We start from the raw sequence: 144,179 nt of genomic DNA, 5'->3' as shown, positions 1-144,179 counted from the left end.
ATCATATTCACATTTGTTCATTGCATGATTTTGTCAGAATCATGGAGAAACTTGTATATGAATACATTTTCTTTGCTTATAAGATGCAACCAAAAAAAGAAGCTATTGCAACGTGTAGGAATTTGGAGCGAGTGCTATCAGAAATTGGGCTACACAAGCATCAAGTGACGATTGAAAAAGATGAAAAGAGATCAAGAAAATATGGTAACTTGCCACAAAATCCTTGCTTTAGAGGAGCAAAGGCTAGGAAGTGTATGTGAGCACCCATCAATGAGGAAGGGAATGTCATGGTTCGTAGGCCATAGGACTACGATGGGTGGAAAACGTTACATTTTGTAGTTCCTGATCAAAGTAATGGAGGAAAAACAAAATTGGCCAAAGCTAAGGTTTGGATAAGTCTTAACAACTTGCCTCCCTTACTTTGCAAGTTGGTGTTTAAAAATGAAGATAAGCAAGAATTTATCAATGCTGTGCATAGCTTCTACAAAAACATGGTGGAAGCATGGGGAAAAAGCTCTATCACACATTACATGGTGCGTACTACGTTAATATTTTAAAATTGTATGAATTGTATAAACTATTGAGCATAGTTTTACTCATGTGTGATATGTGTCTTTGTAACATATCCTTGAGGCACATGGACCATACTTTGTAAAAAAGGAAAGCATCAGAATTTGGCCCACACAAGGGATGGAAAATTCACATTGGATAACGTGTGGTGCATACCAAAGAACAATTGATCATGGTGGAGGGATGAATGGTAGCAATCCAATGATCCAATGGCTATCTTGGTGGTATAGGATTATAGTAGCGGATGAAGCTAAACTCTCGCAAAAGAGAGCAAATGAAAGTGTTGATGAATCGACTGTAGATATGATGGAATCACGTCGTGTCACTAAAAGAGTGCATTATGAAGCCTCAAGTGCCAAGGAAAACCATGCCAAGTGGCTAGAAACAAGGCTTCGACAAGATATCAAATGGGTTTGAAGAGAGCTAAGATAGTAAGATGAACAATGTGTTCAGTGTAAATGCAATTCATAGTTTAAGAGAGAAAGAGAAAGTGTGTATCTATGTGAATGAGTCTTACCGTTTAGGGTTATATAAAAGAGGGTTTCACTTTCTATCTTATTCATTGAGTTCTCACATCTCTTGTGCAGGAAAGATGGCTAGGTCTAAGCTAGTTGCAAATAAGCTTCCGTTCAGAGCCCCATATCATGTTCAGCCCCTTGGAGCATCTATTAGCTCAGATGCACCCCCTTCTCAACCTAACCCACTTTCCTCACATTAGGACCAAAAACACTTCAAAAAAGGCACTTGTAAGAGAATGATTAAGTTGCTGATTAGTTGAGATTTTGGAAGAATGAAAACGCCAAATTTGGTTGCTCAGATGTGATTAATGAGAGAATATTGAATTCCTCAAAGAGCTGAGCCATTAATTGTCCCTCAAATTTAATTTATGTCAGTGTCACCTTTTCGGCCATTTTTTATCTTGGAACTTGGGAGAATTTGTATCTTCGAGAAATGTCCACCTATATTGCGATTTGTCTACTCCCGCATCATTTGTCTACTCCCACGTCTTCTTTTCACACGCTCTTTCTCCATTCTCTTTCGCCATTCTCCTCTTTGTGCTCACTTTCTTATCACTGTGATCGTTGATCTACTAAAATTTTTAGCAACACCTCTGCTAGTGATACAAATGCAAGCACATGCAAATACAAACTTACAATCCAACTAGATCCAATTTATTCATCTTGGAGAAGTATATATCGTCGAGTACTAACAGATGAGATGGAGGCCAACAGATTGTGAACTCAAGGAAAGAAACATATAGATTTGTGGGTAGATGGAAATATTTATCCAAAGGATCCTTCAACAGGTAAACCTCCTAATTTTTTTAATATTCATGACTACGTGAGATATGTTGGGGAAGGTTATAATGGGATGCTTGGGTATTGTAAAAGGTTATACTCTGCATCTTACACATACATGGCTCAGATGAATGAAATGAGAAAAGCATAATTTATTGCACAGACAAGCATTTCTGAGCTTACAAATAAAATTGACATTTTGGAAAATACTAATAAGCCATTACAAGACAAGTTAGCACATTTAAAGAAAACTCCAATAGGATTAAGAGAGAGAAAGAGACCATTAAAAAATATAACTAGCTTGCGTGAGAGAGCAAAGAAAATAAGATTGAATCTTGCAAAAAAATATGTCTCCAACATGTCGAAAATTAATATTCAAGAGAGTGAGGAGAGAATCAGTTTTTTAAAAGAGACCATGAATAAGAATGATATTTTGAGGATTCTTAGGTCACCTCAAAATATGGATTTGAGAGGCCCAACTCTCAAAGAATTAGTGAAGGACTTAAAGGACACAGTAAAACCAAACGAAATTGTAGAGAGATGTGATACTGTGGGCATTAGTCGAAAAGGTTATCGGGCTATCTCAAGATTATGGTTTAAAAATCTAAACCGTAATAGAATAACTGCATTTGGGTTACCTCGAGCCCTAGGAGTATCGGTTGCAAGGACTGCCATGAATCGTAAGATTCCACAAGTTTTCGAGGAATACATTCATATTGAAGCATCTATGCCATATGAAAAGACAAAAAGAAAATCTAGTTTTGAATACAATTTATTTAACAATATATGGGTTGATCTAAGAAGAGTGCAGATTGCAATGGTTCACAGGTATAGACTCACGTTAGAGGAATGTCACGGTGTTTTAAAGTTTGCCTTGAAGTTAGATGAAGCACAGATTCAAAAAGGACAAAAGATGGAAAGAGTCAGCATTTGCATCATGAACAGGGCATTGGATTACATCAATGGTGGGGGTCAAGTACCAGTGCATAAGTTCCAGTCTGAGATGGAGATTTGGTGGGTTGGTGCAGCTCAGGTACCAATTGAGAATCACAAAACACTGAAATGGTTGTTTACTCATACACGTATTCCAAACATTATTGAGTCTCAATGTGAAGGAGAAATATTGGTTGTTGATGGGGTTGGTAATTTTAATGTGGAATGGCACATGAGCGCTAACTTGAAAACTATCAAATGTATGCTTGGAATATGTAATGGGGAAAATGCAAAATATCCTTGTATTTATTGCATGGAAAGTGTTGGGTCTAAAAATTGGAGCAACTTGTGCCCTATAAGAAGAGCCCCAACTAGAGACTCTATAGATCTAAGTTTTTTTAAAAAAAAGGAAGATATATGGGATCCAATTCTTTCAATTCCTCTTACTAATGTTCATATATGTACTTTGCATGCAGAGATTAGAATTATTGATAAACTTCTCAGGTTGCATCTTGACTATGCATACTCAATTAAGCCTTTATCTTTATCGAATAAGTGTATTGACAAATGTGAGGCATTACTCTCCAAAATGGGTTTTCATGGAGGTCAAGTTCATTTAAGAAAAGATTTGGACAACACTTTCAGGGAAAACAAGAGATGTCTTGGTTGATGTCTCAATGGGAGGCTCAAAAGCTAGACGTTTTTTAGGTAACCATACACGAAAATAGGTGAGCATTACTTGGGAGCATTGGAGAGAGCTGTGTGGGATAGCGACAAACATTGCAACCACATCACGACTTGCATTTCTAAGGATGGAGGTTTGGAGACATGTTGATGTCTTCCTAAAGTTCCTCAAGCAACAAACGAAAATGTACACGTATCCAAAAGAGTTCAAATGTTCGATTAAAAATCTTGTTCAGGCAATAAAGGAGGAATGGGGAGAAAAAGATATCACTTTTTATTTGGTAAGAGAGAATATTTAATCCAAGCGATAAAATTTCCATTGGCAGAAAATGATTGTTACTCTTATGAATTTGTAGCATATCCTTCATATCCATGGGCCTTACTTTGTGGAGGAGCAAGGCCCCCTCGCAAATTATAGTGGCCAAGGCATGGAAAAATCTCACTGTCAAGCACGTACAAGTTTTTTTCGAAGCACAAGACATGGAGGTGGAGTTACAAAAAGCAATGCTCTTGAGGAGCTATTCAATTGGTTTTTTCGATGACAGCTTCAAAGAATGAATACTTCAACTTAAGAATTCATAGTATTTTTCGACGACAACTTCAAAGAATGAATACTTCAACTTGAGAATTCAAGAAAGGAAAGTTCAAAGCTAGCTCTCAGGAGCCTTTACATCATCCTCCCTTTCCGGGATATTTCCTCTATAATGCAGAAATTTTCTTCTCTTGTAGCCAACTATTGATTTTATATCAGTTCAATTTGCTGCCAAAGCATAAGATGAGAGGGCCAAAAAGTATCCTGCTCTAGAAGTAGAGAAACTAGGACCATAACCAAAAATCCTAATTGCCGCAGTCTTCTCCAAAAGCATCACCTTGTGTGCATTGTATTGTAACCCAGAGGAACCAAGTAGCCTTGTAAGTGCCTTGATACATAGTATAGGCCATGTTGCTTCCTCTGAGAAGATGTTATGAAATACCAAGAAAACATGCGGATCAATCCTTGCTAAGTAATGGCCAAGTGCAACATCTTTATGTGAACTAATACCAACTCTTGTCCATTTATGCCGTCCCAAGAAATTATCAAAATCTTCAATCTCCAATTGTAAAAAAAGATAAATGTCAAATGAATGTTGAAATCAAACATATTAATGTATATAGATCTTACAAGATTTGAGATAATAGTACCAATTGATTTTCATCATTTTCTAGCTTAGTTGGATTCCATATGTTAATTGATGATTGTGCCTCATTGGTATCTTCCAATTCTTTAACATATTGCGACTCTTCTAAAATGGGAAATTCCAAGTCGGTCTTGAAGGCCATGGAACTCTTCTTCAGTAATCCCATACTCTTCCTCAAGATTCTTTGCTTTACGAAAACAAAGAGAAAAGGCATCCCCTGCTTCAATAAACTTGTCGTCCGTAATTTCAGTGTCAAGTTTAAGTAACTCTTCTTTCGATTCATTTTCGACGTCAACAATGCCATTTGCAGCATTAGAAGCCTCTGCAATGATGGCTAAACAATAATCCTCCCTAAAATTGAAGAGCCTTTGAATGCCTGGTAGCAATATGTATTCCTTGTCCTTGATAGGGAAAGTTGGAAGTGAAGCAACAGTATAAAAAGAAGAGTCACATACAAGATCTGAATTTGCATGGTTTTCTTTAATAATGGTCTCAGCTTTGAATTGGGCAACATCTAGTTTGCCAGCGATATTTGCTTCTTACTCAAGGTCCAAACATTCCTTTGCATCCTTGTCATTTGCTACCTCGTCCAAAAGGCAAAAGCTGGAACATTTTGGACCTTCTAATTGTTTTTCATCGAATTTCACAGGATATTTAACAAGAGAAAACGTAATGAAAATGCAACTATTTTGGACATAAGCCTGCATTTCCTAGAATGAGCATAACAAAACAAATCTGAGGTACAAAACCGATCAAGAGAATGAGATGTACACTTTCTTGAAAACAAAGCCTTCTTTGAAGGTGAGCTCCCAATAGGTATGTGAACATATTCCTTTGCATCCTTTTCAACTACCGAAAATGCAAGACTTTCAAACTCAGCAAAATCCTCTAGGAAAAACTTCTTACATGAGTTCAATACATGGTCAATATCCTAGTCAGGGTTGAAAATATCCTTTGCAGCTCCGTAATAAGATAACTCCATGCCATTCTGAAGAAGAAAGTCTAGGAGCCTTTCAGATGGAGAAACCTCTGTGATCTGAGACAATCCGGAAACCCTCAATGGTGACTTGCCTTTGATTGGAGACTTCTTAGGCATTCCCACACTTGCTACTGAACAAGGGGAGGAAGCTGTGGGAATTTTAGGGGAGAAGGCAGCACAACCAGAAGCTCTTGTTGACCCTGATGACAATCTTCTTCTTTTTTTAGAAGGGGTTACCTGCTCTTGGGAGCCTGCAACATTCTTAGATTCAGATATGAGCGAAAGTACGATATCGCGCAAAAGTGTACATCCACTTCACGAGCGATGCCTTCTTGCTTCGTATTTACTAATCTACGATACAACGCGAAACTGGCCAAGTGATCTCAAGAACAATATCTCCTCACTTCGTATCAAGGGGTAAACAAAATCACGCAAATTTACATAAGAAACATTGAAAGTGGACCTCAACTCTAAATAAGCTTTTAAATTTGCAAAAAAGTCATAAATACTTGACCACCGTGGTTATATAGAGCGAAAAAAATTTGCCACGTAGATAGCCACATGGACAGCTATGTGGATGGCCCACGCAAAACCTAGCCAATTAAACACTGTCGCATGTCGTGTACCCCGCAGTTATAAAAGATCGATGGTAGCTTACATGACTCACTTTTCAAATCCAAAGTGCGAATACACAGCCATGTCGAGATCAACTTTGCCCTATATCAGTCACCTAAATTACGGTGCGAGGAGTTGTTTTTTTAACCTGTGCTTAAACATATTCATGTCGTATCAGTCACTGCAAATACAACACGAGCAGGTGCTTTTTAAACATGCACTTTATTGTTTTCAAGCCGTATCGGTCACTACAAATATGTGCTTCACGATTTTTGTGTCGTATCATTCACCACAAATATGGTGCGAGAGGTTGCTTTTTAAAACTTCACTTCACTGCATTTGCATTGTATTAGTCTACGGCTCGAGAAGTTAAACCATGCTTTAGCCTATCGTAAATACGACGCAAGTAGTTACATTTTAGACCCACGGTTTTTTCCTATTGCATTGTATCAGTCATCCACAAATACGGCGCAAGGAGCTTCATTTCAAACCTAGGCTTTTTCTCCTATCGCATTGTATTTATTATTTCTATTTGGGTTGCTTATGGTTTTTTAATATTCTAACTAGTCTCATTTTTTACTTATGGTTTTTAAATGTTCTAACAAGTCTCATTTTTCTACAGGTTCATGGCTAGGACAAAGAAGACTGCAAGGAAGGTGTATATAGACAACAAAGAGAGTGAGGAGGAGACAATGCTTTCATCTTCTCAATCTTTTCATCCAGAGATCCCACTTGAGATCCCACCTACCCCTGGTTGCCCTCAGATCCCACCTACCCCTGGTTGCCCTCAGATCCCACCTACCCCTGGTTGCCCTTATCTCCTGCTGTGGAATCTAAGCAATCTAGTGCAGAGACAATGTCTTCTCTTGCCCAGAGTAAGCTTCATCATGTACAATCCTCCCCTACAACAACTGCTAAGTTTCAACCTCCCTTAGAGCCCCTATTCAACAGATAGAGCAACCTGGGCCCTCTTATGCCCATGGAGAAGAAGACCCTTCCAAGTCGAAGAGAAAGAGAAAGTCTAGATTTTTGAATGTTCAGAAATGTTTTAGTGAGATAAGGAAGGCACAAAGAGCTACACAGCATGTGATTCCAAAGATAGCATTTATTAGGGTTGTCAAACATATTTCTTTTAGATTATCAAGGGTGTCCACTGAAGTTGGCATGCAAAAAAAATGGCAGCTTGCAGCCATTCTTTGCCTTCCGGAGGCTGCTCAAGACTTCGTTATTGATTTTATGAATGATGCTTAGATTGCTACTGCCCACGCTCATAGAATGACTTTGATGAACAAGGACTTTAGTATGGTTAGCAGAATCAAGTATAGGTTCGACAAGGTATTGAGGCCCTTTCCCACTACTGATAAAAAAGCATTTGAGATCCTTAACATTCCTCCAAAATTGTCTAGGAGAGCAAAACGGCCAGTGATTGAGGACATGACACATTTACATCCTACAAAGGCCACCTCCGAACAAGTGTTTGCCTATCAAGAACCTGAAGAAGTCGCCCATCAAGAATGACCACAAGAGACTATAGAGTCAGAGGATGAAGTTTACAAGAGAAAAATTGATGTCCTTGGTCTTGTCAATCTGAAGAGAATGGGTGAGGTATACGTGCAAATGGTTGTGAATGTCTCTTGCACTTCTTCAAAAGACTATCTTAGTATTTCCCCTAAGGACAAAGGAATGTTTGTTAATAAATATATTCAATTTTCAGATTTAGTAGTCTTTTTTTGCATAAGGTAAGGATTTTTGGCTCAAATTTTTTAAATGGAATGATAGTGTTATTTTGTTCATTGAGATTGACATTCATTTGGTTTTGCTTTTGGTTTTAGGGCGTTGATTTCTTCTCTTAGCCAAGAAATCTCTAAAACTATATTTATCGTTGATCCACTGTTATTAGTGGAATTGTTTTCAAAATCTCGTTCAAACATAGAATTATTTTTCAGATCATTCGATCCAATTACAAACTACCATATTTTTTTTCCTTACATTGAAAGGTATGCAATTTTGCAAAGGGTTTAATGTATACTTCTTTATAGTATGCATTTCTTACTAATATTTTACTTTGCAAAGGACATTGGAGCTTAATATATATTGATATTCTCACTCGAGAAATTATCCTTATGAACTCTCTTAGGGGTATCCACGGTCAAGCAAAAATGTGTGTTGAATACAAGTTTTTGGTTTATTGTTTATTTTTTTTATTGTCTTTTTTTTATAACATGTTTCCATTTACAGTGCTGGGACGTTGGTGGTAACCTTTTTGGACTCTACATATGAGGATATTGCTGATCCTAAAAAACCATATAGTTTTCTCTTACAAGAAGTGCCCTTACAAAATGATGCGTATGCCAAGATTGTGGGAGAGAAGGAAGGAGTCTCACTTGTAGCTTTCTTGCTTGCACAATGGGGGAATACACACAAAGGTGGAGGCTGAAAACAGTTTTCCTCTTCTTAGTTGTGTAGGCCAAAAGAACTCTAGTACATAGAAATAGAAGAACCCTATATATGGGTCTCAAAACCAAACTCAACTAACTAAGGTGGCATACTAACTGAGCCACGAACTAGAGTAGATAAGGATAGCTCTCATATAGCTATTATTCATGGGCGGTGTACCAACTGCATCTGCAACTGACAAGTCGGTGACATAAATGCACAACGGTCACCCTGGCATATCACGAGTGGAGCTCGATATCTCAACACTCCCCCTCGAGCTCAATCCCAATTCCTGCACACCAAGTAGGTCTCTGAACTTGCGCAGCTTCTCTGCGCCCAATGCCTTCGTAAATATGTCAGCTACCTGATCCTCTGTGCTGACATAAACTAGATCAATAAGACCTAGTAAAACCCTCTCCCGCACATAGTGATAATGCACCTCAATGTGCTTTGTTCTAGCATGATAGACTGGGTTATTTTCCAAGTGTATACTACTCATGTTGTCACAATAAATGACAACTGGCCCATCTGTAGGCTGATGCATATCATAAAGTAGCTTATGCAACCAAGCTACCTCACATGCAGCCATTGCTGCGCACCTGTACTCAGCCTCTGTGCTCGACAAGGCAACTGTAGGCTGTTTCTTGCTGCTCCAAGTGACTGCAGCACTCCCAAAATCCTTCATCTCAAACTTCTACTTCAATAGCATTTTCACATGAAGGATATCTTTATCACTGTCACCTGTCATAATCAAATCATCAATATAAATGACAAGTAGCATAATACATTTTCTCTGTTTTTCTCACATAAAGTGAGAAATCTGCCTTGGAAATCTGAAAGCCAATACTGAAAAGATACTGTTCTATCTTGTCAGACCATGCTCTAGGTGCTTGCTTCAAGCCATACAATGCTTTCTTCAACCCTGCAAACAAACTCAGATTGAACAGCATGCACATAACCTGGTGGCTGCTCCATATAGACCTCTTCTTGCAAATCACTATGCAAGAAGGCATTCTTTACATCCATCTGATGTAAAGACCATTCCTTTGATGTAGCAATAGCAATGACTGCTCTTACGGTTGCCATCCTTGCAACCGGACTGAATGTTTCTTCATAATCAATGCCATATGTTTGTGCATACCCCTTGACTACTAATCTTGCCTTGTATCTGTTCACAGAACCATCTGCATTGTGCTTCACCTTATAAACCCACTTACAATCAATTGCATTCTTATCTTTAGGCAAAGGTACCAATTCCCATGTAGCATTTGCTTCCAAGGTATCCATTTCTTCATCCATGGCTTTCTCCCATTTTTCTTTTCCCATGGCTTGCTCAAAAGAAGTGGGTTCTGGTTACTGTATCACTTTGACCATATAGGCATAGTGAATGGCTGTAAATCCATCATATTTCAGCCTATCCACAGGATACCTAGCTCTGGTAGACCTGCGCAAAGTAGGTTCACTCCCAGGTGCTCTCAAAACATCCCTGGTCTTCCTTACTCCAGGTGTAACAATAGAAGGAATACCCAACTCATCATCAATGCTCTATTCTGAGCCACTCGATTCACCATCCACATAAGAGTGACCTGCATTCACATCAAACATGGGCTGATCTACCTTCTCTTTTCCTTTTCGAGATATCTGCATACTACTATTTGCATTGCTTTGAGAAGATTCTCCTGATCTCAATCTGCTTCTCCATGGCGAAGAATGTGAACCACTGCTAGAGGACGCTCCAGGTCCACTAATATCTTGTGACTACTGCTGTGAATTCTGTGCAGCATTACCATTTTGTGCATCTACATTATCAATCACATTTACTGGTTTATACTAGCTACTCATCTCATCAAAAACAACATCTCTGCTCACTGTAAACTTATGAGTAGAAGGGTTATAACATCTATACCATTTTTGTTGCAGAGAATAACCAATAAAGATGCACTTCTCAGCTTTTGGATCCAACTTGGATCTCAACTCATCTGGCACATGAACATAGGCAATGCAACAAAAAATCTTCAAATGAGAAATATCTGGTTTCCTACCAGTATACCTCTCCTCTGGAGTCATCCCATGTATTGCTATAGTGGGAGTCATGTTCATTATGTAGACTGCTGTAGCAATTGCTTTAGCTCAGTAAAAATCTGGCAAGTCTTTTTCGTTGAGCATGGCACGAGATACCTCTCCAATATGCCTGTTTTTCCTTTCTGCAATTCCATTTTGTTGTGGGGTATGACTGCATGAATATTGCTGCTTTATGCCATGCTGCTGCAGGAACCTTGCAAACTCATTTGAGAGGTACTCTCCCCCTCCATCTGACCTTAGGCATTTTATTTGCAGGCCTATTTCTTTTTCAACCATAGCTTTAAGAGATTTGAAATGCCCAAAAACTTCACTTTTCTTTTTCATAAAATACACCCAAACTTTTCTGCTATAGTCATCAATAAAAGTGACAAAATAATGACAGCCCCCAAGAGATGTAGCTTTAGTAGTCCACACATCAGAGTGGATTAATTCCAATGGCTTCTTACTCTCTTGAACATGTCTAGGAAATGGTTTTCTTGCCTGTTTTCCAAATTGACAGGTTTCACATACCTTATGCATTTCTGCAACCTTGAATTTAGGCAATCCTGCAACAATATTTTGGGCCTGCATTGATTTAAGTCGCTGTACATTAACATGACCAATGCGTTTATGCCAGATATCAATATCAGCAACTACACCGGTCCCATGTGCAAACATTGCTGCACTCAATTCAGACATGTCTGCATCCAACGTAAACATTCTGCCCTTCTTTTTTCCTTTTGCTATCAAGCGACCTTTATTTTTCATATCCTCAACAAAGCATCCATGAGGATTAAATCTGACTTGCAAGCCCTGCTCAGCCATTTGACCAACAGAAACCAGATTCTTGGTGATATTCAGGACATGAAATACATCGGCCAGGTATTTCTTTTTCCCATCCTGCATAGACAAAGGAATTTTTTCAATCTGCACAATAGGATGTGCAGTATTATCACGAGTCTCCACAAATCCTGGTTTTTCCATTTTCCTTGCATCCTCCATCCATTCTGCATGACCTGTCATGTGGTTTGATGCACCTGAGTCAACATACCATACATCGTTGCTTTCTTCTACACTTGTCAAAGAATTGTTCATGTGTTGCACCATAAACAAATGCTCATTTCTGTCATCACCCTGTCTACTAGAAGATGCATAATTCCCTTGTTGCAATTTTCCATTCATGATGTCATTCTGCTTTTTATAGCAGTCTTTAGCCATATGACCCATTTTACCACAGTAGTAGCATTCAACATTGCTGTTTGCATTTTGGCCTCTTTGCCATCCACCACGACCTCTTTGGCTCCCCCTGCCTCTAGAGTTACCACGTCCTCCTCCATAGGACTAGTTTTCTTGAGTTTGCTGCATATTCTGATTTCTACCACGGCCTCCAGATCGGCCTCCTCTACCTCTATCTCTACCTCTTCCAGCATTTGAGTAGAAGACAACTTCTTTTGAAGTTCCTCCTGAAGAAGATGCACCACCATTTCTCTGCTCCTCAGAAATTAGAAGAGCAATCAACTCCTCAAAATCATGAAATCTTTTACGGATGGAAATGGATGTTCGGAACTGTGCATAATCCTTTTCTAGACCATTCAAGGTCACAGAAACTAAATCATCATCTTCCACTGGCGACCCAATGGAAGCAAGTGCATCTGCAATCTTCTTCACCTTCATGTGGTAGTCATTGATGCTCATATTTTCTCTTTGCACATTATGCGACTCTTGCTTGAGCTACATTTTCCTGGCTTGCGTATTTGTGCTATACATTTTTGACAAAGTATCCCATGCCTCCTTTGGCATACTTGCATCTTGAATATGCACAATCATAGAGTCTGAAATACTGATAGACAGCCAGTACATAACTTTCCTGGCTCTCTCATGCCATGCTTTAAATGCCTCCATTTGCTGTTGATTAGGAACATCAGGAAGAACTAGTTCTTCTTCATTTCCTGCAACAAATTCCCAATATCCTTTTCCCATAAGGAAATTCGTCATTCTAAACTTCCATGCTTGGAAGTTGTTCTTGTCAAGCTTTTCAGTGACAATCTGTGAAAGAGAATCAGACGCCATTACAGAACACTACTAAAAATTCTGTCACTGCAAAGAACACAGCTTCAGCCTCACAAGGGCAAATCTGCAAAACTGACGAAAGTGGTATTTGACCACACAGTCACTTCCTAGTGACAATTTTGCATCAACAGGTAACAAGGATGATTCTGTAACTCCCAATGTCTCTGCGCACAGGCATACAATGCAATTTCTACAGTAACTTTTCACCGACCTGTAGAACAATGATCGCATAGCATAAAACAGGGCCTTTTCCTGAGTGCGTGCAAAAAACTTCCACCTCCAAAACAGGCCCCGAAATGGCCTCAAATCAAAAAAACTGAGACAATGCACTCTTGCACTTTCCGGCTGTACTATCTGCAGAGACTTGCTCCCAAAACAGAAAAATGAAAGCAACACTGGTCCTCTTACCAAAACACCACGAACTTGGTTTGCTTTCTTGAGCTCCTTACCACGAACAAGGCTCTGATACCATGTCAAGATTGTGGGAGAGAAGGAAGGAGTCTCACTTGTAGCTTTCTTGCTTGCACAATGGGGGAATACATACAAAGGTGGAGGCTGAAAACAGTTTTCCTCTTCTTAGTTGTGTAAGCCAAAAGAACTCTAGTACATAGAAATAGAAGAACCCTATATATGGGTCTCAAAACCAAACTCAACTAACTAAGGTGGCATACTAACTAAGCCACGAACTAGAGTAGATAAGGATAGCTGTCATATAGCTATTATTCATGGGCGGTGTACCAACCACATCTGCAAAACTGACAAGTCGGTGACATAAATGCACAACGGTCACCTTGGCATATCACGAGTGGAGCTCGATATCTCAATAGCGTATCCTTGTGGATGGAGAGTAATTTCAAATGTTTGTAGAACAATAGATTCAAAGATTCTCAAGATAGATGGGGTTAATGTAAGTATCTTTCACATTTTGTTTTGAGCAATGCTATTAGATTTTGGGCAAAATCATTATTATCAAATTTTATAATCATTGCATTTCTTTGTTTTTACTCCCTACAAGTACAAACTATCACTCACCTAACAACTTATTAAAATTTTCCTTGCAGTGCCAAGATTACCCCGATTCATACACATGGTGGATAAGAGAGAGATGTGTTGAGTTAATTTTGGACAGGGCAATCACACCAGTCAACCCCGACTCTCCTCCACTTAAATCCTTAACTAAGAGTAAGGCAAAAGGCAAGTCATCTGGAAAGACAAGGCAAGCTCCATAAAGACAGAAATGCCAACACTTTCTCATCCATCTTCTCATCTACCCCCTCAAGAGAAGAGGGCTCCTTTCCAAGTTAAATTCTTCAACCAACAAAAAAAAAGGCACTACAACTACAAGATCTATCTTTTCAAAAAGTGACAAAGAGGTTACAATGATGAAAGAAGACAAATAGATACAAATGGCAAGATCTTTGTATATCTACACTTCAATTTCGTAACTCTTCATTCAATGAAAAGCTTTTTGTCCAATGTAATGTTTTCAATTTTATGGCTCGAAGCTTACAATTGAAGAAGGCAAGAAACTCATACAAGAGAAAAAGTGTCAGCTCTTTTTTCTACTACTTTATCGTTTACTTTGAACTTATATTCTGGGGATGTATAGTCTAGCATCTTCAAGGTATCCCTTACATCTTTAAGGTTCCAATTGAAAGTGATATTTACCTCCTTTTCTATAACTTGCTTCTTAAGATTGAAGGGCATGCAATCTGTATTTGAATCCAAGGGAATCCACATGCCTAGTTTAAATTTGTATAATCAAAACCCAAAGCAAGAGTTTGTCATGCTATATTATAACACAGAGACAAGGATTGGGGGCATACAATACACCTCATGGTGTCGCCTTTATGGTCAACATCTCTAGATTTCCAAAGCTTCCCTATAATGTTATCTAGTTCTGCACTTGCAAAATTTCTACTTAGCCAAGATACGTTTGTTCTCTGTAATTTTGCTATTTTGAAGCAACCCACAAAGATATGTAAGGGGGATAAACCACGACAGGCGTATTCTTCTTGAGATCCTTCCAACTGTCATGGACTTTTGAATATCTTGACATATTTTGAATTTAAAACTATGCATGGTTGCCTTATCAAGAACCTCCCAAATAAGAGAGGAGAGACTTGGCAATGGCAAATCCTCAATATGTCCATATGTATCCTCTTTAGATGGAACCACATATTGTGCGTAATATATAAAAATTCTTCTCTCACTGAAAGAACCGACGGTCTCATGAGCATATATAATGTCTGCAAACGCCTTACGAATCGCATTCAAAGTTCCACTCAAACTCTCCACATGTTGCCATTCAGTACTTGTTGATGGAAATATATCTACAACAAAGAATTCAATATTAATACTTGCTTAAATTTTAAAAAAAATCATATATGTTATCAACTTAAGACTTTCAATGTGTTTGCTGGCAAACACGTTCATTAGGATATAAGTGCATATCCTTGGTCATGTAAACATGTTGCACTTTGACTAACCACCCTTCACGCGTAATTTTTAAAGCAATGATACGCCCTTTCTAGTGATGTTTAATATCCTATATTTTTCTTCTTTTGACCTTGTGAGAGCCTTTGCAAGAGGGCAACATGGTCACCCAATCGTTTATGCAAAAGGTTTTGGGCTCCCAATTTTTATCTACTCCTTGGCCACAGACAGTGTAGGAGTCTATTAAACGAGACGGGCGCCTTTTGGATGCCATACTTAGATTGAAATCGTAGAGAAAAGCGCTCATTGAGAAAGGTAAATGAGCAAAGAAAGAAGCTCGCTGAGAAAGACGAATGAACAAAGAAGAAATAGTGAAAAGACTAATGAAAATATAGTGGGGGCGCCAAAAGCTCCCAACTTTTCAAAAAGTTATTATTAACTTCACAACATCATTATCATAACCAGTTTTGTTAGATTTTATAATTAAATAAGGACTTTGGGACCATCAAAACATGTTAGAGTTTGGAGATATTGGCTAAAAGAGATAAGAGAACCACAGAGTCGACTCTATTATCTCCAAAAAGGAGGAGACAAGAATAGCATATTCTTGCACACGTGGCAAACTCTCTTTGGCCCTTTCCTTAATCTGGTGATTAACAAAAGTGCATTTTTTGAAGCGTTTTTAGCCCTAATGAGCCGCCCTCACAAGGGTCCTTGTCAATATCTCTACAAGAAACCCAAATGGAAGCTAGGTATAGTGGCCTTGAGAGAAATTAGGAGGTATCAACGCTCTTTTGATCTCATCATTCCGAAGGTGAGCTTCTCGAGACTTGTTTACAAGATTCTGCAAGACCTCTACCGCATAGAAAGCAAGAGGTGGTTTTTGGCACAAGGTCAGGATAGACTTGATCGCTTCACAAAAGAATGTCTTCATGCTCTACAGTGTGCTGCAGAGGCCTTTTTAGTTGACTTGATGACAGATGCTCAGCATTGTGCAATACATGCGAAGCGCATCACTGTAACTCCCAAGGACTTCCAACTTGTAAGAAAACTACAAGCAGTGAAGGAAGCATTCGTTCCAATGGAATGAACATAGTTTGTAATGTTATCTTTTTAGCATAGTGTTATCCTCATGCATTGGACATATCATTATGTCCCAGTGCAAAACTATTGTATGCGCCCTTAAAATATGAATTAAAATTTTACACTTGTCCTTCACTCTCAACTTTGACTGTGCATCTTCGCTGTATTTTTAATTCTTACTTATAGCTTTTGTTAGCACTGTCAATTTCAATAGGAAAAACATGCAAAAATTTGTGCAGACTTTACTCATTATGCCTCTATGTGGTGCAAAGTTTCTAAGGGCTAATAGTCGCGATGTTGATTTCTCAATTATCAATCCATCCATAATTTTGGTGTGGGATAATTTTTAAAATACTAAATTGTATCAGAATATGATGAAACTTCACACGTGCACTCGTTAGGTGGCCAAGAGCCCAATTTGTTTTTGGAAAAAAAAAACCTATAGATCCCTCGTCCGAAGTTTGGCATCTGGAGCCACTTTTCACCATTTTCTTTTTTTAAAAAAAGGGCTCTTGGTGGCCACTTAACGAGTGCATGTGTAAAGTTTTGTCGCATTCCAATAAAAGGTTATGGATTTACAATCACACAATGGATAGTGCCTATGAAGCTGCATTAACCCAGTTCTGGGGTTTAAATGGGTTAAAAGTTCATTCTTCTTCTCATTTTCACATCTTACTTTCTTTGCTTTCTCCATTTTCACACCGCCAATATCTGTCTCTTCTCCGTCTTGCCCTCCTCCAGCTTGTATGGCACACACCAAGCAAGCATGTCGCCATTTCGGCCCTAGAAAGACCTCACGCCAAGGCCCGCCACCTGGAGCACAAGGTGAAGCCTCCTCTAGTGCAGCAATAGGTGCTTCCCATAGAGCACAAGGACCACCACATAAGAAGAGGAGATGGAAACCCGGCACTGTTGCCCTTCGAGAGGTAAGGAGAATCCAACACGGATACGAGCTTCTCATCCCAAAAATTTCTTTTCATGAGGTTGTTCGAGAAGTCATCACTAGAAGATATAGGCCTTATACCGACATTTAAAGCGCAAAATGCAAATAACAAAATTTTCCCCCGTCGTCGCAAAAAGCGTCGTTATTGGCAACGCCATAGAACAGTCGGTATCACCATCGCTATCAGCGTCGATATTGGCGTCCGTATCAGCGTCGCAAAAATGCGACACTGATACCGACACTGATAGCGATGGTTTGTGACATATATAACGATGCCAATAACGACGCGAGCAGTAAAATTTGCGACGCTAATAGCGACGGTAACATGGAAAATTTTTGTGAGAGCCATACAAAATAGTTTCTGCACTATGTACAATGCGCTTGCAAACAAAAACAATGTATACTGAAATCATAACACTGATACATGAAATAAATACATGATCGCATAATAAGTGATTGGTACAATCATGACAAGATATCACTAATACATAGAAAATATCTACATAGATCAGGCGACTCAAAAATAAAGGTGTGTGAGCTCTAGGGATCCAAGGGCGAGCTACATATCCTCGTCCTCCGAAAGCTCGTCCCGCCGCAAAGGAGCATTGAACGGACTCTACAGAAAAAGAAACAACACATTAGTCCACCATACAATAATTCATTCAAATATCTCATGGTAACTACGGACAAGAAAGATGAGTGACTTACAGGGCCCCCGCATCTATACAATCGATCGATCAATGAAGTGAGACCATGCCTCTCTACATATCGAGTCTCAAGGCCTTGCTGCAAAGGAGCATCGAACAGACTTTGCAGAAAAAGAAACAACACATCAGTCCACCATACAATAATGCATTCAAATATCTCATGGTAACTATGGACAAGAAAGATGAGTGACTTACAGGGCCGTCGCATCTATACAATTGGTCGATCAATGAAGTGAGACCATGCCTCTCTACATATCGAGTCTCAAGGCCAATCGGATCGCAATTTGTAATGGAGTGCTGCAAAGAAAACAAAATGCTAACTATTAGAAACATGATTGTCAGTATAAAGAATATTTCAAAAAATTTCACGTAGCAAAACAAAAGAAAAACTTACAAAGTCCTCCAAATATGTCCTGTGGCCGCCACTCCCAAGATGATGGACCACTCCGGCCTCGATTCGTGCCCTCGCCGCCTCGCACTGTTGACTCCAACGTCATCTGCATGTAACCACTCGGGCTTTGCAGCTCCACTCTTGATTGCCTTGCGTGCGTTGGATCGTCTATGTGACATATATGCACGCATGCAATCCATCATCCAGCCTGTAGAGAATCTATCTACTAAGGTTGGCACCGGAAACTCCTCGTGCAAGGATGCTACTATGTAGTCCTTGCTCCTCTCTGGTATGTTCTTTCAATGATCCAAGACGTTGTGCCGAAAAACTTGTTGGGACAACTCTGTCATGCGAGCCATCACCCTCCTCCCCTCATCATTCATGATGATGGCTCCTGACCTACTATCGACTAGATATCCATAACCCCTTGGAGTCTGCCTAAGATGGGTCCTCTCCCATCTGCGTCTATGCTCCTAGGCATATCCAGGAGACCCCTGTGCATCCGGTGTACTGACTAGGGTAATATCTCTCGGAGTGGCACCCACAGGGGTGCTACTTGTTGACGGCCGAGTAACTTGAGTAGACGTCCCCACAGGTGTGACAAATCCCTGAGGTGACACAACTCCAGCTGAACAATGTGACAGAGACATCGCGTCCGTGCCTCCACAGCATCCACCTGAGCCTGAGCCATGCTCCCTGGAAGGGCCATGAGAGCGAGGAGTCGCACTTGTATCCCGTATCGACCGCGGGCTCACTGCCTCTGTATCTCTGCAACATCCCCCTGATCCCGATGCACTCCCTCCCTCTAGCCCAAGTCGTGAGTATCGAGCTCGTCTACTCGAAGCCGAAGCATCCAATCGTGCTAAAGTAGATCTAGCAGAGCGCCCTGACGAAGATCGAGACAGCTCCTAGTCTGCCATCTCTCTGAATCTCGCAATTTGGTCTAGAGACATGTGTGTGAAGATGTCCTGTAACTCCTCATCGCTCATCCCTCGACTCATCCTGAAAGTATCACCTGCACAGACAAAAAATGATGTTAGAATAATCAATTTAAATCATACAAAGCACAGTAATATAAATCATTAAAAAAAATCTCACTTAAAATGCATATCTTATGTACCCTTATAAGCGATTGGTCAACGAATTGAGTAAGTGGATGCTCCAAGTATGAAGTATCCTATGGTCCCATGTTAATCTCCTAACACAACTCCGCATACACTAGAAGGTCAATAGACATGTCACCACAAAAAAATGAGTCCACCTCGTTCTCAAAGAGTTATTGGACTCCTATATTTCCATCATTGTTAGTCGATGCTGGCTCCAAGCTTTCGACAGCCTCCACCCCTTGCAATATCGACCCCTCTATTTGCATATTATCTTTATCTATGCTCGGAACATCACTTTGATCATATACTCTCACACTTCGGGGAGTTGAAGGTATAACATACCACCATCGAGGTTGTCGCGGGTTTGGATAGAAGATTACATGTTCAAAAACACGTACAAGAGAGTTCAAACCATTGTGACATAAACCATGTCGTAATACAATTAGCAAGCAAATGAGTCCATGCACCTGTTCACAATGGGTCGGCAACATAAAGGTGTCGCACAAATCCTTCCATTTTTTTTTGAAATCTATTTCGAGAAATCCAAATGGACCTTGTCGAACTGTTGCTCCAGCTCCTCCAAGTACCACTTTGAACCATTGCACATCGAATAGTATCATGGAGAAGCTACGGTAATCCACCGTAACAATACTTTGCAAGTTTCCAAAATACTCCATCTCATCCACGTGTTTGGATCTGTTGCTCGTCGCTGGCTCTCTTACTCGAACTTTGCCATGATACCACAATCCATTGTGGAGCGCATTTTATCAATATGCTCCACGCGAAAATGCCATCCGCATGACCACGCTGCACTATATATTTTGTGCTATACATTGAAACATTCAAATTAGATGTCGTATATAAAATTTAGATACGACAGATTCTAAACCCCTCATCACCTATGGACTACATCCCCTCGAGAATTCCCACTCCTCCATTGAGACCTCTGTCCCTTCGCGAGACACTGCGGTCAAAGCTCCATGCAACCATTGCGTTGACATGAACCGCGACATCTCCTCCATGTCTTCGGGATATCGAATCGGTCTTGATGACGTGTACTACGTCGGAATTCAGCCTGTGCTTCCTCTCAATCTTGCCTAGGGATCTGGTACTTGGCAAGCCACGTCTCCATAGAGGCATGGTGCAACATACAAAAGCAATTCACCTTCCCTTCCATTGAGGCATCCATTCTTTTTTCTACCCCATTTCCAACCACCACATCTCCAGTCAGTCTATCATCGTCCTTCAGCGACCATAGCATTTCATTGTCTGGTTCCACCATTGGTAGCCATTGTGAAATATGCACTAGCACCTCAGACACCAACCAACCTGGGTGGCCGAGCTACCTTCTGGGTGGCCGAGCTCATTGTCGCACAAAGCCTTTCAGGTTTTTCATGAAGCGCTCCAAGAAGAACATCCATCGTGTATGGACAGGTCCAGCAATCTCCACTTCATCTACAAGATGCACAAGAAGGTGGATTTGTATCGTGAGCATGCTGGTGGGCAGGTATTTCTCAAAGAGACAAACCGTCTCCACTGCTCCCCCCCTCACGGATTCAATAGAGGACATCTTAATCTCCTTCTGTGAGATCCATTGCACCAAAGTCGACAACTTGTAAATGGCCCCGTGTATTTCTGGAGTAAGACATCCTGCGATTGTGATCGGTAGTGCAAACTGCCACAAATGAGAAATCATTATGAATAATGGCTACATTCCAAATACCAAAATACCCACGCCAATTACAATCCATTCGTAGTACAAACCTGATATATCTTATGCTAGTCATGGGATTTTAGCCCTGATAATTGGTCGTCTTTAGAAAATGCGACCCTGAGAGAAGGTATCATACCCGTCAGAGTGCAGATAGACTTGATTACTTGCTTCACAATGTGCTCTTCTTTCGTGGACAAAACCCAAGGAGGGCGAGGAAACTGCACGCGACCATCAGCACTTGCAAAGCGCCTCCATATTATCTACCTCCTTCAAATCCATTCGTGCCCCTATAGTGTCTCTCTTTCCTGTGATGTGGTCCCATGATAAGCTGCCCACATTCTTGCAAATATGCATGGGATCCAACAAGTGGTTGACCTGTAAGTGGGTCCAATATGGAAACTCGTAGAAAACTGAGAACCATTGCATTCCATTTGGATGTGATTCCGCGTGGACCATTTTCAGCTCGTACAGCTTGCGGCGTTCATACGTGTTGGAGATTTAATCCTCATGGATGCTTTGTTGAGGATATGAAAAATAAAGGTCGCTTGATAGCAAAAGGAAAGAAGAAGGGTATAATGTTTACATTGGATGCAGACATGCCTGAATTGAGTGTAGCAATGTTTGCACATGGGACCGGTGTAGTTGGCAGATATTGATATCTAGCATAAACGCATTGGTCATGTTAATGTACAGCGACTTAAATCAATGCAAGCCCAAAATATTGTTGTAGGATTGCCTAAATTCAAGATTGCAGAAATGCATAAGGTATGTGAAGCCTATCAATTTGGAAAACAAGTAAGGAAACCGTTTCCTAGACATGTTCAAGAGAGTAAGAAGCCATTGGAATTAATCCACTCTCATGTGTGGACTACTAAAGCTGCATCTATTGGAGGTTGTCATTATTTTGTCACTTTTATTGATGACTATAGCAGAAAATTTTGGGTGTATTTTATGAAAAAGAAAAGTGAAGTTTTTGGGCATTTCAAAACTCTTAAAGCTATGGTTGAAAAAGAAACAGGCCTGCAAATAAAATGCCTAAGGTCAGATGGAGGGGGAGAGTACCTCTCAAATGAATTTGCAAGGTTCTTGCAGGAGCATGGCATAAAGCAGCAATATTCATGTAGTCATACCCCATAGCAAAATGGAATTGTAGAAAGAAAAAACAGGCATATTGGAGAGGTATCTCATGCCATGCTCAATGAAAAAGACCTGCCAGATTTTTATTGGGCTGAAGGAGTTGCTACAGCAGTCTACATAATGAATAGGAATCCCACTGCAGCAATACATGGCATGACTCTAGAGGAGAGGTATACTGGTAGGAAACCAGATATTTCTCATTTGAAAATTTTTGGTTGCATTGCCTATGTTCATGTGCCAGATGAGTTGAGATCCAAAAGCTGAGAAGTGCATCTTTATTGGTTACTCTCTGCAAAGTAGAAAGGGTATAGATGTTATAACCCTTCTACTCGTAAGTTTACAGTGAGCAGAGATGTTTTTGATGAGATGAGTAGCTGGTATAAACCAGTAAATGTGATTGATGATGTAGATGCACAAAATGGTAATGCTGCACAAAATTCACAGCAGCAGTCACAAAATATTAGTGGACCTGGAGCGTCCTCTAGCAGTGGTTCACATTCTTCGCCATGGACAGGCAGATTGAGATCAGGAGAATCTTCTCAAAGTAATGCAGATAGTGGTATGCAGGTATCACAAAAAGGAAAAGAGAAGGCTGATCAGCCCATGTTTGATGTGAATGCAGGTCACTCTTATGTGGATGGTGAATCCACTGGCTTAGAACAGAGCATTGATGATGAGTTGGGTATTCCTTCTATTATTACACCTGGAGTAAGGAAGACCAGGGATGTTTTGAGAGCACCTGGGAGTGAACCCACTTTGTGCAGGTCTACGAGAGCTAGGTATCCTGTGGATAGGCTGAAATATGATGGATTTACAGCCATTCACTATGCATATATGGTCAAAGTGATACAGGAACCAGAACCCACTTCTTTTGAGCAAGCCATGGGAAAAGAAAAATGGGAGAAAGCCATGGATGAAGAAATGGATGCCTTGGAAGTAAATGCTACATGGGAATTGGTACCTTTGCCTAAAGGTAAAAATGCAATTGGTTGTAAGTGGGTTTATAAGGTGAAGCACAATGCAGATGGTTCTGTGAACAAAAACAAGACAAGATTAGTAGTCAAGGGGTATGCACAAACATATGGCATTGATTATGAAGAAACATTCAGTCCAGTTGCAAAGATGGCAACCATAAGAGCAATCATTGCTATGGCTGCATCAAAGGGATGGTCTTTACATCAGATGGATGTAAAGAATGTCTTCTTGCATGGTGATTTGCAAGAAGAGGTCTATATGGAGCAGCCACCGGGTTATGTGCATGCTGTTCATCCTGAGTTTGTTTGCGGGTTGAAGAAAGTCTTGTATGGCTTGAAGCAAGCACCTAGAGCATGGTCTAACAAGATAGGACAGTATCTTATCACTATTGGCTTTCAGATTTCCAAGGCAGATTTCTCACTTTATGTGAGAAAAACAGAGAAAGGTATTATGCTTCTTGTCATTTATGTTGATGATTTGATTATCACAAGTGATAGTGATGAAGATATCCTTTATGTGAAAATGCTATTGAAGCAGAAGTTTGAGATGAAGGATTTGGGAGAGCTGCATTATTTCTTGGGCATTGAGGTGATTAGATCACCAAGTGGGATATGGCTCTTGCAGAGGCAGTATGGATTGGACATGCTGTCCAAATATGGGATGACAGGCTGTAAGCCTATTTCAATTCCTTTGGAGCAAAATGTGAAGCTGAGCGCAGATGCAGGTGAGCTTCTGGAAGACCCTACTATGTACAGATGCATAGTAGGAAGTTTGATTTATATGACTATTATCGGGCCAGATTTGAGCTATTCTGTTGGATTGGTAAGTCAGTTTATGCAGGCTCTAAGGAAATCGCATTTGGATGCGGCTAGATGCATACTCAGTTATGTGAAGTCCACATTGCAGTATGGCCTATTTTATGAGACTGGGGTTCATATACAGTTGCATGGATACACTGATGCTGATTTGGCTGGTAGTATTTCTAATAGACGATCTAGCAGTGGATATGTGTTCTCTTTTGGGAGTGCTATAGTCACTTGGAGCAGCAAGAAATATCCTACAGTTGCCTTGTCGAGCACAGAGGCTGAGTACAGGGGTGTAGCAATGGCTGCATGTGAGGTAGCTTGGTTGCATAAGCTACTTTATGATATGCATCAGCCTACAAATGGGCTAGTTTTCATTTATTGTAACAATATGAGTAGTATAAACTTGGCAAATAACCCAGTCTATCATGCTAGAATAAAGCATATTGAGGTGCATTTTCTCTATGTGCGGGAGAGGGTTTTACTAGGTCTTATTGATCTAGTTTATGTCAGCACAGAGGATCAGGTAGCTGGCATATTTACGAAGGCATTGGGTGCAGAGAAGCTGTGCAAGTTCAGAGACCTGCTTGGTGTGCAGGAATTGGGATTGAGCTCGAGGGGGAGTGTTGAGATATCGAGCTCCACTCGTGATATGCCAGGGTGACCGTTTTGTATTTATGTCACCAACTTGTTAGCTGCAGATGCGGTTGGTACACCGCCCATGAATAATAGCTAGATGACAGCTATCCTTATCTACTCTAGTTCGTGGCTCAGTTAGTATGCCACCTTAGTTAGTTGAGTTTGGTTTGAGACCCATATATAGGGTTCTTCTATTTCACTGTACTAGAGTTCTTTTTGTCTTACACAACTAAGAAGAGGAAAACTGTTTTCAGCCTCCACCTTTGTGTGTATTCTCCCACTGTGTAAGTGAGAAAGCTACAAGTGAGACTCCTTCCTTCTCTCCCACAATCTTGACAAGACACTCACAAGCACTTATAGGGAAGTGCAAAATCCTTGTAACTATTGAAACGAAAAGCTTGCCTATCCTCTTCCATGTTCCTCCAAATAGTGCTAATTGTGGAAAAGAAACCCTCCTAGGAAGACCCTTCAAAAGGGTGACAAAGTGTGAGGCTGATTATGTAGCACATATGATATACTTGACACTACCGGGTGTGAGGATAGTCACAACCTTTAGCAAGGGTGACCTCATCGAACCTCAAGGGAAAGGCAAGGAAGGTGCTAACATAACATGCAAGCCTACTAACGAGAGCAAGGACTTGTTGAAAGCGTTGATACAAGCACATGTCGAACTAGTGAGTGAGGCCATGCTTGAAACAAGAAGGTCAGGAGACGATACCAAGGATAGGCTTTGGACTTAAAAATATTGTAGAAGGCCACAAAAGAAGCCCAAGCCTCAGAGATGAAGGCATTGATGGAGAGCCAGCACAATGCCACGATGGATATCCAAATCACTGCTACATGCTCAAGGGTATTACACAGGTAATCAATGGATTTGGGTATCAAAGTCTCCTACTAAATCACCTCTATTAGCTGAAGGCCAGATTGTGTCAAAAGCAAGGAAGCGACGGAGGAAATTTAAATGAAAATCCAATTCTTCACTCAACAAGGTTAGAGTGACTGATCCCCTCACGAAAATCAAGGAACCAAATAGGACTATTCGAAGGGTAGATCCTTAGCCTAGAGTGCTTAACAAGCGAATATCATATGTACCCATCAAGTGTACACAAAAGCAACTAGTGCCCAAGGAGCCTTTGATTTCCCAAGAGGATAATGAGTATCATAGGCACAATATTGCTCATGGTAAGGTTAATTTCTCAACAAAGGAAATCGCAGAATCATCTAATAGCCATGAGCAAATTGTCTAGCTAGTGTCAAATCCACTTAGGAGTCCCCGAGTCTCCTACACCCTCTTTCCCTAAACAGACACAGGAAGCACAACAACAGTCGTCAAGTGCAGCTGCTCAATCCCAATCACTATCTCCATTTGAGCTTCCAAATGTCCAAAATGCGGGACATGACACCACCCTTAGCTCTCAGACTAAGGATATGCCTATGCAATCCATCATGACTAGCTCAACTAATTCTCGATCTACACAGGTGAATGTGAAAAGGGCAACAAAAGACACGGCCACTTCTGATCTGCTTAAGGACTTGACACTGCATCTTACCAATAGCAGCCCATTGAACTAGCTGCTACTACCTCCAATCAGGGATCACAACAGTCACAGTCCTTGGCTGTGACAATGCCCCTTGCAGAACGTGTCCTTAACAGTTCACCTATGGAAGAGGTGTCGCAACCAACATCCTTAACAATTCCAACACTTCCAAAGCACCTAAAGCTTAGGCTTGAGGAGTTAAATAGAAGGGAATTAGCTGAAGAGCTAGACTCTCCAAAAAGAGAGGCAGTTGTACCCTCAAAACCTAGCAAGGCTATTCTCAGTAGGCCGCCGCAACCATGTCCCATAAGGATACCCTAGAGAAAGAGAATGCTGAGGCCTAACCAAACACATCAACCATTAATCTAGTTCAGGGTATTGAGTCCTTAAAGGAGACACCACTATTTCCCAAGAGAAAGAGGATAGAAAAATGGAAACAACAACAGTTGCAAGTGGTGTAAGACGCTAAGTAGACCGAGACCAAGAGCAGTGAAGAGCTGAGGAATAAAACATCAAGCCCATCCACCAATGAACCCATTGCCATCTCTTATAACAGCGGTGAAACCTCAGATGCATCCATGTGTTTTGATAAGTCAGAGCAACCATTACAATCAACGGTTGCTTGCAACACTCAATCCACTGACAATAAAACTCACATTGACCAACCAAGAGTAGATACAACACTGTCACAACAAGGTGACAAGACTATACTAGTCACATCGGAGGAGAACCATGAAAGGGTGCGACGAATCGAAGGTTGGACTCGAGAGCTATGGTGGGAGAGCAAGAGCAAGAAAGAGAGAGACAAGAAATGGGAATTCCAATAGTCACAATGTGTGACCAGGCCATCCTTTATTCAAACTGTCACTAAAAGAATAAAGAATAAAGTGACGGTGACGAGTGCCTGCCACCTGCAATGTGCAGCGGCGGTGACTGTCAGTGTAGTAATACACAGGCGGCTAGGCAGAGACGCCTTTACCCCCCAACTTAAGGGCGAATCTGCCCCAGTGAGGAGTGAAAAGAAAAAGAAAAAAGACAGTACAACATGTACACATGTACAATAGGATGAGGAAAGATGTCATCTCATCCCATGCCCATCAACCTCCTAAGGAAGACAAAGCGCTTTGTAGAGAGGCTTTTTATGAGCAGATTTGCAGGATTCTGGTCAGTGGAGATCTTGACAAGATCAACAGACTTGTCCTCAACAACCCCACGTATGAAGTGATACCTCACCTCTGGGATCATTGATTGAGATTGAGCTCACTTTGCAAAGCATTTGGATGCTCTGTCTTGGATGTACTTATGACATGTATGTTGATTATGTCTGACCGGTCTTAACATGCTTAGCCTATGCCATTACTACATGCTAGTTACATTGTTTAGAGCCTATTGCTACTGGAGCTTCATCTTGGCTTGACCTTGGATTCCCAGAGCTTACTTGAGCTATTTATTGGCTTGACAGAGTTGTATCTTGGGATGTACTTGATGTCTTACATGCTTATGGATGCTACATACGGATGCTCTACCGCCTACATGTTCGGGATGTACTATTGATGTATTGTCTTGGACTTATGTCATTGGCACTGTGTCTTGCCTTGGCTTGAGCTCTTGAGCTCGTACATACGGCTTTTGTGCCAGTGGGAGCATTCTTGAATGCTTATCAGACATTGAGCAAGTGATACTTTTATGCATTAAGCCATTACATGCTATTGAGCAGTTATAGACACTTGAGACTTTGGGATTTCTTATCTTTTGGGATGATACATCATATTTCTTAGTTCACTGTATGCTTATGAACTAAGTCTCAGTTTTGGATCCGTATCTTTGTGAACTGACACCTACTTGTGTCAAGTTTTGGTGGTGGCAGGAACACTTTGCCCCGTTGCCTGGGGGGTGTGCCTACTCACTGGCAGGTGTTTGTATGACATACTTGGGTGTTGGATTCATGCTTATCGACCGTCATATGCTTATGCTATGCCCGCATGATGCCGACTTTGGTCTTGGCAGTATATGATTGCCTTGGGATTCGATTTTGGCACTGTTAGCTCTATTTTACTGAAATCTGAAATTTATTACAGCAAGCATATATGTATAGACTGACATGGATTTTTCATGTTGAAACACTCTAAAATGATGTACTTTCACTAGTACTTGGTGGGCAGCAGCTTTGGTTCCACTTTCTTTGCCATTTTTCCTCGATTTTGGTGATTTCTTTGTCATTTTCTGCAGTAAACAGCAAGCAGTTTTGAATTGTCTACAGTCTTCCAGCCTGCATTATGGCGAGTTCGTCCACTGATCATGCTATTTTCAACATCACTAAGCTTGATGGTACGAATTACTCTTATTGGAAGAGCCAGATTTGGCAGGTGTTGGTGCAGAAATAGCAAATCAAACCTTTGAGGTTAAGCGGCCATCCGCCTTGCAACTATGCGAGATGAGGAATGGCTTGAGCTTGATGAGTTATGCAAGTCCACTATTGTATTGTCTCTCACAGAACAGGTTCACTATAATGTCTTTGAGGAAGAACATAGTGCATGGTAGTTGTGGGAAAAGATAAAAAATCTCCATGAAAAGAAAAGTCCAGCGAGTCAGATGTATTTGGCTGAAGCAGCTTATGGATCTGCGCATGAAGGAGAATGTGACTATGTCTGCTCACTTGAGCTAGTTCCACGCTATACTCAAGAACTTGACTTCGCAGGACATCACTTTTGCAAAGGATGTCACTCCTCTTTTCTTGCTTGGTACTCTTAATGAGTCATGGGATATATTCCACACTGCATTATGTGCCTCTACTGCTACCTTGAAATTATCTGATGTTGAGAGTGCTCTTCTGCAGGAAGAGGTTAATCGTAAGAATTTGGATGCCTCTCGTGTGTCTCATGCTATGATAGTTAGAGGCAAGAATGATGGATATGGAAAGCATGGCAATGGTAGTGGCCGTGGACGGGATTTTCAGAAATCTCGATCCAAGTCTCACGGGAAGTCACGTAGCAAATCCCATGGCAGGAATGCAGATGTTACTTGTCACCACTATGGGAAAAAGGGCCATATTAGGCCACCATTCCATGAATTGCGCAATGAAAGGCGCAAAGATAAGGAGAAAGACAAAGTGCAAGATAAGTCTTTTGATCGCAACATAGTACCTGCAAAGTCCAGTGTTAAAATTGAAGAGATCAATGTTATGCAGCCTGAGAATGTTGATGATGATGATTATATCCTAGCAGCTTCTTCTAGTGCTTCGCAGATGACAGAGATACACTCTATGTATGCACAGTGTTGGCTCTTGGACTCCAGTGCATAATTGCATGTGACACCTTGCCGAGAGTGATTTCATTCATACCGTACTGTTTCGGGTTTTGTGCGCTTGGGTGATGATAGCTCTCTTGATATTGTGAGCATTGGTGATGTCAGGCTGCATTTTCACTCATGTGAGCATTGTCTTTATGGCAGGCAGACTAGGTCTACGCATAAGAAAACTGGTAGGCCACGCATGAGTGAGCCCTTGGCATTGGTACATTCGGATGTCTGTGGGCCCATGCCTTGTCAGTCTATGGGTGGTGCAAAGTATTTTGTTAAATTAATAGATGATTTTTCATGGAAAGTTTGGGCTTATCCCATTAAGCTAAAATTCGATGTCTTGGCTGTGTTTTAGAGATGGCTTGCATTGGTTGAGAACTAGTCTGGGTATAGGCTAAAATGCCTAAGGACAAATAATGGGGGTGAGTATGTCTCACGTGCTTTTGAGCAGTTATGTGATGAGAGGGGTATTAAGTGTCAATTGACCACCCCCTACACCCCCCCAGAATGGTTTGGCTAAGCGGATGAATAGAACCATCCAAGAGTGTGTATGCAGTATGCTTAGCCATGCACGCCTACCACAGAGCTTTTTGGCTGAGGCAGTTAGTACAGCTGTGCTTGTCATAAATAGATCACCCTCTAGTGGTTTGGATTTCCAGGTTGCAAAGGAGGTATGGACTGGAAAACCTCCCTCTTATGCGCATCTCCGTGTCTTTGGATGTGAGGCATTTTTCCATGTGCCCAGGGACAAGAGAAGTAAGCTGGATCCCGAGAGTGTCAAATGCATTTTCCTTGGTTATGGGGATGCAGGCAAGATGGGTTATCATCTCTGGGATCCGCAGGCGCGGAAAGTCATCCACAGTCATGATGTAGTCTTCCATGAAGACAAAATTCATAGGCAGCCTAAGAGAGTTGTTGAGATCCACAGGGTCATATTTCAGGAGGAGCCGAGAGCTTCCACATAGCCAGTTGGACAACTTACAGCTGCAGCAGATGCTCATGGTCAGGGTGTTGGACAGGCAGTTGGGCAGGCAACAGAGCCTGCCGTGAGATAGTCTACTAGAGAGAGATGTCCACCTGATAGATTTTAGCCCTCGATGCATTATGTCTTGGTTACAGATGCAGGAGAGCCTTTCACCTATGATGAGGCTATGCGCAGGGGTGACAGTCACTCCTGGGAGAGGGCTATGCACTCTGAGATAGACTCCCTGCATAAGAATGTCACTTGGGATTTGGTTTCCTTGCCTATGGGCAAGAAGTCTTTGCTATGCAAGTGGGTGTACAAGCTAAAAGCACCCCTGGACACCCCAAGCCGGCATACAAGGATAGATTGGTAGCAAAGGGTTTTAAGCAGGAGCATGGTGTGGACTTTGACGAGGTCTTTTCTCATGTGGTTAAGATGACCACCCTACGCTTAGTCTTGGCTTTGGTTACTTAGCTTGACTTGGATTTATACCAGATGGATGTCAAGACGGCTTTCTTACATGGCGACTTGCATGATGAGATTTATATGGAGCAGTCTAAGGGGGCAGGCAGCACCTAGTATGCAAATTGAAGAAAAGTCTTTATGGCTTGAAACAGGCACTTAGGCAGTGGTATCATAAGTTTGATGCCTTTATGCAGTCATAGGGCTACAGTCGAAGTGCTATGGATTTGTGTCTTTACACGAAGCAAGCCCATGGTGGTTCTTTATTGATTTTGGTACTCTATGCGGATGATATGCTGATAGCAGGGAAAGTTCATGATGAGCTAGATGCTCTTAAGGCTCAGCTCAAGAAGAGCTTTGAGATGAAAGATCTGGGATAGGCCGCTCACATACTTGGTATGTGCATTAGACGCAACAGGCATCAGGGACTCCTCTACTTGTCATAGAGGGAGTACATTCATAAAGTCCTTGAGCGCTTCCACATGCAAGACATAAAGAATATTGGCTATCCATTGCCTTTTTATGTGAAGGTATCACAGGCTGATTGTCCGCAGACAGATGAGCAGAGGGCCGAGATGGCCAAGATTCCCTATGCATCCACAGTGGGTAGTCTTATGTATGCCATGATAGCCACTCGTCCAAATATTGCCTTTGCTATTGGTGTTGTGGCACGCTATATGGCTACACCTAGAAAGAAGCATTGGGATGTCGTGAAGGGTATCATGAGGTACCTGAAGGGCACTACAGATATGTGCATATGCTATGACAGCCAGGATACAGGAGTCGTGGGGTACACTGACTCTGATTATGCAGGACATGCAGATAGTAGGAAGTCCACTTCCGACTATGTATTCACCTATGCTAGAGGTGATGTTTCTTGGATGTCCAGGATGTAGAAATGCATGACCCTTTCTACTACAAAGGTCGAGTATGTTCCAGCCACACTGAGGCTTGCAAGGAGGCCATTTGGTTGGGTCGTTTAGTTGCTGACCTTCATATTGATGCTATTCCTACACTGCATTCGGATTCTATGAGTGCTATTCAGTTAGCCAAGAATCCGGTCTTCCATGCGAAGACGAAACACATTGAGCAAAACCAAGCTCTATGTCGAGCCCCAAGTGTCAATACATCACCATATATGCCCAAAACATAGCCCGAAAAGCATAGGCATAAGTATACATGAGTAAAATGACTTCAGCCCAACTGTGTATAGAAGTGATTTACTATTCAAAAATGATAATTTCAGCACCAAAATCAGCTCCAACTGGTTGCCAAAAAATAGGCATACATTCCCCTAACATCCGGGCATCAAACGGGACCAATCGGGCATCAAATGACAATGCCAAACAAGCTGTAGCATCAAATGTCAGTGTAACACTGTCATAAACTACTTGTGGACTATTATGATAGTCTCAAAACAGTGTTAAATCAGTCTAAATGCTATGCCAACACATCAACCATCAAAACCAAGCATCAAAGCATGTTCATATGCTCGAAATGGAGCCTTTCCAAGTGTCAATGGAGGGGGAGAGCTGCTGTTGTGACTGTCAATGCTGAAGACACATATGGGAGGGTTGCATGATTCTTCCAACTATAAATGCTGGTCCTGGGGCTGCAAAAAATGGTGGCTAAGATTCGGAGGGGTCTGGTTAAAGCCAAGGAAGGCCTCAAACAAGCTCCGGCAAGTCTTGTTCAAAGGCAAGTGAGATATGAAGCAAGGGAGCTTCAATGGTGGCTGCCCCAATCTTGTTTACAGCCTATGAGACCTAAGAACTGAAGTAAACCCTGAAGAAAATGATCAAATACCTCTGATGTAATGCCTTGAATGTGCCCAACAATGCCGGGAAGGTGCTCGAGAAGCTGGGGAGTGACGGGAGCTCGAAGGAGTCGGATATGGCTATCGGGAAGGAGACCCAATGCGAGTAGGGAGTCGATGGGATGCTAAGAATGCCACGAACCAAGCTCAAGAGTTGGAAAGCAAAGCTCTGATACGAGTTGAAAGGGTGCGACGGATCGAAGGTTGAACTCAAGAGCTATGGCGGGAGAGCAAGAGCAAGAAAGAGAGAGACAAGAAATGGAAACTCCAACAATCACAATGTGTGACCGGGCCTTCCTTTATTCAAACTGTCACTAAAAGAATAAAGAATAAAGTGATGGTGACGGGCGCCCGCCACCTGCAGTGTGCACTAGTAGTGACTGTCAGTGTAGTAATACACGGGTGGCTAGGCAGAGGTACCTTTACCCCCAACAAACCATGGCACAATAACATCAAAACCTGAGGAAAAACATGAAAACCTTGAGACTATAAGAAATCCTAGAATTGACCAATCTTGCTCATCTAGGCTCGACCCCCCAACTATTCTTAAGCCTAGAAAAACTCCCTGAACCTTGCAAGATATAGCAACTGAGCAAGTCTTCATAGAACGTAGAAGTGTCACAGAGCGTTTGATTGAGATGGATGCTAAACTCAAAGTATTTGCACATTTCTAGGTCCTTGCAAGCTCCTGCATGAAACTCTCTAGACTTAGCTGGAACTAGTCAAGAGAACTCTTTTGCTAATAAGGTTCTCAATGAGGAGGAGCTACAAGTTGCAAGTAGACTCGGACAAGGTACCATGCTACTCGATGTTGCAAAATATCTATTGTTATTGAGTAAGCTGCCACGAGTACTGGATGTGTGTACCACACTCCAGTACAATCCTGAGTTCTACAATTGGTTTTTACCCTCACAAAGTGACATGGGTTTATAAAAGTGTATATAAATAAACAATGAGTTTTGTGACTATGTATAGATAATACCAAAAAAAAAGAAGCAAGCACACACACAAGGAATGATAATCAAGTGTAGGTGATATGCATTGAAGTCAACACCATGGGATTCAAGTAAGTGACATCTCTTTGAGCTGCACCTGTTCATTATGGTTGAAGCATGTGACTTGCATGTACTCTCATGAGTTGCCAAGTGAATGCAGGATGATACAGGTCTTTGTATGAAAGCGTTCAATGTCCAAGTCACCACAAGACCACCAACTCCGCAAAGAGACATTATAGAGAAAGCAACAGAAATACCAAGAACAAAGAGCCATCAAGGAAGCCCAGCTTGCTAGAAGAGAAAATCAACCCTACAGAAAGCACATATTGCATTTGAGCATGGCCCAATGCATGGTCATTGGCTACTCTCTCTTTCTTGACCAAACACTACATCTGGCTCATTGTAGGTGCTACCTCAATTGTACCGATGTCTCACATGTTACAAAGAGGTTTGTAAAATCTCAAGTGTATCTCTCCATCTCAACAACTGTTCCTCTAGCATCAATGCTAGTAACACAATCATCTTGTAATATCCATTTTCCAGAGCCTTTGGATCTCCACATTTCTCAATCCAAATGAAAGGTTAATAGCCTCAATGTACTGCAATGGTTGCATTCATTTTATCCACACAAAAAAAAATAGAAAAAATAAAAAAAGATAGGAAAAAAGAAAAAGAAAAAGAAGCACCCACGATCACAACACAGCACCTAGGGATGCTCAAATTAGGTACATCCAGTCACCAACCAAGAGTGGATACAACACTGTCACAACAAGGTGACAAGACTATACCAGTCACATCCGAGGAGAACCATGACATAATAACACCAAAACCTCAGGAAAAACATGAAAACCTCGAGACTATAAGAAATCCTAGAATTGACCAATCTTGCTCATCTAGGCCCGACCCCCCAACTATTCTTAAGCCTAGAAAAACTCCCTGAACCTTGCAAGATATAGCAATCGAGCAAGCCTTCATAGAACGTAGAAGTGTCACAGAGTGTTTGACTGAGATGGATGCTAAACTCAAAGTATTCGCACGTGTCTACGTCCTTGCAAACATGGGCATATTTCCTATGGAGTAGCTTGAAGAATACTTGCCATTTTCCCTATCCTAGGAAGAGCAAGAATTTCTTAATGAGCACTATGACAAGCTCCTACATGAACGCATACGACTCATCTCTGACAACGAAGCCGACAAACTACACTTAACTGTGACATTCAATGATATGCTCTGCCAACCAAATCTCTTAGAGATAGAGCAACTAAAGCAACAATCAGAGGGTCAAATTCAATTTGAAAAACGTTGGTTTGAAAAGCGTGTTACAATGGCCAAACTGGGAGCCTACATTATGACGGTCTTAGAGGAGCGATTGACCAAATGGCCATATCAAAGAGACCCAACCTACGTGGCACCAACTTCCTTTTGAGTATTGACTGCCATTCGAGGTATGGACTTAGCTGGAACTAGCCAAGAGAACTCTCTGGCTAATAAAGTTCTCAATGAGGAGGAGCTACAAGTTGCAAGTAGACTCGGACAAGGTACCATGCTACTCGATGTTGCAAAATATCTATTGTTATTGAGTAAGCTGCCACGAGTACTGGATGTGTGTACCACACTCCAGTACAATCCTAAATTCTACAATTGGTTTTTACCCTCATAAAGTGACATGGGTTTATAAAAGTGTATATAAATAAACAATGAGTTTTGTGACTATGTATAGATAATACCAAAAAAACAAAAAGCAAGCACACACACAAGGAATGATAATCAAGTGTAGGTGATATGCATTGAAGTCAACACCATGGGATTCAAGTAAGTGACATCTCTTTGAGCTGTACCTATTCATTATGGTTGAAGCATGTGACTTGCATGTACTCTCATGAGTTGCCAAGTGAATGCAGGATGGCACAGGTCTCTGTATGAAAGCGTTCAATGTCCAAGTCACCACAAGACCACCAACCCTGCAAAGAGCCATTACGAAGAAAGCAACAGAGATACCAAGAACAAAGAGCCATCACAGAATCCCAGCTTGCTAGAAGAGCAAATCACCCCTACAGAAAAGCACAGATTGCATTTGAGTATGGTCCAATGCATGGTCATTGGCTATACTCTCTTTCTTAACCAAACTCTACATTTGGCACATTGTAGGTGCTACCTCAATTGTACCAATGTCTCACATGTTACAAAGAGGTTTGTAAAATCTCAAGTGTATCTCTCCATCTCAACATTTTTTCCTCTAGCATCAATGCTAGTAACACAATCATCTTGTAATATCCATTTTTTAGAGCCTTTGGACCTTCACATTTCTCAATCCAAATGAAAGGCTAATAGCCTCAATGTACTGCAATGGTTGCATTCATTTTATCCACATTAAAAAAACAGGAAAAATAAAAAAAGATAGGAAAAAAGAAAAAGGAAAAGAAGCACCCATGATCATAGCACAGTACCTAGGGATCCTCAAATTAGGTACATCCAGTGACCTTGGTCGGCTGGCGCCATCCCTAGTCCCCTGGCCCTTTACACATCAGCCACAATTGTGTAGGGCACATCAAGTGTAGGACATACCTAGGGAGCTCATCTCACCTATGGTTAGACCTGTCACCCTGAACCATCTGAACAATTCTTTTTTGCCCTCCATCTTAGTGCCATTGCAATCAACAGTGGTAAGCAAGGCATGGAAGACCATGGAAAGTACACTGTACTCTCCAGTCACTACATATAGCCACCAGCTACGTGTAGTCATTGACATCTTAGATTTTTGTAGCCACCAGCTATGAAATAAGGTGTCAATGAGCTCAATTATGCTACATTGTGTTGAAAAAATCACAAATGATGTCTCAACAAGCCTTTAAGTGTACTCCTAAACATCCACAATTTTTCCCACCCCATCGAACCCTTGCTTCATCCACCCATTGCTTCGAGGAACCAGACCAGCAGTCTTCTAACTACGTAATATCTAAGTATGCACAAGCACTCACATAATATATGCATTACGCTATATACACAGTTTGGGTCCTCAAGTGCAGGACAATACTCTCAGCTTACTTAGAGTTCGACCTATCTCCCAAACTAATCAAACCATGTCTTATGCACAATAAGAAGAATAGCACTAACCCCTAGGGAGAGACCATATGAAAGGTTTTCAATTGCAGGTATTGAAGACTCCAATGAAAGTACCGTCAACTCTTCATCAACACTCAACTATGAATTCTTATCCGTTATCATCATGCAAGCCCACCAAAGAGTCGTCACGTCCAAAATCCCCAAAAACCAACACTTGTGCCAACTATCAGTGCAATTCCCAGCAAAGAACAGCCGTGTTACCAAGTACAACCCTGCCACCATCCAACCAGGCCAACAATGTGCCCCCAATGACCTTCATCCACACCACCACCAAAAACCCTCCATGGAATACCACAGATGTCCCTACTACCAATATCTTTGGTGCACACCAAACAAGGTGTAAAAGTCAAAAAATCTAAAGAAGAAGACAAGGCCGAAGGCACACCAAGAAGAATGTGGAAACATAAGAAGTGCAGAAAAGTCCTAAATCAAGAAGAAAGGTGCACGAGAGAAAGTGCAAGTCAATACTTTTGTAAAAAAGGTGCAAGGCGCACCATGATTTATTTTAAGAGTGTCAGACTCTCACCCATGAAATTTGTAAAGGTGAATGGGAGGTAGGAAGGAAGCTAGGAAGATAGAAGGACAATGGAACAAAGGGCCTAGGTTAAGGATGGAGCTCGCTTGAAGCTTGTACTTGGATCGTGGAGCTACTAGAGTGCTTGGGAGAGGAGGTAACTCGATCGGGCATGAAGGTGAGCTCACTACACCCTTAGAGATGGATGGCGCATCGACTATGTGAGAGGTAGCCATTAATGCTCAGCTTAGAACTCTTGAAGCAATAAGCGGTCCATGGGTCTTGGTGGTTGAGCAAGAGCTCCCACAATTAGCCTCTTTCAGTGGCATTGGAGCAAAATGTGAAGCCAAGTGTTGATGTTGGGAATGAGATAGAAGACCCTACTTTGTTCAGGAGAATAGTAGGGATTTTGATTTATATGACTATCACAAGGCCAAACTTGAGTTATGCTATTGTCCTTGTCAATCAGTTTATGCATATGCCTAGAAGCCCTCATTTGGTTGTAATTTGTGTGATGAGCAGGATACACAAGAACTAGGGGTTAGATACCCTGTCACATTGACCAGGGTATATAAGGTGTAAGAGACCCAATTTAGGGCATCTAGATATTATCAAGAACTAACTCTTCACCTTCCTCAAGCTTTTGTGGTTTCCTTTTTCTTTCTCCCCTCTTCCATGTCTTCCTCTCTCCTCTTTTAGTCTTTCCTCTTCTTCTTCTTCCTCTCTTTCTCTCTCTTTTTCTCATTCTCCTCTCTCCTTCTAGCTTCATTCATTACAAGTGGTATCAAAGCATCAAGATTTGGTCCTTTTCTCCTTTCCTTTTTCTCTATCTAGTTTCCTTTTCAAATTTGAAACCCTAGTTACTCAATTCACAGGTGCATGGATAGCAAGCAGAACTACAATTAGTTATATCTTTTCTTACGGCAAGCAAGAGTTATGGCTAGAGCTTTTGACATATCTAGAGGTAAAGTGGTTGACTTAGTAGGTCATCACTCCCTTTCGTGCAATTTTAAGGGATTTTAGGACCAAAGTTAGAGGCTTAAGAGTTAGAATAGGGAAAAAAATCCTAGTTACTTTTTGCTCTAGTCCCTCTCTCTCTCTTCTTCCAATCTGCCATGGCTGCCAACCCCAAGAAACCTTAAGATCTTACTTTAGTCTTCTCCAAGACATTAGCCAGCACCTGGACTATATTTCTTGCATCCTAAGCTAGAGATTGAGCAGTGTTTTGACTGATGGTGGCTGCCTTATGTGACCTCCGAGATAGCCCTTGCAAATTATGGTGTAATCTTTGCTAGCTAATCCTACTGCTCTAGCTACATTAGCAGCCATCATATAGTTTATCCAAGCTTTGGACCCTAACCTTAGGCACTCATTCAGCAACCCCCCTTCCCCCTTTTGACTCTCCTACCCATAAAACAAACACTGGAAGGTGGACAACAACTCATGGGAAATTTGCGTAGCCATGGATTCTTCATCTAGAATAATATCAACCATGAAAGTACTAAGCTCAAGCTTCCCCACCTTAAAATTCACAGACCTAGGAGCTCTTTCAACCATTCTTGACCTCACTTGCCCAGATGGAAGACATGGAGCTTAACATGCAAAGATTTCTTATGGAGAGCCATGAAAACTCCACTTGAAGCTTTCTATTCTTAAAGATCAAGCTTGGAAACAAGAAAACGAGCCACTACCATCAGAGGAAGCATTAAATCCTTGAGGAATTCATATGTCAGTTGAATGTTAATCTCTCATTTTAATCCACTTACTGAGCTCAATTTATTTTGTTGGAGAGAGATTAAGCATGCATATTGCCTCTTAATCAAGTCCTTCATTATATGCATGCTACCCTCATAAAATAAACAATCTACTTGCTTCCAATTACCTTCCAATGCATCATGTTGACTCACCATCATTTTTTCTTGTTGGCATTAACTGTTATCTAGTCATGTGTGTCTTGGATTAATCCCAAGTGGATAATAAGCCGTTGTATAAGGGTAAGTGGCAGCTAGTTAGTCACTAGACTACCAAGGTAAGCCCTAACCAAGCTCTTGTTCAATCCTTGCATCTAGTGAAAAGACTCAATGCTTAATTTTCAATGCACCTCATACTAGTTACTTAATTAAAAATGTCTATTATGTGTACTTTGGTTGAGAAAAAAGGCCCATGCCAGGTGAGGTGATAAGCCAAAAGATATGTGACCCTCTCTTACCACTTAGGACCTTGAAGGGGTGCACAACTTGACTCGAGAGAAACTTTTCCCACCTCCCTATGATCCAGAGCCTGATACTTGTATGTAGGTGTAGATACACACCATGGTCATCCCATTTCCAATGAGATACCCCCTATTTGGACACACTTTTAGTGATCAAGATACCCATGTATGACATTTGACATGTCTGCAGTCAAGAGAAATCTGACACTAAAACCTACTAATGCAGTGATGGCAAAGTAAATGGATATGTTAATGTACTTGGGATTATGCTCAGTATACCTAGGATATTGCTTATGATGATGGTTAGTCCCTTTGGCCCATGAGCCATTCATACAATGCGTGTGGGAATTGGGACAGTGTTTTAGCTTAGGGAATTCACTATATGTATACCCTATAGATCACATGCGTTCAAGGCCCATTTATATATATCGTTATCTATTAAATTTTCCTTAATAATAAATAATAACACTTTTATATTCAATCTATAAGTAACCTATTTATATGAAACCCTTCTATATGTAAAACTGTGTAAAAACTGTATTTTAAAAATCCCTTATTTTGAACCTATGTGATACATGCATATATTTATGAGACTGACCTCCCTGGGTGTTTTAGTCACAACCACTCAAGAGCAGTCATAGAAAGATTATTGCAGAAAATTATCTATTATATATGGGAATCAATCCTATAGCTCATATAGAAGAGGGCTTTGTCCCCTTTGATTTGAATTTTAGATCTCCCCAATCAGAGCTACGTCTAAAAGATACTACCATTTTTGTGCACTGAGGTTAATGTGGATAGGGCGCAAACCAATAAGCACAGAAATCCAATTGCAAAATTCTTTGATCAGTTTTTGTCACAAAGCATGATAGCTCATCTCAAAGATGGCTTCCCCCCCTTTTATTTTAATCAATAATCTTAGTGATCGGAGTTTCCTACTAGAACTTATGCCCTATTTACTAACAACGGGTCCTATGGACTACAAGGCAAAAGCAAGGCCCATGAAGAGGTCTAGAGGGAGATTAGGAACTCCTCAATGAATGATGAACCTAGCTTGACACAAGACTATCATGGTGATATGTATGAGAAAGTGCTCTATATGGGCCCCTACAACATGTTCAATCATACCTATGTCAAATGACATGGTTGCCAACCATCACCAGGTGCAATCTAAAATTGATGTGGTGATTGAGAAAATGGCCCTCTCAAATTCTCAGACTCAACAAACCCTAGAGTAGCTCACCACTCTTGTAGCCCAATTAGCCACCACTTTGGTAGCATAATAAAAGGCAAATGGGTTCAAGCAGAAGCCTTGATGACCCCTACCACTAGAGCCACAACATGGTCCATAGGGCATTCTTGGATCTAAGGGTATTCCCCCTTCCACTTATGAGGTCAATGAGCCCTCTCATGTTAATGATGAGCCTCTCTTGAGCTTCCCTATCATTCTTGCAGCCAATCCTCTAGTGAGACCCTTGTCCACCATTGGTAGAAGCTCCCCCACTCTTCCTAGAAGCCCCAATGGCACTTATATGGCTCAACTCAATCATAGAAATGGCTAGCACAGCAATAATGGGCAGCATGAGTTAAATGTACAAAATGGTATGTATAGAAATCGAGGCTTTCATGGGCAACAAGGCCCCATGATCTCTATGAGAAGATTCTTCTCACCAAGTATAATGGGCAGTCCCCATCCCCATCATATTTGGAGAAATGGACTTCCAAATTAGAGTCCTATTTAAATATCTACCCCCGCATGAATAATCAAAAATTTATATTTACATCTCTCCACTTGGAAGGATTTGCACACACAATCATTAGTTTACTGATTGGAAAGATTTTAAAATGCACAAGGTCCAAGTATTTGTATCCCCATGAAAAAAGAGTAGTTGGCATGATGCTGGTATACTCTTCATGAATGCAACTCTCACTGTACGAGAGTAGATGAATCCATTTATAAACTTAACTATATATGTGGAGATGATAGTTATGTGAAGAAAGAAAATCAAGAATCACTGAGCCTTAGTGGACCAAAGACATCATTTGGTACTACATATATGGTTAGCCCTTGGTCTAGGAGACTATGGATTAGCCCCCACATCTTCACATGTGTCTACAAGTGTTGTAGATAAAGATGAAGAAAATAAGAAAGTGTCACATGGTAATGACACATTTGCTAGTCATTTGGGATTTGATGGAGATTCTAGTGGTCTAGAGAGTTTGGATAATAAGCTTGGTATTCCTTTAGTCAAGACACTAGATATACAAAGAGCACACAGTAATGTAAAGGCTTCACTGAGTAATTCAGTGTGGTACACAGGTCTAGTAGGGTTAGATGATCTATTAACGATTATGTCAATCACCATTATGCTTATATGGTAAAGGTGGTTGATGATGTTGAGGAAACTTGTATTGAGGATGTTGTTGGTCATGCTCATTGGGATGCAATAATGGATGAGGAGATGGCTATACACTTGGGATCTAGTACCATTGTCTAAGGGCAATAAATCTATTGGTTGTAAGTGGTCTACAAAATTAAGCATAATACATATGGTTTTATTTTAACAAGTTTAGGGATAGGTTGGTTTCAAAAGGCTATAATCAAACATATGAAAAATATAATGAAGAGACATTCAGTCCACTTGCTACGATGGCAAGTGTTAGATATGTGATTAATTTAGTAGAAGCCAAAGGTTGGAGTTTGCAAAAAATGGATGTAAAGAATTCCTTCTTGTATGGTGAATTGCAAGAAGAGGTGTACATGGAGCAACCAACAAGTTATGAGGATTTAAAGCATCCCATATATGTGTGCATGCTAAACAAGGCACTTCGTAGACTAAAGCAAGTACCTAGAGCATGGCTTGACAAGATCAAAGAGTATATTGTCAACATTAACTTTTATGTTTTTGATCTCTTACTTTATGTGAGAAAGGGAAATGTAGGTTTGGTCATTATAGTCATCTATGAGGATGACTTCATTATTACACGTGTGATAGTAACAATGGGATTGTTGAAGTCAATGACTTTTTGAAGAAAAACTTTGAGATGAAGGATTTTGGTGAGTTAAGATACTTTATTGGTATTTGAGATGATCAAATGTGATGATGGTGCATGGCTATCCCAAAGGTAGTATAGCTTGGATATGTTGTCCAAGTATGGTATGCTATCATGTAAGCCTCTTTTAGTTTAATTGGAGCAAAATGTGAAGTTGGGTGCTAATGTTGGGGATGAGATACAAGACCCTACTATATTCAGAAGGATAGTAGAGAGTCTAATTTACATGACTATCATCATAAGGCCAGACTTGAGTCATGCTATTGGCCTTTCAGTTAGTTTATGTAGATGCCTAGAAAGCCTTATTTGGATCCACTTAAATGCATACTAAAGTACGTGAAGTCCAGTTTACATTATAGATTGTTTTATGAGGCATGTAAGGATATACAGGTACTTGGATACACAAATGTAGATCGGATTGGTAGCATATCTGACTAAAGATCTACCATCAGATTCATGTTTTCCCTTGGTAGTGTAGCAATTATGTGGAGTAGCAAAAAACAACCTATACTTGCTTCTTTATCAAGTATAGAGATGCTACTATGGAAACTTGTGATGTGGTATCATTGCAAAAGTTATTGGGTGATTTGGATGTGCAAGGAGATGGTCTAGTTGTCATTCACTATGAAAACATGAGCAACATCTAGTTACTTAGTAACCTAGAGTTCCATGCTAGGACAAAACACATTGAGTAACATTACCATTTTGTGAGAAAGAAGGTGCTTACAAGAGAGATTGACTTGGTATATGCCAGCATACTTGATCAGATAGCTTACATTTTCACAGAGCCATTGGGTGTGGAGAAACTTTGAAAATTATGAAGCTTACTTAGAGTTGCAAAGATACAGTTGACCTTCAGAGGGAGTGTTGAGATGGTAAGCTCAACCCCTACAAATATTGATGATAGACTACCTAGTTAGATATGTTAGCACATCTACACTTAGTGCATCAGTGGTCACTATCATCCTCACATGGCCACTGACATATCATTTATTATATTTGGTTTATTGCACCTATCTATAGTTGGCATAGTTATAGTGCCAATTAATTAGTATAGCTAGTTATGCACTGTTTGACTTACTTAGGTAACTTTTTTTAGTGTTGTATCATGCCTATACTTTGTGCACATTGTATTGTGCGAAAGAAGAAGAAGAAAACAACAATAAAATATTTTGGCCTCCATCTCCCTTCTTGTATTCTTGAGTGATCTTCCACTTGTATAAATGGTGTGTGTTTGTTGTTGGCACAGTAACTCAAGCAAGTCCCCCCACCATGCAATTTGTGACATGTCATATCAGTGGCTAGATCATACATCAAATAGATATTAAGAATGCCTTCTTTCAAAGGGAGTTGCAAGAGGAAGTTTATGTGGAGAAACCACCTAGTTATGTGGATAAGAATCATCCAGATTATGTGTGCAAGCTTCGTAAGGCCTTGTATGGGTTGAAGCAATCCTAGGGCATGGCAGGACAAGATTGAAAAATACCTTATCAGCGTTGGATTTGGTAGAGCATAGGCTGATCACTCACTCTATGTCTATGAGAGTAATGCATGCATTGTTGTTATTACTATATATGTGGATGATTTGATCATTGTGGATGATAATGAGATAAAGATTTACCATGTGAAGGGTCTCCTCAATATTGAATTTAAGATGAAGGATTTAGGAGAGCTGTGCTATTTTCTCAACATAGAGATAATCAAGACTCTAGAGGGTATGGCTAATTGCAAGCCTATTTCTATAGCTTTGGATATTAGCTAGACCTAAACTACACAGTTGGTTTGGAGAGTCAATTTATGCAACTTCCATGGAAGCCACATTTGGATGCAGTGTGATGTACATTGTGCTATGTCAAGTCCACATTTGACTATGCCTTATTCTATGATATAGGTGTGCCATTGGACATGTATGGCTACACAAATGCAAATTGGGATGGTATCATTTCAGACAAGAGATCTACCAGTGGCTTTATATATGTTTTCTTTTAGCAGTGCTATCCCAAATGGGATCAACACTCATCTCATGAGTGCATTAAATAAGATAGATGGACAATATTTTCCTATCTCTTTCCCCCCCTAGAAACAAGCTCCGACTTGTAGGATGCAAGATAGACCTCTTTCTTTTTCTATAAAGACTGATATTCTGTGTGTGTGTATGTGTGTGTATGTGTGTGTATGTGTGTGTGAGGTGTTCGCTAGTCTCAATCCACTGTACACCTTTTAGTAGTCCATCAGTAGGTTTTCCCGTAGATGATGCCGCTCGGTGCTCCCTTGGAACATCACAAGGTTTGTCACTTAGGCCTTACCGAGTCTACTTCGCAATGGGAGAGTTCTGACCGAACCCACTAGGATCGACCTGAAGATTTGGGTTCCTAAAATTGGATGGGTCTCCTAGCAGCCAGCTAGCGTCAGAAATTTCGAGTCCCACTTTTTAGAGGATTACTCGATCTGAAGCGGACTTTCCATTGCACTTGGTTCAAAGAGAATGAGAGATGGATGGGAGTGCGGTATGTCAACCCTCCTGTCCATAAGGAAAAATACCATTCCGGCCCCCTAAAACAATGCAAGTCAATTCTACCTAATGACTAGTTGGTCTATTTACTGTCTTCCTATTTCTATTTCCGATTTAGAAAAGCTCCCAGCTAGCCGGGACCACCCTACCATTAGACGTACCCGTCGGGGGTTACGCCCACTCGCTTTCCTCTGATGATGGGTCATCTTTAGTCTTTTAATTACCTACAACACATTTATTGGAACATATATAACCAGCTTCCTTAATTGGTCCATTAAGTCACAGGTTCCTTCACATAATTTATCTCACCAACACGCATACAATTCGAACAGTAAAGTAAACTTCTTTATTATATTAGAAGTTTATTGCAATTTCCATCATTCCATCCCAGATACACAAAATTCCATAAGGATATTCTATCCACCAAGATTCCATCCCAATAACTAGTATTTAGGGTTCCAAGATCCCATCCTGGGTCACAAAGGGGCTCGTCAAATTCTTGGAACAATGCAGGATTTACAGCTAGAGCCCCCTCTAGCACCTACAATTCCTACTGTCCAAGACTATTCCTACTGATAGACCTTTTGCCTACAGAGCCGGTCCAAGCCTCTCGTAGTGATAATCATGACTCCCTTGGACTAGGGTCTCACCGCTAGCTTGGGGATAGCCTAGTGCGATCCTTCCTTTTATTCTGTTTGACAATAATTTCAATCAAAAATCTAGATTCTAGCAAACACAAACAATCCTTTCAAATGTGTATCAAATGATGCAATGACAATCATCCCAACATGTAATTCACAGCTTCACATAGCCAAGGTAGACCTTATCCTAAGGTAACCTTACATTCTAATGAGGATTCTCCTCCCCATAAAGAAGTGTTGAGTACACCTCTTATAACATGTTAAGTAAGGCATGGATTTTCCATTTGGGTTCACTTATCCAACATAAGCAAAATCCCTTAAGGAAATATATTGTATCAATAACTCAATGAGATGACCTATAGGATTCCTAAATAGACAATCAGTTTCTATAACCATCACTAATCAACTCTTAACCTTGTCACATTTGACCATAACTATATTGAATGCGCATAAAGATATATGTACAATAACCTTCGGCAATTAATTCTATCCTGATTCTATGCCTTAGAATCTCAATTATTCTAGCTACAAATCATAGTGATTAATCGTTTTTTTGCTTGTACTAATATGTTTTCTAGATGAGTTATCAATTTGTGTAAGTGAAGAATATGAAAGCTAATATCTTATGTAATTATCTTATATAGCAAAATAATAATCTAGTAATGAATAACCTGATTTGGCAGCATGACGACATTAGGAACTTCGTCTTTACTCGTGCTCGCATTAGCCTCACTTGATGTTCCATTAGTGGTGGCAACTCCCACAACCTCGAGCACTCTTGTATCATTGGCAATACCTGTTGCTTGATCGATTGCATTGGTCCCCATGGTTTTTCCACTTCGTCGCTTTGGAGCCATCGTCCACGAGTGGTTCAAGAGATAGGGAAGGTGGAATAGATTTGAGATGAGAGAGTGTAAGAGAATATGGCTTAGTTAAAGATCGAGACAAGGGATTTGAGCTAACTCTCTTCCTCTCTCTCTCTCTCTCTCTCTCTCTCTCTCTCTCTCAAGCTTTTTCTCACAGCCTCTTGAAGGAGTATTCTTCTTTCTCTCTTCTTCTCTCTCGCAGCCTCTCGGGGTCTCCTTATGTCTACCTAGGTGCCCCCCATGCCTCTTATTTATAGTGAATTGGAGAAGAAGAGTTGTGGTTGAGAGGAGGAGCTCTTTGTGGAGAGGAAACTTGGAAAGATCAGTGATCTCATGCTCAGATCATAAATCTGATGGTTCCATTGGCTCCGAAAGGGGATTAACCCCCCAAGACACTTGGTTAGAAAGCTCTCAGTTCACTCCTTCTTTTCTCTGTTCGAAGTGTTGTCTACTGCCTGTAGACTGCGATCGCGGCGCGCGCTATTTCGCCAGTCACTTTTCTTTATTTTTCTTTTTATAAAATCTTCAAACTAACTAACACATCACTTGTTTTTTTTTGAAAATGACATCTAGTTCTAGAAATCTCCATATCTCTCTTTTATTTTTTTTTTTAAAAGGATAATCTCTAAAATATCTAAAATATTCTAGTCTTGTCCAAAAGTCTAATATTCTTAGACCATCCTTATTACGCAAATTAACGTTAGTGATTAATATAGCTCATATCTCTTGTTCACGTTATAACTTCCATGAAGGGTGGCTACGGTCCTTGTTAATTCATAAGAAATATCGAGTTACGACTCTCGGTTTTATTTATTGATTTATTTATAGTTAGTTATTAATGTTAGTTAATTTTTTTCTTTAGTTAGTAACCTTACTAACTTATTAATTGACTAACTAACTTTTGAACTAACCAACTAATGTTTATTGCCTGGGAATATTACACACACACACACACACACACTCTCTCTCTCTCTCTCTCTCTCTCTCTCTCTCTCTCTCTCTCTCAACACAGTGGAAGAGAAATTGCTTCTCACATGAGCCACCACCACCAGCTGTGATGGTCACTATCAAAGATGTCACCATCACCACCTCCTCCTCTTAGGGCTCAATGTTTCTCCTTTTATCAACATCTTCATTTTTTTTTCTACATTGAATACTAAAGACCAAGAAGCTCTCTTCCAAGTGATAAGAGTGCTTCGTGGAGGGGGGGAGTCAAATTGGCAAACTCTCCACCCATACCTTTATACACAAGATCTGGTGTTGTATGCTATGTGAGCAGGGAGGATTGAACAAGCTCATGCATGTGATGCACCTATAGTTTGGTAGCATTGGCAATATGAAAGCTTCACCATCAATGGAGTGGCAAGCTTGGATACTTTGAAGGTGATACAAAATCCAGATGGAGAAGGGTTGAGAGCAACATTGGCATTCCTATTGCCAAAGGGTTGTGAAGGTGCAAAGCATGCCAAGATTCAAGAGTGTAATTGTGCATTACCTATTGTGGCTAGAACTCCTCATGGAGTGGTCACTTATCCAAGAGCTTGTCCTCTTCTTGACCCACTTCTTTGAATGCCTCTATGAGAACCTCTTCCTCAATCTAAATGCACTCTTCTTGGAGGGACATAACCTTATTTATGTCTTGATAATCCTCCAAATACCTCTTGTTTATGAACATGTGGATTTCAATGTATGGCTATAAGCATTAAGACCCCTCTAATATGTGATCTCCATGACATATCTATATCTACCATTGATGTTGTAGAAACTTGCTCCAACATGCCTACAAGTGTCGAGTCTCTCATAGACTAGTATGGAAGGAGAAATCTTAACAACACTAGGAGGCCTTAGGGCACTACTGAACCTAGACCTATCTTTCAACATGTTGATGAGGCCCATTACAACTAACATGGGTTACCTTGTGAACTATCCATCATATGGATGTAAGCAGGAATCTCCTGGACAAATCTAGAGGGGACCATACTACCTTTGTTGGGAGCTAAGCATGCATTCAAGTGGATAGATTTTGTTATGACCATATAAAAGTTTTGTACATCGCTTTTATATCTTATAAAAGATGGTTGGTCTATAAGTAGTTGGGTTGATGTTGCAAAGGTTGCCAGTTTAATTCACAACTTCTTTATGTAAGAAAGATTAAAATCTATGAGTATTTGTTATGGCAATTATATTTACTCTTTAGACGTGCAAATGCTGTGTTTCTTTAAGCTTATGATAGATAACATAAGGGGAGGTCTAGGTTCATGTTTAGAGGCATTGTATTCATGTCCTTGTAAATGTTATATATGGATGCTTTGACTAACAATGAAAGTATAGATACATATCAAGACAAAAAGGATGCATATATAATAACATGCATTGTGATAGGAAGCTAGAGCTTTATCATCACTAGTTAGTTTAATAGCTATAACAATAATGAATTTTGATTTGAGCTTTAGAAATATGTTTTCATTTAATAAGAATGTCTTTTAGTAACGCAACTTTGAATGCATAAACATAATTTGAAACCACAAGAATATTTTCAGGCACAAATTTGAATATGCAAGAATAAAGGGTGTCATATATTTTGATTTGGAAACAAAGAAAGTTAATGCAAGTATCAAAGACCTTCCTATCCATTTACCATTAGTGAAAACATTAATATGATTGTCTTATAGAAGAATAAAGACATATGAAACATAAGCATGCCTTAGAATCATCTAATCCATCGTACATATGGAATTACCACCTCTATTTATCTATCTATTTCCCTATCAACTAAATCCATCAATTTATTATACTATTATTTGAGGATCTCACAAAACTAAACGCAAAGCTTCAAGGGCTTCATATCCTAAAGTTAACAAATTTCCACAAAATAAAATTAAAAAATAGAAGTTATTCTCTCTCTCTCTCTCATGTTGGGATGGATTTGATGACGATTGAGGCTCTCTCCACCTTTTTTTGTAACATATCATTTCATTGTTCTATCTTTGCTAGCAAGAAATAGAAGAGGGCAAGGAGGATCATTGAGACATAAAAAGAAATAGATACAAGGAAGAAGTTAGAACTTGGTTGTGGGTACTACTCACCTATTAATTGCACTATGGAAAAATTGGCACCTATGACACGCACTCATCTGCATTGACACTTCATACCACTACACTCTGGTTGACATTGACACTCTCCACTATGGTTAGACAAGAGTCCAAAAGTAGTGATGCCATTACCAAGGAGCCCCACATATGGGCAACAACTTCCATATCTTTCTCATGCACATGTATCTCCCCTTCTCTCACCATCTCTCATGCTCTTGAAAAGAAGGTGAATTTATATAGGTGTGTCCATAGAGATGGGATGGGGCATTAGTAGGCAATACTTGGATAGTAGTGTGGGAAGGAGCACAAGTTATGATGCTCTCTCTCTCTCTCTCTCTCTCTCTCTCTCTCTCTCTCTCTCTCTCTCTCTCTCTCTCTCTCTCTCTCTCTCTCTCTCTCTCTCTCTCTCTCTCTCTCTCTCTCTCTCTCTCTCTCTCTCTCTCTCTCTCTCTCTCTCTCTCTCTCACACACACACACACACACACACACACACACACACACACACACACATGAAGAAGCTCATATTAAATGCAAATATTTACATCAAGCCTTTGACCAACCATAGGCCACCAAAACCTAGCACATGTATATCAAGTAGGTGGATAAATAAAAGTAGAGAAAATAATCTAGCCAAAGAGTAGCCATGCCAAGGAGGAACAACTCTGTTGAAACTAGGAAAGAGGTTTTCCATAATAGTAGTTTGAGAATATGAGCCACATGGCCATGGATACTTGAGGCTGAATAAAAATGAAGGCATTATGAGTGGACCAAATAAGCCAGAGAGCTATCCTTTTAAGAAATTGGAAGAGCAAGGGATGATCAAACTATAGAAATGACAAAGAAGGCATATTACCTAAGGCCAAAAGAATAGATGGGCATCCACGGGGGAATCATCTCTCAGAGAGGACAAAGAAGGCATCTTACCCAAGACCCGAATCGATTGGCATCCACCACTGGTGAGTCATCTCTCTCTCTCTCTCTCTCTCTCTCTCTCTCCCTCCCTCTCTCCCTCCCTCTCCCTCCCTCTCTCTCTCTCTCTCTCTCTCTCTCTCTCTCTCTCTCTCTCTCTCTCTCTCTCTCTCTCTCTCCTATAAACTTTTGCATATTCTCTCCATATTCTAGAGATACTTTTCTAAGCTGTGAGAGAGGTTGTAACATTATGCACATCTCTTCTACAAACATTGCAGCACACCATTAATGAAATTTGATGAAATCTTTATATGTATCATGCACAAGTGGCTAGAAATTTATCTTCTCCTCCACTTGGGAAAAAAAAATTCTTAAAGAGAAATTTAAGGATATGTAAAGCTTTCACAATACTCTCACTCATTCTCATGTTACACATGATGTTTACAATTATCACACATCATTATATGCTCTACTTCTCTAATTTTTAACTATGATGGTTTAGTAATGTTTACACATTTTTTGGAATGATATAAGGATTCAATTTTGATGGTTGTAACTTTACTATCACCTCCACCTCAATTTAATATCTCCTCCTCACTACATCAAAGCTGTCCATTGTTAAGACTTCAAGCTCAATCTACTATCTTTGGTATGACCATACCCGACACTTAAGTTGTCCAGCTATACCACACTATGCGGACATTAAATAAGTCGGTGCTTAGGACTTAACTGCTTTGGTGTGAATGGTCCTTTGTGACCTTAGGTTGTACATTCACTAAGTGGTGTGTGGAATGATAATGAAAGTGAGAGAGCACTCTGCTCTGATTGTTGCTTCTTCACTCTTGTCTCTGTCTCTGATTGTTAACATGGTATCAGAGCCATCATGGATGGGATCTTGAAGGCATGAAGCTATGAGAAAGACCTGCAACCTGAAGACTCATGGCAGTGGTTGAAGAGAAGCAGGCTCACAGTGTGCAGGCTGTCACTGTATTTGTGAAGGTACGCATTTTGTCATTTTGGGTTGTCATTATACAAGAGGGTTGTCCTAGCCTGTTTGAAGCATTGTAGAGGCTCCATTGAGCACTCAAGAGCAAGCATCAACTATCCTTGTGGAGTATACTTGCTACTGAAACCCCCAGAGCTGCTAGCGTGTTTGCGCCTGATCTTGAATGCTGCTAATGAAGATATCAATCACTACCTAGTTGATCTCCAGCTTGAAAATGCTCCTTGGAAGGTCCTTTGATGCCTTGATAAGCCATTGCTTGGTTTGGAGCTGATGTATGAGCTGGAATAGTGAGCTTCAAATCTAAAATATAGTCCAGGTTTGTTACAAACAGGGAATACACAGCATGTATGTATCTCTGACATGAGATTAGAGCATAGATATGCTTATGCAGACATATGTATTGGTTCGTATGCTTATGAGTTGAAGTCTTGGTGGCAAAAATATTCAAATCTGGAATTTTTTAATGGTTGGAAACTGTCATTGAACAGGGCAACATACACTAGAGTCCTCCTGAAGATTTGAAGCCATTTGATCAGCATTTTGAGCTCTACTGAAGTGAGGGTTCATTCAGGAAGCATATGTACTGAGTTTGATGCATTTGGGTTGCATTTTACTGATAAAATATTCAGATCTGAAATTTTATGACAGGCTGAGAATTGTCATAAATTTTTCATCATCATATACTCATTGCCTTGAAGAAGTACATGCCTTTTGTTACCTACAGGGAGTTGTATGATACGGGATATGATTGTTGAATGCTATGAGCATTGAGATGGACATTGAAGGCTCTTAAAAACTAAAATCTAAATATGAAAACAAATGTATTCACAACGGTCATAAACAGTGAATGCATTATATGACATTGCCTCTTATAGATAGAGTGTCTCGGATGCTTGTTTGGTCATGTATCGACTTGTACACATAGTAGCATATGCATGAAGTGACTTGAGGATCTCTTGGGCTAAAAGACATCTTGGTTTGACAATTTATTCGCTGTATACAATCTGTGACCATATTTATGTCACTTGTACTTGCTGGATATGCACTGTTTTGTGCCCATATGACTATTCTAGTTTCCTACATATACTAGCAAATGTATGGGAAAGTTTGGAGCATGTATGACATGTTTTAAAGTGGTTTTTGATGGTAAATTCACTGCTAGTTATAAAAAATTGCAGGTTTCAGACTACATATTCTCTTTACTACAATAAGCTTGCATGACACAGAGTTACAGTATCTGCAAAGTCTATGTACTGACTGATGTACCTGCGGGTTATACCACATGTTTGTGGATATTTTTGAGGTTGTAAAGGGCTGAAATACCCTGGTTTTTTGCAGAGAATAGTTGCAAAAAACTATCATAAACAATCAAGGACTGAAGTTGGTCAGAGTGACTTGTTGGCTTGCAGGAAGTCAGGCAGTGACTAGATATTGTCTGGTACAAATGGCAAATGCAGAAAGGACTGACAACATGACCCAGATAGTGGATGAAAAGCTTGATAGTAACAATTATGCCATATGGAAGTTCCGCATGGATAACTTCTTAATAGGGAAAGGCTACTAGGAGTTGGTGACTGGAGTAGAAGCTGAACCTGAGCTCCCAGAGCGACCTACGGTTGATCAGAGATGACTACATCGAGCTTGGACAGAAAGAGCTCGTAGGGTGTTGCACTGGCTATCTCTATGTATATCAAATGCCATGGTAATGCAGATAATGAATTGTAGCTCTCCTAAGAATGCATGGGACATTTTGGTCAAGTACAATGGCACAGAGAAGATCCATATAGGATTATGTCACAGAGATCAAGACTATTGCAGATCAGCTGGCATCTATTGGTTCACAGGTTGAAGATGAAGACATGGTTGCTATAACTTTGAATGGCTTGGGGCCTGAGTATGTGTCTTTTGAGACTTCTATGTCTATGCGGGCTGAAATACCTGATTTCAATGAGCTGGTTGCATTGCTTATCGATGACGAGGTTAAGCTTGGCTTGGCTACAGGATCTAGCAGTTCTAAAAACAAGGATGTAGTTTTCTATTCCAATCAGCGTGGCCGTGGCAACCGTGGTTGAGGCTATGGATCTAGCAGAGGAGGCCAGCGGAATGCATCCTATGGCAGTATCAACCAGCACAAGAGGTGGTGGAAACTTTAGAGACAGGGGGAGATCTAGCCCTAGAGGCAGAGGCTCCTGGCAATAGCAGCATCCATCTGAAAATCCAAATAAGGATAAGGATTGTCATTACTGCGGGAAGTATGGTCATATTGCCAAGGACTGCTGGAAGAAGCATGGCAATCAGAAAGGCAAACAACATGGACACTTTGCTACGTCTAGTCAGGCAGATGATACTTCAAGAGATAGATTGTTTGCCATGCAGTATGTAAAAGGCATAGCTGCTAAAAAATCCACTGATGATGCAGTTTGGTATATTGATTCAGGGGCATCGAACCACATGACCCCTCACAGTGATTGGTTCATTGATATGGTGGCTGAAAAACATGGCTATGTCTGTACAGGTGATGACACGCAGCATAGCATTGAACATAAAGGCAAAGTGCCTCTTGTGGTTCATGATGGTAGAAAGAAAAATTTGCATGATGTACTGCATGTTCCATCGATTACGAAAAACTTACTGTCTATCAGTCAGCAGAACTTGCAAGTTAGATTCAATAAGCATGGCTGCTTTATTGAAGAGTTTGGAAATGGATGCAAGTTGATAGCTCGCGGTCACAGGAATGGCATAATATTTACTCTTGATGCTACTTTGCCAGAGCTGAATTCAGCTATGTTTGCCCATGGTTCTAGCACTATCAGAGATTTGGAAATTTAGCACAAGAAAGTGGGGCATGTAAATTTGCAAAGGCTGCAAATTATGCAAAAAAAACAGCTCGTTACAGGTTTACCCAAGTTCCAATACTCAGATATTGGTCATGTTTGCGATGCTTGCCAGTTTGGTAAGCAATCCAAGTTGCCATTTGTTAGGCATGTAAGGCAGAGTACAGTCCATTGCAGTTAGTGCACTCTGATGTTTGGAAGCCAGTCCATAATGCATCTATAGGAGGGTCTAGATACTATGTGACATTCATTGATGACTTCAGTTGCTATACTTGGGTCTATATTTTGAAGACAAAGGATGAGGTGTTTGTTGTTTTTCAGCAGTTTAAAAAGCAAGTTGAAAAGAAAATTGACTGCTATATCTCTTGCTTGAGATCACATAGCGGTGGGGAGTATGTGTCAAATGAGTTTGACAATTTTCTGGCTGAAAATGACATACGCAGGCAGCTTACCTGCAGCTACACTCCTCAGCAGAATGGGGTAGCTGAAAGAAAGAACAGGGTCTTGATGAAAGGTGCTTGTGCCATGATGAATCAGAAGAAGATGCCGCTCTATTATTGGGCTGAGGCTGTTATGACAACCATGTATATCTTGAATCGGACTCCCACTGCAGGTATTCATGAGATGACACCGTTTGAGAAGATGTATGGCTATAAGCCGCATGTAACTCACATGAAAGTCTTTGGTTGTCTTACCTATGTGCACATTCCAGATGAGAAAAGGAAGAAGCTGGATCCAAAAGTGCATAAATGTGTTTTCATTGGATATTCGCAGGAGAAAAAGGCATACAAATGCTATGATCCCTCTACCAGGGAGACTTTGGTGAGCATGGATGTTATCTTTGATGAGATGGGCTCTTGATATGTATCACCGGCTGCAGTGCTATCGGATGTCTTCTATTTATGTATCTACAGTTGATTCGCAGTAGAGCACTGCTATGACAGGTCCTAGTGGTCAGACAATATCCCCATGGACAGGGAGATTGAGGAGCTCACCATCCACTAACACCAGTATGTCAATGAGGGGGAGATATGATGTCTTGGACAGTAAAGGAAAAGAGAAAGCTACTGAGGATACATATGGTATGATGACACCTGGTAGAATGACTTCTGGATATGAGTCTGCTGACACTTTAGACAGTGAACTTGGTATTCAGACTGTCTATACCCCTGGCGCAAGGCAGAGCATGTACATTCCGCCTCATGAGAGAGGGGAATCGAGCAGTGTACCATAGCCTAGACGCTCACAGAGGGTCAGATACCCTGTTGACAGGTTGACATATAGTGGCTACTCTGCAAAGCATTATGCTTACATGACAAAAGTGATGGAGATCAAAGAACCAGGTACATATGCTGAAGCAGTGAAAGATGAGAACGGATGTGCAGCTATGGATGAAGAAATAAATGCCTTGGCTGAAAATAAAACATGGGATCTTGTGCCACTGCCTGAAGGAAAAAAGACCATTCGTTGCAAATGGGTCTACAAAATCAAATGCGAGTCGGATGGCAATGTGGAAAGGTTTAATGTTGGGGGTAAAGGCGCCACTGCCTAACTGCCCGTGTATTACTACACTAATAGTCACCACCACTGCACACTGTAGGTGGTGGGCACCCGTCACCATCACTTTATTCTTTATTCTTTTAGTGACACTTTGAATAACGGAAGGCCCGGTCACACATTGTGGCTGTTGGAGTTCCCACTTCTAGTCTCTCCCTTTCTTGCTCTTGCTCTCCTGCCATAGCTCTCGAGTCCAACCTTCGATCCATCGCTCCCTTTCAACTGGTATCAGAGCTTTGCTTTTCAACTCTTGAGCTTGGTTCGTGGCATTCTCAGCATCCCATCGACTCCCTACTTGCATTGGGTCTCCTTCCCGGCACCCATATCTGACTCCTTCGAGCTCCCGTCACTCCCCGGCTTCCCGAGCACCTTCCCGACATTGTTGGGCACCCTCAGGGCATTACATCAGAGGTATTTGATCATTTTCTTCAGGGTTTACTTCAGTTCTGAGGTCTCACAAGCTGTCAACAAGTTGTGGGCAGCCATAGCTCACACCTCTTGGAGCTTCCTTCACCTGGATCTTGCTTCCAGCCTATCAAGGCTTGCTATAGGCCTTCTTTGGCTCTCATTTGTGCCCCCTTTGGGCCCCATTATTGACACGTGGGACAGTAGACCCCCCCAGCCAGCTCATGCTTTTTTTGCGCCTGTTTCAAAATTTGGGCCAAAAATCACTCTTTTTGTCATATCTCGGGCATTCGGAACCCAATTCAGGCAAGGTAAGAGTTTAAGTTGGGGTTTTGGCATGCTCCGAATGCGATGGTGATATCAGATTTTCCAAATTTTCATGACAGAATCGTCTGCAACAGATTTTGGGTCTAAGACAGCATGTATTTGTATGCCTATGCTTGTTAATTGGGCATGACTACATAACCGGTTTGATGCCTATTGCATCCCGATTGATTGGGGGATTGAAGCTACATGTAATGCTATGATTTTGGCCTGATTTTGGGGCTAGAAATACACAGTTTATAACAGTAAATGCATGCTGAATACTCTTGGGCTAAAGCTATCTTTCATGCTTTGACATATGCTTATTGGTTCCGGATGTATGTCTTGGGTTATACTATGATGTATTGATCATCGAGGGACGACTTTGAGCTTTCATTGAATCCGAATGCTTTTGGAAGCTTGAGATTATTTCAGCCCACACTTATTGACATTGGTATATGCTTTGACAGTGATGCTTTTTGGGTTTATGCATACCCGTTGTCAACGGCTTGATGCTCATGTCACAGTTGATTACCCTATGCATACGTTGAGCTTGAGTACTCATTGAAGCTCCACCTTGGATGCATTTTGGATTATCTAAAGTAGTCTTGGATGTTACTTGGGTTGTCAGAGTTTGGATTGGGATGCATTTGATGTCTTACATGCTTACGGATGCTACATATAGATGCTCTACCGCCTACATGTTCGGGATATGCTATTAATGTATAGTCTTGGACTTATGTAATTGGCACTGTGTCTTGCCTTGGCTTGAGCTCTTAAGCTCTACATATGACTTTTGTGCTAGTAGGAGCATTCTTGAATGCTTATCAGACATTGAGCATGTAGTACTTTTATGCATTGAGCTGTTACATGCCATTGAGCAATTACAGACACTTGATACTTTGGGACTTCTTACATTTTGGGATGATACATCATATGTCTTGGTTCACTGTATGCTTATGAGGAAAGTCTTAGTTTTGGATCCATATCTTTGAGAAGTGACACTTGTGTCAAGTTTTGGTAGTGGCATGAACACTTTGCCCCATTGAGTGGGAGGTGTGCCTACTCATTGGTAGATGTTTGTATGACATACTTCGGTGTTGGATTCGTTCTTATCGACCGTCATATGCTTATGTTATGCCCGCATGATGCCGGCTTTCATCTTGGCAATATTTGATTGCCTTGGGATCCGATTTTGGCACTGTTAGCTCTCTTTTACTGAAATCTGAAATTTATTAGAGCAAGCATATATGTATGGACTGACATGGATTTTTCATGGTGAAACACTCTGAAATGATGTACTTTCACTAGTACTTGGTGGGAAATAGCTTTGGTTCCACTTTCCTCACCATTTTCCTTCAATTTTGATGATTTTTTGGTCATTTTTTACAGTAAACAACAAGCAGTTTTGAACTGTCTACAGTCTTCCAACCTGCATTATGGCGAGTTCATCCACTGATCATGCTATTTTCAACATCACTAAGCTTGATGGTACGAATTACTCTTATTGGAAGAGCCAGATTTGGTAGGTATTGGTGCAAAAATCGTAGATCAAACCTTTGAGGTTAAGCGGGCATCCGCCTACAACTATGACAAATGAGGAATGGCTTGAGCTTGATGAGTTATGCAAGTCCTCCATTGTATTGTCTCTCACAGAACAGGTTCACTACAATGTATTTGAGAAAGAACAGAGTGCATGGCAGTTGTGGGATAAAATCAAGAATCTCTATGATAAGAAAAGTCCAGCGAGTCAAATGTATTGGCTGAAGCAGCTTATGGATCTGCACATGAAGGAGAATGTGACTATGTCTGCTCACTTGAGCGAATTCCATGCTATACTCAAGAACTTGACTTCGTAGGACATCACTTTTACAGAGGATGTCACTCCTCTTTTCTTGCTTGGTACTCTTAATGAGTCATGGGATGTATTCCACACTGCATTATGTGTCTCTACTGCTACCTTGAAATTATCTGATGTTGAGAGTGCTCTTTTGCAAGAAGAGGTGAACCGTAAGAATTTGGATGCCTCTCGTGTGTCGCATGCTATGACAGTTAGAGGCAGGAATGATGGATATAGCATGGCAGTGGCTGTGGCTGTGGACGGGATTCTCAAAAATCTCAGTCCAAGTCTTGTGGGAAGTCACATAGCAAATCTCGTGGCAGGAATGCAGATGTTACTTGTCACCATTATGGGAAAAAGGGCCATATTAGGCCACAATGCCATGAATTGCGCAATGAAAGGTGCAAAGATAAGGAGAAAGACAAAGTGCAGGATAAGTCTTCTGATCGCAGCATAGTGCTTGCAAAGTCCAGTGTTAAAATTGAAGAGATCAATGTTGTGCAACCTTAGGATGTTGATGATGATGATTATATCCTTGCAGCTTCTTCTAGTGCTTCGCAGATGATAGAGATACACTCTATGTATGCACAGTGTTGGCTCTTGGACTCATACTTTCATGTGACACCTTGCCGAGAGTGGTTTCATTCATACCATACTGTTTCGGGTTCTGTGCGCTTGGGTGATGACAACTCTCTTGATATTGTGGGCATTGGTGATGTTAGGCTGCAGTTTTCTTTTAGCAGCAGTTTTGTTATGCAAGATGTACATCATGTACTTGCTTTGACACGCAGTCTCATGTCAGCTGGATAGCTTGATGACACAGGATATCATGTATGTTTGGGAGACTGTGCATGGAAGACCACTCGTGGCAGACTTGTGATTACGAGAGGTGCCAAGGCTAGCAACCTCTATCCCTTGATTGTCTCTTCTTCTTCCCTTGATCGTGTTTTGTCTGTGGGATCTATCCCACATGTATCTGTTTGGCATGCCCGTTTGGGCCATATGTCTTTGAAGGGAATGAACATGCTTTCTAGTTTGCAATACTTACTGCCCCTTGATTATGCATGTTTTGATTCATGTGAGCATTGTCTTTATGACATGCAAACTAGGTCTACATATAAGAAGACTGGTAGGCCACGCATGAGTAAGCCCTTGGCATTGGTACATTTGGATGTCTGTGGGCCCATGTCTTGTTAGTCTATGGGTGGTGCAAAGTATTTTGTTATGTTCATAGATGATTTTTCACGAAAATTTTGGGCTTATCCCATTAAGCTGAAATCCGATGTCTTGGCTATGTTTCAGAGATGGCTTGCATTGGTTGAGAACCAATCTGGGTATAGTCTAAAATGCCTAAGGACAGATAGTGGGGATGAGTATGTCTCACGTGCTTTTGAGTAGTTATGTGATGAGAAGGGTATTAAGCGTCAGTTGACCGCCCCCTACACCTCCCCCCCAGAATGGTTTGGCTGAGCGGATGAATAGAACCATCCAGAAGCGTGTATGCAGTATGCTTAGCCATGCAAGCCTACCACAGAGCTTTTGGCTGAGGCAGTTAGTACAGCTATGCATGTCATAAACAGATCACCCTCTAGTGGTTTGGATTTCTAGGTTGCAGAGGAGGTATGGACTGGAAAACCTCCCTCTTATGCGCATCTCCGTGTCTTTGGATGTGAGACATTTTGCCATGTGCCCAGGGACAAGAGAAGTAAGCTGAATCCCAAGAGTGTCAAATGCATTTTCATTGGTTATGGGGATGCAGGTGAGATGGGTTACCGTCTCTGGGATCTGCAGGCATGAAAAGTCATCTGCAGTCATGATGTAGTCTTTCATGAAGACAAAAATGCATAGGCAGCCTAAGAAATTTGTTGAGATCCACAGGGTCATATTTCAGGAGGAGCCAAGAGTTCCTGTATAGCTAGTTGGACAGCCTACAGCTGCAATAGATGCTCATGGTCAAGGTGTTGGATAGGCAGCTGGGCAGGCAGCAGAGCTTGCCGTGAGACGGCCTACTAGAGACAGACATCCACTTGATAGATTTCAGCCCTCGATGCATTATGTCTTGGTTACAGATGTAGGAGAGCCTTTCACCTATGATGAGGCTATGAACAGGGGTGACAGTCACTCCTGGGAGAGGGCTATGCAGTCTGAGATAGACTCCCTGCATAAGAATGACACTTGGGATTTGGTTTCCTTGCCTACGGGCAAGAAGGCTTTGCCACGCAAGTGGGCGTACAAGCTAAAAAGTACCCCTGGACACCCCAAGCTGGGATACAAGGCTAGATTGGTAGCAAAGGGTTCTAAGCAGAAGCATGGTGTGGACTTTGACGAGGTCTTTTCTCATATGGCTAAGATGACTACCCTACGCTTAGTCTTGGCTTTGGTTGCTCAGCTTGACTTGGATTTATACCAGATGGATGTTGAGACAGCTTTCTTACATGGGGACTTGCATGATGAGATTTATATGGAGTAGCCTAAGGGCTTTTTAGAACTTGGCAGGCAGCACCTAGTGTGAAAATTGAAGAAAAGTCTTTATGGCTTGAAACAGGCACCTAGGGAGTGGTATCATAAGTTTAATGCCTTTATGCAGCCATAGGGCTACAGTCGGAGTGCTATGGATCTGTGTCTTTACACGAAGAAAGCTTGTGATGGTTCTTTATTAATTTTGGTACTCTATGTGGATGATATGATGATAGCAGGGAAAGTTCATGATGAGCTAGATGCTCTTAAAGGCTCAGCTCAAGAAAATCTTTGAGATGAAAGATCTGGGATAGGCCACTCACATACTTGGTATGCCCATTAGACGCGATAGGCATCAGGGACTCCTCTACTTGTCATAGAGGGAGCACATTCATAAAGTCCTTGAGCACTTCCACATGCATGATGTAAAGCCTATTGGTTGTCCATTTCCTTCTTATGTGAATGTATCATAGGCTGATTGTCCGTAGATAGATGAGCAGAGAGCCGAGATGGCCAAGATTCCCTATGCATCCGCAGTGGGATGACTTATTATGCCATGATAGCCACTTGTCTAGATATTGCATTTGCAGTTGGTGTTGTGGTACACTATATGGCTACACCTGGCAAGAAGCATTGGGATGCCGTGAAGGGTATCATGAGGTACCTGAAGGGCACTGCAGATATGTGTATATGCTATGGCAGCCAGGATACAGGAGTCGTGGGGTACACTGACTCTGATTATGTAGGACATGCAGATAGTAGGAAGTCCACTTCCGGCTATGTATTCACCTATGCTGAAGGTGTTGTTTCTTGGATGTCCAGGGTGCAGATATACACGGCCCTTTCTACTACAGAGGCCGAGTATGTTGTAGCCACTGAGGCTTGCAAGGAGGCCATTTGGTTGGGTCGTTTAGTTGCTGACCTTCGTATTGATGCTATCCCTACACTGCATTAGGATTCTATGAGTGCTATTCAGTTAGCCAAGAATCCGATCTTCCATGCGAAGACGAAATACATTGAGGTGAGGTATCACTTCATACGTGGGGTCGTTGAGGACAAGTCTGTTGACCTTGTCAAGATCTCGACTGACCAAAATCCTACAGATTTGCTCACGAAAAGCCTCTCTATAAAGCACTTTGCCTTCCTCAGGAGGTTGATGGGAGTGGGATGAGATGATGTCTTTCCTCATCCTGTTGTACATGTGTACATGTTGTACTGTCTTTTTTCTTTTTCTTTTCACTCCTCACTGGGGCAGATTCTGTTGAGATATCGAGCTCCACTCGTGATATGCCAGGGTGACCGTTGTGTATTTATGTCACCGACTTGTCAGTTGCAGACGCGGTTGGTACACCGTCCATGAATAATAGCTACATGATACCTATCCTTATCTACTCTAGTTCGTGGCTCAGTTAGTATGCCACCTTAGTTAGTTGAGTTTGGTTTGAGACCCATATATAGGGTTCTTCTATTTCTTTGTACTTGAGTTCTTTTGGCTTACACAACTAAGAAGAGGAAAACTGTTTTTCAGCCTCCACCCTTGTGTGTCTTCCCCCATTGTGCAAGCAAGAAAGCTTCAAGCGACACTCCTTCCTTCTCTCCCACAATCTTGACATGGTATCAGAGCCTTGTTCGTGGTAAGGAGCTCAAGAAAGTAAGCCAAGCTCGCGGTGGTCTGGTAAGAGGAGCAATGTTGCTTTCATTTTCTGTTTTGGGAGCAGATCTCTGCAGGTAGCACAGCCGGAAGTTGTAGGAGTGCATTGTCTCAGGTTGAGACGCCCTTCGCGGTGAAGCAAGAGGGCAGTATATGCAGATGGAAGTTTTCTGCACGCACTCAAGAAAAGGCTCAGTTTTATGCTGTGCAGCCACTGTTCTACAGGTCGGTGAAAAGTTACTGTAGAAATTGCATCGTATGCTTGTGCGCAGAGACATTGGGAGTTTCAGAATCATCCTTGGTTCCTGTTTATGCAAAATCGTCACTAGGAAGTGACTGTGTGGTCAAATACCACTTTCGCCAGTTTTGCAGATTTGCCCTTGTGAGGGTAAAGCTGTGTTTTTTGCAGTGACAGAATTTCTTGCAGTATTCTGTAATGGCGTCTGATTCTCTTTCACAGATTGTCACTGAAAAGCTTGACAAGAACAACTTCCAGGCATGGAAGTTTAGAATGACGAATTTCCTTATGGGAAAAGGATATTGGGAATTTGTTGCAGGAAATGAAGAAGAACCAGTTCTTCCTGATGTTCCCAATCAACAGCAAATGCAGGCATTCAAAGCATGGCATGAGAGAGCCAGGAAAGTTATGTACTGGCTGTCTATCAGCATTTCAGACTCTATGATTGTGCATATTCAGGATGCAAGTACGCCAAAGGAGGCATGGGATACTCTGTCAAAGATGTATAGCACAAATACGCAAGCCAGGAAAATGCAGCTCAAGCAAGAGTTGCACAATGTGCAAAGAGAAAATATGAGCATCAATGACTACCACATGAAGGTGAAGAAGATTGCAGATGCACTTGCTTCCATTGGGTCGCCAGTGGAAGATGATGATTTAGTTTCTATGACCTTGAATGGTCTAGGAAAGGATTATGCACAGTTTCGGACATCCATTTCAGTTCGTGAAAGATTTCCTGATTTTGAGGAGTTGATTGCTCTTCTAATTTCTGAGGAACAGAGAAATGGTAGTGCATCTTCTTCAGGAGGAACTTCAAAAGAAGCTGTCTTCTACTCAAATGCTGGAAGAGGTAGAGGCAGAGGTAGAGGAGGCCGATTTGGAGGTCGTGGTAGAAATCAGAATATGCAGCCAACTCAAGAAAACCAGTCCTATGGAGGAGGACGTGGTAACTCTAGAGGCAGGGGGAGCCAAAGAGGTCGTGGTGGATGGCAAAGAGGCCAAAATGCAAACAGTAATGTTGAATGCTACTATTGTGGTAAAATGGGTCATATGGCTAAAGACTGCTATAAAAAGCAGAATGACATCATGAATGGAAAACTGCAACAAGGAAATTATGCATCCTCTAGTAGACAGGGTGATGACAGAAATGAGCATCTGTTTATGGTGCAGCACATGAATAATTCTGTGACAAGTGCAGAAGAAAGCAACGATGTATGGTATGTTGACTCAGGTGCATCAAACCATATGACAGGTCATGCAGAATGGATGGAGGATGCAAGGAAAATGGAAAAACCAGGATTTGTGGAGACTGGTGATGATATTGCACACCGTATTGTGCAGATTGGAAAAATTCCTTTGTCTATGCAGGATGGGAAAAAGAAATACCTGTCCGATGTATTTCATGTCCCGAATATCACCAAGAATCTGGTTTCTGTTGGTCAAATGGTTGAGTAGGGCTTGCAGGTCAGATTTAATCCTCATGGATGCTTTGTTGAGGATATGAAAAATAAAGGTCGCGTGATAGCAAAAGGAAAGAAGAAGGGCAGAATGTTTACATTGGATGCAGACATGTCTGAATTGAGTGCAGCAATGTTTGCACATGGGACCGGTGTAGTTGCAGATATTGATATCTGGCATAAACGCATTGGTCATGTTAATGTACAGCGACTTAAATCAATGCAGGCCCAAAATATTGTTGCAGGTTTGCCGAAATTCAAGGTTGCAGAAATGCATAAGGTATGTGAAGCCTGTCAGTTTGGAAAACAGGCAAGGAAACCATTTCCTAGACATGTTCAAGAGAGAAAGAAGCCATTGGAATTAATCCACTCTGATGTGTGGACAACTAAAGCTGCATCTCTTGGAGGCTGTCATTATTTTGTCAGTTTTATTGATGACTATAGTAGAAAAGTTTGGGTGTATTTTATGAAAAAGAAAAGTGAAGTTTTTGGGCATTTCAAAACTCTTAAAGCGATGGTTGAAAAAGAAACAGGCCTGTAGATAAAATGCCTAAGGTCAGATGGAGGGGGAGAGTACCTCTCAAATAAGTTTGCAAGGTTCCTGCAGGAGCATGGCATAAAGCAGCAATATTCATGCAGTCATACCCCACAACAAAATGGAATTGCAGAAAGAAAAAATAGGCATATTTGAGAGGTATCTCGTGCCATGATAAATGAAAAAGACTTGCCATATTTTTATTGGGCTGAAGCAGTTGCTACAACAGTCTACATAATGAACAGGACTCCCACTGCAGCAATACATGGAATGACTCCAGAGGAGAGGTATACTGGTAGGAAACCAGATATTTCTCATTTGAAAATTTATGGTTGCATTACCTATGTACATCTGCCAGATGAGTTGAGATCCAAGTTGGATCCAAAAACTGAGAAGTGCATCTTTATTGGTCATTCTCTGCAGCAAAAAGGGTATAGATGCTATAACCCTTCTACTCGTAAGTTTACAGTGAGCAGAGATGTTGTTTTTTATGAGATGAGTAGCTGGTATAAACCAGTAAATGTGATTGATGATGTAGATGCACAAAATGGTAATGCTGCACAAAATTCACAGCAGCAGTCACAAAATATTAGTGGACCTGGAGTGTCCTCTAGCAATGGTTCACATTCTTCGCCATGGACAGGCAGATTGAGATCAGGAGAATCTTCTCAAAGTAATGCAGATAGTGGTATGCAGGTATCACGAAAAGGAAAAGAGAAGGTTGATCAGCCCATGTTTGATGTGAATGCAGGTCACTCTTATGTGGATGGTGAATCCAGTGGCTCAGAACAGAGCATTGATGATGAGTTGGGTATTCCTTCTATTGTTACACCTGGAGTAAGGAAGACCAGGGATGTTTTGAGAGCACCTGGGAGTGAACCTACTTTGCACAGGTCTACGAGAGCTAGGTATCCTGTGGATAGGCTGAAATATGATGGATTTACAACCATTCACTATGCATATATGGTTAAAGTAATACAGGAACCAGAACCCACTTCTTTTGAGGAAGCCATGGGAAAAGAAAAATGGGAGAAAGCCATGGATGAAGAAATGGATGCCTTGGAAGCTAATGCTACATGGGAATTGGTACCTTTGCCTAAAGGTAAAAATGCAATTGGCTGTAAGTGGGTTTATAAGGTGAAGCACAATGCAGATGGTTCTGTGAACAGATACAAGGCAAGATTAGTAGTCAAGGGGTATGCACAGGCATATGGTATTGACTATGAAGAAACATTTAGTCCGGTTGCAAGGATGGCAACCGTAAGAGCGGTCATTGCTATGGCTACATCAAAGGGATGGTCTTTACATCAGATGGATGTAAAGAATGCCTTCTTGCATGGTGATTTGCAAGAAGAGGTATATATGGAGTAGCCGCCAGGTTATGTGCATGCTGTTCATCCTGAGTTTGTTTGCAGGTTGAAGAAAGCCTTGTATGGCTTAAAGCAAGCACCTAGAGCATGGTCTGACAAGATAGGACAGTATCTTGTCACTATTGGCTTTCAGATTTCCAAGGCAGATTTCTCACTTTATGTGAGGAAAACAGAGAAAGGTATTATGCTACTTGTCATTTATGTTGATGATTTGATTATGACATGTGACAGTGATGAAGATATCCTTCATGTGAAAATGCTATTGAAGCAGAAGTTTGAGATGAAGGATTTGGGAGAGCTGCGCTATTTCTTGGGCATTGAGGTGATTAGATCACCAAGTGGGATACAGCTCTTGTAGAGGCAGTATGGATTGGACATGCTGTCCAAATATGGGATGACAGGCTGTAAGCCTATTTCAGTTCCTTTGGAGCAGAATGTGAAGCTGAGCACAGATGCATGTGAGCTTCTAGAAGACCCTACTATGTACAGACGCATAGTAGGAAGTTTGATTTATATGACTATTACCAGGCCAGATTTGAGCTATGTTGCTGGATTGGTAAGTCAGTTTATGCAGGCTCCAAGGAAACCACATTTGGATGCGGCTAGACGCATACTCAGGTATGTGAAGTCCACATTGTAGTATGGACTATTTTATGAGACTGGGGTTCAGATACAGTTGCATGGATACACTGATGCTGATTGGGCTGGTAGTATTTCTGATAGACGATCTACCAGTGGATATGTGTTCTCTTTTGGGAGTGCTGCAGTCACTTGGAGCAGCAAGAAACAGCCTACAGTTGCCTTGTCGAGCACAGAGGCTGAGTACAGGGGTGCAGCAATGGCTGCATGTGAGGTAGCTTGGTTGCATAAGCTACTTTATGATATGCATCAGTTTACAGATGGGCCAGTTGTCATTTATTGTGACAACATGAGTAGTATACACTTGGCAAATAACCCAGTCTATCATGCTAGAACAAAGCACATTGAGGTGCATTATCACTATGTGCGAGAGAGGGTTTTACTAGGTCTTATTGATCTAGTTTATGTCAGCACAGAGGATCAGGTAGCTGATATATTCACGAAGGCATTGGGCGCAGAGAAGCTGTGCAAGTTCAGAGACCTGCTTGGTGTGCAGGAATTGGGATTGAGCTCGAGTGGGAGTGTTGAGATATCGAGCTCCACTCGTGATACGCCAGGGTGACTGTTGTGTATTTATGTCACCGACTTGTCAGTTGCAGACGCGGTTGGTACACCGTCCATGAATAATAGCTACATGATAGCTATCCTTATCTACTCTAGTTCGTGGCTCAGTTAGTATGCCACCTTAGTTAGTTGAGTTTGGTTTGAGACCCATATATAGGGTTCTTCTATTTCTTTGTACTTGAGTTCTTTTGGCTTATACAACTAAGAAGAGGAAAACTGTTTTTCAGCCTCCACCCTTGTGTGTCTTCCCCCATTGTGCAAGCAAGAAAGCTTCAAGCGAGACTCCCTTCTTCTCTCCCACAATCCTTTAAGTGGGAGGTTGTTGGGGGTAAAGGCGTCTCTGCCTAGCCGCTCGTGTATTACTACACTGACAGTCACCGCCACTGCACACTACAGGTGGCGGGCACCCATCACCATCACTTTATTCTTTATTCTTTTAGTGAAAGTTTGAATAAAGGAAGGCCCGGTCACACATTGTGACTGTTGGAGTTCCCATTTCTAGTCTCTCCCTTTCTTGCTCTTGCTCTCCCGCCATAGCTCTCGATTCCAACCTTCGATCCGTCACTCCATTTCATACAAAGCCAGGCTAGTTGCTAAGGGGTATGCCCAACAATATGGACTTGATTATGAGAAAACATTCAGTCATGTTGCCAAGATGGCAACCATACACACTGTGATTGCTTTGGTTGCTGCTAAAGGCTGGAAATTGCAGCAGATAGACGTTAAGAATGCATTTCTTAATGGTGACTTAGCAGAGGATGTTTATATGGTTCAACCTGAAGGGTATGTTCATACTGATTTTCAGCATTATGTATGTAAGCTGAAAAAAGCATTGTATGGGCTGAAGTAGGCTCCGAGAGCCTGGCATGCAAGGATCAGTAATTACTTACAGAGCTTGGGATTTGCTGTTGGTAGGGATGATCATAGTCTGTTTACGAAAAAGACAGACAAAGGCTTGGTAGTGCTGGTTATCTATGTTGATGACCTGATAATCATAGGTGATGATGATTGGGGGATACAGCATGTTATGTAGATGCTGAAATCTGAATTTGCCATGAAATATCTAGGTGAATTGAAGTACTTTTTGGGTATTGAGGTGATCAAGGCTGAAAGTGGTTTATGGCTGATGCAGAAGCACTATGCCATGGAAATGCTGAAGAAGTATGGCATGGCTGAATGCAAACCATTGGATACACCTCTTGATCACAATGTCAAGATAGACGTGAGCACTGGAGCTGAAGTAGAGGATGTGACTATGCACATGCAGATGGTTGGAAGTCTGATCTACTTGACCATCACTAGGCTAAACTTGAGTTATGCAGTTGGGCTCATAAGTCAGTTTATTCAGAAGCCCAGGAAGCCACATTTGGATGCTGTTAGGCGGTTTATGAGATATGTTAAGTCCACTGTAGATTATGGATTGTTCTATGTGAGAGATAAGCCCTTGAAACTGGTTGGATACACAGATGCGGATTGGGCAGGATGCTCATATGATCGTAGATCTATGAGTGGTTATGCTTTTGGCTTTGGAAGTGGCATGATCAGCTGGAGCAGCAAGAAGCAACCAACGGTTGCATTGTGTAGTACTGAGGCAGAGTACAAGGGTGCTGCATTGGCAGCATGCGAGATTTCATGACTGCTCAAGCTTATGAATGATTAGGATATTCAGGTGGATGCTCCAGTGACCTTATGATGCAACAATCTCAGTAATGTACTCCTGGCAACGAATACAATATAACATGTAAGGACAAAACACATAGAGGTACACTACCACTTCATCAGAGAGATGGTTCTTGCAGGACGAGTTGATCTCATGCATGTAAAGACTAATGAGCAGGTTGCAGATATCTTTACCAAGTCCTTGGGTAAAGATACGTTTAGTGTTTTTAGACAGCTGCTTGGTGTGCAGATGCTGCCTCAAGCTTGAGGGGGAGTGTTAAGACTTCAAGCTTGATCTACTATCTTTGGTATGACCATACCCGACACTTAAGTTGTCCAGTTGTACCACACTATGTGGACATTAAATAAGTCGGTACTTAGGATTTAATTGCTTTGGTGTGAATGGTCCTTTGTGACCTTAGGTTTTACATTCACTAAGTAGTGTGTGGAATGATAATGAAAGTGAGAGAGCACTCTGCTCTGAATGTTGCTTCTTCACTCTTGTCTCTGTCTCTGATTGTTAACATCCATTGCCATGGTCCACTCTCAAAGGGCTTACCTGACCCAATAGATATGGGGAGTCCATCAATTGAAGGCTAATGATACACATATGTGTATCCAGACCTCATCTACATATGCATGTTGTGCTCCACCCATACACATATATAGAGGATGTGCCATTATGCAAGACTCCATGTTGAGTCCTAAGTAATAAGTGATGAATCTAACCTACAATACTCCCACACTTTGAGCTTATAGAGTATCCTAATGAAAGAGCAAGAAGAGGGCTTGAAGATTACCCTCCATTGTGGCAAGGTTGGATACTATAATGCTTCATTGTCACATCACCATAACTTATATGGGGTCATCACAATGCATATAGATGTCAAGATTGTGGGAGAGAAGGAAGGAATCTCACTTGTAGCTTTCTTGCTTGCACAATGGGGGAATACACACAAAGGTGGAGGCTGAAAATAATTTTCCTCTTCTTAGTTGTGTAAGCCAAAAGAACTCTAGTACATAGAAATAGAAGAACCCTATATATGGGTCTCAAACCAAACTCAACTAACTAAGGTGGCATACTAACTGAGCCACGAACTAGAGTAGATAATGATAGCTATTATCTAGCTATTATTCATGGGCGGTGTACCAACCGCATCTGCAACTGACAAGTCGGTGACATAAATACACAACGGTCACCCTGGCGTATCACGAGTGGAGCTCGATATCTCAACACTCCCCCTCGAGCTCAATCCCAATTCCTGCACGCCAAGCAGGTCTCTGAACTTGCGCAGCTTCTCTGCGCCCAATGCCTTCGTGAATATATCAGCTACCTGATCCTCTGTGCTGACATAAACTAGATCAATAAGACCTAGTAAAACCCTCTCTCGCACATAGTGATAATGCACCTCAATGTGCTTTGTTCTAGCATGATAGACTGGGTTATTTGCCAAGTGTATACTGCTCATGTTGTCACAATAAATGACAACTGGCCCATCTATAGGCTGATGCATATCATAAAGTAGCTTATGCAACCAAGCTACCTCACATGCAGCCATTGCTGCACCCCTGTACTCAGCCTCTGTGCTCGACAAGGCAACTGTAGGTTGTTTCTTGCTGTTCCAAGTGACTGCAGAACTCCCAAAAGAGAACACATATCCACTGGTAGATCGTCTATCAAAAATACTACCAGCCCAATCAGCATCAGTGAATCCATGCAACTGTATCTGAACCCTAGTCTCATAAAATAGTCCATACTACAATGTGGAATTCACATACCTGAGTATGCGTCTAGCCGCATCCAAATGCGGTTTCCTTGGAGCTTGCATAAACTGACTTACCAATCCAACAGCATAGCTCAAATATGGCCTGGTAATAGTCATATAAATCAAATTTTCTACTATGCATCTGTACATAGTAGGGTCTTCGAGAAGCTCACCTGCATTTGCGCTCAGCTTCACATTCTGCTCCAAAGGAACTGAAATAGGCTTACAGCTTGTCATCCCATATTTGGACAGCATGTCCAATCCATACTGCCTCTGCAAGAGCTGTATCCCACTTGGTGATCTAATCACCTCAATGCCCAAGAAATAACGCAGCTCTCCCAAATCCTTCATCTCAAACTTCTGCTTCAATAGCATTTTCACATGAAGGATATCTTCATCACTGTCACCTGTCATAATCAAATCATCAATATAAATGACAAGTAGCATAATACATTTCTTTGTTTTTCTCACATAAAGTGAGAAATCTGCCTTGGAAATCTGAAAGTCAATAGTGAAAAGATATTGTCCTATCTTGTCAGACCATGCTCTAGGTGCTTGCTTCAAGCCATACAAGCCTTTCTTCAACCTGCAAACAAACTCAGGATGAACATCATGCACATAACCTGGTGGCTGCTCCATATAGACCTCTTCTTGCAAATCACCATGCAAGAAGGCATTCTTTACATACATCTGATGTAAAGACCATCCCTTTGATGCAGCCATAGCAATGACTGGTCTTACGGTTGCCATCCTTGCAACCGCACTGAATATTTCTTCATAATCAATGCCATATGTTTGTGCATATCCCTTGACTACTAATCTTGCCTTGTATCTGTTCACAGAACCATCTGCATTGTGCTTCACCTTATAAACCCACTTACAACCAATTGCATTCTTACCTTTAGGAAAAGGTACCAATTCCCATGTAGCATTTGCTTCCAAGGCATCCATTTCTTCATCCATGGCTTTCTCCCATTTTTCTTTTCCCATGGTTTGCTCAAAAGACGTGGGTTTTGGTTCCTGTATTACTTTGACCATATATGCATAGTGAATGGCTGTAAATCCATCATATTTCAGCCTATCCACAGGATACCTAGCTCTGGTAGATCTGCGCAAAGTAGGTTCACTCCCAGATGCTCTCAAAACATCCATGGTCTTCCTTACTCCATGTGTAACAATAAAAGGAATACCCAACTCATCATCAATGCTCTGTTCTGAGCCACTGGATTCACCATCCACATAAGAGTGACTTGCATTCACATCAAACATGGGCTGATCTACCTTCTCTTTTTCTTTTTGTGATACCTGCATACCACTATCTGCATTGCTTTGAGAAGATTCTCCTGATCTCAATCTGCCTGTCCATGGCAAAGAATGTGAACCATTGCTAGAGGATGCTCCAGGTCCACTAATATCTTGTGACAGCTGCTGTGAATTCTGTGCAGCATTACCATTTTGTGCATCTACATTATCAATCACATTTACTGGTTTATACCAGCTACTCATCTCATAAAAAACAACATCTCTGCTCACTGTAAACTTACGAGTAGAAGGGTTATAGCATCTATACCCTTTTTGCTGCAAAGAGTAATCAATAAAGATGCACTTCTCAGCTTTTGGATCCAATTTGGATCTCAACTCATCTGGCACATGAACATAGGCAACGCAACCAAAAATTTTCAAATGAGAAATATCTGGTTTTCTACCAGTATACCTCTCCTCTGGAGTCATGCCATGTATTGCTATAGTGCGAGTCTTGTTCATTATGTAGACTGTTGTAGCAACTGCCTCAGCCCAGTAAAAATCTGGCAAGTCTTTTTCGTTGAGCATGGCACGAGATACCTCTCCAATATGCTTGTTTTTCCTTTTTGCAATTCCATTTTGTTGTGGGGTATGACTGTATGAATATTGCTGCTTTATGCCATGCTCCTGCAGGAACCTTGCAAACTCATTTGAGAGGTACTCTCCCCCTCCATCTGACCTTAGGCATTTTATTTGCAGGCCTGTTTCTTTTGCAACCATAGCTTTAAGAGTTTTGAAATGCCCAAAAACTTTGCTTTTCTTTTTCATAAAATACACCCAAACTTTTCTGCTATAGTCATCAATAAAAGTGACAAAATAATGACAGCCTCCAAGAAATGCAGCTTTAGTAGTCCACACATCAGAGTGGATTAATTCCAATGGCTTCTTACTCTCTTGAACATGTCTAGGAAATGGTTTTCTTGCCTGTTTCCCAAATTGACAGGCTTCACATACCTTATGCATTTCTGCAACCTTGAATTTAGGCAATCCTGCAACAATATTTTGGGCTTGCATTGATTTGAGTCGCTGTATACTAACATGACCAATGCGTTTATGCCAGATATCAATATCTGCAACTACACCGGTCCCATGTGCAAACATTGTTGCACTCAATTCAGGCATGTCTGCTTCCAACGTAAACATTCTGCCCTTCTTCTTTCCTTTTACTACAAGCGACCTTTATTTTTCATATCCTCAACAAAGCATCCATGAGAATTAAATCTGACCTGCAAGCCCTGCTCAACCATTTGACCAGCAGAAACCAGGCTCTTGGTGATATTCGGGATATGAAATACATTCGACAGGTATTTCTTTTTCCCATCCTGCATAGACAAAGGAATTTTTCCAATCTGCACAATAGGATGTGCAGTATCATCACCAGTCTCCACAAATCCTGGTTTTTCCATTTTCTTGCATCCTGCATCCATTCTGCATGACCTGTCATGTGGTTTGATGCACCTGAGTCAACATACCACACATCGTTTCTTTCTTCTACACTTGTCACAGAATTGGTCATGTGCTGCACCATAAACAAATGCTCATTTCTGTCATCACCTTGTCTACTAGAAGATGCATAATTCCCTTGTTGCAATTTTCCATTCATGATGTCATTCTGCTTTTTATAGCAGTCTTTAGCCATATGACCCATTTTACCACAGTAGTAGCATTCAACATTACTGTTTGCATTTTGGCCTCTTTGCCATTCACCACGACCTCTTTGGCTCCCCCTGCCTCTAAAGTTACCACATCCTCCTCCATAGGACTGGTTTTCTTGAGTTTGCTGCATATTCTGATTTCTACCACGGCCTCCAGATCGGCCTCCTCTACCTCTGCCTCTACCTCTTCCAGCATTTGAGTAGAAGACAGCTTCTTTTGAAGTTCCTCCTGAAGAAGATGCACCACCATTTCTCTGCTCCTCAGAAATTAGAAGAGCAATCAACTCCTCAAAATCAGAAAATCTTTCACGGACGGAAATGGATGTTCGGAACTGTGCATAATCCTTTCCTAGACCATTCAAGGTCACAGAAACTAAATCATCATCTTCCACTGGCGACCCAATGGAAGCAAGTGCATCTGCGATCTTCTTCACCTTCATGTGGTAGTCATTGATGCTCATACTTTCTCTTTGCACATTTTGCAACTCTTGCTTGAGCTGCATTTTCCTGGCTTGCATATTTGTGCTATACATTTTTGATAGAGTATCCCATGTCTCCTTTGGCGTACTTGCATCCTGAATATGCACAATCATAGAGTCTGAAATACTGATAGACAGCCAGTACATAACTTTTCTGGCTCTCTCATGCCATGCTTTAAATACCTGCATTTGTTGTTGATTGGGAACATCAAGAAGAACTGGTTCTTCTTCATTTCCTACAACAAATTCCCAATATTCTTTTCCCATAAGGAAATTCGTCATTCTGAACTTCCATGCTTGGAAGTTGTTCTTGTCAAGCTTTTTAGTGACAATCTATGAAAGAGAATCAGACGCCATTACAGAACACTGCAAAAAATTCTGTCACTGCAAAGAACACAGCTTCAGCCTCACAAGGGCAAATTTGCAAAACTGACGAAAGTGGTATTTGACCACACAGTTACTTCCTAGTGACGATTTTGCATCAACAGGAAACAAGGATGATTCTGTAACTCCCAATGTCTCCGTGCACAGGCATACGATGCAATTTCTACAGTAACTTTTCACTGACCTATAGAACAGTGGTCGCACAGCATAAAACAGGGCCTTTTCCTGAGTGCGTGCAGAAAACTTCCGCCTCCAAAACAGGCCCCGAAATGGCCTCAAATAAAAAAAACAGAGCAAGTTAGGGCTAAAGCCCTTGTCTCGCAGCATATACTGCCCTCTTGCTACACCGCGAAGGGTGTCTCAATCTGAGACAATGCACTCTTGCACTTTCCGGCTGTGCTACCTGTAGAGACTTGCTCCCAAAATAGAAAAATGAAAGCAACACTGGTCCTCTTACCAGAACACCGCGAACTTGGTTTGCTTTCTTGAGCTCCTTACCACGAACAAGGCTCTCATACCATGTCAAGATTGTGGGAGAGAAGGAAGGAGTCTCACTTGTAGCTTTCTTGCTTGCACAATGGGGGAATACACACAAAGATGGAGGCTGAAAACAGTTTTCCTCTTCTTAGTTGTGTAAGCCAAAAGAACTCTAGTACATAGAAATAGAAGAACCCTATATATGGGTCTCAAACCAAACTCAACTAACTAAGGTGGCATACTAACTGAGCCATGAACTAGAGTAGATAAGGATAGCTATCATCTAGCTATTATTCATGGGCGGTGTACCAACCGCATCTGCAACTGACAAGTCGGTGATATAAATGCACAATGGTCACCCTGGCATATCACGAGTGGAGCTCGATATCTCAACAATAGAAACTATAGAACATAGAGGAGAAAATGAAGAGAGACTAGAAGAGATAAAATAAGACCTCTCTAAAAATAAGAATGGAAAAATAATAAATTGTGTCACTCAGATCAAAATCATTATCTTGTAATTTTAATATCCATAAATAGAGGTGCATAAATAGTGCTATAATGTGTGTGTGTGTGTGTGTGTGTGTGTGTGTGTGTATGTGCTACTCCTACACTTTGAGCTTGCAGACTATCCTAACAAAAGAGCAAGGAGAGGGCTTGAAGATTACCCTCCATTGTGGCAAGGTTGGATATTATAATGCTTCATTGTCATATCACCATAACATATATAGGGTCATCTTAATGCACATAGAAAATATAAAACACAAAGGAGAAAATGAAGAGAGCCTAGAAGAGATAAAATAAGAGCTCTCTAAAAATAAGCAAGGAAAAATAATAAATTGTGTCACTCACATCAAAATCATTATTTTGTAATTTTAATGTCCATACATAGAGATGCATAAATAGTGCTATAACGTGCGTGTGTGTGTGTGGAGAGAGAGAGAGAGAGAGAGAGAGAGAGAGAGAGAGAGAGAGAGAGAGAGAGAGAGAGAGAGAGAGAGAGAGAGAGAGACTTAACATATTTAATGTCTCATGAGTGAATGCATTTTGCATGTAGATAGATATATATTGCTTATTATGTGGTTAGTATATTAATTAGCATGGGTTTATCTCATCTTCTCAACTTTTTGGCACTTTTCTTGCCAATAACTGATCCATTCAAGGTTGTTAGCCCCTCAAGATTAATTCCTCATCCTTTGCTTTGTGTACAAGTAATGGCATGGATAGGAATGGGAATAGATTCTTTGTCCATAATCATCTTCATAGTGAATAAACTTAGGGGAATGGAGAGTAAAATGGCATTGTTGCTATTGGCCTTATGCTATGGACAATAGAAATACATATGTGAAATTCCACATTCGAGGTATCATTGGTTTGCCTCATTTCCATTCGGTTGCCCTTACATTTATGGGCACTATGATGACACATGGCATGGTTGCCCACGAGTCTAGCATGCAATAGGATCTACTAGCATCGTAAAGAGAATTGGTTGATAATCCATAAGGATTAGATTCCTTTCTTTGGCATAATAGAAAAAGGGATTTGTATACTCCTCTTATTTGGTGGGTTCCTTTATGAAGTGGAATAGAGCATCACTAGGTGGGTGTGCGATGATGGGGGTCAAGTTATCCTTGAAAGATTAAATTTTGCTCATTGAGCGGTTGCCCAAGGGTCAGATGGAGCTAAAAGTGCCAATGGTTGTCCAAGTGAGGGAGGTCTTGGGTAGTTAATACCTCGATTGCATTGTGGATAGTCAAAATTTGGTCCAATGAGCCTTCGAGGGGCCCTACAATAGGCTGCATCATGGCCAAAATGTCCACAACTACTGCACATTGGGTTTTGAAGGTTATCCATGTGCTTGCCACATGTGGACAAACTATTATTTAGAATTAACACTATTTTCTATATTGTCACACCTAAAGTATTTGCTAGAGTTTGAAAGCAAAGGTAGCTATCATTTTAGCAAGGCAAAATAGCATGTCACATCATGTTTACTTTAGAGTCATACCATGCACAAACCTAAAGTAAAATTACAATACCACATGCAACAAAGCTTGACCTAGACCCCACCACGACAAGCTAGGAGAGAGACAATCAACTAGTTCATGGAGTACCTCAATTTTAGAGGTACATATGAACTACCAAAAGTTCTGACAGAAAGGTTAAGAGTGATTAAGTAAACTATCACAAATTATTGAAATTGACTACAAAGACTTGTGGAAGTAAAATTCACTTAGGTGTGTCTTGGCTCTAACTTGCAAGACTCCCACAAACTAAAGTCTTGGCTAGGTGTAACATAATTCTCGTTCATTCATGAGGCCTATTACAATGTGCATTAATACAATATCTTTTTGAATCCAAATTGAATCCAAATTTCTAAGCCTTGGGGAACACTCTCTTGGGTCCTTTAGTGAGTCATCTTTGACTCCATCAATCAAGTCCGCCTACAAACACGACCAGGGCTAGTAGGCTATTTTATCGATTCTACACGACTCTCCGTCTGTAACAGAGAGCGAGAGAGAGAACGTACGAGTGTGTGAGTGCTGAGAGAGTGAGAGGGAGTGTGTGCGTGTGAGAGAACGTGCGAGTTTGTGTGTGTGTGTGTGTTTTGAGAGAGAAAAAGAATCCCAGAGATATGTCGGAACCCTCGTCCTGCATCGACAGGGCAGATGACGCAGTAGCAGCAGCTGCTGCCATCTTCGACTCGTACATTGCAGGCGACATAGACACTGCAGCAGCCGCCCGAAACCTCACAGCTCCCATCGCGCGTGCCTTCCATCGTCCTCATGATGACGATATTCACGAAGACTCGAATTCTGACGCACGAATTACAGGCGAGGGCTTCTTGTGGTCGACCTGGGGCGCCATGATGCAGGTCGTGCGCCGAACCGCACACGACGACCCTGCTCAGGACGCTCTAGTCCGCCTGCTGGCCGCCATCAAAGAGCTCGACATGCCCTGCAGCGACCCCGCTTCAGGGCCATATGCAGCATTCGAGAGGTCCTGGGGCAAGACCAGATTCTGGCACGACCTGCCTGTTCTCGGCCCGACCATTAGAGAGGATTGGAATTGCACCACTGACGATGATCCGGATCTGCCATTATCAGAGAAGCACTATATTGACGGGTTCTACTCGCGGGAGCAGTGGGCAAGCATGAATGCCTTTGTGGCTCGCCTGACTGCTGCCCATGTCATGGATTTCTCCTTGTATGGGATCTGGACCATGAGGGAGACCTTTGAGGAGGCGTTGGGAATAGTGGGGCTGGACAACCATGTCCCTGCTGCTGCTGTGTGGATCCTCCAAGCTGGGAGCCTTATGTATGATCTCGCGCAGAAAGCACAGCCACCTCATAATATCCAAAATGCATCCAATGGTGGCCGCCTTTGGAAGGGCCTAATATGGTACAATATCGAGAGATGGGCCTTCTGGAGGCAGGGTTTCAGTGCTGCCATTGGGCGGCATGAATTGCATATTTCGACCAAGGAAATGGCAGCAAGGGCTCACCAAACGATGCAGCAGATTGAAGAGCAAGCAAGTCATTGATCAGGAACCACTCTGGCTTATCCTCTCATATAAATATATAATATGGCAAACCATGTCATTCGTATCATAGATTGTGAAACAATATATCTATAGTATGGAATACCATGACGCTAGTACCATAGATTGAGAATACCATGTCTATAGTATGGAATAACATGACACTAGTACCATAGATTGAGAAATAATATATCTTCCCCTTTCCGTTTTCTTAGATTGAAGTTTAGATCTCTACCAAGTGGAAAAGTCTTTAGTAGATATTGAGAGACCATATCAAAAATCAGTGTATGCTCCAACACTTGAGACACCATGAATCTTTTTGTAAACGAGCTTTTTCAATTATAAAGAAATCCTATGAAACAACACTTGAAATTAATAAACAACATTTAAATCAAATACTCCATCAGAGTTTCATGATTGAAAGTCAATTTTTAGTTCAAATTGATTGGATCAAGCAATGTAAAAGGAAGATTGAAGCTAATTTTGAGTGAAAATGGCTAACCATGCAATATTGAAGGATCTTTCAAATTGAAGGAACACATGTACTTGATTATATAAGTTAGGAAAATGTCCTTATAATCTCATGTACTTATGCACCTTCTCTTGTATATAAAGATATGATCTAAGTTTTCCTTTTTGTCATGTATCATAATCTCTAATAGTCAAATGCCTATTCTAATATCGAATACCCACACAACTTCTTTTTTGCATAAGTAAATGATCTCCATTTGGTTTTATATTATGTACTATAAAATCCCAAGGTAAAGAGGCTAAGGTGTCAAAAGGTTTAGAAAAGATGCCTATGATGGGTGTCAAGACCTTTGAATGCCCATTTGGATTCTTGATTAATGGTATTCAATTGGACAAAGTTCTTGACCTTCATGGGAGTTTCTTACATGTTGTGGATGGCCTATGTTGGACGGTGGAACCCATGAGGTTCATATCCCATGGTTGTAAAATATCTAGGACTATCTTAAGGTGTTAGTTATGATTATGTCTACATGGCTCCTTAAAAGCTACATAGCTACATCAGGGCTCATTTGAGACCTTGAAGTAATCGAGGTAAATTCTTGCTCGAGATATCCAGTATAGATTAAGAACACTACAAGATATGGGCCTTACACCGACGTAAATAGCGACCCTGGATATAACGACGCTCTGTGATGCTAATAACGACGCATGCAGGTAAATTTGTGATTCTAATAGCGATGGTAATAGGGGAAAAAAAATTAAATATAGATACGACAAATCCTAAACACGTCATCACCTTTGGACTACATCCCCTTACATCCCCTCGAGAATTCCCACTCCTCCATTGAGACCTCCATCCCTTCGCGAGACGCTGCGGTCTCCATGCAACCATCGCATTGACATGAACCGCGGCATCTCCTCCATGTCCTCGAGATATCGAATCGGTCGATGGCGCATACTACGTCGAAATTCAGTTCGCGCTTTCTCTCGATCTTGCCTTGCGATCTGGTACTTGGCGAGCCACGTCTCCATAGAGGCATGGTGCAACATACAAAAGCGATTCACCTTCTCCTCCATTGTAGCATCCATTCTTTTTTCTACCCCATTTCCAACCACCACATCTCTGATCAGTCTATCATCATCTTTCAGTGACCATAGCATTTTGTTGTCTGGATCCACCGTTGGTAGCCATTGTGAAATATGTACTAGCGCCTCAGACACCAATCAACCTTCAGCCATACTACCTTCTGGCCGAGCTAGTTGTTGTACAAAGCCTTTCAAGGTTTTCATGAAGCGCTCTAAGAAGAACATCCATCGCGTCTGGACAGGTCCAGCAATCTCCACTTCATCTACAAGATGCACAAGAAGGTGGATTTGTATCGTGAGCATGTTGGTAGGCAGGTATTTCTCAAAGAGACAGACCGTCTCCACTGCTCCCCGCCTCATGGATTCAATAGAGGACATCTTAATCTCCTTCTGTGAGATCCATTGCACCAAAGTCAACAACCTATAAATGGCCCCGCATATTTCTGGAGTAAGGCATCCTGCGATTGCGATCGGTAGTACAAGCTGCCACAAATAAGAAAGCATTATGAACAATGGCTACACTCCAAATAGAAAAATGTGCACGCCAATTACAATCCATTCGTAGTACAAACTTGACATATCTTATGCCAATCATGGGATTTTAGCCCTGATAATTGGTCATCTTTAGAAAATGCAGACCTGAGAGAACGCATCATACCCGTCGGAGTGCAGATAGACTTGACTAGTTGCTTCACAATGCGCTCTTCTTTAGTGGACAAAACCCAAGGAGAGCGAGGTAGCTCCACGCGACCACCATCAGCACTCGACTGTGGCCAAAGCACCTCCATCTTGCCTACCTCCTTCAAATCCATTCGTGCCCCTATAGTGTCTCTCTTTCCTGTGATGTGGTCCCATAGCAAGCTGCCCACATTCTTGAAAATATGCATGGGATCCAAAAAGTGGTTGATCTGTAAGTGGGTCCAATATGGCAACTCATAGAAAACTAAGAACCGCCGCATTCTGTTTGGATGTGACTCCATGTGGACCATTTTCAACTACACCAGCTTGCGGCATTCATATGTGTTGGAGTTCGTCTAAGAAAACCTTCCCTAAGGTCATGACCCTTTGGCAAGAAAGTGGCGTGTCCTTGATATACCATCTTCTTCATCGTTTGTGACCTTCGGGGGTCTAACTGTGGCCCGCACAATGGACATGCATGATAACCTAAGGTAACCATACCTGTTCCAACACCTCTATCCAATGAATATAAACTTGAACGAGATAAAATATAGATATTACCAACGAGAATGGAAGCCTATTTACCTAAGCACTCTCTGAATCCTGGAAAGTCATGCATCGTCCACATGAGAATGGCTCGAATATTGGCGGACCGTCGACCATCGCGCTTGCTCATATCTTGCATAGTGACCCCCTCCTCTCGCAAAATCTTAAGCTCATTGACTAATGGACGAAGATACACGTCCATATTTTTGACTTTGTAGGTAGCGGTTGGGGACAAGTAAGCTAAGGATGAGATGTCCTTTCTTCATAGAAAGCCATGGAGGGATATTGTAGTCAACAAGAACTATAGGCCACACATTGTAAGAAGTTGAGCGTAGACCGAATGGGTTCACACCATCCATTGCAAGACTGCGCCGATTCCTTGGCTCTCGGGCAAATCCTGGGAAGGTAGAGTCAATGTGGCTCCATGTATGTGAATCCGCTGATATTCGTTGAACTCCATCTGTGGACCTATTCTGCGCATGCCACATTGTCAAGCTCGCCATGCCGGACGTACGAAACATGTGATTTATGTGGGGGATAAGCGGAAAGTGTCTAAGAACTTTTTGAGAGATGGCTTGCCCTTGCAAGTCTTATCGATACTTGTGAGCAGCACACTTTGGACATGTCTCCATAGTCTTGTATTCTCCTCAAAACAGTATACAATCATTGATACATGCATGGATGCTGTTGTAGTCCATGCCAAGCTTTCATAAAACATGTCGTGCATCATCATGAGACTCAGGCATGGTATTTGTAGGTGGTAATATATGATATTTCAATAACCTGAAAAAAATCATAATACACCTTGAAAAAGAACAAATATTTTTAATAATAGTGCCTAAATAACTCGGTCACACTCGCATTGCTCCACTTGTATTTTGCTTGCATAGTTAGGAGTGCAAGTAGTGTTTTCAGGCAAAATACTCGGCACCCATCATATAATGGTATGGATGCTTCCTCTCTAAGTGGATCAAAAGTCTCGACATCCATGGGAATCAATGCACCGATCATTTCCTCCATCTCAAGCTCCAAGATTGTAGGTAGGTCTGGAAGGCTGCCTGTCTTCTCTAGTATTGACAGTATAGATTGGGTAGTGCCTTTCAAGTGGTGGATTGGCTCATGCACTCCATCCATCGCACGCCCACGAACTCTTCTAATTGTCCGCAAAGGGTGCAGTCCTCCTTGGGACGAGACGTCACCTCCTTGGATAGAAAATTTGCCAGCCACACCCAATCTTCTTGTATATGGTATTCAATTAGCTTGCGAGTACAATGCATGATTGATATTAACTTTTCTTACCATTTGCTGAAAATCCGCAATCGCCTTATCAATGATCTCAGATTAAAACTCACCGAAGCGTCGTACGTGTTCTATAGACAATCAATATTTTCGTCTAATTGCCAGCTTGCATTGAGAGCAAGGACATGGGGCACGCTAATTAAGATATGCCTCGCGATCTTGAACAACAAGACCTTCATCCTTTTCCATTTTGTCTACATTACGACAAATAATTTGTTTTTGTTATCATTCTTTTTTTCTTTCTTAAATTGTTTGAGAAGGAATCTCTTCTCTTGTAACTCAGCAAAAATTAACGTATGTAAAGTCTCCACCCACCCACCCACAGATTAACATATATATGTCGGAGTGTTTCTCGTCTCGTGGTATTGCACCGGACCTCGCCATCACTCTCTCTTTGTTTTTTATCCATTCATTATTTCTCTCCTTCCATCTCTCTCTCTTTTTCTCTTTCTTTATTATATTGTATATTTATTTCCTCTCTCTCGTTCCTTGTTCTTTTTTCTCTTCCTCCTCCTCTCTCATTTTCTTTAACGATCACGTCTATGACTACGATGAAGACCACGACCATGACTACGACTATGACTACGACCACGACCACGACTACGACTATGACTATGACAACCACGACTATGACTACGACTACGACTACGATCACGACCACGACCACGACTACGACCACGACCACGACCACGACCACGACTACGACTACGACGACCACGACCATGACTACAACCAGGACCACAACCACGACCACGACTATGACCATGACCACGACCATGAGTACGAGTACGACCACCACGACTACGACCACGACCATGACCACGACCACGACTACGACTACTTATATGGAGAGGAAGAGAGAGACAAGAGTTAGGGAGAGAGTAAAGTTAGAGAAGAAGAGAAGTGAAGTGAGAGAGGTAGAAATAGAAAGAGAGATAGAGAGAGAAAATAGATAGGGGAGAGAGAAGGATTTAGGGAGAGTATAGGAAGAGAGAAAGAGGGAAGATTGAGGGAGAGAGAAGGGTTGAGAGAAGAGAGAGGAGAAAGGGAGAGAGTTCCGACTAGAGCATTTGACACCCATAGCCAACACACCGTGGAGAACACAAGCACAAATTGACATTGACTTATGGCAAGAAAATCCACCACAAAACAATAGTTATAATACTTGAGGTAGGATTTCAAAGTCTTATTGATTTCAATCGGTCATGGATGCCATACTATGGGTAGGTTGCACTCACTAAGAATAGAATTGTCTTTTCTACCACATCTTCTCTTCATCATCTTTAGAATTCCCCTTTACCATTTACAACTCACCCACCTTCTCTCCACACTATTGCACACTACAATCTCTATGAGTGCATGAGATTAGGATCTCCACAGATACCAAAGCATGATCTCTAGCTTGATGGTTGCATATATACTACTACTACTCATGGAAGAAACCTTAAAATAGTTATTATGCTCAAATATATGCTTGTTAGAGCAAAAATTTGTTCCTAAGACTATTCTAAGGATGAAAGAGGGTTGACGATAAAAGAGTATCCTTCCTTGCAAGTGATATTATATAATATTTTTTAATTAAAATGATAGTTGAAGATGAGTTTCCTAAGAGATCTTGTGGTAATGAACATAAGGGACAATCTAGAAGTTATGTAGAAAATGACCTTTACTACCTGGGCTACTCATCACCTAATTTACTACCAGGACTAGTAACTTTAAATAATGTAAGATAAATAAAGTACAATGATATACTTGGGATGGAATTGTTTATCTTTAGTACTAGTTATTATTGTACTTAACATAACAAGGGTAAGCTATTGTGGATCGCATCTTCTTTTGCGAAGCATATGAATGATGTTGTTTTAGTTTTTTGCATTTGTCTTTTTAAGAAGAGATTGATTTTTATGGAATATCCAAAGTTATTTTTGGATTTATGTTATGAAAAATGAATGTTTTTCTAACTGATAGGCTGATTGCCTTCGTTGTATACTTCTACAAAAGTTATTGTGCCTCATAGGTGGATATTTGGTTACACACTAAACCTCCCCCAAGGTTAGTGGTGGTTAGATCCCTTCACCAAGGGGATAGTTTGAGCGTGGTGGAGGCTAGGACAAGCCCCATGTATGAGAGGTCTCTTTGTAGAAAGGACATTATGCTAGGAGGCGCAAGTGTGCTAGGGTTCTCTAGCCATATATCCCTTAGGTTTGTTGAGGATCGGCCTAACCCCTATGAGCCTAGGATGAGCTTATTGTAAGGTCTTATTTCCTTTTCTCTCTTTCTCTCCCTCTCTCATTTCCTCTCCCTCCCTCACCCTCACCCTCTCTTTCTCTATTAGGTTTAATGATTTTTTTCTCTTTTTCTCTCTCCTCTCCCTCTCTCATTTCCTTTTCTCTCTTTCTCTCCCTCTCTCATTTCCTCTCCCTCCCTCATCCTCACCCTCTCTCTCTCTCTCTCTCTCTCTCTCTCTCTCTTTCCCTATTATGTTTAACATCTTTTCTCTCTTTTTCTCTCTCCTCTCCTCTCATTGTTTTCTCTCTCCTCTCCCTCTCTCATTTCCTTTTGCTCTCTTCCTCTCCCTCTCTCATTTCTTCTTCCTCCCTCACCCTCACCCTCTCTTTCTCTCTTTCAATGTTTCCCTCTCCCTCTCCCTCTCTCATTTTCTCTCCCTCCCCCTCTCCCTCTCCCTCTCTCATTTCCTCTCCCTCCCTCTCCCTCTCCCTCTCTTTCTCTCTCATTTCCTCTCCCTCTCTCAATACACACGGATTATACCAAAAACAAGTAAAAGAGAGAGAGAGAACTCCCTCTCCCTCTCTCATTGTCTCTCCCTCCCCCTCCCCCTCTCCCTCTCTTTCTCTCTCCCTCCCTCCCTCTCCCTCCCTCATTTCCTCTCCCTCCCTCTCCCTCTCCCTCTCCCTCTCTTTCTCTCTCATTTCCTCTCCCTCTCTCAATACACATGAATTATACAAAAAAAAAGTAAAAGAGAGAGAGAAAACACAAAAGCAAAGCAAGAATGGAGAATGCACTCAACGTAAAGACACAAAGAAGGGTTTGGCGGCTCCTCTTCACGATGACGGCTCCTCTTCACCCTCCTCTTCTTCGCGAACAGCGGTGGCGATGGCGGTGGCGGTGAGAAGCCTTATTTCTCTCTTTCTCTCCCTCTCAGGAAGATGGTCGCTCTCCCTCTCACTCTCTCTTTCGTGAATGCGCGAAAAATGACGCACTCGGGTTTCGACCCACATTTTTTTGCTTTGGGTACCGTCGCTATTTGCGTTGCTATTAGCGTCGCATTGCAAATAGCGACGCCGCTATTTGTTGTCGCTAACGCGTGTTGTTATAGCCTCATATCCTTGTAGTGGAAATGGGATGAATGCTATATTTAAAAAAACATATAAAAAATCATAAATTTCTCTACTTTATTGGTTTTAGGTGGATAGCTCACTATTGTTAATATTTAAAACAACATTGAGGTTCATCTATATTGAATAAGATGTCACCAATCACTACACATACTATATTAGGGAGTTTGGAAATTTTCATATACTTTAGAAATTTATAGGATGGTCAATATTTTTTCACATGGTTACCCCTTTCTTGAAGGTGAAACTTTTCTAGATACTATATAGATGATAGTACAAAATTCCATCTTCAAAAAAGGGATTAAGATTTAGTCACATGGTCAAATCTTTATTTCTAATTTGAGAGTGGAACTTGGGATATTCCCAAAATCTTTAATATATTGTTTACAAGGGATTAGGCATATAGACAACCCTCCTAATGTGTTTTTTGAACTTTAAAAAAGCTTTTGGGTGCATCTATAATCATAATAAAAAGCCCATTAAAAGACCCACCTCTAGCATCATGCTTATTTCATGTCATATAAACATGACTTTTTGTGACTTTATGAAAGTGTTTTGTCTAAAACTTTCATGATCATATTCACCTGATTATAAACATGCAACAGAGAAAAAAAAGGACCAAAGAGTTACTAGTTGTAGAATTATGGTTGAAGCCATAGTTGTGCAACTAGTAGCTCCCTGGTTTTCTTTTACTCTCCCTTACATGCACATCATGCATCATCGATATGAACTTAACCCATGTAGTATTAAAATATACACATAATATCATTGTCTAAAATAACAAAATGTTGAAGGAAAAAAAAGAGATGGACAAAGTTGTACTCTTACTTGCATTATAATTGAAATATGAGTTTAGAAAAATGCCAAGTTTGACTTGCATACAATATTTGAAAATTTTGAAATATAAGTTTACAAAAATGCCACATTTTGGCTTGCATACACATGATATTACATGGTTAATAACATGCTGCTATTAGTCTGCACAAGACAGAGAGCTATTTATGAACGATCATGTTTACAAACATGTGTAAGAAGGTGCTAAACCTACAATTTATACACATAGTTTCATGCTATTGTAAATGCTCCTTGGCATTGGCCATATTCGATATATATGCATAGAGAGATGATCTTAAACCATAAATTCAAAACAATATTTAAAAACTTGGCAATGTTATAGAGAGGAATAAGCATACGAGCATTATTTAACTAAAGATGAAAGAGTAAGAAGTACCTCTTACAAGAACCTCAATTCCTTTAAGAATGCAAAAACACTCTCCCTTCTTTGAGCTTTGCAAATGCTAAACATAAGAAGAAGAAGAATTAGAAGAAAAGATCAAGAAGATAAAGATAGATGAAGAGAAGAGAGGAAGAATAGAAATACAAATTTAGCTTTGTGTGGGGAGAGGAATAGTGGTGAGGGAAATATGCTCCTTTCATGATGGCTCTCCTCCATAGCATTTCCCAAATGGAAGCTCATGCTCTTGTCCATTAGGGGAGTTTTGAGGTCTCGAAAATGCCTTTTAGGATGTGGAGAGAGTGTGCTCTAGACCAATAAGAGCAAAGCCTCCGTAACGGAACTTCTATTTTTTTAAAAATAAAAAATTATTTTACAAAAACATATAAATATAATAATATTACAAATTTGTATTTTTATTATCTACTTTTAGTCTCTCATATTCGTGATTATGACATCTTTTGCATTAATAGCATAGAGTCTCGGCTATTTTTATTTAATGATGTTTCTAGATTAATGATAATGACTGATGTAATCGAAATTCAAATTAGTGAAAAACATGGCACTCAATTTTTTCCCTCCTTTCTTTTATTCCTCTATTTTTTTTCCCTCCGTTATGGTAGCCTAGTCCTCTCTCTCTCTCTCTCTCTACATGTCTCTCTCTCTCTTTCTCTCTCTCTCTCTCTCTATGCATGTCTCTCTCTCTTCTACCATGGATACAGAAATTCAAGCTTCAACAAGGCGTCCAAGCTTCCAAATCACATCCATATCAGTGTTTAACTCATTCCAAATTGATGGAAGATGGATTCCTGCTATCATTAGCAAAGGTAGTTGGATCACCATGCAACAAGCAAAACGTGGAAAAAGGCAAAGACATGAGAGCTCGTTTATCTCTGCTTGGAAAGGCAGAATCTGAGATTTTAAGCTTGGAGCAAATAAGAATAGCATCAAAGAGGTACTAGAGCAACATGTGTTCATGCATAGAGAGTTGTGTTTGAAACCTGGATCTTCAAAGCTTCCAATGCATAGACCAAATTGTAAGAATTTGATTCTTAAAGTTTTTCTTTTCTTAAATATTTGTTTGTCTTGTAGATGTCTATCCCTTTAATCTTGAGGAATGGCAACTAGTGGAGTCTATTGTTGATATTATTGATGTTATACATGATTCAATTGGAGAAGAAATGTATAGAGGCAGAAAGAAGACAGAGCTTGCAGAGAATGGAATATTCTTTTATGACCATTCTTATGTTATTCCTATGCGGCGTGCCAATGGGGATCAATAAACCTCCTTCCTTCGCCAGATTTTTCAAGCTTTGAGTGGCCTTTGCCAAGTCTAGCTACTAGTGAGGGCTATAGATGTAAGATATTTTCTGAGATCCAGAAAGCACTAAAATCTAATATCTCAAGTAGGCTAAGCAAAGTTACTTTGTTTATGCCTATTAATATATTTATTGATTTCTTCTCTAATATGGAGATAAGAATAACAAAAACCATGCTTTCAGTGAAGAGACTAACATATGATCATATCATACAATTTGTTGATGAAGGATGGGATACAAGGACAGAATGAAAAATTATATGTAAGATAGATCAAGACTCTATAGCGTGTAAATATATGATTGATACTCAAAATTTTATCCTTAGCTTTTACTATAGTCGATGGCAATTTGTTGGTAGTAGTCTAGTTGCTTTAGACCAGAATCTTAATGATTTCAGCAAAGATCCTATAGTGGATATTGATATTTGGTTCAACGAGGATATTATTACAATCTTAAATATTAGAAAATCATGTATGCTACATCAAGTGAGGATGGATTTACAAAATGAAGACATTGAACTACCATGCTCCTTTGTATTCCAACTTGACAAGAAACGAGTAAGTTTTCACATCATATTATATCTACTTAGATGTATATCAAGATCTCACTTCCTAACTAACTAACATTTGTAATTTATTTTTTGCAGATATCGAAAAGGAGAGAAAATAATATACACTACAAGAACATTCAGGAAAAGATATCTTTACTATCAATATAAAATATATGTACAAATTTTGTTGCAGATGTCTATCTGCCATCTCTATGAGATATACAAGGGCTGAAGGGAAAATTTCTATATATGAAGGCTTACAAGGCGATATGGCAAAGCTATTTCTTTTTTGGAGAACTATCCTTTCTAGGAGTCCTTTTGCCTTTCTCTGATGTCTTGGGTATAGAAGGTGTGGGTAAAGGTGTTGAAATTGTGGCTTCACCTTCCGTGGTTATAGGCACCGCATCTCCTTCATGGTGTAAATCCCAACCAATCTCTTTTGTTGGTTGTATACAATTGACCATTATATACTTCAAGAGCTTTGCTCTGACATACCAAACATGCTCAGATGTAACGTGTCCCCTAGTATCATCCAGGACACGTCTTAGCAGTCCATCGGAAAGGATGTCTAGAAAGCTCCGCCCTGCACTCCCATGGAATGTTATGGGTTTTGCGATCTAGTTATTCCCGCATCTGCCACGTAGCGGAAGTATCCTGGCCGTTCCCACTTAGGATCGACCGGAATTAGGGTTTTCCTAATGGGTCATTAGCTAACAGCAACTAGCGTCAGACCCGAGCAAACTACTTTACGCAGAAATCCCAGGTCCGAAGCGGATTCACGCTGCACTTGGTTCAAGAAGAATGGAAAATGAGAGGGATGCAAAGCTCAACCTCTCTGCCATAGGGCATAGTCCCATTCCATTCCCCTAAAACAGCGTAAATCGGGTAAGACGTAACTCTAGGTCATCGTTCTCGTTATTCTTTTTGATGATGATGATCATTCCGCTGTTCTTCGAGATTTTTGAGAAAAGTTCCCGGCTAACCGGGACCACCCAACCGTAGGACGGACCCATGGCCCATCCTCCGCACTTTCCTCGGTTTGTTTTAGTTATGTAATTATCTAACACATTAATTTGACATATAACAATCAGCTTCTTTAATTAACCTTGTTAAGCACTGGTTCCTTCACGTAATCTTATCAGGTGACATAGAAAAACAACATCAAGCAAGTTCTTTTAACATTTCATCATTTTATCTTTGAAATACAAGGAGTTCCGCCCGTAGGCTTGTCCATAATCTGCCCGAAGGCTAACCAATAATCTCCAGGGATCACTATTCCAAGCTTCCGCCCGTCAACTAGTATGCGGGCCTCGAGATCCAATCCCGAGTCACGTTAGCCTCTTGTGTAGGACCCGGAAGGCGAGGGATTTACGGCCAGAGCCCCCCCTGGCACCCAAGCGTCCTCCTACTCCAAGTAGAACTCAACGGAGAGACCTCTCGCGGCGGGTTCAGTCCACGTTCCCGGCGCGGTCAACAACCCCCTTGGTTAGGGTCAGGCAAGCAGTCGGGGGTAACTGAAGCTGCCTCTCCCTTCAGGCCTTTAACCTGAAGTATAGGTACTCATTTAATTTGTAATTCATAATTCAAACAGAGCCTTAAAATCTCTAGCAAGCACAAATATTTCCATTAAAATCAACCCAGTTGTATGGCAAACTGCTAAGGAAGTGTTCTTTCCTTTTTGAGTGTATCAGCACTTGTTCCCAAGGTGTCTTGTAACTTGGCAAGATCTCTTACATTCCAGTGTAGGGCATACCCAACTTGGTTAACCCTAAGGTACCTTAAATATGCTAGTTTCTAGTTTACAACTTTCCTTATTTAGAAGGATATCCAAAAATACGTCTTTTTGCAAGATAACTTGCGTAAGGATCTGCCGTCCTTGATGAGGGTTTTTCCCTTTTCTCCTTGTGAATCAATCACAAGACTAAATGGTTTCATACATATTGCGCAAGTCCTGCGATGGAATAATCTATTTAGATTCTTTAAGCTGACGTATGTCAGGCCTAGGGTTTCTTCATTTAAGAACCTTAGGGACAAACCCTAGTTTCTTATTTTTATGAATTTATTGTCCCTACGGTAAGGAAAGTAGTCAAGTGTTTAGGGTATGAATGTTTCTATGTTTAGATTGGTTCAGTTATCTTTTGGAAGGTAATATTAATCGTCTTGTTACGGTTTTACTATCCTTGCGACAATTTACTCTCCCAATCAATACAGTTTAATTTGGCATATAGCCTAATGCCAAGGTGATACAAAGAGCTACAATACTCCTTGGGACAAAAAGGCCTAGCTCTGAAATTGGTGTATACACACTTTATTAGTTCCCAAGTCCTCAAATAGCAAGGAAAAAGTATTAATAGAGTGTCATCTAGCAATTCCCCATTACATTTTCTTTCCAAATGAGTTCGTATATCTAATTTTTATACTTGTTGATTCCTAACATTTAACTTCCGTTTTCTTTAAAGATGAACTCATGCCAAATAACAACAATTGCCTTGCTAAGATGTGCAACTAGCAAAGATAACTCCCTCGTAATTTAAGCATCGAAAGAAACCTTTCTTGAATTTAGCTATTTACCATGAATCGTTGCGAAAGGAATAAGACTAATGGTGCAAGATACAATTTCTACACTTTAGGAATATATTACTATAGTAAATGGTTAATCTTGCTTGTAATTTTATAATGCTTGATGCAATTTGAAGAAAGCTAAGTTGTATATATTGTCATTCATAAGCTAACTTATTCGTTAAAAATAACTCAAACAAATATATCCTGTCCTTAACAATTTTTATTTGCATGATCAACTTAAAACTGAATTAACACCAAGAAGAAAAAACCTGGCTTTGAGGTGAGATATCCACATGGATACCGGGAGATGACCCTCCCGCAGCTACACCTTGGACTTTCTTCGGCGGCATCGTAGTTCGAATGTGAGATAGCCTTTTCCTTTTTCTTCTTGGAATTCCACCATCTTCTCCTTCCTTTTCTTTTACCTTTTTCCCACTCTTCCTCCTTCACTCCCTCTACTTCCCTCCCTATCTTTTATCTCACGGCTATTTCTCCCTTACGGGATACCATACGAGGCCATGATGATGAATTGGATTTTTAGGACATGGGAGTGTGTGGACACCGGCTTGTTTGATAAAATTAAGAACACAAAGCTCAACTAAGAGAGCACATGCACAAAAAGATCTAAAAAGTGAATGAAGGAATTAATGCAAGAGAATGAAAGTCTGCAAGGTAGCCTAAGGACAAAGTAGGGCTATGGGTGTGACTTGAGTAGTCTAAAGAGCTAAGGGGGGGGAAATAAACAAGGGCTTAGGGGGAATCAAAACCGGGAGGGGAAACAAGGGGGCTTAGGGGGGAATTTAAACCCGGGGGGGGGAACAAGGGGGCTTATGGGGATTAAAACCAGGGGGGGGAAACAAAGGGGGTTTAAAAAAACATAAGGGGAGGTGAAAGGGGGGCTAGAAGGTTCTTTTTTTTTTTGGGGGGAAAGGGGGCTTATAAAGCCCCCTTAGAAGCTTCCCCCTAAGAAGCTTCTACAGCTTCAGAACCACGTGGCAGGGGGGGAAAGAGAACCAACACCAAAGGCGGCGTTCTGACGGTGGCAGGGGCATGGTTTACGACTGCCTAGGGCGACGGATTACGATGGCGTCTCCTCCTTCAGCAATCCGGCAGGGTTGTCTCTTCGGCCTCTAGTCTCATGGCTCCGCCTTTATTTCTACAGCGGCCCCCTCACCTACGCAGCAACATCAGACCGTCGTTTTTTCAGCCTACGCCCCCCCTCGATTAAATAATGGAGGGGAGGGGGATCTTTCCTCCTTGTGTGTAGACACGCATGTCCTCCCTCCCTCCAAAGGCTTCACCAAGGAGCTTAGTAGCTCCTTCTATTCCCCTCCCCCTCGAGCTCGTCAGTCGGCTGGAGGGATAAGGGGAGGGGGGGAAACATTTTCCATTAACTAATTCATTTTTATTAATGCGGGATATTACATTCTCTTCCCTTTGGAGGAATTGAGGTGTCCTCATCTCGAGATAAACTAGGGATATTGATGGTTGAGAGAGCTTTCGTCTATCCAAGTGGCATCCTCTTCGGGATAATCTTTCCACTGGACAAGGCATTCTTTCAAGGTTCTAGATCTTAACTGTCTTTCCCTAATATCTAAGATCCTTTCTGGCCTTAGTTCAAGGACTCCTTGACTAGGCATTACAATTTGTTGGTCATCAAGTACATGATTAGGATTGGGTACATATTTTTTCAATAGGCTGATATGGAATACATTGTGAACCTTTAGGTTCTCAGGGAGTTGCAACCTATAAGCATTGGGTCCTAGGCATTTGAGGATTTTATACGGCCCACAATACCTTGGACTTAGATTCTTGCATTCTCCTAGGGATAGAGAACTCTTTTTAGGGCGTACCCGAATGAAGACCATGTCTCCTTCTTCGAAGACTCTTTCTTGACGTTTCAAATCTGCATATGCCTTTTGTCTATCCTTGGCTGCTTGTATGTCTTGTCTTATTGACCTTATTTGATCATCCATGTCCTCCAACATTTGTCTTGAAGCTTCAACTCTTAGGGTTGGATCAGAAAAGTTTAGGGGACTTCGACAATCAGGACCATACAATGCCTGGAAAGGGGTCATTTGAATGCTCTGCTGGTAAGAAGCATTGTAGGCAAATTCAACCAAAGGCAAGTATTAAATCCACCTCTTCGCCTCTCGACAGCAGTATGCCCTAAGCATATCCTCAATGATTTGATTTACTCTCTCTGTTTGGCCATCTGTTTGGGGATGGTAGGCGGTGCTAAAACAGAGTTGAGTCCCAATAGCTTCAAAGATAGCTTTCCAGAAGTGTGATGTGAAGAGAGAATCTTGATCACTAATGATTCTTTTAGGTAACCCATGTAGCTTGAATATCTCCTTGATAAACAATCTTGCAATGTCGGAGGCTTTATAGTTTGTCTTTACTGGAATCAGGTGTGCAACCTTGGTAAGAATGTCAACCACAACCATAATGGAATTGTATCCTCCTTGGACTTGGGGTAAGCCCACAACAAAATCCATACTGATGAATTCCCATTTCATTTGGGGAATGTCAAGCGGTTGCAGTTTCCCTGGCATCATGACATGTTCGGCCTTGATACGTTGGCAAGACAAACATTTAGTGACATATTTGAGAACGTCACCTTTAAGCCTCTCCCAATGATAGCTCTTCCTAACTGCATTAAGAGTTGATGAGGGTTTTTCCCTTTTCTCCTTGTGAATCAATCACAAGACTAAATGATTTCATACATGTTGCGCAAGTCCTGCGATGGAATAATCTGTTTAGATTCTTTAAGCTGACGTATGTCAGGCCTAGGGTTTCTTCATTTAAGAACCTTAGGGACAAACCCTAGTTTCTTATTTTTATGAATTTATTGTCCCTACGGTAAGGAAAGTAGTCAAGTGTTTAGGGTATGAATGTTTCTATGTTTAGATTGGTTCAGTTATCTTTTGGAAGGTAATATTAATCGTCTTGTTACGGTTTTACTATCCTTGCGACAATTTACTCTCCCAATCAATAAAATTTAATTTGGCATATAGCCTAATGCCAAGGTGATACAAAGAGCGACAATACTCCTTGAGACAAAAAGGCCTAGCTGTGAAATTGGTGTATACACACTTTATTAGTTCCCAATTCCTCAAATAGCAAGGAAAAAGTATTAATAGAGTGTCATCTAGCAATTCCCCATTACATTTTCTTTCCAAATGAGTTCGTATATCTAATTTTTATACTTGTTAATTCCTAACATTTAACTTCCGTTTTCTTTAAAGATGAACTCATGCCAAATAACAACAATTGCCTTGCTAAGATGTGCAACTAGCAAAGAAAACTCCCTCGTAATTTAAGCATCGAAAGAAACCTTTCTTGAATTTAGCTATTTACCATGAATCGTTGCGAAAGGAATAAGACTAATGGTGCAAGATATAATTTTTACACTTTAGGAATATATTACTATAGTAAATGGTTAATCTTGCTTGTAATTTTATAATGCTTGATGCAATTTGAAGAAAGCTAAGTTGTATATATTGTCATTCATAAGCTAACTTATTCGTTAAAAATAACTCAAACAAATATATCCTATCCTTAACAATTTTTATTTGCATGATCAACTTAAAACTGAATTAACACCAAGAAGAAAAAACCTGGCTTTGAGGTGAGATATCCACATGGATACCGGGAGATGACCCTCCCGCAGCTACACCTTGGACTTTCTTCGACGGCATCGTAGTTCGAATGTGAGATAGCCTTTTCCTTTTTCTTCTTGGAATTCCACCATCTTCTCCTTCCTTTTCTTTTACCTTTTTCCCACTCTTCCTCCTTCACTCCCTCTACTTCCCTCCCTATCTTTTATCTCACGGCTATTTCTCCCTTACGGGATACCATACGAGGCCATGATGATGAATTGGATTTTTAGGATATGGGAGTGTGTGGACACCGGCTTGTTTGATAAAATTAAGAACACAAAGCTCAACTAAGAGAGCACATGCACAAAAAGATCTAAAAAGTGAATGAAGGAATTAATGCAAGAGAATGAAAGTCTGCAAGGTAGCCTAAGGACAAAGTAGGCCTATGGGTGTGACTTGAGTAGTCTAAAGAGCTAAGGGGGGGAAAGAAACAAGGGCTTAGGGGGAATTAAAACTGGGAGGGGAAACAAGGGGGCTTAGGGGGGAATTTAAACCCGGGGGGGGGGGGGGAAACAAGGGGGCTTATGGGGATTAAAACCGGGGGGGGGAAACAAGGGCCCTATGGAACCCCAAGGGGGGAAATTCCAGGGGGGGGGGGGGGGGAAACAAAGGGGGTTTAAAAAAACATAAGGGGGTGGTGAAAGGGGGGCTAGAAGGTTCTTTTTTTTTGGGGGGAAAGGGGGCTTATAAAGCCCCCTTAGAAGCTTCCCCCCAAGAAGCTTCTACAACTTCAGAACCACATGGCAGGGGGGAAAAGAGAACCAACACCAAAGGCGGCGTTCTGACGACGGCAAGGCATGGTTTACGACTGTCTAGGGCGACGGATTACGACGGCGTCTCCTCCTTCAGCAATCCGGCAGGGTTGTCTCTTCGGCCTCTTCTCTCACGGCTCCGCCTTCATTTCTACAGCGGCCCCCTCACCTACGCAGCAATAGCAGACCGTCGTTTTTCCAGCCTATGCCCCCCCTCGATTAAATAATGGAGGGGAGGGGGAACTTCCCTCCTTGCGTGTAGACACGCATGTCCTCCCTCCCTCCAAAGGCTCCACCAAGGAGCTTAGTAGCTCCTTCTATTCCCCTCCCCCTCCAGCTCGTCAGTCGACTGGAGGGATAAGGGGGGGGGGGGGGGGAAATCCATTAACTAATTCATTTTTATTAACGCGGGATATTACATCAGATGCATAGCAATCCTTCAAAAACTGTCAGATATTTATAGAAAAAAGAGTTTTAGTTCATTATTGTTCTTATAATAGACTATATTTTTATCATCAATGGACTATTTGCAATGAATATCTATCTTAAAATTTAGCATCTTTCATATTACCTTTACATGTTTATCATCATTAAGATAAACAAAGTTAACCATTCTTCTAGCATTTGCAATCACCCTCCAGCCACAAGAATGGCTATCATCCTGATGAGGACACTGCAACCACCAACACAAAGTAAAACTATAAAGAGGACGGATGGTAGTTCATAGAATAAACTTATGTTTCAATTATTTTAATCAATAACTTACTGCAACTTGTCTGTATTGCATTGTTGCAAGCAAATCAGACGGTATAGGGGGTCTTTTCTCTAGCTCTTCAATTAATCTTTTTGCACCTCTATATATAAAATATATTGAAATTTAGAGTACTTACAAAAAAAAAGAATTGAAGTATCAAGGAACCCTTGGATAATATAACTTACAATTTAGCATTTCCATGGCTTCCTTTCATAGAGTTGATTAAAAAACATTGCTTATCCACACAGTCTATTGCAATCAAGCTCCAATGAGAACTGAAAGCAATCATATCTCAACAAATTAGAAGGATAAAATCTCAAAAACTCTAATAGAATATTGAATCACTTACTTTTCATTATATGGAATTATAAGGAGCTCCAAAGTATCGAAGTCAATCAGATTGAACCATTGCTCAACAAAACTTGTATCAAGCTCGTTCCTCATAAAGAATGAGATAGATGGATCAAGAACCTCAATTTTTTGTTGCATATCCAAAGGAAACTCATGCATTACACACCTAGAAAAGGCATAGAAATAGTGAGTATAAACAAGAAAAATCTTATTGTTTAAAAAATATCAAAAAGTAGAAGTAATTATGGGTGGATATACCTTAGGCCAATAAGAATAATATTGTCATTTATTTCTCTTTTTTTATCCTTAAGAATCTGAACACATGCAGCATCAAAGGAGATAATCTCAATTCTTTTGCCTAAGTCACCAGGTAAGAAACAAAAGACGTTGAATCCTTTTGGATTAGCTCCTTCAAGAAGGGTGGCCAGCTCATTTTCAAAGGACTCTAGTTGCTTTGCTTATGTTTCTTCAGCCCTTTGCCTCCTATACTCTCTCCATTTATCTGCCTGTTCCTCTTTAGCTTTCTCCTCTTTTTCATGTTGCCTTGTATCCCTCTCATGGGTGACATCCTTTGTTGAGATATTGAGCTCCACTCGTGATATGCCAGGGTGACCGTTGTGCATTTATGTCACCGACTTGTCAGTTTTGCAGATGCGGTTGGTACACTGCCCATGAATAATAGCTAGATGATAGCTATCCTTATCTACTCTAGTTCATGGCTCAGTTAGTATACCACCTTAGTTAGTTGAGTTTGGTTTGAGACCCATATATAGGGTTCTTCTATTTCTATGTACTTGAGTTATTTTGGCTTACACAACTAAGAAGAGGAAAACTGTTTTCATCCTCCACCTTTGTGTGTATTCCCCCATTGTGTAAGCAAGAAAGCTACAAGTGAGACTCCTTCCTTCTCTCCCACAATCTTAACATGGTATCAGAGCCTTGTTCGTGGTAAGGAGCTCAAGAAAGCAAACCGAGTTCGTGGTGTTTTGGTAAGAGGACCAATGTTGCTTCCATTTTTCTGTTTTGGGAGCAAGTCTCTACAGGTAGCACAACCGGAAAGTGCAAGAGTGCATTGTCTCAGATTGAGACGCCCTTCGCAGTGTAGCAAGAGGGCAGTATATGATGCAGGAGAAGGCTTTAGCCCTTGGTTGCTCTTTTTTTTTATTTGAGGCCATTTTGGGGCCTGTTTTGGAGGCGGAAGTTTTCTGCATGCACTCAGGAAAAGGCCCAGTTTTATGTCGTGCGACCACTGTTTTATAGGTCGGTGAAAAGTTACTGTAGAAATTGCATCGTATGCCTATGCACAGAGACATTGGGAGTTACAGAATCATCCTTGTTGCCTGTTGATGCAAAATCGTCACTAGGAAGGGACTGTGTGTTCAAATACCACTTTCGTCAGTTTTGCAGATTTGCCCTTGTGAGGCTGAAGCTGTGTTCTTTGCAGTGACAGAATTTTTTGCAGTGTTCTGTAATGGCGTTTGATTCTCTTTCATAGATTGTCACTGAAAAGCTTGACAAGAAAAACTTCCAAGCATGGAAGTTTAGAATGACGAATTTCCTTATGGGAAAAGGATATTGGGAATTCGTTGTAGGAAATGAAGAAGAACCAGTTCTTCCTGATGTTCCCAATCAATAGCAAACATAGGCATTTAAAGCATGGCATGAGAGAGCCAGGAAATTTATGTATTGGATGTCTATCAGCATTTCAGACTCTATGATTTTGCATATTCAAGATGCAAGTATGCCAAAGGAGGCATGGGATACTTTGTCAAAAATGTATAGCACAAATACACAAGCCAAGAAAATGTAGCTCAAGCAAGAGTTGCACAATGTGCAAAGAGAAAGTATGAGCATCAATGACTACCACATGAAGGTGAAGAAGATTGCAGATGCACTTGCTTCCATTGGGTCGCCAGTGGAAGATGATGATTTAGTTTCTGTGACCTTGAATGGTCTAGGAAAGGATTATGCACAGTTCCGAACATCCATTTCCATCCATGAAAGATTTCCTGATTTTGAGGAGTTGATTGCTCTTCTAATTTCTGAGGAGCAGAGAAATGGTGGTGCATCTTCTTCAGGAGGAACTTCAAAAGAAGCTCTCTTCTACTCAAATGCTAGAAGAGGTAGAGGCAGAGGTAGAGGAGGCTGATCTGGAGGCCGTGGTAGAACTCAGAATATGCAGCAAATTCAAGAAAACCAGTTCTATGGAGGAGGACGTGGTAACTCTAGAGGCAGGGGGAGCCAAAGAGGTTGTTGTGGATGGCAAAGAGGCCAAAATGCAAATAGTAATGTTGAATGCTACTACTGTGGTAAAATGGGTCATATGGCTAAAGACTCCTATAAAAAGCAGAATGACATCATGAATGGAAATTTTCAACAAGGGAATTATGCATCTTCTAGTAGATAGGGTGATGACAGAAATGAGCATTTGTTTATGGTGCAGCACATGAACAATTCGGTGACAAGTGTAGAAGAAAGCAACGATGTATGGTATGTTGACTTAGGTACATCCAACCACATGGCAGGTCATGCAGAATGGATGGAGGATGCAAGGAAAATGGAAAAACCAGGATTTGTGGAGACTAGTGATGATACTGCACATCCTATTGTGCAGATTGGAAAAATTCCTTTGCCTATGCAGGATGGGAAAAATAAATACATGTCCGATGTATTTCATGTCCCGAATATCACCAAGAATCTGGTTTCTGTTGGTCAAATGGTTGAGTAGGGCTTGCAGGTCAGATTTAATCCTCATGGATGCTTTGTTGAGGATATGAAAAATAAAGGTCGCTTGATAGCAAAATGAAAGAAGAAGGGCAAAATGTTTACATTGGATGCAGACATGCCTGAATTGAGTGCAGCAATGTTTGCACATGGGACCGGTGTAGTTGCAGATATTGATATCTGGCATAAACGCATTGGTCATGTTAATGTACAGCGACTTAAATCAATGCAGGCCCAAAATATTGTTGCAGGATTGCCTAAATTCAAGGCTGCAGAAATGCATAAGGTATGTGAAGCCTGTCAATTTGGAAAACAGGCGAGGAAACATTTCCTAGACATGTTCAAGAGAGTAAGAAGCCATTGGAATTAATCCACTCTGATGTGTGGACTACTAAAGCTGTATCTCTTGGAGGCTGTCATTATTTTGTTACTTTTATTGATGACTATAGCAGAAAAGTTTGGGTGTATTTTATGAAAAAGAAAAGTGAAGTTTTTGGGCATTTCAAAACTCTTAAAGCTATGGTTGAAAAAGAAACAGGCCTGCAAATAAAATGCCTAAGGTCAGATGGAGGGGAAGAGTACCTCTCAAATGAGTTTGCAAGCCCTCAACAGAGTTACAGCTCTTTAGTTCACCCCTAGCCACAAATCATCCCCGTATTTTGCAACATACGTGGGTTCGGTCCTCCAAGGCCTCTGTGGAGAGCTCAATTCGACCTGCTCATGGCTAGATCGATCGGTTTCGGGTCCAATAAAAACAACACAGGAACTTTGTCTCCTTGTGCTTGCACCTAATGGCTTAAGCCGCTGTTTCCATTGACTCGCTGACCCATTATGCAAAAGGTACGCCGTTAAAGTCATAATTATGCTAAGCAAAAGCCGACAACGCTAAGCTCTACTCAAGAGTTCTATCGAATCCTAGTAACTTCACTAAAAAAAACTATCATACCTTCCTAGCCTCGCGTATGCGTTCTATTGAACACTAGTGGCTTCGTTCCTGCAAGAGCATGGCATAAAGCAGCAATATTCATGCAGTCATACCCCACAACAAAATGGAATTGCAGAAAGGAAAAACAAGCATATTGGAGAGGTATCTCGTGCCATGCTCAACGAAAAAGACTTGCCAGATTTTTACTGGGCTGAAGCAGTTGCTACAATAGTCTACATAATAAACAGGACTCCCACTGCAATAATACATGGGATGACTCCAGAGGAGAGGTATACTGGTAGGAAACCATATATTTCTCATTTGAAGATTTTTGGTTGCATTGCCTATGTTCATGTGCCAGATGAGTTGAGATCCAAGTTGGATCCAAAAGCTGAGAAGTGCATCTTTATTGGTTACTCTTTGCAGCAAAAAGGGTATAGATACTATAACCCTTCTACTCGTAAGTTTACAGTGTGTAGAGATGTTGTTTTCGATGAGATGAGTAGCTGGTATAAACCAGTAAATGTAATTGATGATGTAGATGCACAAAATGGTAATATTGCACAGAATTCACAGCAGCAATCACAAAATATTAGTGGACTTGGAGCGTCCTTTAGCAGTGGTTCACATTCTTCGCCATGGACAGGTAGATTGAGATCAGGAGAATCTTCTCAAAGCAATGCAAATAGTGGTATTCAGGTATCACGAAAAGGAAAAGAGAAGGTAGATCAGCCCATGTTTGATATGAATGCAGGTCACTCTTATGTGGATGGCGAATCGAGTGGCTCAGAACAGAGCATTGATGATGAGTTGGGTATTCCTTCTATTGTTACATCTGGAGTAAGGAAGACCAGGGATGGTTTGAGAGCACCTGGGAGTGAAACTACTTTGTGCAGGTCTACCAGAGCTAGGTATCCTATGGATAGGCTGAAATATAATGGATTTACAGCCATTCACTATGCCTATATGGTCAAAGTGATACATGAACCAGAACCCACTTCTTTTGAGAAAGCCATGGGAAAAGAAAAATGGGAGAAAGCCATGGATGAAGAAATGGATGCCTTGGAAGCAAATGCTACATGGGAATTGGTACCTTTGCCTAAAGGTAAGAATGCAATTGGCTGTAAGTGGGTTTATAATGTGAAGCACAATGCAGATGGTTCTATGAACAAATACAAGGCAAGATTAGTAGTCAAGGGGTATGCACAAACATATGGCATTGATTATGAAGAAACATTCAGTGCGGTTGCAAGGATGGCAACCGTAAGAGTAGTCATTGCTATGGCTGCATCAAAGGAATGGTCTTTACATCAGATGGATGTAAAGAATGCCTTCTTGCATGGTGATTTGCAAGAAGAGGTATATATGGAGCAGCCACCAGGTTATGTGCATGCTATTCATCTTGAGTTTGTTTGCAAGTTGAAGAAAGCATTGTATGGCTTGAAGCCAGCACCTAGAGCATGGTCTGACAAGATAGGACAGTATCTTGTCACTATTGGCTTTCAGATTTCCAATGTAGATTTCTCACTTCATGTGAGAAAAACAGAGAAAGGTATTATGCTACTTGTCATTTATGTTTATGATTTGATTATGATAGGTGACAGTGATGAAGATATCCTTCATGTGAAAATGCTATTGAAGCAAAAGTTTGAGATGAAGGATTTGGGAGAGCTGCGATATTTCTTGGGCATTGAGGTGATTAGATCACCAAGTGGGATACGGCTCTTGCAGAGGCAGTATGGATTGGACATGCTGTCCAAATATGGGATGACTGGCTGTAAGCCTATTTCAGTTCCTTTGGAGCAGAATGTGAAGCTGAGTGCAGATGCAGGTGAGCTTCTCGAAGACCCTACTATGTACAGACGCATAGTAGGAAGTTTGATTTATATGATTGTTACCAGGCCAAATTTGAGCTATGCTGTTGGATTGGTAAGTCAGTTTATGCAGGCTCCAAGGAAACTGCATTTGGATGCGGCTAGATGCATACTCAGGTATGTGAAGTCCACATTGCAGTATGGACTACTTTATGAGACTGGGGTTCAGATGAAGTTGCATGGATACATTGATGCTGATTGGGCTGGTAGTATTTCTGATAGATGATCTACCAGTGGATATGTGTTCTCTTTTGGGAGTGTTGCAGTCACTTGGAGCAGTAAGAAACAACCTACAGTTGCCTTGTCGAGCATAGAGGTTGAGTAAAGGGGCGGACCAATGGCTGCATGTGAGGTAGCTTGGTTGCATAAGCTACTTTATGATATGCATCAGCCTACAGATGGGCCAGTTGTCATTTATTGTGACAACATGAGTAGTATACACTTGGCAAATAACCCAGTTTATCATGCTAGAACAAAGCACATTGAGGTGCATTATCATTATGTGCGGGAGAGGGTTTTACTAGGTCTTATTGATCTAGTTTATGTCAGCACAGAGGATCAGGTAGCTGACATATTTACGAAGGCATTGGGCGCAGAGATGCTGCGCAAGTTCAGAGACCTGCTTGGTGTGCAGGATTTGGGATTGAGCTCGAGGGGGAGTGTTGAGATATCGAGCTCCACTCGTGATATGCCAGGGTGATCGTTGTGCATTTATGTCACCGACTTGTCAGTGTTGCAGATGTGGTTGGTACACAGCCCATGAATAATAGCTAGATGACATCTATCCTTATCTACTCTAGTTCGTGGCTCAGTTAGTATGCCACCTTAGTTAGTTGAGTTTGGTTTAAGACCCATACATAGGGTTCTTCTATTTCTATGTACTCGAGTTCTTTTGGCTTACACAACTAAGAAGAGGAAAACTGTTTTCAGCCTCCACCTTTGTGTGTATTTCCCCATTGTGCAAGCAAGAAAGCCACAAGTGAGACTCCTTCCTTCTCTCCCACAATCTTGACATCCTCAACCTTGGGACCAGAATCATCTTTCTTTCTCCTAGCTGGGGGCACATTAAGGATATTAAATGTCTTCTCATTAGTGAGGGGAATTGGCTCAAGGGCCTTTGAAAATCTATATCTTAGCCTCCTAAGAATTACCATGTCCTTGTCCATGAGTGTGAGCCTATGAGCATGAGCAGCACAAATATAGGCATCTTAAAAAAACTCAATTAAAAAATCATCTGTGGCTTCCTGTATACAATTAAGGGCTGTTCTTGTCCATCTAAAACTATCCAAACTATATTTGTCACAAATCTCCCTGACAAGCCTCTGAAAAGACAACTTTGGAATTGCATTGTCAAGAGCCTTTATTGCCTTCCTAATCTCCCTTAGGCACCTGACATTTTGAGAAAACTTTCTCCTTAGCTTTGACTTTCTAAAGGGCTTTGGAGGCTTTGAAGATTCATGAATCTTTGATGTTAAATCCCTAGGATCAATCTTCCCCTTCCTTGCTGTTGCTTTAGTCCTAGCCATCTGTAAAAAAAGAAGATATTACTTGAGAGCAGAATTTAGGTGACAGAAAGTGCTTAAAAATAGCTAAAAGTTATGAATATCAAGGGAAAAATATTCAATGTCAAAGGCGGCGGCTCGATCTACGACGATTTTAAGCGTCAAAGTGCTTTAAAGGCGCCCGAGTGACACTTGTTGATTTTTCATAATTTTTCAGACAGTCGTGCGGGTTGACACGAGCTACTGGCCAATGCGGGATGCTAAGCCAGACGCCCAAGATTTTTCAGAGCTCGATTCCGAGTCCGGACGGGGAAATGGCCAAGAAGTTGGGCAAGATTTGAAGAGGTGGACATTGGAGTGGCCAAATGGTCATGCCCTTTGGGGGAGATTGGGGCCCAAATTTTATGCAACATCAAATGTAGCAATCGTGGAGAGAGAAGATAGAAGAAAACGTGAGGAAGAGGGCGCCTGTCAACGGCCGAAAATTGCGCCATGGGATGGATGGAGGCAACATGCTAGCTGTGAACACCCTACCCAATCGACATTGGGGCTTCAATCCTCTCTGTATACTGATCTTATCGCCGCTCTCCGCTCCTCAATTGATGGCCTGAATGCTGAGATAGAAAATCAATCTTTCTCTCTCCTCCCTCTCTCTCTTCTAAAGGCAAGTTCATGTGGGAAGAAGAAGGAAGAAGAAAGAATGATGGAGGCTTATTCGGCATGGATCGGATTGCTCCACGGGCTGGAAATGGTGGTTGGTGATTGTGCTGGACATGAAGTGCTGCTGATTTTCAAATTTGCAGCCATGGACATGAAACCCGAAACACGCAAATAAGCGGTAATTTAAAATTTTCAAAGGAAATTTGAGCTTTTATGGCTTTTGATTGATGAAATGTTGTTCATGTGGGATAAGAATTGTTCATGTTATTGTTTTTTATGAGTTCTTGCTGGTCATAATCAAAAAAATCAGAAAAATATGCATCTTGTGGTTCAAAATAATACATTAAAACACATAAAACATGAAAAATCAAGGGAAAATGATGGTTTTTTGGCATAAAAATGGGGAAGTAAATAGAAACATCAACTAAACTTTCATTTTTCTACAAGAAGGAACTAAGGGCCACAGCCCATAACCTGTTTTGAATTTTTAGTAATTAAATAATGCAAGAAAATAAGGGAAAATACAAGAAAAGGGTGGAAAACCCTAAAAAATAGGGAAAAAATACATTTTGGGTTTCGAAAAATAAGGATAAATAAGAACAATGGTTGTGAATATTTGTGGGGACTGAGGCATGAGGATTTGCCTCAGTTCAACCCCACTTTCTTGTTCTAGTGTGTCTTTTTCCGTTTTCTACACAAAAAATGATGTCAAAATACCCTATAAACCTATGCAACGACGCAATATTTAAACGGGGAAGGGTAGAGGAGTTGAAATATGTCTAAATGCCGTGTGAAATGATGGAAAAGTTGCTGATTTCTATGCATAGCATTTAGGACAGATGATAATTAAAATTAAGAGCTTAGTAGCACGAGGATCACCTCGGTGCTAAGCCCATGCAACGAAGCACGAACGGTAGTTGGAAACCATTAAAAAGAATGTTTTTGCACTTGCGCACGATACTGTTTTGCTAAATGTTTGAGCACTAGGCATCCACCAAATGCATAGAGCATGAAAAGAATTTAAAAGTATCAGTGACCAGCTCCTGGACATACATTGCAATTGGTTTATTAGGGCATGACCTACGTTGAGAGGCAGTGAGGTACCCCTGCTGTAGGTAGACGCGGGTCCCAAAGGGGAAAGAGAAGAAAGGACAATGGTACATTCCTGGACACGCTTATTTGGTACCTTGAGCGACTTGTGTGCGAAATGTTTAGATGTTGAGCGACGCATTGAGGGGCCAATCCCCAAGGTGTAGGAGAGTCGCAGAGGGTTGACGACATTCAGCCGTAGGAGGAACCCCATGTGTATGTGATTCGAGCCTTTTGGCTATGTAAAAGGGTCTCCCTCCAAGGAGTAATATTGGGTTAGGATCAGTTGGACTACAACGTATTACAAACGCAATGTTTAGGAAGGCAGAGATTTTGATAGACGCTCCTGGCCGCGAGGCCGAGGGGTTGTCTTGTGCGTAGTGACGAGGCCCGGCTAGTGCATGAGCCAATGCCGGCCCGTTTTTAGGTCCATCAGTGGTGCGTCTGCCGGGAGCCGCTTAAAAGTGGCGGTTCTCGAATCCTGGTTGTTTAGGGACCAACTAGCAGTTTATGCCAAAGGATACTGAGATTGATCCGTTATTTATTGATAAGCATCATCTAGCAGAAATCCAAAAGCAAGAAAGAGACAAAAGAGCTAGGCGACGTGTTGAAATTTTTAGGAGATATTCTCCTAAGCATAGCGGCGCTGAACCCTTACGAGGGAGTGGATCTAGTGGTCTTGGGGCCACAAGCAGTAAGTTAGGAGAAGGTGGAAGCTCTAGTGCTCCCCTTCCTTCTATAAGCCAGTCCCCTATCCCTAGTGCAAGTCCAATCCTTGTCATGGCGCAGCCTATTGCAATTCCAGCAGGAACGACGGATTTGCCGGCTCTAGGTTACCCGCTACCCATTTTTAATGGGTTAGTTGAGGAAGATGCGGAACTCCACATTAGGGAGTTTCAAAAGCTGATGTTTAACTGTCGTATCCAAGAAGAAGGACATTTAATGATGTTCTTTAATATGACTCTCAAAGGAAGAGCCGCTATATGGTATCATGGTTTAGAAGCCGGAACCATATTGAACATTGATGCATTTTATGGAGCTTTTCGAAGGGAGTTTGCCCCTGAAAGGGGTGGACAATATTGGTTGCGTGTACTCAATGTGACCCGCCAAGAACCACACGAGGATATTCGTGCTTATGCGAAGAAGATAAAAGAGGTTTTCCGTAAGTTGGACACCTCTATTCCTATCCCCGCAGCTGCCCAATTGCAATATTTCCTTCATGGTTTGGACTTTAATATCCAATTGCAGTTGAGTAGTGTCCCCTTGGGGGATATAGATACTGCCATTACACGAGCACAAGAGGTGGAATCCCGACTACAAGCAGCCTATGCTTCTCGAGGCAATTCGAACATGGGTTTAGTATTGGGAAATAATGTGGCAATGGCCAATGAGAGTAGTGGTCAAGGGATAGCGATGGCTAACCCTAATGGGAGAGGGAACATGATACAGAATGTGCCTTTATTACCAGCTCCCCCTAGCATATCGATGCCTACGGGCAATCAAATGGCTCCAAATGGTGGAGGCCAGGCGGTCAATTCTAACACCATGCCTGTCGCTCAACAACCAGTGCCTAATCGAATTGTTAGGCCGATGGAACGACATAGTAATGACCAAGGCTATGAGTCGAGTTCTTCCAATGTTCTTGGCGAGGTTAAGGACATGATGAAGCATTATACCGACATGATTACAGAGCAGTATCGACAAATAGCCGTGGATGTCAACTTCCTTAAAAAACAACAAAATTTGATAGGAAGTAGATACCCGAGTGCGTTTAATTGGGTTTTTGTTTAAGTGTTGTGCTGGACAGGTTTCGTGTTTCGTGGAATTTGGTGGAGCTTGGAGGAGCCTTTGCTGCGATGGAAGCTTCTTGTGGCCAATCCAGGTGATATCTCTCCTTTACGAGTACCTTTCTTTCCTGTTATATGTGTATTTGTACTTGTCGAGGGGATACATTTTTGTTGGGGACCGGCAACCAAGGCATGAAGTCCCAGGTTTAGGTTAAGTATGTTTGAGGGAGGTCGGAGTAGTCATTGCTTCCTGTAAAGACATTGTCCAACATCGCAAGACCTATTTTAGAAGGACGTCCTAGTGGCCCTGTTCTGCTAGCCTGCTAGGCAGCCGTTCTAGGAGTTCTTGTTAGTAGTGAGGCAGTTAGAGAAGCCTGCCAGAAGATAATAATGATGATGCCCAGAAACTCTGTACATCCTAAAAGATGAATATAAATACGAAGGTGTGTAAAAAGGGGTTCTAACCCCTATCCCAAGAAAAAGAAAAGAAAAGAAAATATATAAGCAGTTGATCATTGCCTTGCGGAGGCTTGGTATGTTCTTGGGGACGAATCAGACCCGGGGCCGATACCTTGTCTTCCTAGGGGTGGCTTCTTACTGAAGAAAAAATGATGACAAAACAAGGAAGGTTGGAGCGAAAATAAAAGTGAGCGTTAAAAAAGGATTAAGTGTTGCCTTGCGAGGGCTTGGTAGGTTCTTGGGTGCCGAGACAGGTCCTGAGACCGATGCCCTGTTCTCCTTGGGTCACTACGCTCAGCTCCCTCCTTTTTACATGCCCAAGTATGTCAATAAAATAAAAATCCCAAAAGAGGAAATGTACTGAAAGAAAATACTCCTTGATCAGGCTATAGGAGTCCTCACCTTGTAGGAGCTCCTAGTTGTGTTGTCTTTAGTTGGTAAGTAGTGCAGACTACCATTTAGGGCAACCTCTTTGATAGGTTTTTTAGTTTGGCTGTGTTGGAGCAGCTGGTTAGTGATTCACTTCGGATCTTCTATTAGATGATGCTAGACCTATTCCTTGTGGATGTCATGCCTTGGTTCTGTCCAGGGGTAGGGGGAGCATTGTGCTGAGTTTTATTATATATTTGTTTTGTATCAGTTTGATGCTTCTTTGGTTGTTTATGTGCAGCTATGTTCGTGGATTCGACGGGTTGAGTCGCCCTATCCCGTGGTCGCCAATGAGAGTGGAATTTAGGTGACATGAAGTGCTTAAAAATAGCTAAAAATTATGAATATCAAGGGAAAAATATTCAATGTCAAAGGCGGCGGCTCGATCTACGACGATTTTAAGCGTCAAAGTGCTTTAAAGGCGCCCGAGCGACACTTGTTGATTTTTCATAATTTTTCAGATAGTCGTGTGGGTTGAAACGAGCTACTGGCCAATGCGAGATGCTAAGCCGGACGCCCAAGATTTTTCAGAGCTCGATTCCGAGTCCGGACGGGGAAATGGCCAATAAGTTGGGCAAGATTTGAAGAGGTGGACATTGGAGTGGCCAAATGGTCATGCCCTTTGCGAGAGGTTGGGGCCCAAATTTTATGCAACATCAAATGTAGCAATCGTGGAGAGAGAAGATAGAAGAAAACGTGAGGAAGAGGGCGCCTGTCACAACGGCCGAAAATTGCGCCATGGGATGGATGGAGGCAACATGCTGGCTGTGAACACCCTACCCAATCGACATTGGGGCTTCAATCCTCTCTGTATGCTGATCTTATCGCCGCTCTCCGCTCCTCAATTGATGGCCTGAATGCTGAGATAGAAAATCAGTCTTTCTCTCTCCTCCCTCTCTCTCTTCTAAAGGCAAGTTCATGTGGGGAGAAGAAGGAAGAAGAAAGAATGATGGAGGCTTGTTCGGCATGGATCGGATTGCTCCACGGGCTGGAAATGGTGGTTGGTGATTGTGCTGGACATGAAGTGCTGCTGATTTTCAAATTTGCAGCCATGGACATGAAACCCGAAACACGCAAATAAGTGGTAATTTAAAATTTTCAAAGGAAATTTGAGCTTTTATGGCTTTTGATTGATGAAATGTTGTTCATGTGGGATAAAAATTGTTAATGTTACTATTTTTTATGAGTTCTTGCTGGTCATAATCAAAAAAATCAGAAAAATATGCATCTTGTGGTTCAAAATAATATATTAAAACACGTAAAACATGAAAAATTAAGGGAAAATGATGGTTTTTTGGCATAAAAATGGGGAAGTAAATAGGAACATCAACTAAACTTTCATTTTTCTGCAAGAAGGAACTAAGGGCCATAGCCCATAACCTGTTTTGAATTTTCAGTAATTAAATAATGCAGGAAAATAAGGGAAAATACAAGAAAATGGTGGAAAACACTAAAAAATAGGGAAAAAATACATTTTGGGTTTCGAAAAATAAGGATAAATAAGAACAATGATTGTGAATGTTTGTGGGGACTGAAGCATGAGGATTTGCCTCAGTTCAACTCCATTTTCTTGTTCTAGTGTGTCTTTTTCCGTTTTCTACACAAAAAATGATGTCAAAATACCCTATAAACCTATGCAACGACGCAATATTTAAACGGGGAAGGGTAGAGGAGTTGAAATATGTCTAAATGCCATGTGAAATGATGGAAAAGTTGCTGATTTCTATGCATAGCATTTAGGATGGATGATAATTAAAATTAAGAGCTTAGTAGCACAAGGATCACCTCGGTGCTAAGCCCATGCAACAAAGCACGAACGGTAGTTGGAAACCATTAAAAAGAATGTTTTTGCACTTGCGCACGATACTGTTTTGCTAAATGTTTGAGCACTAGGCATCCACCAAATGCATAGAGCATGAAAAGAATTTAAAAGTATCAATGACCAGCTCTTGGACATGCATTGCAATTGGTTTATTAGGACATGACCTACGTTGAGAGGCAGTGAGGTACCCCTGCTGTAGGTAGACGCGGGTCCCAAAGGGGAAAGAGAAGAAAGGACAATGGTACATTCCTGGACACGCTTATTTGGTACCTTGAGCGACTTGTGTGCGAAATGTTTAGATGTTGAGCGACGCATGGAGGGGCCAATCCCCAAGGTGTAGGAGAGTCGCAGAGGGTTGACGACATTCAGCCGTAGGAGGAACCCCATGTGTATGTGATTCGAGCCTTTTGGCTATGTAAAAGGGTCTCCCTCCAAGGAGTAATATTGGGTTAGGATCAGTTGGACTACAACGTATTACAAACGCAATGTTTAGGAAGGCAGAGATTTTGATAGACGCTCCTGGCCGCGAGGCCGAGGGGTTTCTTGTGCGTAGTGACGAGGCCCGGCTAGTGCATGAGCCAATGCCGGCCCGTTTTTAGGTCCATCAGTGGTGCGTCTGCCGGGAGCCGCTTAAAAGTGGCGGTTCTCGAATCCTGGTTGTTTAGGGACCAACTAGCAGTTTATGCCAAAGGATACTGAGATTGATCCGTTATTTATTGATAAGCATCATCTAGCAGAAATCCAAAAGCAAGAAAGAGACAAAAGAGCTAGGCGACGTGTTGAAATTTTTAGGAGATATTCTCCTAAGCATAGCGGCGCTGAACCCTTACGAGGGAGTGGATCTAGTGGTCTTGGGGCCACAAGCAGTAAGTTAGGAGAAGGTGGAAGCTCTAGTGCTCCCCTTCCTTCTATAAGCCAGTCCCCTATCCCTAGTGCAAGTCCAATCCTTGTCATGGCGCAGCCTATTGCAATTCCAGCAGGAACGACGGATTTGCCGGCTCTAGGTTACCCGCTACCCATTTTTAATGGGTTAGTTGAGGAAGATGCGGAACTCCACATTAGGGAGTTTCAAAAGCTGATGTTTAACTGTCGTATCCAAGAAGAAGGACATTTAATGATGTTCTTTAATATGACTCTCAAAGGAAGAGCCGCTATATGGTATCATGGTTTAGAAGCCGGAACCATATTGAACATTGATGCATTTTATGGAGCTTTTCGAAGGGAGTTTGCCCCTGAAAGGGGTGGACAATATTGGTTGCGTGTACTCAATGTGACCCGCCAAGAACCACACGAGGATATTCGTGCTTATGCGAAGAAGATAAAAGAGGTTTTCCGTAAGTTGGACACCTCTATTCCTATCCCCGCAGCTGCCCAATTGCAATATTTCCTTCATGGTTTGGACTTTAATATCCAATTGCAGTTGAGTAGTGTCCCCTTGGGGGATATAGATACTGCCATTACACGAGCACAAGAGGTGGAATCCCGACTACAAGCAGCCTATGCTTCTCGAGGCAATTCGAACATGGGTTTAGTATTGGGAAATAATGTGGCAATGGCCAATGAGAGTAGTGGTCAAGGGATAGCGATGGCTAACCCTAATGGGAGAGGGAACATGATACAGAATGTGCCTTTATTACCAGCTCCCCCTAGCATATCGATGCCTACGGGCAATCAAATGGCTCCAAATGGTGGAGGCCAGGCGGTCAATTCTAACACCATGCCTGTCGCTCAACAACCAGTGCCTAATCGAATTGTTAGGCCGATGGAACGACATAGTAATGACCAAGGCTATGAGTCGAGTTCTTCCAATGTTCTTGGCGAGGTTAAGGACATGATGAAGCATTATACCGACATGATTACAGAGCAGTATCGACAAATAGCCGTGGATGTCAACTTCCTTAAAAAACAACAAAATTTGATAGGAAGTAGATACCCGAGTGCGTTTAATTGGGTTTTTGTTTAAGTGTTGTGCTGGACAGGTTTCGTGTTTCGTGGAATTTGGTGGAGCCTGGAGGAGCCTTTGCTGCGATGGAAGCTTCTTGTGGCCAATCCAGGTGATATCTCTCCTTTACGAGTACCTTTCTTTCCTGTTATATGTGTATTTGTACTTGTCGAGGGGATACATTTTTGTTGGGGACCGGCAACCAAGGCATGAAGTCCCAGGTTTAGGTTAAGTATGTTTGAGGGAGGTCGGAGTAGTCATTGCTTCCTGTAAAGACATTGTCCAACATCGCAAGACCTATTTTAGAAGGACGTCCTAGTGGCCCTGTTCTGCTAGCCTGCTAGGCAGCCGTTCTAGGAGTTCTTGTTAGTAGTGAGGCAGTTAGAGAAGCCTGCCAGAAGATAATAATGATGATGCCCAGAAACTCTGTACATCCTAAAAGATGAATATAAATACGAAGGTGTGTAAAAAGGGGTTCTAACCCCTATCCCAAGAAAAAGAAAAGAAAAGAAAATATATAAGCAGTTGATCATTGCCTTGCGGAGGCTTGGTATGTTCTTGGGGACGAATCAGACCCGGGGCCGATACCTTGTCTTCCTAGGGGTGGCTTCTTACTGAAGAAAAAATGATGACAAAACAAGGAAGGTTGGAGCGAAAATAAAAGTGAGCGTTAAAAAAGGATTAAGTGTTGCCTTGCGAGGGCTTGGTAGGTTCTTGGGTGCCGAGACAGGTCCTGAGACCGATGCCCTGTTCTCCTTGGGTCACTACGCTCAGCTCCCTCCTTTTTACATGCCCAAGTATGTCAATAAAATAAAAATCCCAAAAGAGGAAATGTACTGAAAGAAAATACTCCTTGATCAGGCTATAGGAGTCCTCACCTTGTAGGAGCTCCTAGTTGTGTTGTCTTTAGTTGGTAAGTAGTGCAGACTACCATTTAGGGCAACCTCTTTGATAGGTTTTTTAGTTTGGCTGTGTTGGAGCAGCTGGTTAGTGATTCACTTCGGATCTTCTATTAGATGATGCTAGACCTATTCCTTGTGGATGTCATGCCTTGGTTCTGTCCAGGGGTAGGGGGAGCATTGTGCTGAGTTTTATTATATATTTGTTTTGTATCAGTTTGATGCTTCTTTGGTTGTTTATGTGCAGCTATGTTCGTGGATTCGACGGGTTGAGTCGCCCTATCCCGTGGTCGCCAATGAGAGTGGAATTTAGGTGACATGAAGTGCTTAAAAATAGCTAAAAATTATGAATATCAAGGGAAAAATATTCAATGTCAAAGGCGGCGGCTCGATCTACGACGATTTTAAGCGTCAAAGTGCTTTAAAGGCGCCCGAGCGACACTTGTTGATTTTTCATAATTTTTCAGATAGTCGTGTGGGTTGAAACGAGCTACTGGCCAATGCGAGATGCTAAGCCGGACGCCCAAGATTTTTCAGAGCTCGATTCCGAGTCCGGACGGGGAAATGGCCAATAAGTTGGGCAAGATTTGAAGAGGTGGACATTGGAGTGGCCAAATGGTCATGCCCTTTGCGAGAGGTTGGGGCCCAAATTTTATGCAACATCAAATGTAGCAATCGTGGAGAGAGAAGATAGAAGAAAACGTGAGGAAGAGGGCGCCTGTCACAACGGCCGAAAATTGCGCCATGGGATGGATGGAGGCAACATGCTGGCTGTGAACACCCTACCCAATCGACATTGGGGCTTCAATCCTCTCTGTATGCTGATCTTATCGCCGCTCTCCGCTCCTCAATTGATGGCCTGAATGCTGAGATAGAAAATCAGTCTTTCTCTCTCCTCCCTCTCTCTCTTCTAAAGGCAAGTTCATGTGGGGAGAAGAAGGAAGAAGAAAGAATGATGGAGGCTTGTTCGGCATGGATCGGATTGCTCCACGGGCTGGAAATGGTGGTTGGTGATTGTGCTGGACATGAAGTGCTGCTGATTTTCAAATTTGCAGCCATGGACATGAAACCCGAAACACGCAAATAAGTGGTAATTTAAAATTTTCAAAGGAAATTTGAGCTTTTATGGCTTTTGATTGATGAAATGTTGTTCATGTGGGATAAAAATTGTTAATGTTACTATTTTTTATGAGTTCTTGCTGGTCATAATCAAAAAAATCAGAAAAATATGCATCTTGTGGTTCAAAATAATATATTAAAACACGTAAAACATGAAAAATTAAGGGAAAATGATGGTTTTTTGGCATAAAAATGGGGAAGTAAATAGGAACATCAACTAAACTTTCATTTTTCTGCAAGAAGGAACTAAGGGCCATAGCCCATAACCTGTTTTGAATTTTCAGTAATTAAATAATGCAGGAAAATAAGGGAAAATACAAGAAAATGGTGGAAAACACTAAAAAATAGGGAAAAAATACATTTTGGGTTTCGAAAAATAAGGATAAATAAGAACAATGATTGTGAATGTTTGTGGGGACTGAAGCATGAGGATTTGCCTCAGTTCAACTCCATTTTCTTGTTCTAGTGTGTCTTTTTCCGTTTTCTACACAAAAAATGATGTCAAAATACCCTATAAACCTATGCAACGACGCAATATTTAAACGGGGAAGGGTAGAGGAGTTGAAATATGTCTAAATGCCATGTGAAATGATGGAAAAGTTGCTGATTTCTATGCATAGCATTTAGGATGGATGATAATTAAAATTAAGAGCTTAGTAGCACAAGGATCACCTCGGTGCTAAGCCCATGCAACAAAGCACGAACGGTAGTTGGAAACCATTAAAAAGAATGTTTTTGCACTTGCGCACGATACTGTTTTGCTAAATGTTTGAGCACTAGGCATCCACCAAATGCATAGAGCATGAAAAGAATTTAAAAGTATCAATGACCAGCTCTTGGACATGCATTGCAATTGGTTTATTAGGACATGACCTACGTTGAGAGGCAGTGAGGTACCCCTGCTGTAGGTAGACGCGGGTCCCAAAGGGGAAAGAGAAGAAAGGACAATGGTACATTCCTGGACACGCTTATTTGGTACCTTGAGCGACTTGTGTGCGAAATGTTTAGATGTTGAGCGACGCATGGAGGGGCCAATCCCCAAGGTGTAGGAGAGTCGCAGAGGGTTGACGACATTCAGCCGTAGGAGGAACCCCATGTGTATGTGATTCGAGCCTTTTGGCTATGTAAAAGGGTCTCCCTCCAAGGAGTAATATTGGGTTAGGATCAGTTGGACTACAACGTATTACAAACGCAATGTTTAGGAAGGCAGAGATTTTGATAGACGCTCCTGGCCGCGAGGCCGAGGGGTTTCTTGTGCGTAGTGACGAGGCCCGGCTAGTGCATGAGCCAATGCCGGCCCGTTTTTAGGTCCATCAGTGGTGCGTCTGCCGGGAGCCGCTTAAAAGTGGCGGTTCTCGAATCCTGGTTGTTTAGGGACCAACTAGCAGTTTATGCCAAAGGATACTGAGATTGATCCGTTATTTATTGATAAGCATCATCTAGCAGAAATCCAAAAGCAAGAAAGAGACAAAAGAGCTAGGCGACGTGTTGAAATTTTTAGGAGATATTCTCCTAAGCATAGCGGCGCTGAACCCTTACGAGGGAGTGGATCTAGTGGTCTTGGGGCCACAAGCAGTAAGTTAGGAGAAGGTGGAAGCTCTAGTGCTCCCCTTCCTTCTATAAGCCAGTCCCCTATCCCTAGTGCAAGTCCAATCCTTGTCATGGCGCAGCCTATTGCAATTCCAGCAGGAACGACGGATTTGCCGGCTCTAGGTTACCCGCTACCCATTTTTAATGGGTTAGTTGAGGAAGATGCGGAACTCCACATTAGGGAGTTTCAAAAGCTGATGTTTAACTGTCGTATCCAAGAAGAAGGACATTTAATGATGTTCTTTAATATGACTCTCAAAGGAAGAGCCGCTATATGGTATCATGGTTTAGAAGCCGGAACCATATTGAACATTGATGCATTTTATGGAGCTTTTCGAAGGGAGTTTGCCCCTGAAAGGGGTGGACAATATTGGTTGCGTGTACTCAATGTGACCCGCCAAGAACCACACGAGGATATTCGTGCTTATGCGAAGAAGATAAAAGAGGTTTTCCGTAAGTTGGACACCTCTATTCCTATCCCCGCAGCTGCCCAATTGCAATATTTCCTTCATGGTTTGGACTTTAATATCCAATTGCAGTTGAGTAGTGTCCCCTTGGGGGATATAGATACTGCCATTACACGAGCACAAGAGGTGGAATCCCGACTACAAGCAGCCTATGCTTCTCGAGGCAATTCGAACATGGGTTTAGTATTGGGAAATAATGTGGCAATGGCCAATGAGAGTAGTGGTCAAGGGATAGCGATGGCTAACCCTAATGGGAGAGGGAACATGATACAGAATGTGCCTTTATTACCAGCTCCCCCTAGCATATCGATGCCTACGGGCAATCAAATGGCTCCAAATGGTGGAGGCCAGGCGGTCAATTCTAACACCATGCCTGTCGCTCAACAACCAGTGCCTAATCGAATTGTTAGGCCGATGGAACGACATAGTAATGACCAAGGCTATGAGTCGAGTTCTTCCAATGTTCTTGGCGAGGTTAAGGACATGATGAAGCATTATACCGACATGATTACAGAGCAGTATCGACAAATAGCCGTGGATGTCAACTTCCTTAAAAAACAACAAAATTTGATAGGAAGTAGATACCCGAGTGCGTTTAATTGGGTTTTTGTTTAAGTGTTGTGCTGGACAGGTTTCGTGTTTCGTGGAATTTGGTGGAGCTTGGAGGAGCCTTTGCTGCGATGGAAGCTTCTTGTGGCCAATCCAGGTGATATCTCTCCTTTACGAGTACCTTTCTTTCCTGTTATATGTGTATTTGTACTTGTCGAGGGGATACATTTTTGTTGGGGACCGGCAACCAAGGCATGAAGTCCCAGGTTTAGGTTAAGTATGTTTGAGGGAGGTCGGAGTAGTCATTGCTTCCTGTAAAGACATTGTCCAACATCGCAAGACCTATTTTAGAAGGACGTCCTAGTGGCCCTGTTCTGCTAGCCTGCTAGGCAGCCGTTCTAGGAGTTCTTGTTAGTAGTGAGGCAGTTAGAGAAGCCTGCCAGAAGATAATAATGATGATGCCCAGAAACTCTGTACATCCTAAAAGATGAATATAAATACGAAGGTGTGTAAAAAGGGGTTCTAACCCCTATCCCAAGAAAAAGAAAAGAAAAGAAAATATATAAGCAGTTGATCATTGCCTTGCGGAGGCTTGGTATGTTCTTGGGGACGAATCAGACCCGGGGCCGATACCTTGTCTTCCTAGGGGTGGCTTCTTACTGAAGAAAAAATGATGACAAAACAAGGAAGGTTGGAGCGAAAATAAAAGTGAGCGTTAAAAAAGGATTAAGTGTTGCCTTGCGAGGGCTTGGTAGGTTCTTGGGTGCCGAGACAGGTCCTGAGACCGATGCCCTGTTCTCCTTGGGTCACTACGCTCAGCTCCCTCCTTTTTACATGCCCAAGTATGTCAATAAAATAAAAATCCCAAAAGAGGAAATGTACTGAAAGAAAATACTCCTTGATCAGGCTATAGGAGTCCTCACCTTGTAGGAGCTCCTAGTTGTGTTGTCTTTAGTTGGTAAGTAGTGCAGACTACCATTTAGGGCAACCTCTTTGATAGGTTTTTTAGTTTGGCTGTGTTGGAGCAGCTGGTTAGTGATTCACTTCGGATCTTCTATTAGATGATGCTAGACCTATTCCTTGTGGATGTCATGCCTTGGTTCTGTCCAGGGGTAGGGGGAGCATTGTGCTGAGTTTTATTATATATTTGTTTTGTATCAGTTTGATGCTTCTTTGGTTGTTTATGTGCAGCTATGTTCGTGGATTCGACGGGTTGAGTCGCCCTATCCCGTGGTCGCCAATGAGAGTGGAATTTAGGTGACATGAAGTGCTTAAAAATAGCTAAAAATTATGAATATCAAGGGAAAAATATTCAATGTCAAAGGCGGCGGCTCGATCTACGACGATTTTAAGCGTCAAAGTGCTTTAAAGGCGCCCGAGCGACACTTGTTGATTTTTCATAATTTTTCAGATAGTCGTGTGGGTTGAAACGAGCTACTGGCCAATGCGAGATGCTAAGCCGGACGCCCAAGATTTTTCAGAGCTCGATTCCGAGTCCGGACGGGGAAATGGCCAATAAGTTGGGCAAGATTTGAAGAGGTGGACATTGGAGTGGCCAAATGGTCATGCCCTTTGCGAGAGGTTGGGGCCCAAATTTTATGCAACATCAAATGTAGCAATCGTGGAGAGAGAAGATAGAAGAAAACGTGAGGAAGAGGGCGCCTGTCACAACGGCCGAAAATTGCGCCATGGGATGGATGGAGGCAACATGCTGGCTGTGAACACCCTACCCAATCGACATTGGGGCTTCAATCCTCTCTGTATGCTGATCTTATCGCCGCTCTCCGCTCCTCAATTGATGGCCTGAATGCTGAGATAGAAAATCAGTCTTTCTCTCTCCTCCCTCTCTCTCTTCTAAAGGCAAGTTCATGTGGGGAGAAGAAGGAAGAAGAAAGAATGATGGAGGCTTGTTCGGCATGGATCGGATTGCTCCACGGGCTGGAAATGGTGGTTGGTGATTGTGCTGGACATGAAGTGCTGCTGATTTTCAAATTTGCAGCCATGGACATGAAACCCGAAACACGCAAATAAGTGGTAATTTAAAATTTTCAAAGGAAATTTGAGCTTTTATGGCTTTTGATTGATGAAATGTTGTTCATGTGGGATAAAAATTGTTAATGTTACTATTTTTTATGAGTTCTTGCTGGTCATAATCAAAAAAATCAGAAAAATATGCATCTTGTGGTTCAAAATAATATATTAAAACACGTAAAACATGAAAAATTAAGGGAAAATGATGGTTTTTTGGCATAAAAATGGGGAAGTAAATAGGAACATCAACTAAACTTTCATTTTTCTGCAAGAAGGAACTAAGGGCCATAGCCCATAACCTGTTTTGAATTTTCAGTAATTAAATAATGCAGGAAAATAAGGGAAAATACAAGAAAATGGTGGAAAACACTAAAAAATAGGGAAAAAATACATTTTGGGTTTCGAAAAATAAGGATAAATAAGAACAATGATTGTGAATGTTTGTGGGGACTGAAGCATGAGGATTTGCCTCAGTTCAACTCCATTTTCTTGTTCTAGTGTGTCTTTTTCCGTTTTCTACACAAAAAATGATGTCAAAATACCCTATAAACCTATGCAACGACGCAATATTTAAACGGGGAAGGGTAGAGGAGTTGAAATATGTCTAAATGCCATGTGAAATGATGGAAAAGTTGCTGATTTCTATGCATAGCATTTAGGATGGATGATAATTAAAATTAAGAGCTTAGTAGCACAAGGATCACCTCGGTGCTAAGCCCATGCAACAAAGCACGAACGGTAGTTGGAAACCATTAAAAAGAATGTTTTTGCACTTGCGCACGATACTGTTTTGCTAAATGTTTGAGCACTAGGCATCCACCAAATGCATAGAGCATGAAAAGAATTTAAAAGTATCAATGACCAGCTCTTGGACATGCATTGCAATTGGTTTATTAGGACATGACCTACGTTGAGAGGCAGTGAGGTACCCCTGCTGTAGGTAGACGCGGGTCCCAAAGGGGAAAGAGAAGAAAGGACAATGGTACATTCCTGGACACGCTTATTTGGTACCTTGAGCGACTTGTGTGCGAAATGTTTAGATGTTGAGCGACGCATGGAGGGGCCAATCCCCAAGGTGTAGGAGAGTCGCAGAGGGTTGACGACATTCAGCCGTAGGAGGAACCCCATGTGTATGTGATTCGAGCCTTTTGGCTATGTAAAAGGGTCTCCCTCCAAGGAGTAATATTGGGTTAGGATCAGTTGGACTACAACGTATTACAAACGCAATGTTTAGGAAGGCAGAGATTTTGATAGACGCTCCTGGCCGCGAGGCCGAGGGGTTGTCTTGTGCATAGTGACGAGGCCCGGCTAGTGCATGAGCCAATGCCGGCCCGTTTTTAGGTCCATCATTACTTCCTATCCAGTGTGTCCAGTGAAATGCGAGTTTAAGACAAGAGGCCTCCATACATCATGTTGTTTTCGTGTTTCAGTGGACTTCTTGTCCACTGTGTCCAGTGAAACGTAAGTTTTAGACAAGGTGCCTCCTTGCAGCATGTTATTTTCGCATTTCACCGAACTTATTATCCAATGTGTCCAGTGAAACGCGAGTTTCAGACAAGGCACCTCTTTGCAGCATGTTGTTTTCACGTTTCACCAGATTCTTGTCTAGTGTGTCCTGTGAAATGCGAGTTTCAGACAAGAGGCCTCCTTGCAGCATTTTGCTTTCGCGTTTCACCGAATTCTTGTCCAGTGTGTCCAGTGAAACACGAGTTTCAGACAAGAGGTCTCCTTGCATCATGTTGTTTTCACGTTTCACCGGACAACTCATAAATAGAAAAGTAATCAACAAAACAAAGGAAAACAAAGCTTTGATCTAAGGAATGCCATTAAAATTACCTAAAATATCCACATAATTAAGGAAAAAGTTTGAAGGATTGCCTTAAATCTCCACAACATTAAGGAATGCTCACGCTGTGGAAAGAATTCGTTTATAGTGCTCATTGTTTAGTTGAGTTTGGTTTGAGACCCATATATAGGGTTCTTCTATTTCTTTGTACTAGAGTTTTTTTGGCATTTCGGGGCGACCTTGTTTTTTTGATTTGAGGCCATTTCGGGGCCTGTTTTGGAGGCGGAAGTTTTCTGCACGCACTCAGGAAAAGGCCCAGTTTTATGCTGTGCAGCCACTGTTCTACAGGTCGGTGAAAAGTTACTGTAGAAATTGCATCGTATGCTTGTGCGCAGAGACATTGGGAGTTACAGAATCATCCCTGTTGCCTGTTGATGCAAAATCGTCACTAGGAAGTGACTGTGTGGTCAAATACCACTCTCGTCAGTTTTGCAGATTTGCCTTTGTGAGGCTGAAGCTGTGTTCTTTGCAGTGACAGAATTTTTTTGCAGTGTTTTGTAATGGCGTCTGATTCTCTCTCACAGATTGTCACTGAAAAGCTTGACAAGAACAACTTCCAAGCATGGAAGTTTAGAATGACGAATTTCCTTATGGGAAAAGGATATTGGGAATTTGTTGCAGGAAATGAAGAAGAACCAGTTCTTCCTGATGTTCCCAATCAACAGCAAATGCAGGCATTTAAAGCATGGCATGAGAGAGCCAGGAAAGTTATGTACTGGCTGTCTATCAGCATTTCAGACTCTATGATTGTGCAATTTCAAGATGCAAGTACGCCAAAGGAGGCATGGGATACTTTGTCAAAAATATATAGCACAAATACGCAAGCCAGGAAAATGCAGCTCAAGCAAGAGTTGCACAATGTGCAAAGAGAAAGTATGAGCATCAATGACTACCACATGAAGGTGAAGAAGATTGCAGATGCACTTGCTTCCATTGGTCGCTAGTGGAAGATGATGATTTAGTCTCAGTGACCTTGAATGGTCTAGGAAAGGACTATGCACAGTTCCGAACATCCATTTCCGTCCGTGAAAGATTTCCTGATTTTGAGGAGTTGATTGCTCTTCTAATTTCTGAGGAGCAGAGAAATGGTGGTGCATCTTCTTCAAGAGGAACTTCAAAAGAAGCTATCTTCTACTCAAATGCTGGAAGAGGTAGAGGCAGAGGTAGAGGAGGCCGATATGGAGGCCATGGTAGAAATCAGAATATGCAGCAAACTCAAGAAAACCAGTCCTATGGAGGAGGACGTGGTAACTCTAGAGGCAGGGGGAGCCAAAGAGGTCGTGGTGGATGGCAAAGAGGCCAAAATGCAAACAGTAATGTTGAATGCTACTACTGTGATAAAATGGGTCATATGGCTAAAGACTGCTATAAAAAGCAGAATGACATCATGAATGGAAAAGTGCAACAAGAAAATTATGCATCTTCCAATAGACAGGGTGATGACAGAAATGAGCATTTGTTTATGGTGCAGCACATGAACAATTCTGTGACAAGTGCAGAAGAAAGCAATGATGTATGGTATGTTGACTCAGATGCATCAAACCACATGACAGGTCATGCAGAATGGATGGAGGATGCAAGGAAAATGGAAAAACCAGGATTTGTGGAGACTGGTGATGATACTGCACATCCTATTGTGCAGATTGGAAAAATTCATTTTCTATGAAGGATGGGAAAAAGAAATACATGTCCGATGTATTTCATGTCCCGAATATCACCAAGAATCTGATTTCTGTCGGTCAAATGGTTGAGCAGGGCTTGCAGGTCAGATTTAATCCTCATGGATGCTTTGTTGAGGATATGAAAAATAAAGGTCGCTTGATAGCAAAAGGAAAGAAGAAAGGCAGAATGTTTACGTTGGATGCAGACATGCCTGAATTGAGTGCAGCAATGTTTGCACATGGGACCAGTGTAGTTGCAGATATTGATATCTGGCATAAACGCATTGGTCATGTTAATGTACAGCGACTTAAATCAATGCAGGCCCAAAATATTGTTGCAGGATTGCCCAAATTCAAGGTTGCATAAATGCATAAGGTATGTGAAGCCTGTCAGTTTGGAAAACAGGCAAGGAAACCATTTCCTAGACATGTTCAAGAGAGTGAGAAGCCATTGGAATTAATCCACTCTGATGTGTGGACTACTAAAGCTGCATCTCTTGGAGGCTGTCATTATTTTGTCACTTTTATTGATGACTATAGCAGAAAAGTTTGGGTGTATTTTATGAAAAAGAAAAGTGAAGTTTTTGGGCACTTCAAAACTCTTAAAGCTATGGTTGAAAAAGAAACAAGCATGCAGATAAAATGCCTAAGGTCAGATGGAGGGGGAGAGTACCTCTCAAATGAGTTTGCAAGGTTCCTGCAGGAGCATGGCATAAAGCAGCAATATTTATGCAGTCATACCCCACAGCAAAATGGAATTGCAGAAAGAAAAAACATGCATATTGGAGAGGTATCTCGTGCCATGCTCAATGAAAAAGACTTGCCAGATTTTTATTGGGCTGAAGCAGTTGCTACAGCAGTCTACATAATGAACAGGACTCCCACTACAGCAATACATGGCATGACTCTAGAGGAGAGGTATACTGGTAGGAAACAAGATATTTCTCATTTGAAAATTTTTGGTTGCATTGCCTATGTACATGTGCCAGATGAGTTGAGATCCAAGTTGGATCCAAAAGCTGAGAAGTGCATCTTTATTGGTTACTCTCTGCAGCAAAAAGGGTATAGATGCTATAACCCTTCTACTCGTAAGTTTACAGTGAGCAGAGATGTTTTTGATGAGATGAGTAGCTGGTATAAACCAGTAAATGTGATTGATGATGTAGATGCACAAAATGGTAATGCTGCACAGAATTCACAGCAGCAGTCACAAAATATTAGTGGACATGGAGCGTCCTCTAGCAGTGGTTCACATTCTTCGCCATGGACAGGCAGATTGAGATCAGGAGAATCTTCTCAAAGTAATGCAGATAGTGGTATGCAAGTATCACGAAAAGGAAAAGAGAAGGTTGATCAGCCCATATTTGATGTGAATGCAGGTCACTCTTATGTGGATGGTGAATCCACTGGCTTAGAATAGAGCATTGATGATGAGTTGGGTATTCCTTCTATTATTACATCTGGAGTAAGGAAGACCAGGGATGTTTTGAGAGCACCTGGGAGTGAACCTACTTTGCGCAGGTCTACGAGAGCTAGGTATCCTGTGGATAGGCTGAAATATGATGGATTTACAGCCATTCACTATGCATATATGGTCAAAGTGATACAGGAACCAGAACCCACTTCTTTTGCGCAAGCCATGGGAAAAGAAAAATGGGAGAAAGCCATGGATGAAGAAATGGATGCCTTCGAAGTAAATGCTACATGGGAATTGGTACCTTTGCCTAAAGGTAAAAATGCAATTGGCTGTAAGTGGGTTTATAAGGTGAAGCACAATGCAGATGGTTCTGTGAACAGATACAAGGCAAGATTAGTAGTCAAGGGGTATGCACAAACATATGGCATTGACTATGAAGAAACATTCAGTCCGGTTGCAAGGATGGCAACCGTAAGAGCAATCATTGCTATGGTTGCATCAAAGGGATAGTCTTTACATCAGATGGATGTAAAGAATGCCTTCTTGCATGGTGATTTGCAAGAAGAGGTCTATATGGAGCAGCCACCAGGTTATGTGCATGCTGTTCATCCTGAGTTTGTTTGCAGGTTGAAGAAAGCCTTGTATGGCTTGAAGCAAGCACCTAGAGCATGGTCTAACAAGATAGGACAGTATCTTGTCACTATTGGCTTTCAGATTTCCAAGGCAGATTTCTCACTTTATGTGAGAAAAACAGAGAAAGGTATTATACTACTTGTCATTTATGTTGATGATTTGATTATGACAGGTGACAGTGATGAAGATATCCTTCATGTGAAAATGCTATTGAAGTAGAAGTTTGAGATGAAGGATTTGGGAGAGCTGCGTTATTTCTTGGGCATTGAGGTGATTAGATCACCAAGTGGGATACAGCTCTTGCAGAGGCAATATGGATTGGACATGCTGTCCAAATATGGGATGACAGGCTGTAAGCCTATTTCAGTTCCTTTGGAGCAGAATGTGAAGCTGAGCACAGATGCGGGTGAGCTTCTGGAAGACCCTACTATGTACAGATGTATAGTAGGAAGTTTGATTTATATGACTATTACCAGGCCAAATTTGAGCTATGCTATTGGATTGGTAAGTCAATTTATGCAGGCTCCAAGGAAAGCGCATTTGGATGCGGCTAGACGCATACTCAAGTATGTGAAGTCCACATTGCAGTATGGACTATTTTATGAGACTGGGATTCAGATACAGCTGCATGGATACATTGATGCTGATTGGGCTGGTAGTATTTCTGATAGACGATCTACCAGTGGATATGTGTTCTCTTTTGGGAGTGCTGCAGTCACTTGGAGCAGCAAGAAACAGCCTACAGTTGCCCTGTCGAGCACAGAGGCTGAGTACAGGGGTGCAGCAATGGCTGCATGTGAGGTAGCTTGGTTGCATAAGCTACTTTATGATATGCATCAGTCTACAGATGGGCCAGTTGTCATTTATTGTGACAACATGAGTAGTATACACTTGGCAAATAACCCAGTCTATCATGCTAGAACAAAGCACATTGAGGTGCATTATCACTATGTGCGAGAGAGGGTTTTACTAGGTCTTATTGATCTAGTTTATGTCAGCACAGAGGATCAGGTAGCTGACATATTCACGAAGGCATTGGGCGCAGAGAAGCTGCGCAAGTTCAGAGACCTACTTGGTGTGCAGGAATTGGGATTGAGCTCAAGGGGGAGTGTTGAGATATCGAGCTCCACTCGTGATACGCCAGGGTGACCGTTGTGTATTTATCTCACCGACTTGTCAGTTGTGCAGACGCGGTTGGTACACCGCCCATGAATAATAGCTACATGATAGCTATCCTTATCTACTCTAGTTCGTGGCTTAGTTAGTATGCCACCTTAGTTAGTTGAGTTTGGTTTGAGACCCATATATAGGGTTCTTCTATTTCTTTGTACTAGAGTTCTTTTGGCTTACACAACTAAGAAGAGGAAAATTGTTTTCAGCCTCCACCCTTGTGTGTATTCCCCCATTGTGCAAGCAAGAAAGCTACAAGTGAGATTCCTTCCTTGTCTCCCACAATCTTGACACTCATAAGCTCATAATAATAGAAAAAATTAAGGAAAAGTATCAAAAAAATGCAATGAATGTACACCTGGGCATAGAGAAGGAGGATGCAGAAAACCATACCTTCTTTTACGCTTTGCTAGGAAAAATCCATTTAGAATGAATTTTGTCAATGGGTTGGTGAAACACGAATATGTTCTTCGTAACCACAGCATCACCACGAAAATGTGCTCGAAGGCCCTACTACATGACCAGGAAAATGTGCTCCATGACCATAAAAATATGAAACGAATTTAGCCGTTGCTTCCCTTTATTGGGGGAGTTCGATGGTACATGCATTACTTGGCAAAGTGTTAAGTAAAACACGTGCGACGTATTCTCGAAAAAAGGGAGTGCACACGTCTTCTGAGAAATTTGATATGGTGTGTTAAGTGAGACACGTGTGCACGTATTCTGAGGTATTTTGAGCGTGCAAAAATATTGGAAATTTTGTCCAAATTTGCGGTCGCGTTCATTTTTCATCATTACGCAAACTTTTTCATTGGAACTATCAACGCACGTTTGACGATCAATATAAAAGCTTTTCGAAGCCATTCTCTCCGATATTGTCTTCCTTTCTCCGAAATTTTGTTCGGACTTCCCTTCAAGGTCTTTTTTTCCTGTTTGAAGAGCAGTTCAACAATTTCTGATAGGTAACAAAATTCTGTTATTACAAGTATTTGAACAAAATTAATTTGATTAATATAGAAAGAATTTTTTATAACACTTGAAAAATTACAGATGTTATGTGCATTTTTTATCTTTTAAAAAGAGCGCAGCACTTCCAAAAAGTTAGACATTGTTGCCATTGTGCTTTGTTTTCAGGGACAAATCTTTTGTTGGTCTAGATGAAAAAGAGAAAGCTATCTCTGGAAGGAATGGATGAGGAGGAGCTAATGGAGACTTTTGATGATAGGCTCTTTGATTTCTTACACACCACTGGAAATTCTTCCAAGTTTAGCTATATCAGGGAAATTTTCAATGTTCCTTTTGATTTGAAGGAGTTATTGGAGGATCTTGAAGATAAAATTAAGGGGTACACATGTTTTTATGATAGACATGTTCAAGGTTTGGAAGTCAATGGATTTGTTCATTATAGTGATGTCATGGGAGCCACTAGTACATCCTGGTCAACTTTGTTAGGTAGGTTCAACCTCATTGATGAGGAATTCAGAAAGAGAGAAACATGTTTCCCTTTCCACAAGTATCAACAGTAATGCCTTCTGATCCACAAGAATGTTGGATTTATTGTGTATCTTCAGTACATGGAAAATTCTTCTCCAGATATAGACCAACAGGGAAAGCTAGAGGATATTGCAAGTATGGATAAGGAGGTCGCAGAGAAGGAGGAGATGTTCCAATAAGATATTGAGAATCAACTTGTCCAAGGTTTTGATGTAGGTTTGTTCAAGAGGGAATCTATGCATTCGATTTGCCCATGATTTGGCATTGTTTTTGGGCTGGAAATTGACAGTTTTGGACTGTTTAGAGCTGTTGTACATGAGCGGGCTGAAGCTCATTTGTCACATATATTGCTTCTCTATCGATACCGGATGTATGCTATGGGTTATGTTATGATGTATTACACTTTGGGGATCGATTTCGAACTCATGATCGTGATTCCGGAATGCTTTTGAGCATCGCATTTGCTCCGTTGTTATTGGTTTGTCATTGGCAGTTTGGTCGACTTGACTGGCATTTGGGCCGCTTATGCCTATTGTCTATACTTGACGGATAAGCTCTATGCAATACATGCTTTTGTCTGTTGGTTGATGCCTCTTAGTTCGTCCATGCTTGACAGATATTTTGGAGCTCCGATTTGGATGTTTTGAGCACTTCCAACTCACAAGGATATTGACTTTGGCTTGCTACTGGATGTATTGACTTGACATAGATCTTGCCATTGGGATTATGTCTTGCTTAGTGGTTGCTACATCAGTTGCTCCATGTATGTCATGCTCTTGGGAAGCATATGACGCATTGACTTGGTCACTTGTCACTGGTACTTTGTCTTGGGTTGCTTGAGCCCTTAACTTGATTGTACGCCTTTTGTGCCAGTGGGAACATCTTGCATGCTTACTTGACCTTAAGCAGGGATTACATGCTATTGGAGCAGTCTATGTCATCGAGCAGTTATAGATATATTGAGACTTTGGGATTATACTTCGACAATTGGATGTTGCATTGAGTATATGCCTTGGTTCATAGGATGCTTATGAGCTGAGTCTCAATTTTGGATCCGCTTTCTTTTGAGCAGACACCTATTTGTGTCAGGTTTTGGTAGTTGGTTCTACATTTTGCCTAGATTGTCTGGGGGTGTGCCTCTTATTGGCAGATGCTATTTGACATCTCTCGGTGTTATGCTCATGTGTTTTCACTGTCATTTGGCTTTGCTTTGTCCTCTTTATGCCAGCTTTGGACCTAGCATTGTTTAGTTGACATTAGATCCAGTTTTGGGACAGTTTGCTCTCATTATTGCAATTCTGAAATTTATTCCAGCAAGCATTTATTAGTGGATTGAGCAGTATTTTTTATGCTGAAATATTCTGATTTGGTGTACCGCACCTAGTACTAAGTGGGCAGCATCTTTTGGCACACTTTTCTCGCCATTTGGAGCTCATTTCAGTGGATTTTGGGCATTTTTTGCAGTAAAACAGCCAGCAGTTTTACATTGTCTGTGCATTTCCAGCCTGCATTATGGCGTCCTCTTCGACTGATAATGCCATATTTAATATCACAAAGTTGTATGGTACCAACTACTCTTATTGGAAGAGTCAAATTTGGCAAGTCTTGGTGCAGAAATCTCAGATTAAGCCACTTTGGTTGAGCGGGGAGCAGCCTGAAACTATGGACAATGACGACTGGCTTGAACTTGATGAGCTATGGAAGTCCACGATTGTATTGTCTCTCACTAAATAGGTACATTATAATGTATTTGAGGAAGCACAGAGTGCATGGGATCTATGGAATAAGATCAAGAATCTTTATGATAAGAAAAGTTCGGCGAGTCAGATGTACTGGTTGAAGCAGCTTATGGATCTGCGCATGAATGATAATGTGATTATTGAGCCAGTTCCATGCTATATTGAAGAACTTGACTTCGCAGGATATCACCTTTGGAGAGGAAGTAACTCCTCTTTTCTTGCTTGGGACTCTGAATGAGTCATGGGATATATTCTGCATTGCCCTATGTGCCTCTAGGGCTACTCTGAAACTGAATGATGTTGAGAGTGCTCTTCTGCAGGAAGAGGTTAATCGCAAAAACTTGGATGCCTCTCATGTTTCACATGCTTTGACAGTTAGAGGCAGGAATGATAGGAATGATCGTGGTCATGGCCGTGGCCGTGACTCGCAGAAGGGTCGGTCTAAATCTCGTGGAAAGTCGCGTGGGCGCAACGCTAATGTCACTTGTCATCATTGTGGGAAAAAGGGCCATATCAGACCACAATGTCATGAGTTGTGCAATGAGAAGCACAAGGATAAGGGGAAAGAGAAAGTGCAGGAGAAGTCCTCTGATCGCAGCATAGTACCTACAAAGTCCAGCGGCAAGATTGAGGAAACTGATGTCACGTAGACCGAGGATTCCGATGGTGGTGATGAGTTCATACTTGCAGCTAGTTCTTCTGATGTCTCACACTTGACTGAGACACCTATTATATATGCACAGTGCTGGTTATTGGATTCAGGTGCGTCCTTCCATGTGACGCCTTATCGTGAGTGGTTTCACTCTTACCATACTGTATCTGGATCAGTCAGACTTGGAGATGACAGGTCTCTTGATATTGTGGGCTGTGGAGATATTCAGTTGTAGTTTTCCACTGGCAGTTCCTTTTTGCTCAGGGATGTACGTCATGTACCTGCGCTTACGCACAATCTTATGTCTGCAGGACAGTTGGATGATGCAGGGTTTCATGTCTGTTTTGGAGATTCTGCCTGGAAGATTAACAGAGGCAGACTTGTGCTTGCTAGAGGTGCCAAGGCTGGCAACCTCTATCCTCTTGTTGTATTTGGGTCTTCTGTAGACCATGTTTTGGCAGTGGGTTCTATCCCACATGTATCACTTTGGCATGCCTGTTTGGGGCATATGTCTTTGAAGGGAATGAAAATGTTATCTGGTTTGCAGTATCTTCCGCCTTTGGACTATGCACGTTTTGACTCGTGTGATCATTGTCTTTATGGTAAGCAGAATAGGTCTATGCATAAGAAATCGGGTAGGCCATGCATGAGTGAGCCCTTGACTTTGGTGCATTCAGATGTTTGTGGGCCCATGCCGTGTATGTCTATGGGTGGCGCGAAGTACTTTGTTACCTTCATTGATGATTTTTCTAGGAAAGTGTGGGCTTATCCCATAAAGCAAAAGTCCGATGTCTTGGCAGTCTTTCAGTGTTGGCTTGCTCTTGTTGAGAACAAGACTGGGTATAGGCTGAAATGCCTTAGGACTGACAATGGGGGAGAATATGTCTCACGTGCTTTTGAGCAGTTTTGTGATGATAGGGGTATTAAGCGTCAGTTGACCACCCCTTACACCCCTGCCCAGAATGGTTTGGCTGAGCGCATGAACAGCGTGTCTGCTCTATGCTTAGCCATGCAGGCCTACCACAGAGCTTTTGGGCTGAGGCAGTTAGTACGGCAGTGCATGTCATAAACCGATCGCCTTCTAGTGGATTGGATTTCCAGGTTGTAGAGGAAGTTTGGGCTGGTAAGCCACCCTCTTATGCGCATCTCCGTGTCTTTGGATGTGAGGCATTCTGCCATGTGCCCAAGGACAAGAGGAGTAAGTTGGATCCAAAGAGCATTAAATGCATCTTTCTTGGTTATGGTGATTCAGGAGAGATGGGCTATCGCCTATGGGATCCACAGGCGCGGAAAATAGTACACAGCCATGATGTAGTCTTCCATGAAGACAAGATGCACAGGCAGCCTAAGAAGATGGTTGAGATCTGCAGAGTGATCTTTCAGGAGGAGCCTAAAGCTCCTTCATAGCCAGTTGGACAGCCTACAGCTGCAGCAAATGCTCATGGTCAGGGTGTTGGACAGGCAGTTGTGCAGGCAGCAGAGCCTGCAGTGAGACGGTCTACTAGAGACAGACGTCCACTTGATAGATTTCAGCCCTCTATGCATTATATTTTGGTTACAGATGCAGGAGAGCCTTTCACTTATGATGAGGCTATGCGCAGGGGTGACAGTCGCTCCTGGGAGAGGGCTATGTAGTCTGAGATAGACTCCTTGCATAAGAATGAGACTTGGGATTTGGTTGCCTTGCCTAAGGGCAAGAAGGCTTTGCCATGCAAGTGGGTGTGCAAGCTGAAAAGTACCCCTGGACACCCCAAGCCGGCATACAAGGCTAGATTGGTAGCAAAGGGTTTTAAGCAGGAGCATGGTGTAGACTTTGATGAGGTCTTTTCTCCTGTGGTTAAGATGACCACCCTGCACTGGGTCTTGGCTTTGGTTGCTCAGCTTGACTTAGATCTATATCAGATGGATGTTAAGACGGCTTTCTTACATGGGGACTTGCATGATGAGATCTATATGGAGCAGCCTAAGGGCTTTGCAGAACCTGGCAGGGAGCATCTAGTGTGCAAGTTGAAGAAAAGTCTTTATGGCTTGAAGTAGGCACCTAGGGAATGGTATCATAAGTTTGATGCCTTTATGCAGTCACAGGGCTATAGCAGGAGTGCTATGGATCCGTGTCTTTACACGAAGAAAGCCCGTGATGGTTCATTGCTTATTTTGGTACTCTATGTGGATGATATGCTGATAGCAAGGAAAGCTCATGATGAGCTAGATGCTCTTAAATCTCAGCTGAAGAAGAGCTTTGAGATGAAGGATTTGGGACAGGCCTCTCACATACTTGGTATGCGCATTAGATGCGACAGGCATCAGGGACTCCTCTACTTGTCACAGAGGGAGTATATTCATAAAGTCCTTGAGCGCTTCCGCATGCAGGACGTAAAGCCTATTGGCTGTCCATTGCCTTCTTATGTGAAGGTATCACAGGCCGATTGTCCGCAGACAAATGAGCAGAGGGCCCAGATGGCCCAGATCCCTTATGCTTCAGCCGTGGGCAGTTTGATGTATGCCATGATAGCCACTCGTCCAGATATTGCCTTTGCAGTTGGTGTTGTGGCACGCTATATGGCTACACCTGGTAGGAAACATTGGGATGCCATGAAGGGTATCATGAGGTACCTAAAGGGCACAACAGATATGTGTATTTGCTATGGCAGCCAGGGTACAGGGGTCGTGGGATACACTGACTCCGATTATGCAAGACATGTAGATAGTAGGAAGTCCACTTCTGGCTATGTATTCACCTATGCTGGAGATGCTGTCTCTTGGATGTCCAGGGTTCAGAAGTGTACGGCTTTGTCTACCACTGAGGCCGAGTATGTTGCAACCACTGAGGCTTGCAAGGAGGCCATATGGCTAGGCCATCTAGTTGCTGACCTTGGGATTGATGCTATACCTACACTGCATTCGGATTCTATGAGTGCCATTCAGTTCGCTAAGAATCCGGTCTTCCATGCAAAGACGAAACACATTGAGGTGAGGTATCACTTCATACGTGGTGTCGTGGAGGACAAGTCTGTTGACCTTGTCAAGATCTCCACTGATGAGAATCCTGTTGATCTGCTCACGAAAAGCCTCACTACTGAGCGCTTTGCCTTCCTCATGCGATTGATGGGCGTTGGATGAGATGTTGCCTTTCCTCATCCCTTGTACCTATGTACAGTTGTACGATCTTTTTTCTTTCCTTTTCTCTCTCACTGGGGCAGATTCACCTTTAAGTGGGAGGTTGTTGGGGTAAAGGCACCTTCGCCGTGCCGCCCCGTGTATTACTACACTGACAGTACTCGCCACTGCACATTGCACGTGGTGGGCACCCGTCACGTCACTTTATTCTTTACATTCATTTTAGTGACTAGTAAATAAAGGAAAGCCCGGTCACACATTGTGACTGTTGGAGTTCCCATTTCTTGTCTCTCTCTTTCTTGCTCTTGCTCTCCCGCCATAGCTCGCATGCAAGCTTCAATCCTTCTCACCTTTCAGATATTCAACATCTTTTTGATCTTAGAGAAGATTATTGCTTAGCAATCCTTCTAGGTTGGGGCAAAAATGACATGAATTTTATAGGTTATGAACAAGAACCACTAGCAAGTCTTGATGTTGAGGGAGAGAATTTTCAAGACAGCTCTATAGCCTTACATACATGTATTAATCAGATCAAAGAATACGAAAAGGGGGGGCTACCTATAGAAGAAGAGTTCTTGTAGGTCCAGAAGAAACTTCATATTGATGATGCAAGGTATGAAGAGAGATTAAAGTCTCCATCAGATGAGAAACCCAAGAGTTCAATAAATCTTTATGATGATAGTCTTCTCAAAGAAGACGAACATCCTAAGGCATGAAATATAATTCGAATTTACCCATTGAGTTTATGTTAGACTTTATTATGCATTATAGATAAATATCTTATATCTTATACTATTGTGGTTTGTTGTGTAGATTGAGATTGAAGATCTGGACAACTTTCTTGGAAGGGCCAAGGGCTCTGGGCCAATGAAGCTTGGAAAAAATCAAAGCCTTGGCAATTATATTGGAAACTTAAACAATCAAACAATTGTAATATATCATAGTAGATTGTCAAGCTCTCCAAGTCTACCAATGATGGCTTTGAGAGCTATCTCAAAGGTAATTGGATCTCAAGTTTTCAGCAGAGGTTTGGACAAGATCATTTCAGTGGAGAAGGAAGAAGCCATAAGAGTTTTTGGCTTCATGCCTGGATACAATGGATCTAGAGCTGGATATTTTGGAGTTCTTGGCTCCTATTTGCTCTCTTATGTAGAAGATAGTAAGAATTTGAAGCTTCTTCCACGCTATCAAAAACAGGAGTTTTTGAAATACAGAGGTCTTATTGAGTGGCATGAAACAAAAGATTCCTCTAGAGGCCCTGTTGAGGTGCCTGAAACTAAGGACTCCTCTGGAGGCCCTGTCGAGGTGCCTGAAACTAAGGACTCTTCTGCAACACAATCAGACTAGAAGATGCCAAAGATTAAGGCTTTCTTGAAACCCATCTTTTCCCAACTCTTTGTTTGGTTTGTAACCATTCCGTAAATCTTTGCTTTGCGCAAGAATTTAAATATCTATCTTTTCTTCTTTGGGTAACAATTTGTATAGTCCTTGCTTAAGATGATGTATTGCTTGATGTGGTTGTATCTTTAAGCTTGAATTTATGCCAGATTTGTCGATAGAACCATTGAAAAACCTCTAATAAACTGTTGGCTTTGTGTCTTCCACCTCCATGTCTTGTGTGTCTGAAATATTTTGTTCTTGCTTGATAATGTGATTTTTCCATACCTTGGGTTGACCAGATAGATAGAGATCCATATTGTTTAATAAAGTATGGAGCATGGTTTTATAGAATATGCTGCATAGTCAACAAATAAAGAAAGTTATTAAAAAACATTATATGAGTTCAACAATGAAGAAACAAACATATACAAACTTCTTACCATATAGTGAGTAAAGTGTTGATCACCCCAAGCTTCTGTCATCGCCTTTTTGAAAAGGTTCAATTGGTTTTTAAAGTCTTTGAGATCATCATCATTCCATTCAGTCTTATCACAATAAAAAAACACTTTGTCTAGTGTTTCCCAAACTTTAGCTTTTCTATTCTGAGCTTGTCCATTATCAGTGTGATCCTTAACTGCATTATGTAGGGATTTCTACTGATTAAATTTAATAGTTGAGCCACCATTTCTCGATTTTATCTTGCCAAGTCTCCCATGAAAGCCTAGAAACCTTCTAGCCTTCACTCCACCAATAGATGGTTTTTTTGGGACACAATTACCATCCTTAGACTTTTGAAGATCTGGTTCAATAACAACATTGCCACCATGCAAACCAATTGTAGAGAGAACTTTTTCAACCTTTGTTATAGTATCTGTTCTAGTTGATAATGGCTTCAGCTTCCATGCAAATCCTATATAGAGATGAACAAGCTTTTCAATTATCTTGCAAAGTGCATGAAGTGTAAAAATATGGCTAAAGGAATGTCCAAGACTGGTTTAAACTGTGGATCCTTATTGTGCCTAGAGGAAGCTCTATTCCAATTGCTTGAGTTTAACTCTGCAGCTGGTGACATGCAATATCAGCAAGGAGATCTCGAGTTGGCTCCCTTTGATACATTATACATACATTTGAGTGTCTTTAGGTCACCAGCTATGTGCCACTCAATCCTATAGTTTCCAAATCCTTCAACAAATAGCTCTTCTCCTACTTGTTGCCTTTGAATAACATTAGGTATTGATGTTTGATGAAAAACCCAATATAATATATCAAAATTCTCTGTATCTACCTCAAATGCTCCTAGCCACCAGATGTTATATTCAAATTGAACAATAAATGATGTTGAGTGATTGCAATGACCTGATGAAAGTGCTCTATTCATCAAGGTGATAGAGATTCTCTCCAATTTTTTACATTTCAGAATCTCACTTTCATCAAGTTTAATCACAAATCTAGTCACTCTCTGTGCCTCTGCTACTACTGACAAGTCATAAAATTTGATCATTAAGCATTGTAGGGTGGGCAAATCAAGGAAAATATTGTTAAATTCATTGAATGTAACCTCTTTTTCTTGCCCTTGAAGCTAGCCTTGATATGAAAAGGCTCACCTAGAATCCCCATCACTTTGTTATTAACTCTCTGTCTGATAGTCCTAACCACAAATGGCTTCAGAAGTATGCAATTGCGTACCTGTCCTTGCTTCATATTTGATTGTAAAAGCTGGAAAAGTTGCATATAAGCATCTCGATTGATAAAAATACTATCCAGTGTCTTCTGTACTAACTCAGAATCCAAAGAATGATCCTTTACAAATGACTCCAAGCATTGTTTCTTTGCCTTTTTAAATTTCTTCTTCTCCAAAATATCCTTTGAAACTACTGAAGGAAGAAGATGATAATAAAACTAAGCTGCTTTTAAAGAATCTCTTTCACTTGTATTTGAATGTAGAAGAGATCTAAGCAAAATTAACATCACAAATCAATGCAAGTAATTTAAATAAAGCCATATTTAAGATTTTTCATGTGAAAAAAAATATACCTTGCTACTTGGATTCTTTTACCATAGCCTCCTCTCCTCGTTTGAGATTCTCAATATTTTTAAGAGCTCTTTGTCGATTTCGAAGGCCTAATAAAGTTTGCTTTCATTGATATGCTTTGATACGCTTTTCCAATGAATGAATTTTTTGTTAAAAATCCTCTAGCTTCTGCAACAACTCTATATTGTGTTTCATCAAAAGATGATTCTATAGTCCAAGGATATCATTGTCTGCAACAAGGTTAAGTGTATAACCTAAAAATCCATTGTAGCCATCACCAATAAACCTCATTAATGATGAGCTATTATAGAAAGGAGGAGTGCTATTTCTGCTAGGATCTTTGGGATATAGCTTTCCATCTAACCAAAGATCAATATGCTTCTTTCCTTCAAACCTCAGCATATGTTTCATAGACTCTGTAACCGTGATAGATTTTGTTCTCTTTCTTATTGGTTCATACTCACTATCCAACTCAATATGAAGATGATAGAGAGGTCTTTTATGAGAGCTACATAGATCATTGGATGATTGATGCATAGCTGCGTTACAAAAATCATTGGGTGATTGATCCATAGCTAAGGATATGATTAGAAGAAAGAACGAAAACAAAGAAGAGACTACCAAGGAGGAGAAAAAAAGAAGAGAGAAATGATGGAGGGAGGAAATTGAGTATCCACAAAAATTCGAATTGAATATTACTTTTCACTTTAATGAGGAGAGGTAAGATCTTCATTATGACAACCTTGCCAACTTTATTGCGACCTAGATTTCTAGGTTTGACGTGACCACAAGAATATCACGACAATAACTTAATGAATTTTGATATTTTAACTTACCAAAATATAAACCTTTTAAAATTATATAAAATAATTTTATTTCTTAAATTATTTTCTCTCTCTAGGATCTCTTACAAGGCATTTTCGAGACCTCAAAACTCCCCTAATGCTAGTGTCTTGTTGATCACTCAATCAAAGCTCTAAGTCATTTCCTTGCTATGAATAGTTGGAAACAAGATTACAATTTGAAATGAAGTAATGCTTAGTTTGATATTTGTTTGTATCGATAACAGGATTATGAGCACATGAAATTTAGGGTAAAATAAGGCATTAGATAGCATGTCTATATATTCACGAAAGAAAAAATTTTCTCACTTTATTGAGCATGTAGGCATCAATGTTCCTTGCTAGCCTCCATCCATAAGCAATTGGATACATGAATTCTACTAGCACACATCAACAATATGAGTGGAAGCCTTACAGATTCCACACCATCATTACTTCAAGGTGTTGTTGGCTCTATGAGGCATTTGGGATTTGTTTCCTCTTCCTTGGATTCCTCCTCACTACTACTCTCCTCCTTCATGTTATTGTTTGAATCCAAATCATTGCAGTCCAATTTCTAGCTCTTTCCAACCTTTTTGATAGATTTTGCAAACTTCTTCCCATAGACTTCTTTCCTTTGATACATTCTATGAACCATGTCACTCTTACACTTGATTTAGTATGATCACCCGATTTTAATGTCTCTGTATCCATGGTAGCCATAGTATACTAGAGCATTTTGAACAAACCCCACACATAAAATGAGTAAAGAACTTCCCTTATGGTTTTCCAAGTGTAATCCATTGTAAGAGGATGTGGAAATTGGCATTGTAAGTCTCTACATATTGATCTTCTTACTTGAGACTCTACGAGTTTATCCACCCTCTATGCATATATTTTATCCAAGTAGTGGAATTGGATCAATGATGCTACTTCAATAAGTAAACTTCACCTTCTATAGTCCATTATGCTAAGATTTGATTATTTGCAATGGTCATGATCTTTAGATTACTCTTTACAAGGATTACAAGACAAAGGAAGATAGAATGTAGCTTATAGCTTGACCCTTATAGACCCTAAATCCTTTGCCAAATAGCTTAAACCTTTAACATTTTATAGACCCTAAACCTTAAACCCCAAGTTCTAGACCTTAAACCTTTAACCCTAGATTTCATACCTTAAATCTAAAATCATAAACATTGAAACCTAAACCCCAAAATCTAGATCATAACCCTAATCCTAGTCTTTACATGGGTTTGCTTAGCTTACTATTAACTAAGTCGGGTTGGATTCTTGGGTGTGCAATGGGATACACTAGAAATTTGGTGTTTGCTTTACTATGGAGTGCAACCGTGACATTTCTAGTATGAATATGTAGTACGGAACATATTTTTCCATCTCCCTACTTGGTTAGATGATCAAGTTATGTCTTTGGTGAGTTCCCTTTGCAAAATATTATACATACCCACCCCAACATCAGTCTTTGGTGCACTCAAGCTCGAGAGAAACATGTGTGGTCTCTTTGGGACTATAGGATATTTTCCCCCTCAATCCTTGGAACTTAAAGATATAAATGTCTTTGAGGTTGTTTTGCATGTCAATTTTTGGGACTTTCTCTCTCACATGTTACCTTGGCAAATAGTATATCCACTTTTCGAAGATTTGCCCATCAAAGCACATGAGAAGACTAAACCCTAAACTCTAAAATCTAAACATTAAATCATAAACAAAGCCCTAAATTCTAAACCCTCAACCCTAATTATTAATCCCTAAACAAAACTTAAACCATAAACTCTAAATCCTAAACCCTAAACCCCAAATACTAAACTCTAATTCATGACTCCTCTCATATGTTACCTTGGCAAACAATGTATCCACTTTGCAAAGGACCACCCACCATTCAAGCATAGGAGAACACTAAATGCTAAGCCTTAAACCCTCTTCTCTAAAGATCCAAAAGGTAAATTATAATTTCATAGAGAGTGCCCAACCTCTAGCATGTTCCTTATCTTCGTTATCCTTGGAAGTCTAGAGTCTAGTACCAAAATCGTATTGCCATATTTTCTTATGCAAACTTACTTACAAATGTACTTTTAAATTTAATTTTAAGCACTCTATTAAATTAGTGAATAAGCACACTCCTAAATGCTCCTATAAATGCACAAATAAATACACAAGTAAATGTGCCAATGGCAATTTGGTGTTTGCTTTGCCATGGAGTAAGACCTTCACGTTCGATAGCCTCCATCAACATGAATGTCTAGTACCGATCATATTTCACGATCTTCCTACTTTATTAGATGATGAAGTTAAGACTCTAAAAAGTTCTCTTCACAAACTATTGTATGTATATGCTCCGACATCAATGGTGGTTGGTGCACTCAACCTCGAGAGAAATAAATATGTTCTTTGGGACCACATGGTAGATTCCCCCTTAGTTCCTAGAACTTAAAGATACTAACAACCTTGAGGTTCTCTTGCAAGTCAAGTTTGGGACCTTTCCTCTCACACATTCCCTTATCAAAATAATGTATTCAATTTGTGAAGAACTGCCCATCAAAGCACACAAGGACACTAAAACTTACACTCTTTAACCCAAATCCTAAATCTAAACCCTAAATTCTAAATCGAGCCCTAAACCCTAAACCCTAAACCCTAAATCCTAAATCAAGCCCTACATCTGAAATCCTGTTAAGAAACATGGTAGAACACAGATAAGATAGGAGATTAAGGAGGGAAGAAGAAAAAAAAAATGAGACCATAATGAAATGGAGAAGAACTGGATCATTCATGGTTGCGAAATTAGTACATCTATTTCTTGTAGCTTGATACACACCCCATACTTTACTTCTAGGACTTAGTTACATGTGCCTCTAGCACCATACATACATTTTTATAGCCCCCATCCCTCTTGGTGCTAGTTCATCCTATAGACAAGAGCACCTAAGAGTGTAGGTCCCTCCATGAATACTTGAAAGGCCTCTAGCCTATGTAGTGTTAAAAGGTGCAAACAAACTACCACTTAGAAAATAGTTTTAGGAAATTCTTTAGAGTTTGCTTCTTTTACAATATCTCCGAACTTATTACAATTCTTGCATTTTTATTTTCCTTTATTCTAGCATTCTTGTTCCTTATGTTTCTCCCACAGATCCTGCAAATAATTCTTGAAGAAGAACCTTTGTTGTAAAATGCAATTACTCTAGGGATCAATGTAGAGTCTTGGGTTTTCTCCTTAAGTTTGCCTTATTGCTTGTACAAAGCAACTTCCACTAAATTGAGCTTTCTATCTAGCACATTTCTTAATGTAGCCACAACTTGTTCATAGCCTTTGTCTAGTTTGTCAATGCTATATTTAAAAGAATAGCTATTACTTCACTTTCTCCAATACCTTTTCCAATGGATGAGATTTGCACCTTTAGACTTTTGAATTTATTGATGAGTGATGTTAGGGAATTAGAGTTATTTAGGTCCAATTTGAAAAATTCCATAAAAATATTCATTTTTTAAATTTTTACTTATGAAGAAAAGATTTTACTCGGGGAAGTTACTATATTTATATCCTCTACATCATGTGCGTTCAAGGCCTATTTATAAATATCCTTGTTTGTGAACTTTTCTTGAATAAAATATAACCCTTTTCTATTCAATCTGTAAATAGTCTCTTTATATTACATCCTTTTGTATGTACAAAATGTGTAATACTAGTATTTTGAAAATATCTTATTTTGAATCCACGTGATACACACATATATTCATGAGTAACTTACCCAAGAGATTTTATTAAGCTCTTCCCATGTTTCTTTTGCCTCTTTTATGCCTAAAGTGTGATGGAGTTCATCATCTAAAAGGCTTTATGGAATAATTCATAATGCCTTATTATTTTTTTCCTCCATCATGGGTCATTAGGAAAAGTACGAAAAAGATTCAAGAGATCAATTTGATAAAGGAAGGACCAACAAAAGAAGACTTGATCTGATAGCTAAGGAAGAAAGGCAATGAGAATTACAAACCAAAAGTAAAAAGTCTCATATAATCCAACATACCTTAGTCAACCTCTCCTATCATGTTGGAGCCACCCAAAGTCATGACATTTCTTATGGATATGCCAGAGCTACAAGAATTCAACATAAGGGAGTTAGAAGAGTGCTCAATTGAGGAAAAGAAAGACCCAATTTAGAAAAAGGAGGCTTGCACAATAATGATTCAAACCTCAAGAGCTCAATCATAGAAGAAATACTAGGAGAAGTGAAAAACCAAACCTTCTATAAAGTTTGATTTTAAAGTTAACGAGGAGAGTGGTTCTAAAGGCCACTTTCAATGTGCACCATATGTTGCTCATACGAACATTTGAGAACATTGCAAGGAAGTAGTTACATCCATTAGATATCAAAGCCTATTAAAAGTCATGCATAGTCAAGGTAAAAATTAGGGGAAAATTTCAGCCCAAATGCTATTTTTAGAGATTTTCATGGTCATTGGGCTAAATTTTTAAGCTTGAAATCTCAAGAAATAGTTGATGTATTAAATATTTTATACATTCTAGCCTAAAATTTTCCCAAAAATAGCATAAAATATGCTTTTCTCTTTAATACACCTAATTATCTCAACTCTTCATCGTTGATTGACCAAACATTTGTCCACCTTTCTACAAACTAAAAAACATGGTGGGGATCCCTTATTCTTTACCCTGCACACAGTCAAAGGAAGCAGGGAAATATATTTGAAACTAAAACCTAGGGAAGTTTGGCTATTCTACCAAAATGATGCTACCCCATTCTAAAAGGCAATAAGATGGCCTAGGAAGTCTCATCTACTCCTAAAAAGAAGAGCAAGCATATCCACTCTTTTGTGCCTATCCAAGGAGACATGGCCAAGAGTATCATGCAAAAGAGAATGGTAGGTAAAATTTTCCACAAATCCCTAACATCAAAGTGACCCATGTCGACAATACCTACTTATTTCAACCCATTGACCTAGTCTCTTTCATTTCCCATTTTGTAAAAGAATTCACTAACTAGCCTGATCCTTTCTTCACCACTATGTATAATTATCTTTGATTTCTCATCCATCTCCTCCAATAACAAATAACACCTTACAAATATGGTCTTCCTTCATTCTTTAATGATGTCAATGTTGGAATCAATCAAGTGTGGCAATGGTTTGCCTTCACCATCAATCCCTACTACTACCAACATGTTGTACCCAGGTACTATAGGACATGGTGGATAGTAGGTTTACCATGTGTATGCATCCTTTCTATCTAGAGAAACCACTGAAACTACATGAGTACATCAAAGAATATCTCCTCAACAAGGATTATCTTACTCTCTTTCATCACTTGTATCTTGGCATATATTGTATTTATTTGAAAAAAAAGAATAAAAAATAAAAAAATATAAAAGCACATACACCTTTGGTGCATCTAGGAAAATACCCTAAACCCTTTCCCATGTCACAACCTTAGGGTGCATCAAGGGAAAGACATCCCAAGCTTACTCAAAAGTCTTTTCATCCTAAGAAAAGCATAGCACCACAATCTCTCACCAACTAGGTTCTCAATTGTAGGACAACATTTCAAGTTTACTTGGAATTTTTTCCACATGTAGAGCACAAAATCACTACATAAGGTAGAGTAGATGCCACGCATAGGAAGAGCATGAGTGACTTCTTAAGACCTATCAATATCAATGGCTTGCAACCATCACAATCCCTCCAACAGTGACCATCACAACTCATTTTCTCTTCAAGCCAAACTAGCATGCTTCAAGTATGTTGGCCCCACTACCTTGTGCCCATCCACACCCCTTCTACCAAGACAAAATCCTTCCTTGCCAAAACCCTCATTAGATATCCTATAGCCTCTCCCATGTAGCAATACCATACCTTTGGCATAAGTGCCATAACATTGGCACTCATTTAAGAGGGGGGATAATGTTAACTACAAGGAGGAAAGGAAGAAAAGAGGTTTGCAATTTTTTGACAAAGGAATAGTTTTTGTAGCATTTTATAAATTCTTATCATAGAATGAGGTCTACAAGGATATAAAAAGAGCCATAACCAACTAGAATGACCACAAAATGGTAGGATTCTAGGGGGGATGGAGACATCTTAACCCTAAACTTTATTTATTTAAAGGATGAAAAAGAATAGAGCAAGTTAAATTTCACATCTATGTAAACTTTATCTACTTTATTTCTTGTTTCCATTGTGTGTGTGTGAGAGAGAGAGAGAGAGAGAGGGAGAGAGAGAGAGAGAGAGAGAGAGAGAGAGAGAGAGAGAGAGAGAGAGAGAGAGAGAGAGAGAGAGAGAGAGAGAGAGAGAGAGAGAGAGAGAGAGAGAGAGAGAGAGAGAGAGAGAGAGAGAGTGTGTGTGTGTGTGTGTGTGTGTGTGTGTGTGTGTGAGGGAGGGAGGGAGGGAGGAGGGGGAGTGAGAGTGAGAGACTAAGTGTATGAAACTCTTCCATCTTCTCTCCAAGATCTCTCTTGCCATAAGTATGCTTTCTCTCATGATGCGAAGGTTGTACAGAGTTGAGCTTTAAAGTATACTCATTTGGATCTTGGAGTTAAACATGTGCTTCTATCATGCTTGATGGAATTCCTAGTAAGATTCCTATAAGTAAATTGTCCAGTTCATTAATCATGTGACTAGCTAGATGAGAGATAACCCAAGGACTTTATTGGTCGAGGCTCCTAAAATAATAGGAGTGTGTCCAATGGTCCCTAATTTTGAGATCATGAAGCGCAACATAAGGAGTTGCTACATGACATGCTCTTAGATAAAATTGTGACTAAGGATTAGATACATGCCACTAGACACTTTAATAGATCCTCATTGCTTAATGACATTACAACTTACTT

Source organism: Lygodium microphyllum, chromosome 1, assembly GCF_053477565.2.
Source record: "Lygodium microphyllum isolate KBCC chromosome 1, Lygodium_microphyllum_v1.1.10, whole genome shotgun sequence".
NCBI lineage: Eukaryota > Viridiplantae > Streptophyta > Polypodiopsida > Schizaeales > Lygodiaceae > Lygodium > Lygodium microphyllum.
This window is presented reverse-complemented; position numbering follows the sequence as displayed.